Raw genomic sequence first — 139,350 nt, 5'->3', positions numbered from 1 at the left:
CATCTGACACACAGGATTGGGGGGGGAATCAGACTCCCCCCCACACACACTCATTGGCCCCCAGACTCCCATTCAGCCCAAGGCGGCGCGCCCATCCAATCAGGCGTCTCCTCTGACGCCCGCAGCGCGGCTTTGGGGATGAGAGGCGGCCTGTGATTGGACGCCAGACCCCGGTCTCCGCTCGCCGTGCGGTTCCCCGCAGCCCTGCCCGGCCACCTCCCCCAGCCGCGGCCCGGCCTCCCCAGCCCCGGCCGGCACCTGGACGTCCTCGTTGCGCAGCTCGTCGATCAGCACCGCGATAGGGTAGAGCGAGTCATCTCCGTCGGCGGCCGCCATTTTAGCTCCCGGCTCCGGCACTAAGGAAAACACGGGGTGGCCTCGGCCGCTTTGCAGGGGCGGCTCCGCGCTCATTGGCTGGCGGCGACTGTAGTCCCGCCTACTGTCGCAGTTCATTGGCTGATTCAGCACCAGCCTCGCCCTTCCTGTCACGCCATTGGCTGGCACCCGAAACTGGACTGAAATCCCATTGGCTGAGAGTTTAACCAATCATCTGAATTATTATTGGCTAATGCCACACCTTCCTCCCGCCCGTTTTCTACACCCATTGGTTCTCGGTGCGCCATCCCCGTCTCCTCCATAACCCCATTGGCTAATTCCCCGACATAATCCCACCTTCATTAATATCCAACTCGCTGAATAATGCCCAGAGCCGCCTTCTCTCCCTTCCCATTGGATACTGTGTCACTGTCCGTCCAGCCTTCTTCTTAATTCGATTGGATACAAGCCCTTAAGCCCGCCTCCTCTCTCAGACTACGACCTCCAGTCCTCTCGCCAAATCTCCCAGCCTATTTGTTGCTTTCTTCGAGTGACAGGCATCAAATCCCACCCCGCAGCGACCCTTCGCGGTGAATGGGGTGTAGGGCAACTAAATTTGCTGGTGAGGGCGGGACCCTGAGGGCGGAGCGCATCCGCGTTGCCCTGAGCAACCGTGACGTCGGCCAATGTAGCTCCGTCCCCATGGCAACGGCACTCACAGTGCTAGCCCAGTGATGAGGTCATCCACCTGCTGCGTCATAAAACCCGACCCACAATGTCACACAGCTTCTGATGATGTCATAAGACACCGTGATGTCACTGCACAACGGCCTCTAATATGATGTCTCATGCCCGCGACGGGTCACGCAGAAACTATGAGGTCATGGTGCCAGTGGTGATGTCATAATGCCCCCCGTGAGGTCACGGCAGCAGTGGTGATGTCATAACGCCCCCCATGAGGTCACGGCAGCAGTGGTGATGTCATAACGCCCACCGTGGGGAGCTGGTGCTCTGGCGGGGGCAGCATATGGAGACTCCCTGGCCGCCCCGGCGCCTGGGGCCGGACAAGCCGGTGGCTTCCGAGAGCCGGGTAGGGAGCCTGCCTCAGCTGCGGGAGCCGCCTGAGGTAAGTGCCAAACCCCCTGCCCTAGGTCCTAATCCCCTCCCCCACCCTGACTCCCAGACCCCGCACCCCCAAATCCGCACCCCAAACCCTCTGCCCTAGGTCCTAATCCCCTCCCCCACCCTGACTCCCAGACCCCGTGCCCCCCCCCAAACCCGCACCCCGAACCCCCTGCCCCAGGTCAGAATCCCCTCCCCCACCCTGACTCCCAGACCCCACACCCGCACCCCGAACCCCCTGCCCTAGGTCCTAATCCCTTCCCCCATCCTGACTCCCAGACCCCGCGCCCCCCCACCTGCACCCCAAACCGCCTGCCCCAGGTCAGAACCCCCTCCTGCACCCTAACTCCCTCCCAGACCCCGCACCTCCCACCGGCACCCCAAACCTCCTGCCCCAGGTCAGAACCCCATCCTGCACCCTAACTCCATCCCAGACCCCGCACTCCCTCACTTGCACCCCAACCCCCTGCCCCAGGTCAGAATACCCTCCCACACCCTAAATCCCTCCTTTAAGTATTAGGTTTACCATTAACCAGACTTTAACCGTTTTCCCCGGCGGCCAGCTGGCCACACTGGGCCAGCTGGCTGGAGCCATGTCAGGCTGGCGGACCAGAGGGACCTCATCCTCAGCCGGCCCCGGCCACAGTGGGCCAGGCAGGCTGGAGAGGGCCAGCTCCAGCCACGCCAGGACGGCAGGACCCCAGCCACGGCCGCACCAGAGCAGCCGCAGCCACGGCTGCGCCGGGCAGGCAGGACCCCAGCCCCAGCTGCCCCGCACCGGCCCGCCTGACGGACCTCAGGTAACGGCTAACCGGTTAAACGATATAATTTTAAAAGTTTAACCGGTTAACTTTTTTAACGGCTATTTACGTTCCTAGTCTCCTCCTGCATCCCAAACGCATCCCCAGCCCCACCCCAGAGCTCACACCCTCAGCCCCTTCCGCATCCCAACCTCCTGCCCCAGCCCAGTGGAAGTGAGCGAGGGTCAGGGAGAGCAAGCAATGGAGGGAAGGGGGATGGGAGTGAGTGGGGGGCAGGGCCTCAAAGAAGGGGCGGGGCACGCCTCAGGGAAGGGGCAGGACAAGGGGCAGGGCAAGCGGGTTTGGTTTTGTGTGATTAGAAGGTTGTCACAGCGGGATGCAGGCTAGATGGGCCCATAGGGCTAATCTGGAGCAGCAGGGAGGGGGTGGGGTACCGGGCTAGATTGTCCCAAGGGGCTGCTCTGGGGCGCCAGTTAGGGGGCGGGATACCAGGCTAGAGGGGCCCTGTCACAGCCCAGGGCTGGGCTGCACCCCTGCCCCCTTCAGCAGCTCTATCCAAGTGCTCCCTTCCAGGCTTTAATTCTCCAGCCTGCACCTGCTGGGGCTGGAATCGCCCCATTTCCCCCTCTCAGAGCGGGTGCCAGCTGCAGCCTGTGGACACCAGCCGTGATTGCTCAACCAGCTCCGACGGGTTTCAGGACCCACCCACTTTCCCCTGGGGAGCCAACACCAGGACGTGGACCCGGGGACAGGAAGCAGCCGCCTTTTCCAAACAAAGTGTTGTTTAATCTGAACTGCAGGAGTCAGCACAACAAGGAAAGAGATACAGCTATTGCTCTCTGAGCTACAGTTCAGTTGGCCCATCTTATCCCAGATTACCCCCACGTCCCACTGGGACTGGGGGCTCTGTCTGTGCCCCAGCAGACTCTGTCTCTCTGACTATCCCATTTATGAATCAACCACATCCTTCATCGTCCTCTCTTCCCTTTCAGCCTGGTCTGACCGCTTTGGCCGGCTCTGCAGAGGGCCAGGATACAGACGGAAGAAGAGCAAAAATTTTAGTTCACTGGGAATCCCAAAAAAGTCAGGGGGAAATCATTCATTTTGGGTCAAACCAAAACCAAAAACTTTCTACATTTTTGGCAAACCAAATTTAAAAAATAAATTAATTTTGATCTGAAAGAAAAAGGATTTTTTCAAGATTTTCCACAAACCGTAAAGTCAAAAAACAAAAAATTGGTTCAACTGAAACAAAAACTAAAATTTGTTGAATTTTTCAGCATACTGAAAATCTGGGGGGGATCATTTTGGGTCAAACCAAAACCAAAGGTTTTATTGCTTTTCATTTCAGACTGAGCCAAAAAAACTTGGTTTTGAAATTTGTGGGCCCCAAAAGTTGGGGAAAAAATTCTGGCTCGAAAGAAATATTCCATTTCAATTTTGAGCACTTTGCAAAATATTTTTTTCATGCCTTTAAGAAAAATTAAACCACATTTCTAAACAAAACCAGGGTTTGCACAGAAACATCTAAACTTCTCTTTTGACAAATGTCGAAATGTAACATTTTGATTCTGTTCAGAATTTGGGGAGGTTCCCCCCCCCGCCCCAACAGGAAAAATTCAACAAAATCAACACAAATTCACAAAAGTTTTGGTGTGACTGAATCTGCATTTTTCACCAGAACAAAGTTTCGCCCGGTTCTAGTTGGGAACAATCTTCACAGTTGTTGGTTTCTGCATTCTCTTGTGAGGATCAGTAAATATGGGTATTCTATTCTATCCCGTTCAATTCTCTCTGTGTCCTTTTACTACGTTCATCACTGGAGTATCTGAGCTCCTATCAGCCATCATAGACATAGGAAAAACAGCATAATAACTATCAGGAAAACAGACAATATATAATAGTCATAAAAATATTACAGGCAGCTTCCATGTGCTTCCAGGCTTATGGGACAGATCTGGGTCAGCAGGGAGGGGGCTGGATACTGGGCTAGATGGGTCTGAGGCAGGGTGGCCGTCCCCCAGGTGAAGTCTCATTTCTCATTTCCCCTTTCCAGTGAGAGTCGGTTTTTAGCTCAGCTTTTCCGGCTGCAGAGGAACAGCCCCATCTATATGCCTGAGTTGGTAACCACGGATTTCCTGGCACCAGGTCTGTCCTTCCTTCTGCTTCCACAACAGCAGCTGGGTATCCTAAGAGAGAGAGAGAGAGAGAGAGAGAGAGAGAGAGAGGATGGATGAAAGGCCAGCCAGCTGGCTAGGTAGATAGGTAGTTTGTTAAGTAGATGGGTTGATAAGTAGAAAAGTAGCTAATAGGTAGATAGGCTGGTGGGTATGTAGGTGGGTGGATGAGGAGGTTGATAGGGAGGTACGTCGGTAGGTGGATGGGTGAGTAGGATGTTAAGTAGGTTAGTAGGCAACTAAGCGGGTTGGTAGGTGGGTCGGTAGCTGAGTTACCGTCTGTAATAGAGCAGGGTGAGGTAATAGACAAGTTTGCTGCTGATTTCGATAAATGCCCGAGTGAGGCCACCTGTGGGAGCAGGAACACTCTGAGAACCTGGGATAGATCCCTGCAACCTCTGCCCGAGCCAGCTAGCCCCTGCCCTGGGGCTGGGTTGGAGCTGCGCCCCCTAGAGGGGAAAGGCCCCATGCCCCATTCCCCACCCCCTGAGCCAGCCAGTCCCCACCTTTGGGCCAGGTCAGAGCCTGTGCCCCTAGCGGGGAGGGACTCTCACCTGTTTCCGGTGGGCTCAGCAGTATAGCGTACAACCCATGGGGGTTGGAGCTGAGGCAGAAGATCCGGGGGCCCCCGTCCTCACTCAGCTCAGGGTGCTGATGGCCTCCTCCCCCTGGGCTCAGGAGCTGACCTGCAAGGCCCCCCACAAGCTGTTCCCAGCCAAGGTCTCCACAACGTAGCTAATGGTCTGTGTGGCACAGCCGGTGGGCACTCACCCATGGGAACACCTGGCGATATGCCAGGAGGAATCCAGTCACCATAACGCCCCCTTGCAGACCCATGTGATGACAGGTGGCAGCTGCAGAGCCTGGGCCGGGGCCGGGAGCCTGGCTTCAGTGAGGGGGGAGCCAGTTAGCAGCTCGGGGCTTGGAAGGGACTCTTGCTTGATTTGCTGTTTCCCATTTGTTGCTGGAGCTGGGTGCTATACTGCAGATGCTAAAGCGTTTCCTTCCCCCTGCTTTCACCTTTAGACCCCACTCCCCTCCCAGAGCCAAGGCTAGAACCCAGGAGTCCTGGCTCCCAGCCCCCCCAGTCTAATCATTAGAATACACTCCCCTCCTGGAGCTGGATGGGGGGGTCACTGACAGCCAACCTGGAGCCAGAGGTTTCTACGGGTGGAGACCCCGACCGTGGGGCACGTGACGAGCTCTTTGCTCTGGTCCCCTGGGGCTGGGGTGAAGCTCAGCATGGAGCTTGTGAAAGCTGAATCCCCACCCTGACACTTCGAGTACAGAAGGTGGGGGCCCACAAGGATTTTAAAAAATACTTGCCACTCCAGGCTTATAACCTTGGGAGTTTAATACAGCTTTTCTCTGACTTGGCTTGGTAAACACTCCCAGCACCCAAATGCAAAAAAAAAAAACCCCTTTGGATCCAGAAAAGAGCACTTGGGAGTTCTTCCCTGTGGGATACCCTCAAGCCCTTTTACCCGCCCTCCAGGGAAGAGCTGAGAAGAAAACAAAGGAAATTAGCTGTTGCCACCAGCTAATCAAACAGCGTAGACCCAACCTCTTCGGACACAACAATCCAAATCCTGTTTTTTAAAAAAAAACTTAAATTTTATTAAAAACGAAAAGAAAGAAAATATATCTGGAGTTTAGGCTTTTGCTAGATTTTAAAAGAGCAATTCCAAAAATCAAGCACCCAAACTAGCTTTCTTGGGGGTTCACCTTAAAGGTTACAAGCCAACAAAAGCATCTGGGGTTTAGCACAGAGGAGTCCACAAGCCTGAAAAAATAAACAGAAATAAACCTAATTGCGTCTTTCTAAACATTCCTAACTTACTTACATATTTGGGTTGTTAAAAGTAGTTCTAGATACGATCTGATGATTTTTATATCTGGTTCAAACTTTACACAGCATTCCTGCTACCCCAGAGAAGAGCAACCACAGCCACAAAGGGAAAGCTTCCTTCCCAATTTTAAAAAGGTCTAGCCTTTCCATTGGCTGTTTTGGTCTGGTGTCCTTTCTTCTTCTAACCCACTAGACCTGGCAGCCACAGTCCCAGCCGGAATCTGCCCCGGGCTCTCTCCTTCCCCCACCGGCTGGGGACCTATGTCCAAGCAGCAGTGACCCACTGTTCAATGGGAACAGTTGTCACGGACTCACAGGACTCAAGCTCTCTCTCGGCTCCGTACGGTCCCTGGGAGGAAACCCCTTCAGTGCAACAGCCCTTCTCGGGGGTCAAGCCACTCCACTTCCTGGAACCGCACCTCTCTGAGCTTCAGCACGCCTGTCTCTCGCCATGGACCCACTCAGGGAGTCCACTCGCTCTGGACCCCCAGGACCTCCACTCCCCGAGGGAATAATGCCACCCTGTTCTCTAGCCTGGAGCGACTCTCAGCCAGCTTAACACAGGGGGGTTTATTGAGCGTCTGAACCCAGCACAGGAAACTCTCAGGGCCTCAGGCCTGGCCTCCTTCAGCACCATACATCTAGATCTGTCCCACCTCCAGGTGGGCTCTGGCTGCTCTCTCCTCCTAGCCCAGAGACCCCCTCCTTCCAGCTGGGCATCTGACATCACCATCACCCAAGCCCCACCTCTGTCCTGTGTCTTCTGTCCCAGGTAGACAGGCTGCCTGGGCCCCCTCTTCTCCCAGCCTCTCCTCTCATCCGTCCTTTGTTTTCCCTCTGTCTGGAACCGGCTGGTCAGGTCACCGGGGTCCTCTCCCCGCAGCCCATTGTCCTCCCGCTGGCCAGAACCAGCTGTGACTCCCGAGCTCGGCCTCCCGCTTATCAGGTCACCAGTCGCTGGGGTATCCATTCTCCAGGCCATTGGGCCCTCTGTACCAACAAACTCCCTCTCCCACCACCTCGTTAAACCAGTAACACCCAGGGAAACTGAGTCCCACACCCTCTGCATGCAAGCCATTGAAAAAAAACAAAACAAAAAACCCCACTTCGTCACACTTGCGGCTCTCGCCGATGGAGTCAACTCACCCATTGGAAACTTCCTGTTGTGCAAGATCCACTCAGCAACCAGCTTCCCAGCACAGCCGCCGGTGCCCACACGCAGGGGGGCAGAGCTGACGTGCCACTGGCCTGGGGCAGAGCAGGGCTGGGGTGGGAGACTCGCGTGGGCCTGGCCGTTGGGGCTGGTCCCAATCCCCTTAGGGGGTGCTGTGTTTCTTTTAGTTACAGGTTTCCCCCAAACCCTTGTGTATCTCAATACCGGGCAAGGAGTCCTTGTGTAAACAGCCCCCGAGCCCCACCCCAGAGGCAGCCACATCTCAGCGCTAGGGAGAGGTCCCTGTGTAAACAGCCCCCGGGACCCAGGCCAGATTCAGAGCTGTGTCTCACCTCTTAAGTTGAAGGACGGAGTCTGTGGCGGGCCGTGGAATCCAGCTGCCTCTCCTGATCCAGCCGAGAATTCACAAGGGAATCCCCAGACTCAGTGACCCGTGAGGCGTTTGAGGAACCGAGAGACAGAAAGCAAACATCTGCGCTCAGTGGACCGGCTCCGATCTGCTGGTGTGTCCCCTGCTGAGAGACCATAGCGGGGAAGGACCCCGGGTCCCATTCCCACACCGTGGAGCCAGCTAGTGTCCCACCCTGGTGCAGATCGGAGCCAGCGCCCCCTAGAGGGGAAAGGCCCCATGCCCCATTCCTCCCACCCCCAGCCAGTCCTCCCACATGGGGGCCGGAAGCCAGCTGTCTGTGGAAGCTGGCCTGTGTCTGTGACAATCTCCGTCTTGCATCGATGGCACCGAGATCTCCAGCCACTGGAACCAGCTTGTGCAAGACATGCTAGGGCCAGATTCACAAACTGACTTCCCCTTCCTGTCTTGAAATCTCACATCTCACCCCAACGCTCGCACCCGCTCCCTGCCAGGCAGGTCTCCGCACGCACCCGGCTCTTCCCATTGGAGTTGGGATTCGCTAGCCGTCCTAACCGGGCATCTGCTGTTCCAGTGCGCTGTTCCCAGCTGCCCCACCCCAGAGGCGGACGCATCTCAGCTCCAGGTGAGCAACCCCTGGACAGTGTCGCTGTGCGGCTGTTCCCCAGCTGCCCCACCCCGGAGGCGGGTGCATCTCAGCTCGGGGTGAGTGATTAGTGTCTGCAGCGTGTTCAATACAATAGGAGGTGTGAGCTGCTAGCGTTCAAATATTATTGTAGGACTGCAAAAAGCAGTAATAAAGGGATAGAGCTGGGATGGGAGGCAGATAGCCAGAATTCCTGGGTTCCATCCACAGCTCTGGGAGGAGACTGGGGTGTAGAGGGTCTCAGAGCCAGGTGTGACAGGTTCGGTCACAGAGATCCCCTTGGGACTGTCACCTGATGTGCTGAAGTTACCTCTGAGCCGGTTTTCCCTGCTGGCTTGGGACTCCAGAACCCTGCCTTGTTGAGCCAGACACGCTAGCCTGCTGCAACACAGATCCGGGTCTGCTCCACACCCCCAAATCTGCAGACTTTAACCAAAAACAGCTCAGCAAGTCACCTGTCTCCAGCACCCAGTTCCCAATGTGAGCACAGATCAGACCCTTTGCCTTCAGGACACCGAAATCAATCAGGTTCTTAAAAGAAGAACTTTATTTATAAAGAAAAAGTAAAAGAATCACACCTGCAAAATCAGGATGGAAGGTAACTTTACAGGGTAATAAAAAGATTTAAACATAAAGGATTCCCGTCTGGCTCAGTTTCACAGTTACAAAAACAGGAATAAAACTACCTTTGTAGCATAGGAAAATTCACAAGCTAAAACAAAAGATAACCTAATCTTTCCTTGCCTTACTTACAATTTCTGTAATTTTACCTAGCATATTCCAGGTATATTTTCAGGAGATGTTGTACCTGCTTGGCTTCTCTCTCTGTCCTGAGAGGGAACCAAAAAGAGAGCCACAAACAAATCCTTCTCCCCGCCCCCACCTCCCCCGATTTGAGAGTATCTTCTTTCCTCATTGGTCCTTTTGGTCAGGTGCTAACTAGGTTATGGAACTGTTTATCCCCTTACAGGTAAGGTAATTTAGTACAGCTGCCAAGGAGGGATTTTAGGCTACTCTTCCCTCTATATTTATGACTGGGATACAGGTCTCTGTGCACCTCTTCCACTCCATTACAGCCAGTTCATGCTTCCGGGTCTCAATTTGGGCCTGTATTTCTCTGTCTTTTAACTCCAGATCTAGCTGGTGGGCAGCTTTTTGTACTTTGATTTGACTCTGTTTCTGGGCCTCAAGTTCTTTGTCTTTGAACTCAAGGACTTGCTGGCTCTCTCTTTCCTTCTTAACAACTTGCAACTGGTGCAGTTCTAGCTTCTTCTGAGTTTCACTCTTACTTTTCTGTCCCTATTTCCCTTACCCAAAATAAGCAAACAGAAAATAAACTGGTAACCGCTTTGTCTGTTCTCCAGCCAACACACTTAAAACTCACTTAAAATCCTTACCATTGTGTCAAAGCAATCAGCTGTGCACACAGCCTGTTCGACTACACCACTGTGATGGGTTCCCTCACAGAGACCCTCTTGAGACTGTCACCTGATGTGCTGAATTTGAGCCTGTTGAACCTCTGAGCCTGTTTTCCACTGACTGTTTGGGACTCCAGAACCCTGTCTTGTTGAGCCAGACACACCAGCCTGCTGCAACCCTGACCCAGGTCTGGGCCACGCCCCCAAAGCTGCAGGCTTTAACCAAAAACTACTCCATAGGTCACCTATCTCCAGCACCCAGACACCCAGCTCCCAATGGGATCCAAACCCCAAATAAACCCATTTTACTGTGTACAAAGCTTAGACAGAGTAAACTCATAAATTGTCCATCCTCTATAACACTGATAGAGAGATATGCACAGCTATTTGCTCCCTGAGGTATTAATCACTTGCTCTGGGTTAATTAATAAACAAAAGTGATTTTATTAAGTATAAAAAGTAGGATTTAAGTGCTTTCAAGAAATAACAGACAGAACAAAGTAAGTCTCCAATCAAAATAAAACAAAACACATAAGTCTAAGCCTAATACATTTAAGAAACTGAATACAGGTAAATCTCACCCTCTGAGATGTTCCAAGAAGCTTCTTTCACAGACCAGACTCCTTCCTAGTCTAGGCCTAATCCTCTCCCCTGGTACAGTCCTTGTTAGTTCCAGCTCAGGTGGTAACTAGTAGTTCTCATGATTGCAGCCCCCTTTGTTCTGTTCCACCCCCTCTTATGGTTTTGGAACAAGGCAGGAACCTTTTTCTCTCTGGGTCCCCACCCCTCCTTCTAAATGGAAAGGCACCAGGTTTAAGATGGATTCGAGTACCAGGTGACAGGGTCACATGTCCTGTGAGACCCCCCAAGCCTCCATTCTTTCTGGTCTGACTCACAGGAAGGCTTACAGGTAAACAGAGCCATTTACAACCAAGTTTCCTGGTCAGTGGGAGCCATCAAGATTCTAAACCACCATTAATGGCCCACATTTTGCATAATTACAATAGGACTTCAGAGTAATACTTCATATTTCTAGCTTCAGATACAAGAATGACACATTCATACAAATAGGATGACCACACTCAGCAGATTATAACCTTTGTAATGATACCTTACAAGAGACCTTTTGCATAAAGCATATTCCAGTTACATTATATTCACACTCATAAGCATATTTCCATAAACATATGGAGTGCAATGTCACACCAGGACTCCTGGGTTCTGTCCCTGGCTCTGGGTAGGGAGCAGGGTCTAGTGCATTAGAGTGGGGGCTGGAGGCAGGTAATCATGACTCCTGGGCTCTATCCCAGCTCTGGGAGGAGAGCGAGCTGTAAAAGGGCTCAGAGACCCGGACTCCTGGGTTCTATTTCCAGCCTCACAAGCAAGATGCAGCCTGCCTCTGTTGCAAGGAAGCCACAGGCAGCCCCAGCCAGAGGGAGAGGAAGTTGGCAGGATGCTGGTGCTGGGGTTTCTGAGACAGCGTCTCCCCGCAACGGCCCCCACTAGCGCTTACTTCTGCGCTCACATTCCTATGCATGCCGCTTCCCGAGGCTCCGAGTCACAAACCGTGAGGAATCCAGGCTGCACGGTAGGAGAGCCTGGTGCTGGGCCCCCACACTGCAGGTGTAGGGGTGAGTGGAACTAGGGTGCGGGAGGGAGCTGGATGGTCTGTGGAGACTGGGGTGCCCCTTAATCTTGACACGCAGACCTTTATTATCCCAGCCCTGGGCTCCCCGCCCCCACAGCTCTGCGGTGCCCCTCAAGCCCGAGCAGGGTCCCACCCCAGGGCTCCCCCACCCTGGGCACAACACTGGAGGCGTCGGCTCAGGGGGCCCCGTACGGCCGGGGGTTCCCCAGCTCTCATCGCTCCGCCTCCTTCCCGAGAGCACCTGAGGGCAGCAGAGGGATGGTGGGAAATGGAACTTTCCCCTTCCCCATGGGGGTCATTTTGGAGGGAAAGGAGGGCAGGCATTGCAGAGGGGGCAGTTATCTTTTGCTTATAAGAAGCACATAGAATCTTTTTCAGGGGAAAAGGCAACACGCTGCATTTATTGGACATACAACAATTAGCGTATGCTTTTAATCAAACATACCCCCTCCCACACCCAGACTGTCCCACCAGTCGATGTTATAGTTAAAGTCATAGTTACCAGTCCAGAGTATGGACCAGTCTAGTGGCCAGCTAGGTTGATCAAGGGGAGGGAGGAGCCGGGTTCTGTCGGTTGCGACACGATGCTCCGGGGAAGTCTTGGCAGGACGAACCCAAAGTTTCATGGCAAGGCCCCCTGTTTATATAGTGATTCTCCTTCATTGGGACCAATGAGTTTTGCACCGTCATGCTGTAATCAATTGCCGTTTGACGAGTGCTCGTTTTCTTAAATTGTTCTCCTCATCCTCCATCTTGTTCCTTCACCCGTCTCTCAGGGAGTTACCCCATGCTGGGTTTGATCACAACTATCTTGTCCCCATTAACAGGTTCCTGCCCCATCTTTTAGAGTCATCAATCTGCCCTCCTCTGACATCTCAATAGGGGCGTGTTGCAATCTTCTGGCACCTTTACGTCTAGCCTCAGTTCCTCCCTAGAACATCTGGTCTGGTGGCGGCCTTCACGCTTTTCTAACACACACATTCCACGCAAAACAGGATTGATTTACACAGAACATCTGAACAGGAACATCAAATTGCAATGCAGGAGAAAACAATCATTGCATACTTCTACTTATTTCAAAATGCTCATTTTAAACCTACAACAAAGTGGCGACCATACGGATCTATTACTGCCTTGAAATCAGCTTCAGACAAAAGATTCTGGCTGATGCATCTTTACCAGTGGCCCACTAGGCCATTCCTTCCTGCTTTCAGAAAGGGTGGCTGGCAGAATATGGTCAAGTCATACATGCTGTATTATTATTCTTTATCCTTCATTCTAAATTATACAAACTACAGACATAAAATCCTGCTACTACAGTTTCAGATACCCCAGGGGGTTTCCCCTTCTCCACGGGGGCAGGTTTGGGGGGCAGGGTAGGCAGGCATTGCAGACAGGGCAGTTATAGATACCCCAGAGGGTAAACTGGGAGGAGAGGTAGATACGCTGGAGGGTAGGGACAGGATACAGAGGGACCTAGACAAATTGGAGGATTGGGCCAAAAGAAATCTGATGAGGTTCAACAAGGACAAGTGCAGAGTCCTGCCCTTAGGACGGAAGAATCCCATGCACCGCTACAGACTAGGAACTGAATGGCTCGGCAGCAGTTCTGCAGAAAAGGACCTAGGGGTTACAGTGGACGAGAAGCTGGATATGAGTCAGCAGCGTGCCCTTGTTGCCAAGAAGGCCAATGGCATTTTGGGATGTATAAGTAGGGGCATTGTCAGCAGATCGAGGGACGTGATCGTTCTCCTCTATTCGACATTGGTGAGGCCTCATCTGGAGTACTGTGTCCAGTTTTGGGCCCCACACTACAAGAAGGATGTGGAAAAATTGGAAAGAGTCCAGCAGAGGGCAACAAAAATGATTAGGGGACTGGAACACATGACTTATGAGGAGAGGCTGAGGGAACTGGGATTGTTTAGTCTGCGGAAGAGAAGAATGAGGGGGGATTTGATAGCTGCTTTCAACTACCTGAAAGGGGGTTCCAAAGAGGATGGCTCTAGACTGTTCTCAGTGGTAGCTGATGACAGAAGAAGGAGCAATGGTCTCAAGTTGCAGTGGGGGAGGTTTAGGTTGGATATTAGGAAAAACTTTTTCACTAGGAGGGTGGTGAAGCACTGGAATGCGTTACCTAGGGAGGTGGTGGAATCTCCTTCCTTAGAAGTTTTTAAGGTCAGGCTTGACAAAGCCCTGGCTGGGATGATTTAACTGGGGATCGGTCCTGCTTTGAGCAGGGGGTTGGACTAGATGACCTCCTGAGGTCCCTTCCAACCCTGATATTCTATGTTTCTATGAGAGGGAGCACATACATGCAAACTTCTCTCCCATTCTCCAGCTGTGCTCACTCCATGGCCCCGCTCCCCATGGAGCTCTGTGGACAACAGACCACTGGGGCTTTTAGACACTGCACGAGGACAGGGCAGCCCCCCACGGGTGAGGATGGAGGCTGCATCTCTTGGGGCCGGCCCCTGCACCTCCAGCCCTGGGGAGCAGGGCCCATCCCACCTTGCTCTGGTGGGGCGGGGCGTGCATGGGCTATGGGGGATCCAGGCTGAGACCTGCCCAGCTCACTGCGCCAGTGACCGGCCCCAAGTCTGCAGAACTCCAGCCTTGCCCAGAGGGGGAACCCCCCTCTGATTGGCTACCCTGCCTCCTTGCCCCGCCTCCTGGAGAAGGGCAGCCAATCAGGGGTGCTGCAGGAGGGAAGCAGCTCCCCCCTCAGGAGCTGAGAGGAGATTTTAAGTAGGGGAGGGTGGGGGGATGTGGGAGGGGGAGGAATGACCCAATGGGCCGCAAACAGGGTGTGCGGAGACAAAGCACAAATCTGTGGATTTTAAAAGCCAATCTCAGATCCTTAGAGCAAATCTCGGATTGATTAGCGAATTTCAGGGACAGGGGGTTGTCATGATGTTCACATTAAATCTCAGGATGTTTTAGCGAATCCTAGAATCACAGACCCACAGGGTGAGAAGGGACCGCAGGGGTTACCTAGTCCAACCCCTGCCAAGGTGCAGGACTTGTGGGGTCGAACCCATCCCAGACAGATGCTGTCCAGCCTCCTCTCAAAACCCTCCAGTGAAAGAGCTTCCACAACCTCCCTGGGCGTCTGGTCCATTGTCCGACTGCTCTCACAGCTGGGGAGTTTTTCCTGAGATTTAATCTGGATCAACTCTGCTGCATTCTGAACCCGTTGCCCCTTGTCCTGCCCTCTGGGGCCAGAGAGAACGACTTTTCTCCAGCTTCTTTCTGGCAGCCTTTCAGGTATTTGAAAACCACGATCATGTCCCCCTCCCGCAATCTCTTTTCCAAGCTAACCACACCCAGGTCCTTCAGGCTGTGCCCCTCGGACTCGCGTTCCATCCCTTTGATCATCTTTCTCCCTCGCCTCCGGATCCTTTCCAGTTTCTCTGCATCCTTTCTACACATTGGTGACCGAAACCGACTCCTGTCAAGGTTGTGATCCACCCCAACTCCCAGCTCCTTCTCAGCGGTGCTGCTGCCCGGCCAGTTCTTCCCCATCCTGTATTTGGTTTTCTTCCCTACGTGGAGCAACTTCCATTTGTCCTTGATTAATTTCATTGTGTCGTCTACAGCCCAATTCTCCAATTTATCAAAATCCCTCAGAATTTTAGCTCCATCCTCCAAAGCGTTGGCAACTCCCGCCAGCTTTGTGTCATCTGCAGATCTGATCAGTCTGCTCCCTAGTCCTACAGCCAGGTCATTGATAAAGATGTTAAACAACACAGGACCCAGAACAGATCCCTCTGGAGCCCCACTTGGGACCTCCCTCCAATCCAATGTCTTTCCATTAACAGTCACTCATTGTTTGCAGTTGTTTAACCAATTATGTATCCGCTTATTTGTAGTTCCAAATAGCCCACATTTCTCTATAAGAATGGCCAGACTGGGTCAGACCGAAGGTCCATCTGGCCCAGTATCCTGTCTTCCCACAGTGGCCAGTGCCCGGTGCCCCAGAGGGAATGAACAGAACAGGGAATCATCAAGTGACCCATCCCCTGTTGTCCATTCCCAGCTTCTGGAGAACAGAGGCTAGGGACACCGTCCCTGCCTATCCTGGCTAATAGCCATTGATGGACCGATCCTCCCTGAATTTATCCAGTTCTTTGTTGAACCCTGTTATAGTCCTGGCCTTCACAACATCCTCTGGCAAAGAGTTCCACAGGTAGACTGTGCGTTGTGTGAAGAAATACTTCCTTTTGTTTGTTTTAAACCTGCTGCCCGTTACTTTCATTTGGGGACTCCTAGTTCTTGTGTTATTCACTTTCTCCACACCCGTCAGGATTTTATAGACCTCAATCCTATCCCCCCTCAGTCGTCTCTTTTCCAAGCTGAACAGTCCCAGTCTTATTAATCTCTCCTCAGAGGGAAGCTGTTCCATGGTGTATGGTGACACTGCACTATTCGTTCTCAGATGGCAGCTGTTCCACACCCCTAATAATTTTTGTTGCCCTTTTCTGAAACTTTTCCAATTCCAATTTGAGATGGGGCCACCAGAACTGCACGCAGCGTTCAAGATGTGGGTGTACCATCGATTAATAGAAAGGCAATATGATATTTTCAGTTTTATTATCTATTCCTTTCTTAATGATAACCAAGATTCTGTTTGCTTTTTTGACTTCTGCTGCACATTGAGTGACACTGACTCCACACTGACTCCAAAATCTTTCTTGAGTGGTAACAACTAATTTAGACCCCATCGTTTTATATTTCAGCTGGGATTAGGGTTTCCCATGTGCATTACTTCGCATTTATTAACATTGAATTTCATCTGTCATTTTGTTACCCAGTCACCTAGTTTTTTTAGATCCCTTTGTAGAGCTTCGCAGTCAGCTTTGAACGTAATTATCTTGAGTAGTTTTGTATCATCTGTAAATTTTGCCACCTCACTGTTTACCCCTTTCTCCAGATCATTTATGAATATGTTGAACAGCACTGGTCCCAGTACAGACCCTCGGGGAACACTGCTATTTACCTCTCTCCAGTTTGCCTAGTACTGAAGTCACGCTTAGTGGCCTCTAATTGGTGGGATCACCTCTGGAGCCTTTTTAAAAAATTGGTGTCACATAAGCTATCCTCCAGTCATCTGGTACAGAAGGGGATTTAAATGATAGGTTACATAACACAGTTAGTAGTTCATGGAATCATAGAATATCAGGGTTGGAAGGGACCTCAGGAGGTCATCTAGTCCAACCCCCTGCTCAAAGCAGGACCAATCCCCAACTAAATCATCCCAGCCAGGGCTTTGTCAAGCCTGACCTTAAAAATATCTAAGGAAGGAGATTCCACCACCTCCCTAGGTAACGCATTCCAGTGCCTCACCACCCTCCTAGTGAAAAAGTTTTTCCTAATATCCAACCTAAACCTCCCGCTCTGCACCTTGAGACCATTGCTCCTTCTTCTGTCATCAGCTGCCACTGAGAACAGTCTAGAGCCATCCTCTTTGGAACCTCCTTTCAGGTAGTTGAAAGCAGCTATCAAATCCCCCCTCATTCTTCTCCTCCGCAGACTAAACAATCCCAGTTCCCTCAGCCTCTCCTCATAATTGATTGGGGATTGGTCCTGCTTTGAGCAGGGGGTTGGACTAGATGACCTCCTGAGGTCCCTTCCAACCCTGATATTCTATGATTCTATGATTCTATGATAAGTCGTGTGTTCCAGTCCCCTAATCATTTTTGTTGCCCTCCGCTGGACATTTTCCAATTTTTCCACATCCTTCTTGTAGTGTGGGGTCCATAACTGGACACAGTACTCCAGATGAGGCCTCACCAATGTCGAATACAGGGGTACGATCACGTCCCTCGATCTGCTGACAATGCCCCTACTTATACATCCCAAAATGCCATTGGCCTTCTTGGCAACAAGGGCACACTGCTGACTCATATCCATCTTCTCGTCCACTGTCACCCCTAGGTCCTTTTCTGCAGAACTGCTGCTGAGCCATTCGGTCCCTAGTCTGTAGTGGTGCATGGGATTCTTCCGTCCTAAGTGCAGGACTCTGCACTTGTCCTTGTTGAACCTCATCAGATTTCTTTTGGCCCAATCCTCTAATTTGTCTAGGGTCCTCTGTATCCTATCCCTACCCTCCAGCGTATCTACCTCTCCTCCCAATTTAGTGCCATTGCAAATTTGCTGAGGGTGCAATCCACACCATCCTCCAAAGCATTTATGAAGATATTGAACAAAACCAGCCCGAGGACCGACCCTTGGGGCACTCTGCTTGATACCGGCTGCCAACTAGACATGGAGCCGTTGATCACTACCCGTTGAGCCCGACAATCTAGCCAACTTTCTATCCACTTTATAGTCCATTCATCCAGCCCATACTTCTTTAACTTGCCGGCAAGAATACTGTGGGAGACCGTGTCAAAAGCTTTGCTAAAGTCAAGGAACAACACGTCCACTGCTTTCCCCTCATCCACAGAGTCAGTTATCTCATCATAGAAGGCAATTAGATTAGTCAGGCATGCCTTGCCCTTGGTGAATCTGTGCTGACTGTTCCTGATCACTTTCCTCTCCTCTAAGTGCTTCAGAACTGATTCCTTGAGGACCTGCTCCATGATTTTTCCAGGGACTGAGGTGAGGCTGACTGGCCTGTAGTTCCCAGGATCCTCCTTCTTCCCTTTTTTAAAGATGGGCACTACATTAGCCTTTTTCCAGTCGTCCGGGACCTCCCCCGATTGCCATGAGTTTTCAAAGATAATGGCCAATGGCTCTGCAATCACATCTGCCAACTCCTTTAGCACTCTCGGATGCAACGCATCCGGCCCCATGGACTTGTGCTCGTCCAGCTTTTCTAAATAGTCCCGAACCACTTCTTTCTCCACACAGGGCTGGTCACCTCCTCCCCATGCTGTGCTGCCCAGTGCAGCAGTCTGGGAGCTGACCTTGTTCGTGAAGAGAGAGGCAAAAAAAGCATTGAGTACATTAGCTTTTTCCACTTCCTCTGTCACTAGGTTGCCTCCCTCATTCAGTAAGGGGCCCACACTTCCCTTGACTTTCTTCTTGTTGCTAACATACCTGAAGAAACCCTTCTTGTTACTCTTAACATCTCTTGCTAGCTGCAACTCCAGGTGTGATTTGACCTTCCTGATTTCACTCCTGCATGCCCGAACAATATTTTTATACTCTTCCCTGGTCATGTGTCCAATCTTCCACTTCTTGTAAGCTTCTTTTTTGTGTTTAAGATCAGCAAGGATTTCACTGTTAAGCCAAGCTGGTCGCCTGCCATATTTACTAGTCTTTCTACAAATTGGGATGGTTTGTCCCTGTAACCTCAATAAAGATTCTTTAAAATACAGCCAGCTCTCCTGGACTCCCTTCCCTCTCCTGTTATTCTCCCAGGGGATCCTGCCCATCAGTTCCCTGAGGGAGTCAAAGTCCAGGGACCATATTCTGCTGCTCTTCTTTCTTCCCTGTGTCAGGATCCTGAACTCAACCACCTCATGGTCACTGCCTCCCAGGTTCCCACCCACTTTTGCTCCCCTACTAGTTCTTCCTGGTTTGTGAGCAGCAGGTCAAGAAGAGCTCTGCCCCTAGTTGGTTCCTCCAGCACTTGCACCAGGAAATTGTCCCCTACACTTTCCAAAAACTTCCTGGATTGTCTGTGCACCGCTGTATTGCTCGCCCAGCAGACATCAGGGTGATTGAAGTCTCCCATGATAACCAGGGCCTGCAATCTAGTAGCTTCCATGAGTTGCCGGAAGAAAGCCTCGTCCACCTCATCCCCCTGGTCCGGTGGTCTATAGCAGACTCCCACCACGGCATCAGCCTTGTTGCTCACACTTCTAAACTTAATCCAGAGACTCTCAGGTTTTTCTGCAGTTTCATACCGGAGCTCTGAGCAGTCGTACTGCTGTTATACCAATAAAATAAAAACCAGCAGGATCTTGTTAAAGGGAAAAAGGGAAAATGCCACATTTATTGTGAATACAGAAAGAATCCTAGTAAGCAGTTAGTTACAGCTCTAACATTCCATTCAATCTCATATTTATTCACACATTCATTCATACAAACACACACACACACACACACAGGTTCTGCAAGGTTGTTATCATAGTTACCAGCCTTAGAGTTGCTCATGCCAAGCCACTGGCCAGGTGGCCTGGACATGAGGAGGGAGCAGGGCCTTGTCAGATGCTCATCTGATGCTCCTGGAGGTTGGTTTGCAGAATCAGACCCCAAAGTTCTCACTTTTTAGAGTCTATTTTTATAGGAATTTCTTCCTAGGCCAGTCTATGGGAATTGCTTCATCATGCTGTTGCTGAATCAATCAGCAGATAGCACATTCCTGACGGCTCCAAGATGTTACCTTGTTCTTTGGTTCTCCCATTCTTGAGGCTGTTGGGTGGATTCCAGTCTGCCCTCCGGGGGTCCTCTGGTTGTTTCCACTTGACGCCTTCTTCAGCCGATGGACACTGGATTCTTAGGCTGGCACCTCCCTGATCATTCAGTTATTATCCACACCAAGCATCCATCCACATACATCCTCTGTCTCTATTTTAATCACAATTGTTAATACAACAAAAGGGCGAGGAGTCTCTGGGTGCTGTTTCTGTTGTTACAGGGTGTTGCTTTGAGTCTCTCTCTGTGTGGGTAGTTGTTGTTACAAAGAATTGCTTTGAGAACAGACTCTGTCTTAGAACGTACTAACACATTTAGCAGCTTGCAATTTTCACACACAGAGGGAGAGAAACAGCACTAAAACCCAAGAGACCTCTTCATTAGTAATACCCTGGAATTTAAACTATGGGGAATCAAACTCATTTGTGATTTTAATACAGAACTTCTTTAATATGATCCAACACTGCTCCCTTACATACAATGCAACTCCCCCTCCTTTTCTGCCCTGCCTGTCCTTCCTGAACAGTTTATATCCACCCATGACAGTACTCCAGTCATGTGAGTTATCCCCCAAGTCTCTGTTATTCCAATCACATCATAATTCCTTGACTGTGCCAGGACTTCAAGTTCTCCCTGCTTCTTTCCCAGGCTTCTTGCATTTGTGTATAGACACTAAGATAACTCACTGATCATCCCTCTTTCTCAGTATTAGGCAGGAGCCCTCCCCTCTCGCGCGCTCCTGCTCGTGCTTCCTCCCAGTGTGACGATGTGAGGCAGCAGGGAGGGGGGAGTGTTGACCTGGGAATGTGCCCTGGGGGTGGGAGACCTGAGAGCCTGTTACCTGAGCCTGGAGGGGGAGGGGGAGGTGACACCTCTGCCCAGGAACGTGGACGGAGGCTGCAGCAGGGAACCTGCTGGGTGGGTTTAGTTTCAGTTTGGGGCTGGGTGGAGGAACGCAGGGAACCCCAGGGCTGGGGTCTAAGCTCCCTGCTCCCCCAGAAGGACTTGACTGACGGGTCCTGGGTGTCCCCACAAGCTCTGTTTTGGACTGTGTTCCTGTTGTCCAATAAACCTTCCATTTTACTGGCTGGCTGAGAGTCTCAGTGAATCCCAGGAAGAGGGGTGCAGGGCCCGGACTCCCCCACACTCCGTGACACCCGGTATCCCACTTCCCCACTTACCTCAGGGCTTTGGTCTCCTTCCCCCGGTGAATCTAGTTTAAAGCCCTCCTCACTAGGTTAGCCAGCCTGCTTGCGAAGATGCTCTTCCCTCTCTTCGTTAGGTGGAGCCCATCTCTGCCTAGCACTCCTCCTTCATGGAACATCATCCCATGGTCAAAGAATCCAAAGCCTTCTCTCCGACACCACCTGCATAGCCATTCGTTGACTTCCACGATTTGACGGTCCCTACCCAGGTGTGACGATGTGACGCAGCAGGGAGGGGGGAGTGTTGACCTGGGAATGTGCCCTGGGGACGGGAGACCTGAGAGCCTGTCACCTGAGCCAGGAGGGGGAGGGGGAGGTAACACCTCTGCCCAGGAATGTGGACGGAGGCTGCAGCAGGGAACCTGCTCGGTGGGTTTAGTTTTCAGTTTGGGGCTGGGTGGAGGAACTCAGGGAACCCCAGGGCTGGGGTCTAAGCTCCCTGCTCCCCCAGAAGGACTTCACTGAGGGGTCCTGGGTGTACCCACAAGCTCTGTTTTGGACTGTGTTCCTGTTGTCCAATAAACCTTCTGTTTTACTGGCTGGCTGAGAGTCTCAGTGAATCCCAGGAAGAGGGGTGCAGGGCCTGGACTCCCCCACACTCCGTGACACCAGGCCTTTTCCTTCCACGGGGAGGATGGATGAGAAGTCCACTTGCGCCTCAAACTCTTTTATCCTTCTTCCCAGAGCCACGTAGTCTGCAGTGATCCGCTGAGGGTCATTCTTGGCAGTATCATTGGTGCCCACGTGGAGAAGCAAGGAAGGGGTAGCGATCCAAGGGCTTGATGAGTCTCGGCAGTCTCTCCATCACATCGTGAATCCTAGCTCCTGGCAAGCAGCAGACTTCTCAGTTTTCCCGGTCGGGGCGGCAGATAGATGACTCAGTCCCCCTGAGGAGAGAGTCCCCGACCACCACCACCCGCCTCCTTCTCTTGGGAGCGGTGGTCGTGGAACCCCCATCCCTAGGACAGTGCATCTCATGCCTTCCAATCGGCGGAGTCTCCTTCTGCTCCCTTCCCTCAGATGTATCATCTGGTCCACTCTCCGCATTAGTACCTGTGGAGAAAACATGAAAACGGTTACTTACCTGTATCTGCGTTGCTGGTACATGGACACTCCCCTTTCTTCTTCTGGAGGTCACATGCTGCCAAATTTCTTCACCGTCCTCCTGTCCCCGCAGTGCAGCCTGCTCTGAATCTTCAGAACATTGTGCCCATAGAAGCATATCCTGACGTCTGTCCAGGAAATCTTCAGTTTCTCTTATGCAACGCAGGGTCGATACCTGTTGCTCCAGACCTTGAACCTTCTCTTCCAATATGGAGACCAGCTTGCACTTTGTACAGACAAAGTTGCTTCTGTCCTGTGGAAGAAAGACAAACATGGCACATCCAGTGCAGGTCACAACAGCTGAACACTCCCCATCCATATTACCTTCCTTCTGCGAGCTTCCTCAGGAGTTGTAGTAATTACTCAGAGAAGCCGGCAAGAGGTAAGCCTCAGTGGGCTCTCCCCAGGCGAACTCCCTCTGTTAGCCTCTCTGCTGTTCGCCACTCAGCTGGTTCGCAGCTGACTGGCTTTTTATAACAGTCAGGCCCCCTCAAGGCTCACCTGGAACAAAGCACTCCCAATTCACACTTTTCAAACCACAAATCAAGCACACGGTCAAACTGTCCCCACAACAGACACTCAGATACTCACCAACACAGCCTCTTTAATGCAGCCCTTAGCGTACCTCCTCTCAGGCAGATCCCAGGCAAACTCCCTTGTCACGGAGTGTGGGGGAGTCCAGGCCCTGCACCCCTCTTCCTGGGATTCACTGAGACTCTCAGCCAGCCAGTAAAACAGAAGGTTTATTGGACAACAGGAACACAGTCCAAAACAGAGCTTGTGGGTACACCCAGGACCCCTCAGTGAAGTCCTTCTGGGGGAGCAGGGAGCTTAGACCCCAGCCCTGGGGTTCCCTGTGTTCCTCCACCCAGCCCCAAACTGAAACTAAACCCACCGAGCAGGTTCCCTGCTGCAGCCTCCATCCACATTCCTGGGCAGAGGTGTCACCTCCCCCTCCCCCTCCTGGCTCAGGTGACAGGCTCTCAGGTCTCCCGTCCCCAGGGCACATTCCCAGGTCAACACTCCCCCCTCCCTGCTGCGTCACATCGTCACATCTCTCCCCCCTTCGAGACTGAACTGAGCGGGGTCACTGTGACCAGTGACCTGGGGAAGTTCGGGGCCCCCTCTCCGGGACAGCGCATCCGCTATCAGGTTGGCACTTCCCTTCACGTGGACCACGTCCATGTCGTAATCCTGCAGGAGCAGGCTCCACCTCAGGAGCTTGGCGTTGGCTCCTTTCATCTGGTGCAGCCAGGTCAGGGGAGAGTGGTCGGTGTACACGGTGAAGTGTCGCCCGAAGAGATAGGGCTCTAGTTTCTTGAGGGCCCACACCATGGCCAGGCACTCCTTCTCGATGGCCGCGTAGTGTTGCTCCCGGGGTAGCAACTTCTTGCTCAGGTACACGATGGGGTGTCTCTCCCCCTTTTCATCCTCCTGCATTAACACCGCCCCCAGTCCCGTGTCGGAGGCGTCGGTGAACACCACAAAGGGCTTGTCAAAGTCTGGGTTTGCTAGAACTGGGCCACTGACCAGAGCCTCCTTCAGCGCCCGGAAAGCCTCCTGGCACTGCTCGGTCCAGACCACCTTGTCTGGCTTCCCCTTCTTGCATAGCTCAGTGATGGGGGTGGCTATGGCGCTAAAGTGGGGCACAAATCTTCGGTAGTATCCTGCCATCCCAATAAAGGCTTGGACCTGCTTTTTGGTGTGGGGAGCGGGCCAGTCTCTGATCACCTCCACCTTGGCCGGTTCTGGCTTTAGGCGGCCGCTCCCCACCCGATGGCCCAGGTAAGATACTTCAGCCATCCCCACCTTGCACTTCTCCGCTTTGACAGTCAGCCCAGCCCCCTGGAGTCGGTCCAGCACTTGTCTAACCTGGGACACGTGGTCCTCCCAGGTCTGGCTAAAGACACAGATGTCGTCAATATACGCCACGGCAAAACTCTCCATCCCCCTCAGGAGCTGGTCCACCAGGCGCTGGAAGGTGGCCGGCGCTCCCTTGAGGCCGAAAGGCAGGGTCAGAAACTCATAGAGCCCCAGAGGGGTGATAAAGGCCGATTTCAGCCGGGCATCTGCATCCAGCGGCACCTGCCAGTAGCCCTTTGTAAGGTCCATGGTGGTAAGGTACCGAGCTCCTCCCAGCTTGTCTAGGAGCTCGTCCGGCCTGGGCATGGGGTAGGCATCCGATACAGTGATGGCATTGAGCTTCCGATAGTCCACACAGAACCGGACCAACCCATCCTTTTTGGGGACCAGCACCACCGGCGAGGCCCAAGGGCTGGCCGATGGCTGGATCACCCCCAAAGCCAGCATGTCCCGGACCTCTCTTTCCAGGTCCTGAGCAGTTTTCCCTGTGACTCGGAAGGGGGAGCATCTTATCGGCGGGTGCGACCCTGTCTGCACCCGGTGGACAGTCAGATTAGTGCGTCCAGGCTGGTTGGAAAACAGCTGTCGGTACGGATGCAGCACCCCCCTGACCTCAGCTTGCTGGGCAGGGGTGAGCTGATCCGAGAGGGGGATTGTTTCCAGGGGGGAACCAGCTCTGGTCCCAGGGAATAGATCTACTAAAGGGTCATCTCCCTGCTCCTCCCACTGACCACACACAGCTAACACCACATTCCCCCTGGCATAATATGGCTTCATCATATTCACATGGTACACCCGGCGGTGGTGGGCCCGGTTCGACAGCTCCACCACATAGTTTACCTCATTGAGCTGCTTGACGACCTTGAACGGGCCCTCCCAGGCGGCCTGTAGTTTGTTCTTTCTCACGGGGATGAGAACCATCACCTGATCCCCGGTGGCGTAGGCACGGGCCCGCGCCGTGCGGTCATACCAGACCTTCTGCTTCCTCTGGGCTCTGGCCAGATTCTCCCTGGCCAGGCCCATGAGTTCAGCCAGTCTCTCTCGGAAGGTCAGGACATACTCCACCACTGACTCTCCATCGGGAGTGGCCTTCCCCTCCCACTCGTCTCTCATCAGGTCCAGGGGGCCCCTCACCCTCCTTCCATATAACAGTTCGAAAGGCGAAAATCCGGTAGACTCCTGGGGCACCTCCCTGTACGCGAACAGCAGGTGAGGTAAGTACTTGTCCCAATCCTGCGGGTGCTGGTTCATAAAGGTTTTCAGCATCATCTTTAGCGTCCCGTTAAACCTCTCCACCAGCCCATTGGACTGGGGGTGATACGCTGAGGCCCAGTCATGCCGGACCCCACATTTCTCCCACAAGCACCGGAGCAGGGCCGACATGAAGTTGGAGCCTTGGTCTGTCAAGACTTCCCTGGGGAACCCCACTCGGCTGAAAATGGTCAGGAGCGCATCTGCCACGGTGTCTGCTTCAATGGAAGCTAAGGGCACTGCCTCGGGGTAGCGGGTGGCGAAATCTACCACCACCAGAATGTATTTCTTCCCCGACCGGGTCGTCTTGCTGAGAGGCCCCACGATGTCCATGGCCACCTTCTGGAAAGGCTCCTCTATGATGGGCAAAGGTCTCAACGCCGCTTTCCCCTTGTCCCGGGCCTTCCCCACCCTCTGACAGGGGTCACAGGATCGGCAATACTGCCGGACGGTGGTAAAGACCCCGGGCCAGTAAAAGTTCTGTAGCAACCTCTGCCGGGTGCGCCGGATTCCCTGGTGCCCTGCGAGGGGGATGTCATGGGCCAGGGACAGGAGCTTGCGGCGGTACTTCTGGGGGACCACCAGCTGCCTCCTGATCCCACAGGACTCCCCTTCCCCTGGGGGAGCCCATTCTCGGTACAGGAACCCCTTCTCCCACAGGAACCTCTCCTGGCAGCCTCTCCTCATGGTCCGTCCCTCACTGAGGTCGGCCAGGTCCCTGAGCTTCTGCAAGGAGGGATCTTTCCTCAACTCGGCCTGGAACTCAGCGGCTGGGGAAGGGATGGGGCCCGGTTCCCCCTCCGTGGCCAGGTCTGAGGCCGCAGCCTCTCTGAGCCGTGCCCCTCGGCGCTCCCTCCCCACCCGAGTAGGGTCTCGCGCCTCCAGTGTGGTACCCTCCCCAGGGTCAGGTCGCAGTGCCCCTCGCCGGCTCTGGCTACGGGTCACAACCAGGGCGGTCTGGGGGTCGCTTGGCCAGTCCTCTAGGTCTCCCCCCATCAAAACTTCAGTGGGCAAATGGTGGTGTACCCCCACATCCTTGGGGCCCTCCTTGGTCCCCCATTTCAGGTGTACCCTTGCCACGGGCACCTTAAATGGGGTCCCGCCCACCCCCGTCAGGGTCAGGTAGGTGTTGGGCACCACCCGATCTGGGGCCACCACCTCGGGCCGGGCCAGCGTCACCTCCGCGCCCGTATCCCAGTATCCATTGACCTTCCTCCCATCCACCTCCAGGGGAACAAGGCACTCTCTCCGGAGGGACAACCCTGCGCCCACCCTGTAAACCGAGCACCCGGAGTCCAGAGCCTCCAGCCCTCTGGCGGGGCTGGCTGGGGGTACTCTTCCCTCCTGAGCAGGTGGCAAACTGGTAGCCCCCCTTTCCTGGGTCGCCTGCCCCTCGTCCAGCTGAGTCCCTACCCAGTTAACCCTGGGTAGGTTGGGTCTGCTCAGTTTGTCCCTGAGCCCGGGGCACTGGGCCCGTACGTGGCCTCTCTGGCCACAGTGATAGCAGCTCAGGTCACGTTGGTCCCCTCGAACGGGTCGGAGGGGCCCGACACCAGGCGTTCCCCTTTGGAGGGGGTTCTCCCTATTTCCCCGCTGGGAGGCCCCATGGTGACTCTCTCTCTGCATCGGGGGGGGCCTGTTCTTTTGGGACTCCTCCCGGCTACCCCCTGACCGACTGTTCACAAACTCGTCGGCCAGCTGCCCTGCATGCTGGGGGTTCGCGAGCTTTTTGTCCACCAGCCACAGCCTCAGGTCGGAAGGGCACTGTTCATACAGGTGCTCCAGTACAAACAGGTCAAGCAGGTCCTCTTTAGTTTGGGCCCCCGCTGTCCACTTGCGGGCATATCCCTGCATCCTGTTGACCAGTTGTAGGTAGGTGACCTCAGGCGTTTTACGCTGACTCCGGAACCTTCTCCGGTACATCTCGGGGGTCAGCCCAAACTCACGGAGCAGGGCCTGTTTGAACAGTTCATAGTCCCCTGCCTCTGCCCCTGTCATCCGGCTGTAGACCTCCACGGCTTTGGGGTCCAGTAAGGGGGTGAGGAACTGGAGCCTGTCTGCAGGGTCAACCCTGTGCAGCTCGCAGGCATTCTCAAAGGCCGTCAGGAAGCTATCTATGTCCTCCCCCTCCTTCCGCTGGGCCAGGAAGCACTTATCAAAGCTCCTTGCAGTCTTGGGTCCCCCCTCACTCACCGCAGCCGGGGCCCCACTGCTCCTCAGCTTGGCCAGCTCCAGCTCATGCTGTCTTTGTTTCTCCTTCTCCTGCTGCTCATGTTGACGTTGTTTCTCCTTCTCCTCCTGCTCATGTTGACGTTGTTTCTCCTTCTCCTCCTGCTCATGTTGACGTTGTTTCTCCTCATGTTGACGTTGTTTTTCATGATCCTCCAGCTCCCTCATTTTCCTCTCCCTCTCCCATTCCAGCCACATCCGCTCCAGGGATGGGGAGCTCCGCTGGGAGGATCCCCTGCTGGCTGCTGGGGTCAGGGGGCCCTCGGTATTCGCTGGGCTTCCCACAACCCCTCCCCCAGGCATAGGTAGGAAGGGTCTCGGGGTGTCCTGGGCAGCAGTCTGACCCCTCCCAGCCTGGTCAGGCCCCAGGGCCCACGCTGCGTCCGCCGGGTGGCTTCCCTCAGGGAGAGGGATCGGGTCATCCAAGCGATCCCTCTCCTCCAGCTGGGCAATCAGGTGTTCCTTGGTGGACCTCCCGACGCGCAGCCCCCTCTGCCTGCACAGCTCCACCAGGTCGCTCTTAAGGCGTTTAGCGTACATCTCCCGGCTGGCCACTCGCAGGCCGGGCAGCTGTCCACGGTTTCCAGGAAAAGCCCCTAGTGTGCCAGTCCTTCTTGAGGTCACCACCTCTTTGCCAGGGTCGAGCTGCAGACTCCTCCGCCCCTGGGACCGCTCGCTGCAATCCCCCGGGGGACCCTGTTACTGCAAAAGTCCTTCTCTCTGGTCACACACTCCCAGGGGTTAACCGCCCCCTGAAACCGTCTCTCTCTGAATCTTCAGCATGCCTGGTCCCCGTCAATCCCCCTTCGTTTTACTGTTCCCCAGTCACTTACTGCAGGAAGCGCCGTTCACGGGGTGCAGTAGATCCCACCGCTGCCACCAGTTGTCACGGAGTGTGGGGGAGTCCAGGCCCTGCACCCCTCTTCCTGGGATTCACTGAGACTCTCAGCCAGCCAGTAAAACAGAAGGTTTATTGGACAACAGGAACACAGTCCAAAACAGAGCTTGTGGGTACACCCAGGACCCCTCAGTGAAGTCCTTCTGGGGGAGCAGGGAGCTTAGACCCCAGCCCTGGGGTTCCCTGTGTTCCTCCACCCAGCCCCAAACTGAAACTAAACCCACCGAGCAGGTTCCCTGCTGCAGCCTCCATCCACATTCCTGGGCAGAGGTGTCACCTCCCCCTCCCCCTCCTGGCTCAGGTGACAGGCTCTCAGGTCTCCCGTCCCCAGGGCACATTCCCAGGTCAACACTCCCCCCTCCCTGCTGCGTCACATCGTCACATCCCTCTGTTAGCCTCTCTGCTGTTCGCTGCATAGTTCTGCAGTTTCACGTTTGAGTTCCTTCAGAAGTCTTCTCCAGCTTACTTATGAGAATGTCATGTGGAACTGTGTCAAAAGCCTTGATGAAGTCCAGGGATATTATGTCCACCACTTTCCCCCTGCCACCAACCAGTTACCTTGTCAAAGAAGGAAATCAAGCTGGTTTGGCAGGATTTGATCTTGATAAATCCATGCTGGTGATCACCCCTTCGTCCTCACAAATTGAAGGTTTTATACATTGCTCTTGCAGCTTTCCAGGTGTCGAGGTCAGGCTGACTGGTCTATAATTCCCCGGCTCCTCCTTTTCCCCCTTTTAAAGATGGCCACCCCATTAGCCCTTCTCCCGTCTTCTCGGACCTCTGCTGGCATCCAGGAGTTTGCAAATATTATTGCCAGTGACTCCAAGATTTCTTCAACTAATGCCTTCAGCACCCTAGGTTGAACAGCGTCCGGCCCCACTGATTTGAATTCATTCAAGTTGGTCAGAACATCTCTGACGGGTTCTTTCCTTCTCCCGATCTGACGCCCTTCCCCTTTGCTGTCCGTGGTAACTTCGCTGGCCGCCCGCTGATGTGTTGGTGTTTGTGGGAAGACGGAAGCAAAGCAGGCACTGAGCAGCGCTGCCTTCCCACCATCTTCTCTCACCAGCTCGGGATTTTCTGGCCGATCTCATGATTCTTAGTGAAAAAAAATCTCAGGTTTTGTCACCAAATTAAGGATTTTTTTAGCCCACGATGTCTCGGGACCGTCTGGTGATGGGGGGGGGAGGGTCACTGCACTGCCAGCAGCCCCAGATCAGCCACCTGCAGAGCCCAGCAGCACTGATGGTCCCCAAGGCAGATCTGTCCCCCCTCAAACAGCCTCCGCTCTCACACTTTCCCCCTCCGTCTGTCTCTAGGTCTGTCCCAGCCGGACGCCCCAGCCATGGGCAGAGCCCTGCTTCCACAGCAGGATGCTGGGGAACGGGAGCTCCCGGCTCAGGGCCCCCCCTGGAGAGAAGGGGGTCCTGCCCCCCCTGCAGCCACGCTGAGGGTCCTGATCCTTGCCCTGCTCTGGAGGGGTAAGTAAGCAGCACCTGCAGCCCCAGTGCAGGGGGAAGGGCAGAACCGCGCTCAGCAGGGCCAGGTCTGTCCCAGGCCATGGAAGGGAGACTGGCCAGGTGGGGAGGGGAGCCCAATGGCCCAGTGTGGTGCTCGGGAGAGGGCAGGAGGCTCCATGTAGGGAAGGCTGGAAACTAAATGGAAGTAGATTTCGTCGAGGATCCAGGGCTGGGCTCGCAGGGGGCTGCAGGTCGGGAGTGAGGAGCACCGGCAGAGCTGGGCGGGAGCTCAGAGTTGGCCTCTGCTCTCTGTGGGTGCCTGGAAGGGGGCAGACTCACCCCTGCGGTGCCTCCTGTTGGTCTTCGTCGGGAATTAGTTCACCAGGGCGCCCTCTGCAGGCCGATGATCCGCCTTACTGCTGGCCCCGCATCCCTCCCGGACCCGGTGCCCCTTGGTCTCCTGGATGGCTGCCCCCTGGCAGTACACCCGCTGTCTCTCAGGGTACCCCCCCACCCAGGGGAACCCCCCCACCCACTATCCCCACCTTGCCGCAGTGTAAAGCTACTGCCAGTCACCAACTAGCCCCTTGTAGGGGGTCAGACTGCGGTGTAAAAGCCACTCATCACTGGCAAGGAGGGGCTTGGATCGGCTGCCCTGGCCTCCCCGTGGGCTGCCCCTGTGCAACCCTAGTACCTGCCTGGCCTCCTGCTACACTGCAGCCTGGGACTTTCCCGGCTGGAGCTCCCCAGCTCCCTTGGCCGCTCCCCAGCCCTGCTCCACGCTAGCTACGCTCTGCTCCCTGCAGCCAGGTCCTCCCTCCCAAAGGCGAGCGAGAGAGAGAGTGTCTGCTCCTGCCTCACCGCCTGCTTCTGAGGCCAGCGGAGCCCAAATTGGGGCCTACTGCCCCACTCAGCCTGGCTCTCCCACCCACCCACAGGCTCTCCTGGGCTGTTCTCAGCCCCTCAGGGCAGGAGCGGGGGTCGACCCCGCGACAGTCCCACTTCTATCCCTCTCCGTCCCCTGCAGGGTCCCTGTGCCAGCTGCCCGGATTTACCCTGACGGTGCCGCAGTCGGTGTCGGTGCAGGAGGGTCTCTGCGTTCTCGTCCCCTGCACCTTCGCGTACCCAGCCTCGTACGACACCGACAATCCCCGGGACCGGCTCCACGGACACTGGTACAAGGATCAGGCCGATCTCAGCCAGGATCTGCCCGTGGCCAGCACTAACCCCAGCCGGCGGGTGTCGCAGGCGACCCAGGGCCGGTTCCGGCTGGCGGGGGATCTGGCACGTGGCGACTGCTCCCTGCAAATCAGTGATGCCCAACGGACGGATGCAGGGAGATATTTCCTTAGAGTCGAGAAACGAAACTTGAAATACAATTACCTCTCCGATTCCGATGGCACTGATCTTACACTCGCGATCTCTGTGCCAGGTAAGAGCAGCCGCAGTCACCGCTCCTCAGCCCCCCTGAGCCAGTCCCTGCCTTCGAGCCGGATTGGGGCCGGCGCCCCCAGAGGGGAAAGGCCCCGTATCCCCGAGTGATTCTCTCCCCTCTCCCCATGTCTCAGGGCTGACGGAGGAGCCAGAGATCCAGATCTCGCCGGCGCGGGGGCTGCCAGAGACGCTGCTGGCCGGGGAGCCGGTGACTGTGACCTGCACGGCCCCCGGGCGCTGCTCCGGGCCCCCTCCCCAAGTCACCTGGATGGGGCTGTTCAGCGACACAGCCCGGGACGTCTCAGCCCCGCTGGAGAACGGCACCTGGGCCCACAGCTCCGTGCTGAGCTTCACACCCGCCCCGGGGGACCACGGCAAAGAGCTTGTCTGCACAGTCACCTACCGCCCACCATGGGGACCTTCCACCCGCAGAACCGTCCGGCTACACGTCGGCTGTGAGTGACCCCCCCAGCCCCTCCATGCCAGCCCCCAACCCCCCCCTGCTGGAATCCCCACCTCCCTGGGCTCCCCAGCCCTGCCCTCCAGCCCCTCCGCCAACTCAGCCCTGTGCTGGGATCCCCACCCCCTACCATGCACCCTCAGCCAATTCTACTCCAGACCCCTTCCCCCCGCACCATGCAGCCCCTTCTCTCTTGGGATCTTCACCCCTTCCTGCCCCGCTTGGCGATGGCTCCCCGCTCCCAACCGCACCCCCATGACCCAGGCCCTTCTATTCTGGGATCCTCTCTACCCCCGACCTGCCCTGCCCCAGAAACCTCCTGTGCTGGGCTCCACCCCCCCACCCCACATTTCAGTCTCCCCTTGCTGGGATGCCCCCCCTCACACCAGACACCCCAGTTCCCCCCAAGATCCCCCCAGGCTGTCCCACCATGTCTCCTCCACCCCGTGCCCTTTCTCCTAGGATCGGAGGATGCTCTCTATGGGGCAGAGTGTTAACGGGACCCAGTCACTGTCCGGCACTAAACACGCTCCAGGGTCGGTGCCCAGAAACCTCGGCCCGCCCTGCCCCAGGGCAAACCCCCGTTAAATGGCCCGAGCCCCGCGAGCCCAACCCAACGGACCCGCGGCGACACGGGGCTTTGAGGGCAACGTGGACGGACCCTGCCAGGCCTGGCCAGAGGGCACCAGCGTCCGGCTCCTCCGGGTGCTGCTTTCAGCCGCCCCTCTGGGCGCAGCCGGGCTGCAAAATACCCAGGCCTGGCCGTCCAAGCCTGGGGGTCAAAGGAGAGGGCTGGGGAGAGACGAACCGAGGGGGGAAGGCAAAGGACCCACAAGGGGGGTGTCTGACGACCCTGGTGGTGGCTGGGGCGGGGGCGGGAGTGGGGTTATTTAGACCCCTGGCTCTGTCCCGCCCTGGGGAGGACACGTTTGGGGAGCAGGACACTGAACACCCGGGCGCCCGGCGGACGGTGGCAGCGAGATGGTGACGCTCGCTCCAGTCCCCAGGCCGGAGCAGCCCGGCCCCTCGTTAGTGCCTCCGCCAATTAAGCTGAATTCTGACCCACCGGTTTTGGTCCCTTGGTTCTGGCTCCCCCTGGCCCTAACCCGGCCCCTGGGTTACGTCCGGCGCCTCTTGGGTCGCGCCCAGTCGGGTCTGTCGCTTCCCTTCCCCGCCCACGGGGCTTGTGTCACTTCAGGGACCTTCCCGTCCCCCAGCTGAGCTCACAGCGAGGGTCCCTGTCTAGGCTCAGGGATCACTAGCGACCCCCCGCCCCGGTGATATCCAGCCCCCCGATCCCCCCTCTCTGGTTTGTGTTACAGACCCGCCCGGCCCCCCCAATGTCACCGGGACCCTGACCAGGAACGGACGCCCCGGTGAGAGGCCACGCTGCGAGCCCCGGGGATCAGCGAGCGCCTCCGAGTCACGCTCTGCCCGCGGTCCGGGCCCGGCGCCAGCTCAGTCGGGCCAGGCTGCTCCGTGCCCGGAGGGGAGAGCCCGAGGAACCGCGGGGCTGTGGGGGGCAGTGGTGGGGGGAGCAGGCCTGGTTCCCTCTCTCTAGAGCCCGGGGTGGCGTTAAGGGGGCGCTGGGCAGCGGGCAGGAGATGGGTTAGGGACCGATCACTGCGACGGAGACCTGCTGCCATGGCAAGGCACCGAGATTGTGTGCCCACCCCAGAGGGGCCAGGTCTCAGCGCCGGGAGAGGGGTCCCTGTATAACCAGCCCCCCCGCCCCACCCCAGTGGTGACTCTGCGTCTTGGCTCCTTGGTGGGTGTCACGGAGTCCCTGAGCGATGCTCTGGAACGGCTCCCTACAAAGCCAGGCAGGACTCTGGGGAGGTCTCCTCTCTGGGAGCAGCCGCCTTCCACCTTCCTGGGTCTGACCTCGGAGCGTTCAGCCTCCTCTGCCCCTCCCTGCGCTTCCCACAGCGAGTCCGCCCAGGCGGGGTCCTGGGGGGGCCAGAGGGTCCTGCCCCACAACTCCGCAGTCAGACGTGACTCTCAGCCAGCCAGTAAAACAGAAGGTTTATTAGACGACAGGGACATGGTCTAACACAGAGCTTGTAGGTGCAGGGAACAGGACCCCTCAGCTGTGTCCATTTTGGGGGGCAGTGAGCCAGACAACCACGTCTGTACTTCACTCCATGTCCCCAGCCAGCCCCAAACTGAAACTCCCTTCAGCCCCCCCCACCGCCCTTCTCTGGGCTTTCCCCTTTCCCGGGCCAGGAGGTCACCGGATTCCTTTGTTCTCCAACCCTTTAGCTCTCACCTTGCAGGGGGGAAGGGCCCAGGCCATCAGGTGCCAGGAAACAGGGTGTCGGCCAGTCTCTGTGTCCAGACCCCTGCACACACCTGCCCTCTAGGGCTCTGCAATGATCATACACCCTTATCCCACCACCTAGATACTTAAGAACTGCGTAGGGGAAACTGAGGCACCCCCACAATATTCAGAGGAAACATTAAGAACAGTCCTGCTTCATCACAGCTCCTTGGTGGGGAATCTCTGGGGGGACCAAACCCGCCTACTCGTCTCTTCCAGTGCCAGATGCCTGGGGAGCTGAGGGTGACGTTGTGTCTCTGGAGACCCAGGAGGGCGACTCCCTGAGCCTGGGCTGTGAGGCTGGGGGCAGACCCGAGGCCACCCTGAGCTGGGCGAAGGGGAACGAGTCCCTGAGCCCCGGCCAGGGAGGGGCCGGGCGCCTGGAGCTGCCGAATCTCAGCAGAGGGGACGCTGGGGAGTATCGGTGCTGGGCGAAGAATCCCTTTGGGTCGGCCAGCCAGGCCCTGCGTGTGCATGTGCAGTGTAAGGCATTTGGGGGTGCTGGGCGAGACAGAGGGGCCTCAGTGGGGGGTGCTGGGCTGCAGGGGGTGGGGGTGGTCAGTAGGGGGGGCTGTGGTGCAGGGCGTGGGTGGGGGATCCATGGGGGGCGCAGGGCTGCAGGGGGGTAGGGGGGCAGGTGGTCAGTGGGGGGTGCTGGGCAGCGGAGCAGGGGGTCAGTGGGGGGCGCTCTCCAATCTAATACCTTGCCGTGGGTATTTCAGCTCCAGTGAGGACTCTGCAAATCACCGTCTCCAGAGCCAACAGGAGCGACCCCCAGCTATTCCAAGGTATCACCAGAGGGCGGGAACTGGGGCATGGGGCCTTTCCCCTCCAGGGGGTGCTGGCCCCGATCCAGCCCCCAGGCAGGGCCTGGCTGGCTCAGGGTGCGAGTGGCTCTGTGTTATTCCTGTTCCCAGATCCCGGCACCCCGGTGGGGAACGGCTCACAACTCACAGCCCGGGAGGGCGACTCCCTGCGGTTCCTCTGCTCCGTCGCCAGCAACCCCCCCGCTGTGCTGGGCTGGGTGAGGGGGGGCCGAGCCGTCGAGGGCGCCCGCCCCACGGGGGAGAATCAGCTGCAGCTGGAACTGCCCGACGTGACGGCCGAGGCCGGGGGGCTGTACGGGTGCTGGGCCCGGAACGAGGAGAGCTCTGCCCAGGGGACGTTCCAGCTGCTCGTCGAGTGTGAGTGGGGTTCAGCCCTGGGACGCTGACACTGGAGAGTAGCAGTGTTAATCCGTGGGACTCCTCGCCACTGAGTTCTAGCAGGTGTCACAGGTGCCTGGCCCCTTTAAACGGAGACAGAGCAAACCGCCTTCCCCCTCTCTCCGCCGCCATAGTTAATTAGCTGCTTTGAGGGCAGCCCCAAGTTGGGCAGCTGAGGCTTGAACCGACTCCTGGGCCGTCTACAAGGGCCGTGAGCGCCCAGGCTGAGGGCGGACAAGCAGGTGGGTTGGTGTGAAGCGCAGCTCACTGAGGTTGGGGCCGGATCAGCGCCCACGGGCTGGCTGAAGAAACGTCCCAGGGCAAAAGAACCCACAGGACTCCCTGCCACTGGATATCAGCAGGTTAATCTATGGGACTCTCTGCCCCTGGGTATTAGTAGGGTTAACCCACGGGACTCCCTGACACTAGGTTTCTCTCTCTGACTATTAATTTCTCCCTTTATCTCCTGTGCTCCCCAGACAGCCCCCGGCCGGGGACAGGGCTGAACTCTTCCTGTCAGCGTCAGGGGCCCGGCATCAACTGCAGCTGCTCCCTGCGTTCCCACCCCCCGCCCCGGCTCCAGTGGCAGGTGGACGGGGAGCCCCTGGCTGGGAACGGCTCGCGGGGGGCCCTGCAGGTCAGCTCGTGGGCCCAGGGGGACGAGGCCGTCAGCACCCTGAGCTGGACGGGGAGCGGGGACAGGGGCCCCCGGATCTTCTGCCTCGGCTCCAACCCCCACGGGACCTATGCCGCCCTGCACTTTGAACTCAGCCCCCCGCAGAGAGGTGAGACACTCGGACTCCTGGGTTCTGTCCCCCGCCCTGGAAGAAGGGTGGGGTCGGGGAGTTGGAGGCAGGGGAGTTGGGAGCCAGGACTCCTGGGTTCTCTCCCAGCCGTGCCCCGTGCTGTGTGTTGTTGCAGGTGCAGAGGAGCCTGGCAACCTGCTGGGCATCGGGGTGGCCTGTGGCCTGGGGGTCACCGTCGGCTTCTTCCTTCTCGGGCTCTGTGTGATCAAGTGAGTCTGACGCCTCCCGACCTGACCCCCAGCTACCCCGGCCCCGAGATCCCGCTGAGATCCCCTGCCATCTCCCCTGCGGTATTCCAGCCCCCCCGTGAGATCCCCACCACCCCCTCTCCCTGACCTATCCCAGTCCCCTGCGCTCTAGCCTCCCATAATGGTGTCCCTTTTCTCCCTCCCCATGGGGCTATTATACACCCCTGCCCTGGTCTCATGAGTCCGTCCTGATCCGTCTCCCCACAGGCTGCGGGGCCAGGAGCCGGTGGCCTCCAGCGCCGAGGCCGGGGAGGCGGCTAATGGCAGCCTGGCGGAGAACATGGCCGACGACGCCAACCTGATCTATAGTAACGTCACCACCATCCCCGTGGTACGTACCTGGGGGAGCGGAGGACCAAGCCCACCTGCCCTTCCCTCCCCACCCCGTCTCTGCCCCCTCCAGTTCTTCTCCTCCCTCCCCTACTGCTTTCCCACCCCCTTAATGAATGCAGGACTATAAGTCAGGCTTTCACCAGGGCACCCAACCCCCCATGCGTGCTCGGTGGAGGATATGCACCCCTGCCACCAGCCTGGGCCCCCCGAACGGCATGGGGTCGGCTCCTGAATGCAGAGAAGGCACCTCATCCCTCGGGTCTTGCTCAGAGGGGAGGACATGCGGCGAATGCATTCACGTGAATTCACAACGTGCATGGGAATGAATTGGGGCTGGGATGCTGCCAACCCCCGGGGCCTCTCCTGGATGCACCAACCGGGCAGGAAATGCATTTCTGCAGCTGTGGTGTCAGGTGCTTGTGATCAGTGCCTGCAGGCTGTTCTGTGTCCGTTGCACCTTTCAGAAAAAGCAGCAAATGCATCAGCCTGGGCTCTGCAACCACAAGATGCCTGGGATCAAATGCGTGGCCGGTGCAGGCAATGCCGGGAAGGTATTAATGTAACCGGCGCTGCCCCGAGACGCAGGAGATCGGTGCAGGCACGCGCAATGTGTGAAATGCACAGAGCCCCGTGCGTCTTGCCAATGCGCGGCCTGTGTGGGTGAGGCCGGGGAGGCATTAACCGAGCTGGTGCCGGCCTGGGATCGGCTCACACATGCAGCGCGTGTGAAACACACCCAATCCCCCCCCCCCCGCCTCTGGCTAGTGCACGCCCGATGCAGGAGATGCATTTGCATGGAGGGTGGGGGAAACCAGGCCAGGGGCAGCCCGTGCAGTCAGCTCAGCAGGGTGGCTGCAAGTCTCTGCCTGGTGTCTCTGCCTTGCTTCTCACCCAGGATCACAAGACTCCAGCCGCCCGCCGGACCAAAGGCGTCCAGAACGGGGCTGCAGCGGCTCAGGGCCCGCTAGGCCCCGGGGAGCCGGAGGAGCTGCACTACGCCTCCATCGACTTCTCCAAGCTGCAGCGCAAAGGGGGGGAGCCTCCGGAAGCCCCCGCCACGGAATATTCTGAGGTCCGGCTGAAATAGCCCCCTCGCGCCATGGGCCCTGGCTGGGCGTCTCCGGCCCGTCCAGTGCAGCGGGGGGGAGGGGGTGTCAGTGAGGGGGGAATGGGGGAAAGGGGCAAGGGGTTGGCCAAGGGCTGGACCTGGGATGTGGGAAACTTGGGTGCAAATCCCTGCTCTGCCCCAGACTCAACTAGGCCTTCGAGATGCTGGAGCGCTGCATTGTGGGGAGGTATCCCAGAGTCCTCTGCAGCTGGGTCCCAAAGCCTGCCCCTTCCCAAACCCCACAGCCCCAGGGGGAAAGAGAGCCGCTCACCTCTCAGCCATAGAGCACCTCTCTTCTACCCTGCCTGAGCCCTCGCCAACTCGTTTCACAGGTGGACAGGATTTTCAAGCTTAGGGGCAGCAGCTAGGCAGAGCAGAGGGACAGGCTTGTGGCTAAGGTGCTGGCCTGGTACTTAGGCTTCCTGGGTTCTCGTCCCTGCTCCACTGAAAATGCTGTGGGTGAGGTTGGGCCAGTTGCTGCATCTGTCTGGCCTCAGTTTCCTCACTTTGAAAATTGGGATAATAATGGTGTCCTGGGCTAGTTATGTTCTAAACCCCTCGGGGCAGGGACTGTGTGTCTGGGCAGCCCCTGCCACAATGGGCCCTGATCTCTGTCTAGGTCAATCAGTGCCATGTGATTATAAATTCTTAATAACACTGCTCTATTCAAGGTAACATGTTCACTCCAAAGCCAAAAGCATCCGACTGTAAAATTCCGACTTTACAAGCTGTTCCTTGAAATAGATTTTCATGTGTCATTTTTTGTCCCTGCTACTTTTTTAACAAAGGGCCAATAACAACTATGACTTATTTGTGTGCAGTGAAGAATCAGTTTTCACTTCAGCCTTTCCCCTGGGAAGGCCCCGATCACGGTTGGATTCTGGGCAGGGCCGGGCGTAACACAGCCCCAATCTCAGCTGGGGCAGGGCCCGTCTCTCGCTGGGTCTGGACAGCACCCAGCTGTCATGGACTGCCAGGGCTCATTCTCGCTCGGCTCCGTACGGCCCCTGGGAGTGACCCTCCTTCGGCGTGACGGCCCCCCGGGAAGGTTCACTCTTCAGCATAGGACATATGGCGACACACTTCCTGATCGGGCCAGGCATCAAGGTGGAAGGTGTCGATCCTCCCTCTGTCCCACTGTCCCTTGTGTAGTACCGTGCCCTGCACCTTCTCTCCTACGGGCATAGCACACCTATCCAATTAGTGTTCCAGACTTCCCAGTGTAGTGGGCCCGAGAAGGTTGGGTCCGGGTTGTCTTGTAAACTGCGTGGGAGGGCTTACTACATTACTTATAGGTTATAATTAGTGGCTGTTCTCTAGGGGGTTGTGCCCCCCTTGATCATTTCCATATGCAGTGTAACACAAATACCATTAACAATACACCAGCTGCCCCAGGAGTTAACTGCAAGTTCACCTCTACAGCCGTGCTGTCATCCACCCTGTGCTGTGCCATCCATTCATTCATTTGTTGTTGAAATCTCACATTTTGGCTCACTAATTGTTTGGTTACCCACTCGTCCCCCAGATTCCATGTACCCAGCATAGTGTTCCCCGCTGCCCACAATCCCCTTTTCCGAGGACGATTCCAGGTGTGTCCCCTCACCCACCCATTGAATTGTTGTTTCAATCCTTTGATGTACATACTACAATTAAGATGAATTTGGTCCACCCACCATGCCTTGGGGCGTCCCACCCCTGGAATAGAGTGAAAGGACATGTTAAACAATGCTGGCTGCACCCGCTCCCACAAAGGCGCCCGCACATTTCCTCGCTGGGGACTATTCTCGGCTCCAAGCTGTGGCCACTTGAAATTTGGATTCTTCCAACTTGGCATCCATATCGCCTGTAGGGTTACAGTCTGTAAAATGGTTAACTCATCAGACACCCAGCGTCCCAAAGGGGATTTTACGCCCAATGTAATATGTACATAACAATCACACCCTAATTCGGGGATTATCTTCCATGGAAGTCCCCTTGGCGTTGCATAGGGTAACATCACACCCTAAATGTGGGGCCCTATTTTCCCAGGAGGGTTCATTTGCTCCAGGGGACCAGAGGGTTATAGTCTTTGGACCCCCTGTAACAAACCACATAGCTGGGTAACTGTGTTTTCCACGATCGTTAATCATGGCAGCACCCAAGGAGTACCATGCCATATTTCCTGATAAATTTGATATTCTCCACCTGGTTGGGATTCCCCCATCGAATCCATAAACCATCTACCGACACTGCCAAATTCCTGTTGGAATATTAGTTTTACATCTTTCTATGGGGAGATTCTCATAATCTTCATTAGCTTTATTACCACCGGTTGCTTGTGCGGCCGTCCATGTGTTTCCTCCTTTTGACACTTCACATCGGGGGATCTGAATAGAATTTGTAAATGTGACAATTGTGATTAGCATTAGTAATTGTTCCATCCAGGGCCAGGGAATTTTCATCCTTGTCTCCTTTTTGAATTAACCTGTAATACACACATAACAAAATTTACACGTCCCCTTTCCCAATCCGCTGTTTGTACCTTTTTATTTGCGTGCAGTGGACCCACTCCCGTCCTCCATTCTCTGTACCCGGTAATAGCAGACTGGGCCCTAACTGGTCAAAGACAAGATAGGGGCCCTTCCACTGAGGAGCTGGGAATGGATGGTGTTGACCTGGAGTCTTGTACATCACTAGATCTCCCACCGTGGGCAGATCACACTCCCCGGGCAGGTCACACCATGCTTTGACTCTTGCTGCTCCTGGCTCGTCTCGCCAGGCCACCGCCTGTTGTACCTGATTCACATGGTCAATTAGAGTTAAAATCCATTCTTGTGTTAAGCCGTGTGTAGTGACTTCCCCGGTACTGGGGTAAGTAGATTTTCCCACCGTTCCATGGGCCTTCCCGTGAGAGCCTCATATGGAGAAAATCCTGTGCCCTTTGATTCTCGGGCCCTTATTCTCATTAAGACAAAGGGCAGTAACTGTGACCAGTTTTTTCCTCCCATTGCCACTCTCTTGCTTAGCTCACTTTTAATGGTGCGGTTCATGCGTCCCACCTGCCCCGCAGCCTGGGGGTGATAAGCAATATGGAACAACTGTGTGATCCCAGGGAGGGCTGATAGCTCCCCTAACAGATCTGACCGAAAAGCAGCTCCTTGGTCTGAGTCAGTCACCTTTGGGACGCCCCCAGCGAGTGAATCCCTCATTTACCAGCATTTCAGCAGTTACCCGGGCAGTTTGATACTTTGTGGGGAAAGCTTCCACCCACCTGCTGAAAGCATCCACTACCACCACCATGCATCGGTTTTCCTTGTGATCTGGTGGTAGGGGTCCTGTGTAGGCAATTTGTATCCTTTCCCACGGCCCCCTTGGGGCTTGTCTCATTAATTCTCCCCTTCGCACCTTGTGAGGTGGGCTGTGCCTGGCACAGTCCAAACAACGTTCCAGATGTGATTTTAACTCAGCTGCCATTCCTGGCCCCCAGCACAACCTTTCAAAAGTTCCCAGTGCCTCCTCAAACCCGGGTGTCCCCCTGCCAAGCTCCCACGCACCCAGCTTAAGAAAGCCGCCCGGCTTCCCTGGGGGCACAGCATGACTGGTCCCTCAGCGTTTACGACACCAAATCCCTTCCATTAGTTCCAACCTTGGCACATGCCTGTCCCCAAGTTTCCTGATGCCTTCCAGCCCTGGGTCAGATTCTTGCAACTCTCGAATTTGCCCTCCCCGATCTGTATCCACCCCGCGTCTTGTTAGCGCGGCTACAGGCAGACTCTCTTCTGGCTCCCAGGGCCATGGGGGTGCTGCTGTCTTGCATCCCGCTTGGCCTCTGTGTCGGCCAGGTTATCCCCTTTGCTTAGGGGTCCTGTTTCCTTGGGTGCCTTTACCTTTTCCACATTGATCCGTGTAAAACAGCGACTCAGCTCCTCCACTCGCGTCCACCGGGTAGGACGCTTGGTTGTGGAGCCGTCTGTTGCCCTGAACTGATTATCCGCCCACCATCTCAGCATCAATGTGGCCCCACAAAATACATCATCTGAATCTACCTCCACCCAACATTGTGGCTCAAATTTGGGATCCACTTCATTTAAAGCTGTTAGCAAGGCTGCCAGTTCTGCCTCCTGAGCTGACCTCGCTTCTGGCGAGAAACCAGTGGTGCTGACTGTCTCATTTCCTCGGATTCCCACAACAGCTAAGCCTGCAGGTTTCCGTCCCCCTTGATACCTGCAACTTCCATCCAAAAACCACACCTGTGTCCCCTCCTTTACCTGGTTGGGGTTAGCCACCCGGAACACCTGACGCTGGGTTTTACCTGGGCTGGCTTCACATTGGTGTGGGGTGCCGGCCAGAGGTAATCCGGCTACCCAGACTGCGGGTTCCGTTCACACTTCTGCTGTAACGTTTTCTGCCTGTAGAGCCAGCCACCATTGGGCAACACGCTGCCCACTCACTGGTCCCTGTAAGACAGTGTGCATGTGTAACAGCCACAGGGGGTCAGGATGAGACCGGACTATGACTTTCTGCATTCCCGGGAGGTGTTTGAATTTCCCTGCCCCCCAGTAGGTGCACAAGACCTTTTCACACCATCCCGACTTCAGTTCCACAGCACTCAAAAGTCGAGAGGCAAAGGCCACAGGTCAGTCCTTTGCTCCATATGCCTGTGTTAACGCACAACGAATGGTAGTGTCCGATACCAAAGGGTACAGATAAAAGAGTTTCTCCCCATCCGGGGAGACCAGCCCTGGAGCACTGGCCAGGTTTTCCTTTAGCACTCTCACTGCCTCAGGACACTCTTCTGACCACTCCCACGTTGAGGCTCGGGTTAGGTCGAATAGAGGCCGGGCTATTTCTGCATAATTGGCTACAAAATCCCTGCAAAATCCAGTTAGACCCAGAAAACTTTGCAAGCTTTTAACGTCCCTAGGCAGTGGCAGGGACTGGATCAGTGGCACCCATCCCTTATCGATTTCCCTTCCCATCTGGGACACTTCCACTCCTAAGTAGGTCACTCTTGTCTGTCCCATCTGAGCCTTGTTCCCATTGCCCATCAACCTGCTCTTGCCAAAGCTTGCAGGACCTGCTCGGTTAGTTCCCTCTCTTCCTCCTCTGTCCCTGACATTAGCAACAGGTCCTCTACATATTGTGTGCACCTTGCTGAATCCACCCCCTCCAGAGCCTGTCTCATGTATCTGTGAAAAATTGCAGGGGAGTCCCGATATCCCTGGGGTAGGACTGTCCAGCAGAATTATCTGCCCTCCCATGTGAATGCAGTTTTATACTGACACGAGGTAGCTAGTGGCAGAGACCAAACCCCGTTCGCTATGTCCAAAACAGTGAAAATTTGGAACAGGGGTCCAGTACGAGCAAGCATTTCAGGGTACGCTGCCACCACTGAGGCTGGCGAATTGACCAGAGCGTTTAGTGCCCTGTAATCCACAGTGAGGCGCCAGGCACCGTTTGGCTTCCTCACCGGCCGCACAGCAGCAGTGCAAGGGGATGCAGCCGCTCGAATCAGTCCCCGCTGTTCCGATTCCCCAATCGTTGTCCCCACCTCTGCCAACGCCTCCCGAGGAATAGGATACTGTTTCTGTGGGGGAGGGTCCCCTCCCTCCAGCAGTACCCCCATGCGGCCCCTACCACAATCCAGGTTATCCTTCGCCCACACAGGGATGTGTTCCCACCCGGCCGGGGGTGGTGGGAGGGCATGTGCCGCTTTAATGGTCCGAGTGGCTATCCCCATAGGGATGGTACAGCCCTGACCGTCCTGCGTCTCTCCCAGTAAACGCACCCAATTGGCTAAATCCACTACAAGTCCCAGTTCGTGTAAATCTCCTGCCCCCAACAGAGGTTCCCTCTAATTTTTGACAGGCCGTGTGCGCAAAAAATTTCTTCTGTGCGAATCGTTGTGCTTCTGTGCACCTTTTTGTGTGCGCGGTGTTTCGCCGTGTGCGGGGGTTTAGGGTCGGTGTGCGTGCGCACACGCCCACAGCTTAGGGGGAACAGTGCCCCCGACAGATTAAGCAGATCCTTACAGCCCCACATAATCCCCCCTTCCCCCCAAATTCCTTTGATCTGTCCCTGCCTCAGGGTTAAAACTGTGTCTCCCCTCTTTGCCCCTACAATTGCCACAGTTCCTTCTGAGGGCCTCCCCTGCCCTCAGGGCTGGCCTTACCATGAGGCAAACTGAGGCAGCCGCCTCAGGTGCCAGGCTGTGGGGCGGGGGCACTAGGACCCAGAGTGTGGAAAATTGTGTCTGCTGCTGGTGCACCTGTATTCTCTCTGCTGGAGATGCACAGAGATGGGGGAGTGCTGGGCTGGAGGGAGGAGGGCACAAGAGACAGAACAGGCAGGCCGGAGAAAAGGTGAGGGGCAATAACAGAAAGCAGCAGGGGAGAGAGAGAAGGAGCCTCTTATGGACCTCTCGAGCACCCGCCGGAGCCTGGACTGATTAACCCCAGCTTCTCAGGGAGCTTCCTGTTTCCTGCTGCTTCCCTGGACCCACTTGAGGAGAACAGGCCATCAGCTGAAGTCGTAGGAGCCAATTAGGCCTTTAAAAAGAAGAGGAGGACTTGTGGCACCTTAGAGACGAACCAATTTATTTGAGCATAAGCTTTCGTGATGCATCCGATGAAGTGAGCTGTAGCTCACGAAAGCTTATGCTCAAATAAATTGGTTCGTCTCTAAGGTGCCACAAGTCCTCCTTTTCTTTTTGCGGATACAAACTAACACGGCTGCTCCTCTGAAACCTGTCATTTTAGGCCCTTAAGACGCTGATATCTTCCCTCGCTCAGGCCCTGCTACCAGCCTGCTTAATTGTCCCCTTCAACTGAGTGTTGAGAGCCACTCTAGCTGGCCCAGAACACCCGCCATGAGTGAAAGAAGAAAACGCCCCTCTCTGGGGCAGCATTCAGAAAAAGAAAGCACACAAAGGAAGCTTTTCTATCTAAGCAGGAAGGAGCTCTCCTGAGAGACATAGACACAAATGCTCACGGTGAGCCTTCCGGCCCCAGTGAGGATGTGAGTGGTGAGGAGAGGCCTGATCTTCCGGTCAGTCAGAGTGCGGGTGACCTGGCAGCTACTGCAGCACCCATATCTCCATCTCCAATGGATGTAACCAGGCACAGTCCTGAAGAAAAGTGTAGATCAGAGAAGAGTGGGGTGGAGACGCAAGAAAAAGCTGCTGCTGAGTTTAGTTCCTTGAGTCTAGATGATCCAGGACTGTGGACCCCCCTGAGCAGTAGCCTGAGGGACTTCCTTGTACTGCACGGGCCACAGCAAGTGAAAAACTTCATGTCCCCCAAAGACAATGGAAATAGAAGTTTCCATCCAACACATTACTGGCGTGAAATCCCCAATGGTGACAAAGTGGAGAGGCCACGGCTTATGTACTCAAAAACCCAGAATGCTCCATACTGTTTTTGTTGCAAACTCTTCCAGTCTAATGTTCCAGCCACATTGGGTTCTACAGGAACAAAAGACTGGAAAAATCGGGCTAGAAATCTGGCATGCCATGAGAAGGCAGCAAATCAGCAGAGAGCATTCCATAGGTGGAAAGAGCTGGAGATGAGACTAAGGTTAAAGGCCACCAGAGATGATCAGCATCAAGAGAAGACCGCATCAGAGTCTCTTTACTGGCAAAATGTTCTGAAAAGGCTCATGGCCATGGTGAGAATGCTTGCGACCCAAACCCTAGCCCTGCGTGGCACTTCAGATCAGCTGTATGTGCCAAACAATGGAAACGTCCTTAAAATTGTGGAGCTGAGGGCTGAGTTTGATGCTGTTCTCCAGGAGCATCTAAGAAGAGTCACCACCCAAGAAATGTACACGCACCACTACTTGGAAAAACAATTCAAAATGAGATCATCCAGTTACTGGCAACAAAAGTCAAACAGAAGATTGTGGCAGATCTGAAGTCAGCAAGATATTCCTCTGTTATTGTGGACTGCGCACCTGGCATCAGCCATACGGAACAAATGACTTTAATGGTGGGTTTTGTAACAACCACAGAACCTAGTGAAAATGTCCCTGCAATGGTGACGGTCAGAGAGCATTTTCTAGAATTTATTGATACCAGGAGCTGATATGACAAATGTGCTTCTTAAAAAGCTGGAAGATACGGGAATTGCGATAGCTGACAGGAGAGGTCAGGGCTACGATAATGGTGCCAACATGAGAGGAAAGAAGAGAGGAGTGCAGACACGGATCCGAGAGTTAAACCCTCCAGCTTTTTTTGTCCCATGCAGCTCTCATTCATTGACCTTGGTGGTCAGTGATGCAGCATCAGCTTCTAGAGAGGCTGCTGAATTTTTTAATGTAATTCAGAGCATCTGTGTATTTTCTCTGCATCAACTCATGGATGGCAAATTTTGAAGCAACATCTGGGAACATCCTCTCTGACACTGAATCAGAGTGGAGACAGAGTGGAGACTCAGACACTGAGTGTGGAGGCGATAAAGCTTATCAGACACCAAATTGGGAAGCTAGATGATGCCATAGTTTCATAGAACAGGTCACCTGGGCCCCCTCTCTTCTGTCCTTTGTTCCCACTGGCCAGAACCGGCTGGTCAGGTCACTGGGGCCCTCTCTCCTCCGCCCTTTATCCTCCCACTGGCCAAGACCGGCCGGCTCCCAAGATGGGTTGGGCCTCCAGATCACTGGTTGCTAACTTCCATAATATCCAGGCCATTGTCCGGGGTCCCGGCTGCCAGGTGACATCACACCTGGCCCTCTGGAACCACAATCCCTTTCTCCCACCACCTCGTTACACACACAGCACACAGGGAAACTGAGGCACACAAAGTATTCATGGAAAACACAAACGAAATCCCCCACTGCATAAGAGATTGTTTTTAAAATAAAAGTTTTGCGCAAATGTTCCCTTTCCTAAAAACTAATCACAGGATTTTTTGTTTTTTAGAAAGGTTTCACAGAGATCTTGGCTATTTAAAACTAATGATTCCTGGGGTAAAAATTCACTGGCTAGGTATTTTTCACAAAAAATATCCCACATTTTTCAATCCCCCTAACACACACACACACAGATACACCCGCCCCATGTTTTGAAATATCTTCAGGACACAGAAAAAAACATACATTTGAATTATTTAGATAGATAGATACCAGCTGGTAATTAACCCTTTGCCTCCAATATCACTAAAAGAACGGACCCCAGTCACCATGATCTCCATGTTATCAGCTATGTCAAGTTTCGATTTCGACCTGGCGTATTCGAGGTTTCCCAGAGAATTTCTTTTTTTCCTGCCTCTGAACCCGGTAATTCCCAAGACCCAGGAAAAGCACATGAGTCAAATACTGAGCTCAATGCAATGAACAAGGATCCCTTGCCCAGCACTGAGATGCGGCCACCTCTGGGGCGGGGTGTGGGGGCTGTTTAAACAAGGATCCCTTGGCCAGCACTGAGATGCAGCCACCTCTGGGGTCGGGTGTGGGGGCTGTTTATACAGGGCCCCTCAGCCAGCACTGAGATGTGGCCGCCTCTAGGGTGGGGGCTGTTTATATAAGGATCCCTTGCCCGGCTGGCGCTGAGATGCAGCCACCTCCAGGTGGGGCATCTATTTAACAGCAACCGAGGGAAACCTCCCAGGCAGCTAGTTAAAAAGAGTCGGAAACCAAATGGGGATTAACCAGAGGCAGAATGTAACCCACCAAACTAGGTCCAGTGGCTCTCACTCAGCCCAGAACTGGGGCCGACCAGCCGGAGGTGGAGCAAACTCACCGACTGGAAACTTCCTGTTGTGAAAGATCCACTCAGCGTCCAGCTTCCCAGCACAGCCAACGGTGCCCATACGCAGGCGGGGGGAGCTGACGTGCCCCTGGCCTGGGGCAGAGCGGGCCAAGGTCTGGCTGGGGCGGGAGACTCGCATGGGCCTGGCTGTTGGGGCTGGTCCGAATGCCCCTAGGGGGTGCTGTGTTTCTTTTAGTTATAGGTTTCCCCCAAACCCTTGTGTACCTCAACACCGGGCAAGGAGTCCTTGTGTAAACAGCCCCCCGCCCCACCCCAGAGGCAGCCACATCTCAGCGCTGGGGAGAGGTCCCTGTGTAAACAGCCCCCAGGACCCAGGCCAGATTCAGCTGCATCTCACCTCTTAAGTCGAAGGACGGAGTCTGTGACGGGCCGTGGAATCCAGCTGCCTCTCCTGATCCAGCTGATGACCTGGGTCCCATCACAAGGGAATCCCCAGACTCAGTGACCCGGGACCTGGGAGGCGTTTGAGGAACCAAGAGACAGAAAACAAACATGTGTGCTCAATGGCGAGGGGATCCAATCTGCTGGCGTCTCCCCTGATGAGAGACCCTAGAGGGGAAGGACCCCGGGTCCCATTGTCACCTCCCACCCCCAGCCAGTGCCCCTTGATGGCACTGAGATTTCCAGTCACTGGAACTGGCTTGTGCAAGACGTTCTAGGGCCAGATTCACACACTGACTTCCCCTTCCTGTCTTGAAATCTCACATCTTGCCCCATCCCTCGCTCTGACACTCGCACCTGCTCCCTGCCAGGCAGGTCTCCACACGCACCCGGCTCTTCCCATTGTAGTCGGGATTGGCTAGCTGTCCTAACTGGGCATCTGCAGTTCCAGTGCGCTGTTCCCAGCAGCCCCACCCCAGAGGCGGACGCATCTCAGCTCCAGGTGAGTGATTAGTTTCTGCAGCGTGTTCAGTACGATAAGAGGTGTGAGCTGCTAGCGTTCAAATATTATTGTGGGACTGGAAAACACAGTAATAAAGGGATAGGGCTGGGATGGGGGGCAGATAACCAGGACTCCTGGGTTCTATCCCTGGCTCTGGGAGGGGAGTGGGGTCTAATGCTCAGAGGAGCGGGTGCTGGGAGCCAGGACTCCCAGGTTCCATCCACGGCTCTGGGAGGAGAGTGGGATGTAGAGGGGCTCAGAGCCCGGACTCCTGGGTTCTATTTCCAACCCCACAAGCAATATGCAGCCTGCCCCTGTTGCAGGGAAGCCGCGGGCAGCCCCAGCGAGAGGGAGGGGAAGTTGGCAGGATGCTGGTGCTGGGGTTTCTGAGAGAGCAGCTCCCCTGCTTCCTCATCTGCACCCACTTCTGCTTTCATGTTCCTGTGCATGCCGCTTCCCCAGGCTCTGAGTCACAAACCCTGGGGAACCCGGGCTGCAGGGTCGGAGAGCCAGGCGCTGGGCCCCCCTCTGCAAGCCTAGGGGTGAGTGGAACTAGGGTGGGGGAGGGAGCTGGATGCTCTGTGAAGACTGGGGTGCCCCTCAATCTCGACCCGCAGCCCCTTGTTATCCCAGCCCCAGGCTCCCTGCCCCCACAGCTCTGCCAGTGCCCCTCAAGCCCGAGCAGGCTCCTGCCCCAGAGAAGGGGATGGTGGCTGGATCTCTCGGGGACAGCCCCTGCCCCTCCAGCCCTGGGCAACAGGGCCCATCCCACCCTGCTCTGGCAGAGGATGGTTCATGGGCCATGGGGGAATCCAGGCTGAGACCCGCCCAGCTCACTGCACCAGTGACCATCCCCAAAGCTGCAGACCTCCCGCTTTGCGCAGAAGGGGAACCTCCCTCTGATTGGCTGCCCTGCCCACTTGCCCCGCCTCCTGAAAAAGGGCAGCCAATCAGAGCTGCTACAGGAGGGAGACAGCTCCTCCCTCAGGGGCTGAGAGGAGTTTTTAAGTAGGGGAGGCAAAGGGGGAAGTGGCCTGTACCATTTTCATGGGGGTGCGAGGGGCCATTGCCCCGTACCATTTGCACAGAAAGGGAAGGGGGAGGAGGAGAGTGGCTTATACCATTTTAAAAGGAAAGGAGGGGTGAGAGGGAGGGGCCCAAAACACATTAACAGGTGAGGAGGGGGGAAGGGGTGAGTGGCCAATACCATTTTCACAGGTGAGTAGTGGGAGGGCGGGAGTGGCCCAAACTATTTCCACAAGAGTGTGGAAGGTTGGGGGGAGGGGCCCCTCCCATTCTCCGAAGAGTGGGGGAGGAGAGTCCCAGCTGCAGGAGGAGCAGCGGGGGAGACAGCTGTGGGGCACGGGGGGCAGCATTAGTGCCCCGCCCTGGCTGCAGAAGGGGGGGAGCCGTCAGCTCTCTGCACTCTCCCCCCACCCTCCGGGGATGCTTTACGTGCATCCAGGCCATCTGGCTCCACGGGGTCCCTGCAAAAGCAAGCCATTCACCGTGCGGGGGTGACACCAGCACTGTGGTGGGGGGATGAGCCAACGGGCTGCAGAAAAGAGGGTCTGCAAAGAGAAAGCACAAATCTGTGGATTTTGAAAGCCAGTCTCAGGGTTCTTAGAAAAAATCTCAATTTTTAGCCAATTGCAGGAATTGTAAAGCAAACCTCTGGATTTATTAGCGAATTTACGGGAGGGGGGTTGTCGTGATGTTCATATTAAATCTTGGGATTTATTAGCGAATCCTAGAATCACAGACCCACAGCGTAAGAAGGGACTGCAGGGGTCACCTAGTCCAACCCCTGCCAAGATGCAGGATTTGTTGGGTCTAACCCATCCCAGACAGATGCTGTCCAGCTTCATCTCAAAACCCTTCAGTGAAGGAGCTTCCACGACCTCCTTGGGCGTCTGGTCCATTGTCTGACTGCTCTCACAGCTGGGGAGTTTTCCCTGAGATTTAATAAAAATCAACTCTGCAGTAGTTTGAACCTGTTGCTCCTTGTCCTGCCCTCTGGGGCCAGAGAAAACAACTTTTCTCCAGCTTCTTTCTGGCAGCCCTTCCAGTATTTGAAAACCGTGATCATGTCCCCCTCCCCCAATCTCTTTTCCAAACTAACCGCGCCCAGTTCCTTCAGGCTGTGCCCCTCGGGCTCGCGTTCCATCCCTTTGATCATCTTTCTCCCTCGCCTCTGGATCCTTTCCAGTTTCTCTGCATCCTTTCTACACATTGGTGACCAAAACTGGACACAGTCCTCCAGCTGAGGCCTAGCCAGCGCTGAGTAGAGCAGGACTGGCACCTCCCGGGACTTGCATGCTCTGCCTCTGGTAATGCAACCTAAAAATGCATTTTTTTGCAGCAGCAGCATCGCATTGCTGACTCCTGTCGAGGTTGTGATCCGCCCCAACTCCCAGCTCCTTCTCAGCGGTGCTGCTGCCCGGCCAGTATTCCCCATCCTGTATTTGTGCAGTTGGGTTTTTTTTCCCTAAGGGGAGCAACTTCCATTTGTCCTTCATGAATTTCATTGTGTCGTCTACAGCCCAGTTCTCCAATTTATCGAGGTCCCTCAGAATTTTAGCTCCATCCTCCAAAGCGTTGGCAACTCCCCCCAGCTTTGTGTCATCTGCAGATGTGATCAGTCTACTCCCTAGTCCTACATCCAGGTCTTTGATAAAGATGTTAAACAACACGGGACCCAGACCAGATCCCTCTGGAGCCCCACATGGGACCTCCCTCCAATCCCATGTCTTTACTCCTTGTTTGTGGTTTTTTTAACCAGTTACGTATCCACTTAATGGTAGTTCCACCGAGCCCACATTTCTCCATAAGAACGGCGGTACAGAAGCTGATTTAAATGATAGCGCAAATAACAGTTAGTTGTTCTGCATTTTCACATTTCAGTTCCTTCAGAAGTCTTCTCCAGCTTACTTATGAGAATGTCACGTGCGATGGTGTCAAAAGCCTTGATGAAGTCCAGGGATATTATGTCCACCACTTTCCCCCTGCCACCAACCAGTTACCTTGTGAAAGAAGGAAATCAAGCTGGTTTGGCAGAATTCGTTCTTGGCAAATCCATGCTGGTGATCACCCCTTTGTCCTCACAAATAGAAGGTTTTATACATTGCTCTAATAGCGTTCCAGGTGTCGGGGTCAGGCTGACTGGTCCATAATTCCCTGGCTCCTCCTTTTCCCCCTTTTAAAGATGGCCACCCCGTTAGCCCTTCTCCCGTCTTCTGTGACCTCCCCTGGCATCCATGTTTCCTGCCCCACTGATTTGAATTCATTCAAATCGGTCGGAACGTCTCTGACGGGTTCTTTCCTTCTCCTGATCTGACGCCTTCCCCTCTGTCGTCCGTGGTAACTTCGCTGGCCGCCCGCTCGTGTGTCGGTGTTTGTGGGAAGATGGAAGCAGAGCAGGCACTGAGCAGCGCTGCCTTCCCACCATCTTCTCTCACCAGCTCAGGATTTTCTGGCCAATCTCGTGATTCTTAGTGAAAAAATCTCAGGTTTTGTCACCAAATTAAGGATTTTTTTAGCCCACGATCTCTGGGGACTGCTGATTTGGGGGGGTCACTGCACTGCCAGCAGCCCCCTGCAGAGCCCAGCAGTACTGATGGTCCCCCAGGCAGATCTGTCCCCCCACAACAGCATCTGCTCTAACACTTCCCCCCCACCCCCTCCCGGTCTGTCTCTAGGTCTGTCCAGCCGGACGCCCCAGCCATGGGCAGGGCCCTGCTTCCACAGCAGGACACCAGGGAACGGGAGCTCCCGGCTCAGGGCCCCCCCTGGAGAGCAGGGGGTCCTGCCCCCCCTGCAGCCACGCTGAGGGTCCTGATCCTCGCCCTGCTCTGGAGGGGTAAGTAAGCAGCACCTGCAGCCCCAGTGCAGGGGGAAGGGCAGAACCCGCGCTCAGCAGGGCCAGGTCTGTCCCAGGCCACGGAAGGGAGACTGGCCAGAGCGGGAGGGGAGCCCGATGCCCTCGTGCGGTGCTAGGGGGCACCGAGCGACAGGGAGCGGGCAGGGGGCTCGACGTAGGGAGGGATGGAAACTAAATGGAGTGAGGTTTGGTTGAGGACCCAGGGCTGGGCTTGCAGGGGGCTGCAGGTCGGGAGTGAGGGCACCAGCAGAGGTGTCGGGGGAGCTCAGGGTTGGTCTCTGCTCTCTGTGGCTCCCACTTCGATCCCTCTCCGTCCCCTGCAGGGTCCCTGTCCCTGGAGTCTGGTTATTCCCTGGCGCTGCCGCAGTCGGTGTCGGTGCAGGAGGGTCTCTGCGTTCTCGTCCCCTGCACCTTCGCTTACCCAGCCTCGTACGACACCGAAAATCCCCAGGACTGGCTCTACGGATACTGGTACAAGGAGCCCCCAACTGCGGGCCAGGATCTGCCCGTGGCAAGCAGTGGCCCCAGCTGGTGGGTGTCTCACGAGACCAAGGACCGGTTCCGGCTGGCGGGGGATCTGGCACGTGGCGACTGCTCCCTGCAAATCAATGACGCCCAAGGGACGGATGCGGGGAGATATTTCCTTAGAGTCGAGAAAGGAAACTTTAAATACAGTTACCGCCCCAATATGTATCGCACTCACCCTACGCTTGAGATCTCCGTGCCAGGTAAGAGCAGCCGCAGTCACCGCTCATCAGTCCCCCTGAGCCAGTCCCTGGTCTGGGGCCGGATCGGGGCCGGCGCCCCCAGAGGGGAAAGGCCCCGTATCCCCGAGTGATTCTCTCCCCACTCCCCATGTCTCAGGGCTGACGGAGGAGCCAGAGATCCAGATCTCGCCGGCGCGGGGGCTGCCAGGGACGCTGCTGGCCGGGGAGCCGGTGACTGTGACCTGCACGGCCCCCGGGCGCTGCTCCGGGCCCCCTCCCCGAGTCACCTGGATGGGGCCGTTCAGCGACACAGCCCGGGACGTCTCAGCCCCGCTGGCGAATGGCACCTGGGCCCGCAGCTCCGCGCTGCACTTCACACCCGCCCCGGGGGACCACGGCAAAGAGCTTGTCTGCACAGTCACCTACCGCCCACCACGGGGACCTTCCACCAGCAGAACCATCCGGCTACACGTTGGCTGTGAGTTACCCCACCAGCCCCTCCATGCCAGCCCCCAGCCCCCCCTGCTGGGATCCCCACCCCACTGGGCTCCCCAGCCCTGCCCTCCAGGCCCTCCCCCAACTGAGCCCTGTGCTGAAATCCCCACCCCCTACCATGCACCCTCAGCCAATTCTACTCCAGACCCCTTCCCCCCCCACACCTTGCGGCCCCTTCTCTCTTGGGATCTTCACCCCTTCCTGCCCCGCTTGGCGATGGCTCCCCGCTCCCAGCCGCACCCCCATGACCCAGGCCCTTCTATTCTGGGATCCTCTCTACCCCCGACCTGCCCTGCCCCAGAAACCTCCTGTGCTGGGCTCCACCCCCCCACCCCACATTTCAGTCTCCCCTTGCTGGGATGCCCCCCCCTCACACCAGACACCCCAGTTCCCCCCAAGATCCCCCCAGGCTGTCCCACCATGTCTCCTCCACCCCGTGCCCTTTCTCCTAGGATCGGAGGATGCTCTCTATGGGGCAGAGTGTTAACGGGACCCAGTCACTGTCCGGCACTAAACACGCTCCAGGGTCGGTGCCCAGAAACCTCGGCCCGCCCTGCCCCAGGGCAAACCCCCGTTAAATGGCCCGAGCCCCGCGAGCCCAACCCAACGGACCCGCGGCGACACGGGGCTTTGAGGGCAACGTGGACGGACCCTGCCAGGCCTGGCCAGAGGGCACCAGCGTCCGGCTCCTCCGGGTGCTGCTTTCAGCCGCCCCTCTGGGCGCAGCCGGGCTGCAAAATACCCAGGCCTGGCCGTCCAAGCCTGGGGGTCAAAGGAGAGGGCTGGGGAGAGACGAACCGAGGGGGGAAGGCAAAGGACCCACAAGGGGGGTGTCTGACGACCCTGGTGGTGGCTGGGGCGGGGGCGGGAGCGGGGTTATTTAGACCCCCGGCTCTGTCCCGCCCTGGGGAGGACACGTTTGGGGAGCAGGACACTGAACACCCGGGCGCCCGGCGGATGGTGGCAGCGAGATGGTGACGCTCGCTCCAGTCCCCAGGCCGGAGCAGCCCGGCCCCTCGTTAGTGCCTCCGCCAATTAAGCTGAATTCTGACCCACCGGTTTTGGTCCCTTGGTTCTGGCTCCCCCTGGCCCTAACCCGGCCCCTGGGTTACGTCCGGCGCCTCTTGGGTCGCGCCCAGTCAGGTCTGTCGCTTCCCTTCCCCGCCCACGGGGCTTGTGTCACTTCAGGGACCTTCCCGTCCCCCAGCTGAGCTCACAGCGAGGGTCCCTGTCTAGGCTCAGGGATCACTAGCGACCCCCCTCCCTGTGCTGTCCAGCCCCACTGATCCCCCCTCTCTGGTTTGTGTTACAGACCCGCCCGGCCCCCCCAGCGTCAGCGGGACCCTGACCAGGAACAGACACCCCGGTGAGAGGCCGCGCTGCGAGCCCCGGGGATCAGCGAGCGCCTCCGAGTCACGCTCTGCCCGCGGTCCGGGCCTGGCGCCAGCTCAGCCGGGCCAGGCTGCTCCATACCCGGAGGGGAGAGCCCGAGGAACCGCGGGGCTGTGGGGGGCAGTGGTGGGGGGAGCAGGCCTGGTTCCCTCTCTCTAGAGCCCGGGGTGGCGTTAAGGGGGCGCTGGGCAGTGGGCAGGAGATGGGTTAAGGACTGATCGCTGCGACGGAGACCTGCTGCCATGGCAAGGCACCGAGATTGTGCGCCCACCCCAGAGGGGCCAGGTCTCAGCGCCGGGTGAGGGGTCCCTGCATAACCAGCCCCCCCGCCCCACCCCAGTGGTGACTCTGCGTCTTGGCTCCTTGGTGGGGAATCTCTGGGGGGACCAAACCCGCCTGCTCCTCTCTTCCAGTGCCAGATGCCTGGGGAGCTGAGGGCGACGTCGTGTCTCTGGAGACCCAGGAGGGCGACTCCCTGAGCCTGGGCTGTGAGGCTGGGGGCAGAACCGAGGCCACCCTGAGCTGGGCCAAGGGGAACGAGTCCCTGAGCCCCGGCCAGGGAGGGGCCGGGTGCCTGGAGCTGCCGAATCTCAGCAGAGGGGACGCTGGGGAGTATCGGTGCTGGGCGAAGAATCCCTTTGGGTCGGCCAGCCGGGCCCTGCGTGTGCACGTGCAGTGTAAGGCATTTGGGGGTGCTGGGCGAGACAGAGGGCCTCAGTGGGGGGTGCTGGGTGCAGGGGGGGGTGGTCAGTAGGGGGGGCTGTGGTGCAGGGCGTGGGTGGGGGATCCATGGGGGGTGCGGGGCTGCAGGGGGGCAGGTGGTCAGTGGGGGGCGCTCTCCAATCTAATACCTTGCCGTGGGTATTTCAGCTCTAGAGAGGACTCTGCAAATCACCGACTCCAGAGCCAACAGGAGCGACCCGCAGCTATTCCAAGGTATCGCCAGAGGGCGGGAACTGGGGCATGGGGCCTTTCCCCTCCAGGGGGTGCTGGCCCCGATCCAGCCCCCAGGCAGGGCCTGGCTGGCTCAGGGTGCGAGTGGCTCTGTGTTATTCCTGTTCCCAGATCCCGGCACCCCGGTGGGGAACGGCTCACAACTCACAGCCCGGGAGGGCGACTCCCTGCGGTTCCTCTGCTCCGTCGCCAGCAACCCCCCCGCCGTGCTGGGCTGGGTGAGGGGGGGCCGAGCCGTCGAGGGCGCCCGCCCCACGGGGGAGAATCAGCTGCAGCTGGAACTGCCCGACGTGACGGCCGAGGCCGGGGGGCTGTACGGGTGCTGGGCCCGGAACGAGGAGAGCTCTGCCCAGGGGACGTTCCAGCTGCTCGTCGAGTGTGAGTGGGGTTCAGCCCTGGGATGCTGACACTGGAGATTAGCAGTGTTAATCCGTGGGACTCCTCGCCACTGAGTTCTAGCAGGTGTCACAGGTCCTTGGCCCCTTTAAACGGAGACAGAGCCAACCTCCCGTGTGCCATAGTTAATTAGCTGCTTCGAGGGCAGCCCCAAGTTGGGCAGCTGAGGCTTGAACCGACTCCTGGGCCGTCTACAAGGGCCGTGAGTGCCGAGGCTGAGGGTGGAGAAGCAGATAGGTTGGTGTGAAGCGCAGCTGGCTGAGGATGGGGCCAGATCAGTTCCCAGGAGCCAGCTGAAAAGACGTCTGAGGGCAGAAGAACCCATGGGACTCCCTGGTACTGGATATTAGAAGGTTAATCTGTGGGACTCCCTGCCCCTGGGCATTAGAAGGGTTAACCCACAGGACTCCCTGACACTAGGTTTCTCTCTCTGACTATTATTTTCTCCCTTTATCTCCTGTGCTCCCCAGACAGCCCCCGGCCGGGGACAGGGCTGAACTCTTCCTGTCAGCGTCAGGGGCCCGGCATCAACTGCAGCTGCTCCCTGCGTTCCCACCCCCCGCCCCGGCTCCAGTGGCAGGTGGACGGGGAGCCCCTGGCTGGGAACGGCTCGCGGGGGGCCCTGCAGGTCAGCTCGTGGGCCCAGGGGGACGAGGCCGTCAGCACCCTGAGCTGGACGGGGAGCGGGGACAGGGGCCCCCGGATCTTCTGCCTCGGCTCCAACCCCCACGGGACCTACGCCGCTCTGCACTTTGAACTCAGCCCCCCGCAGAGAGGTGAGACACTCGGACTCCTGGGTTCTGTCCCCCGCCCTGGAAGAAGGGTGGGGTCGGGGAGTTGGAGGCAGGGGAGTTGGGAGCCAGGACTCCTGGGTTCTCTCCCAGCCGTGCCCTGTGCTGTGTGTTGTTGCAGGTGCGGAGGAGCCTGGCAACCTGCTGGGCATCGGGGTGGCCTGTGGCCTGGGAGTCGCTGTCGGCATCTTCCTTCTCGGGCTCTGTGTGATCAAGTGAGTCTGACGCCTCCCGACCTGACCCCCAGCTACCCCGGCCCCGAGATCCCGCTGAGATCCCCTGCCATCTCCCCTGCGGTATTCCAGCCCCCCCGTGAGATCCCCGCCACCCCCTCTCCCTGGCCTATCCCAGTCCCCTGCGCTCTAGCCTCCCATAATGATGTCCCTTTTCTCCCTCCCCATGGGGCTATTATACACTCCTGCCCTGGTCTCATGAGTCCATCCTGATCCGTCTCCCCACAGGCTGCGGGGCCAGAAGCCAGTGGCCCCCAGCGCCGAGGCCGGGGAGGCGGCTAATGGGAGTCTGGCCGAGCAGAGGGCAGATGACGCCAACCTGATCTATGGTAACGTCACCACCATCCCCATGGTATGTATCTGGGAGGAGCGGGGGACCAAGCCCACCTGCCCTTCCCTCCCCACCCCGTCTCTGCCCCCTCCAGTTCTTCTCCTCCCTCCCACCCCCTGCATGAATGCAGGACTATAAGCCAGGCTTTTACCAGGGCACCCAACACCCCATGCGTGCCCAGTGCAAGAAACGCACCCCTGCCACTAGCCTGGGCCCCCCAGCAGTGCATGCAGGCTGTTCTGTGTCTGTTGCACCTTTCAGAAAATGCAATGAATGCATCAGCCTGGGCTCTGCAAACACGAGCTGCCTGGGATCAAATCACGCATGCACAAGGTATAAAAGGCACACCACCCCAACCTCTGGTTTATGCGTGGCTGGTGCAGGCAATGCAATGAATGCATTAATTTAACCGGCGCTGCCCCAAGACGCAGGAGATCGGTGCATGCATGCACAATGTGTAAAATGCAACCCCCCCCCCCCCGCGCCCCATGCGTCTTGCGAATGCGCGGCCTGTGTGGGTGAGGCCGGGGAGGCATTAACCGAGCTGGTGCCGGCCTGGGATCGGCTCACGCATGCAGCGCGTGTGAAACACACCCAATCCCCCCCCCCCCCCCCGCCTCTGGCTAGTGCACGCCCGATGCAGGAGATGCATTTGCAAGGAGGGTGGGGGAAACCAGGCCGGGGGAAGCCCGTGCAGTCAGCTCAGCAGGGTGGCTGCAAGTCTCTGCCTGGTGTCTCTGCCTTGCTTCTCACCCAGGATCACAAGACTCCAGCCGCCCGCCGGACCAAAGGCGTCCAGAACGGGGCTGCAGCGGCTCAGGGCCCACTAGGCCCCGGGGAGCCGGAGGAGCTGCACTACGCCTCCATCGACTTCTCCAAGCTGCAGCGCAAAGGGGGGGAGCCTCCGGAAGCCCCCGCCACGGAATATTCCGAGATCCGGTTGAAATAGCCCCCTCGCGCCATGGGCCCATACTGGGCGTCTCTGGCCTGTCCAGTGCGGGGGCGGTCACAACAAGGAGGGAAGGGGGGAAGGGGGTCAGCCCAGGGCTGGACCCTGGACATGGGAAACCTGTGTCCAAATCCCTGCTCCTCCTGCTCCCTGCTACGGACTCAGGATGGAGTCAACTAGGCCTTCGAGATGCTGGAGCACTGCATTGTGGGGAGGTATCCCAGAGTCCTCTGCAGCCGGGTCCCAAAGCCTGCCCCCTCCCAAACCCCACTGCCCCAGGGAGAAAGAGAGCCGCTCACCTCACAGCCATAGAGAGTCTCTCTTCTACCCTGCCTGAGCCCCCGCCAACTCATTTCACAGATGGAGAGCATTTTCCATCTCAGGGGCAGCAGCTGGCAAGAGTGGAGGGACGGGCTTGTGTCTAAGGTGCTGGCCTAGTACTCAAGTTTCCGGGGTTCTCGTCCCTGCTCCACTGAAAATGCTGTGGGTGAGGTTGGGCCAGTTGCTGCATCTGTCTGGACTCAGTTTCCTCACTTTGAAAATTGGGATAATAATGGTGTCCTGGGCTAGTTATGTTCTAAACCCCCCGGGGCAGGGACTGTGTGTCTGGGCAGCCCCTGGCACAATGGGCCGTGATCTCTGTCTAGGTCAATCAGTGCCATGTGATTATAAATTCTTAATAACGATGCTCTATTCAAGGTAACATGTTCACTCCAAAGCCAAAAGCATCCAACTGTAAAATTCCGACTTTACAAGCTGTTCCTTGAAATAGATTTTCATGTGTCATTTTTTGTCCCTGCTACTTTTTTAACAAAGGGCCAATAACAACTATGACTTATTTGTGTGCAGTGAAGAATCAGTTTTCACTTCTGCCTTTCCCCTAGGAAGGCCCCGATCGCAGTTGGTTTCTGGGTAGGTGTCAAGGTTGCTTCCCCACTCTGAACTCTAGGGTACAGATGTGGGGACCTGCATGAAAACCTCCTAAGCTTATTTTTACCAGCTTAGGTTAAAACTTCCCCAAGGTACAAACTATTTTACCTTCTGCCCTTGGACTTTCGCTGCCACCACCAAACGTCTAACAGGGATATAATTGGGAAAGAGCCCGTTTGGAAACGTCTTTCCCCCCCAAATCCTCCCAAATCTTACACCCCCTTTCCTGGGGAAGGTTTGATAAAAATCCTCACCAATTTGCATAGGTGAACACAGACCCAAACCCTTGGATCTTAAGAACAATGAAAAAGCAATCCGGTTCTTAAAAAGAATTTTAATAGAAGAAAAAGTAAAAAGAATCACCTCTGTAAAATCAGGATGGTAAATACCTTACAGGGTAATCAGATTCAAAACAGAGAGAATCCCTCTAGGCAAAACCTTAAATTACAAAAAGACATAAAAACAGGAATATCCATTCCATTCAGCACAGCTTATTTTATCAGCCATTTAAAGGAATCAGAATCGAACGCATCTCGAGCTAGATTACTGACTAAATTCTCAGACTCCATTCCTGTTCTGTCCCCGGCAAAAGCATCCCACAGACCGAGAGAGAGAGGCTTTGTTTCTCCCTCCCCCCAGCTTTTGAAAGTATCTTGTCTCCTCATTGGTCATTGTGGTCAGGGGCCAGCGAGGTTATCCTAGCTTTTTAACCCTTTACAGGTGAAATGGTTTTTCCTCTGGCCAGGAGGGATTTTAAAGGTGTTTACCCTTCCCTTTATATTTATGACAGCAGGGCTGGGCATAACACAGCCCTGATCTCAGCTAGGACAGGGACTGTCTCTCGCTGTATGTTTGGGCAGTGCCTGGCACACCGGGCCCTGATCTCAGCTGGGCAGGGCCCGTCTCTCGGTGTGTCTGGACAGCACCCAGCTGTCACGGACTCCCAGGGCTCATTCTCGCTTAGCTCTATATGGCCCTTGGGAGTGACCCTCCTTCGGCGTGACAGCCTCCTGAGAAGGTTCACTCTCTCTCCGGGGCTAGGCCCTCTGGCCCCAGCAGCTCCTGGGACCGCACCTCTGAGCTGGCCTGTCTCTGCCGTGGGCCCCCTCAGGGAGTCCCCTCACTCTGCACCCCAGGGTCCTCCACCCCCAGAGGGAGCAACGCCTCACCCCCCCCGATCGCTACCCTGTGTGACGAAGCGGGACTATTCTTAATGTTTCCTCTGAATAGTGTGAGGGTGCCTCAGTTTCCCCTATGCAGTTTTTAAGTATCTAGGGGGTGGGATAAGGGTGTATGATTGTTGCAGAGCCCTAGAGGGCAGGTGTGTGCAGGGGTCTGGACACAGAGAATGGCCGACACCCTGTTTCCTGGCAACTGATGGCCTGGGCCCTTCCCCCCTGCAAGGTGAGAGCTAAAGGGTTGGAGAACAAAGGAATCAGGTGACCTCCTGGCCCGGGAAAGGGCCAAAGCCCAGAGGAAGAGGGGCTGGAGGGGGTTTCAGTTTGGGGCTGGCTGGGGACGAGGAGTGAAGTGCAGACGGCGTTGTCTGGCTCACTGCCCCCCAAAATGGACCCCGCTGAGGGGTCCTGTTCTCTGCACCTAAAAGCTCTGTTTTAGACCATGTTCCTGTCATCTAACAAACTTTCTGTTTTACTGGCTGGCTGAGAGTCACATCTGTGACGAAGTGGGACTGTTCTTAATGTTTCCTCCGAATATTGTGGGGGTGCCTCAGTTTCCCCTATGCAGTTCTTAAGTATCTAGGTGGTGGGGTAAGGGTGTATGATCACTGCAGAGCCCTAGAGGGCAGGTGTGTGCAGGGGTCTGGACACAGAGAATGGCCGACACCCTGTTTCCTGGCAACTGATGGCCTGGGCCCTTCCCCCCTGCAAGGTGGGAGCTAAAGGGTTGGAGAACAAAGGAATCAGGTGACCTCCTGGCCCGGGAAAGGAACAAAGCCCAGAGGAGGGGGGGCTGGAGGGAGTTTCAGTTTGGGGCTGGCTAGGACATGGAGTGAAGTGCAGACGTGGTTGTCTGGCTCCCTGCCCTCCAAAATGGACCCAGCTGAGGGGTCCTGTTCTCTGCACCTGCAAGCTCTCTTTTAGACCATGTTCCTGTCGTCTAATAAACCTTCTGTTTTCCTGGCTGGCTGAGAGTCACGTCTGACTGCGAAGTTGGGGTGCAGGAACCTCTGGCTTCCCCAGGACCCCGCCTGAGCGGACTCGCTGTGGGAAGTGCACTGAGGGGCAGAGGATGCTGAATGCTCCGAGGTCAGACCCAGGAAGGTGGAAGCCGTGTGAGCTGTTTGCCCTGCGGACAGGCTGCTCACCGGAAGGCGACTGCCCCAGAGTCCTGACTGGCTTCATGGGGAGCAGTTCCAGAGCATCGCCCGGGCACTCTGTGACAACTGGTGGTAGCGGTGGGATCTACTGCACCCCGTGGATGGCGCTTCCTGCAGTAAGTGACTGGGGAGCAGTAAAACAAAGGGGGATTGATGGGGACCAGGCGTGCTGAAGATTCAGAGAGAGACGGTTTCAGGGGGCAGTTAACCCCTAGGATTGTGTGACCAGAGAAAAGGACTTTTGCAGTAACAGGGTCCCCCGGGGGATTGCAGCGAGCAGTCCCAGGGGCGGAGGAGTCTGCAGCTCGACCCTGGCAAAGAGGTGGTGACCTCGAGAAGGGCTGGCACACTAGGGGTTCTCCCTGGAAACCGTGGGGAGCTGAGAGCACACAGGCCTGTGAGTCCACAACAACTTGGGAAGAGCGGAGTGATGGCCTGTCACCGTCTTCTTAAGAAGGACACTGTAACCCTGTGCAGAAAGAGAGGGTTGAGCATTGGAAAGTTCACCAAAGCACAGTTCATCGTGCAGCTGGAGGAGGATGACCGCTCTAAGGGACAGATTCCTGACCCCAAATGGGGCTATAGCAGGATCTGGGAGCAGCTGGAGTGGGAGCCAGGCATCGCCAAGACTCCTGTCCCCGACCAGATGAGGGTCTTCACGATCGGGTTCCCCATCGGGGGATCGGAGACGGACGGGATTGGAGCTGAGTCCGAGAGAGCAAGAGGACTGTGAGAGCCAGCGAGAGCCCGAGAAAGAGCTGCAGAAGCAGCAGCAGCATGAACTGGCGGTGGGGGAGCGGAGAGGCCTAGGGGACCTCCCAGGGGTGAGGGGGATAGACCCCGGGGGGCCAGTTCCGCAGGGAACCTCGAGACTAAATTGCTGCCCCTGGTTAAGGAGGGGGGGGATGTGGATGCCACCTCACTGCCTTTGAGCAGCCTGGAGATTTGAACCAGGGGGACCCTGCGAAAAAGCCCCGGTGTCTAGCTCCCTTGCTGGGTCCCAAGGCCATAGACTCCGTCAGCCAGATGGGTGGGGAGGTGGACAGGCTCCCACTCCTGACCCCAACCTATATGTCTGTGCGGAGTTTCCTGGGGTCGGGCCCCTCGGACCCCCAGTGGGAGCGGAAGGTGATGGTCAATGGGGAGACATTCCTGGGGTGGCGAGATCCTGGGACAGAGAGAGCTGTTGTCAGGCCCTGGGTGGTGCAGCTTCAGATGCTGAGGGGCTGGGTGAGCTGGGTGAGGGTCCCAGGGATGAAGCCCCTCGCCCTGCCTATGGCCCAGATCCCTGTGCAGACCCAGGAGGGGTGGGGCTGGCTGGTCTTTGGGGTGCTCCAGGACACCAGCTGCGAGACCCTGTTGTGGGGCAACTGTGTCTCTTTGGGGCAGGATCCAGGCCCTGCTCCTGTAACGGCCAAGGGTTTGAATTTGAATCCAGGGAACCAATCGGTGGAGAGGGAAACGGTCAGTGAAAATGCAGATGACCTGGCTGGCACAGGGGAGGAGCCGCTAGGCTCAGGCTACCTGCCTGCCTGTAAGCAGACCCCTGGGGCTGGGTGGGACAGAGAGATGCTCCCTGCCCCCTTGCACTCCGGAGAGGTGGCTCAGGCTGGCTCTGATGCAGTGAGGAAAGCAGCGAGCTCGCTGCCTACCCCCACTGGCACAGCAAGGGCAGCGCTGAGCACAGGGGGAGCTGAGACCCCAGCTGAGTGGGGGGAGACACAGGCAGGGGAGGGGATCTGTGGGGAGTGGCAAGGTGCTTGGTAAGAAAAGTCTGGATGAGCCTAGGCAGCCTTGTGATCTGATGGCTTTGTCCAGTCAGCAGGGTGGGAAGGCGAGGAGAGTGGAAGCTGAGTGTCCCTGGACCTTACCTGTTAGCTGGGTGGAGAATTGGGACAGTGAAGGAAACGTACCTGTGTCTGTCAGGGGTATTGACTTGCCTGTGGAGGGAGCTACCCTGATCTCCAAGCAGTTGTCTGTGACCAGCCTTGTGTGCTGGGACAAGGGGAATGAGATCCCAAGCTGTGTGTCTGGTAAAGGAGAAAGTGTGTCCAGCTCTTCTTGGTCTGTGGAGCAGACAGAAGGGGCCTTTCAGCCTGTGATGGTTGAGGGTCGTGCAGTTGTCTCAGAGTTGGTTCTGGATCCAGCTAAAGCCCGGGAAGGGAAGGGTCCTAAGTTTGTGTCTGCTCGGGAGAATGGCTCTGTAACTAGGTCGCATCCAGTTAGTGTCTATGTAAAATCCCAGAGCCCAGACAATTCTGGTGCTTGTATTTTGCCTGTTGCTCGTGTGTTGTTGGGAAAGGGTGCAGCAACTCTGTCTAATCAGGGTGAGACCCTAGCCAGGGCACAAGGAGAGCGTGAAGGTGATGTGATTGTGTTACCGACTGAGGGTGTGGATACCTGTAGCAAGAAGGAAAAGATTCCTGAACTTGTGTGTGGCAAAGGGAAGGAGAAGGCTTCTGACCTTTTATCTAGGAAGTCTGTCAGTTTGCCTGAAAGGGGATTGTGTAGGTATCCGCCGGATGGGCCAGAGGTAATTCTGGATGTAAGGGAGACCCAGAAAGAGTCTGTCGTTGCTCAGGAAAGTGTTCCTCTAGAGCAAGCCCTAGGTAAAGAGGGTAAGAGCAGAATTTCTGTGAGGGGTGAATTGTTGCCTAGAAAAGCCCTAGGGAAAGGAATCCTCATGGAGTCTTTGCAAGCAGTTTACTGCAACTGAAGGGTGTGAAAGTGATTTAATCAAGAAAGTTTCAGTTCCTAACAGCCAGAAATTTTCTGTTGTGAATGGATCCACTGACTTTCCTGTTGAAAGATCCAGTGTGGATAGCTTTGAGAAGGTCTCAGATGGAGGGAAAGCTGTTAAGAAACTTAAACAGTCCTATAACCAAGTGGCTGTGTTTGGCCAGCTTGTTGGGGAGAAGACGCAATCCAAGTTTGACCCCCTGGGGTTTTGGGGTGGCCAAAGGGCACGGGCCGCAGAAACCTTCCCACATGCGGCCTGCGAGTGCTATCGACCACCCCCGACCTAAGGGAGGGCGTGAAACTGGAAGGGCCTGGAGTAACTCCCAGCAAGGAACGGGAGAGATGCTGGGGCATCCATGGGAACACTGATGGCTTCGAACTTCCCCAGGTCACCGGCTAAAGTGACCCCGCTCAGTTCGGCCTTGAAGGGGGGAGAGATGTGACGAAGGGGGACTGTTCTTAATGTTTCCTGTGAATAGTGTGGGGGTGCCTCAGTTTCCCCTATGCAGTTCTTAAGTATCTAGGGGGTGGGATAAGGGTGTATGATCGTTGCAGAGCCCTAGAGGGCAGGTGTGTGCAGGGGTCTGGACACAGAGAATGGCCGACACCCTGTTTCCTGGCCACTGATGGCCTGGGCCCTTCCCCCCTGCAAGGTGAGAGCTAAAGGGTTGGAGAAAAAAGGAATCAGGTGCCCTCCTGGCCCGGGAAAGGGACAAAGCCCAGAGGAGGAGGGGCTGGAGGGAGTTTCAGTTTGGGGCTGGCTGGGGACATGGAGTGAAGGGCAGACGGGGTTGTCTGGCTCACTGCCCCCCAAAATGGACCCAGCTGAGGGGTCCTGTTCTCTGCACCTACAAGCTCTGTGTTAGACCATGTTCCTGTCGTCTAATAAACCTCTGTTTTACTGGCTGGCTGAGAGTCACGTCTGACTGTGGAGTTGGGGGGCAGGACCCTCTGGCTTCCCCAGGAGCCTGCCTGGGCGGACTCGCTGTGGGAAGCGCAGGGAGGGGCAGAGGAGGCTGAATGCTCCGAGGTCAGACCCAGGAAGGTGGAAGCCGGGTGAGCTGTGTGTCCTGCAGACAGGCTGCTCCCCGAGAGGAGACTTCCCCAGAGTCCTGCCTGGCTTCGTGGGGAGCAGTTCCAGAGCATCGCCCGGGGACCCCGTGACACCTGTCTCTTGCCGTCAACCCCCACAGGGAGTCCCCTTGCTCTGCACCCCTGGGGCCTCCCCACTCAGAGGCAGTAACGCCCCCGCCCTGATCTCTACCCCGCAGTGACTCTGCCCGCGTAACACAGAAGGGTTTATTGAACGTCTGAACCCAGCCCAGGCCGTTCTCAGGGCCCTCGGGCCTGGCCAGGCTCAGCACACTCCAGGTGGGCCTGTCCCTGTCCAGGTAGCTCAGACCCCTCTATGTCCCCAGTCCAGAAGCGACCTCCTTCCAGCTGAGCCCCCTACATCCCCTTCCCCACCAGCCCCTCCTCCACCCTTTGTCTTTCTTCCTGGTCAAACAGGTCACCTGGGCCCCCTCTCTTCCATCCCTTGTTCCCCGAATGGCCAGAACCAGCTGCCTTCCGGGGCCCGCTCTCCTCCGCCCTTTGTCCTCCCACGGGCCACAACCGGCTGGCTCCCAACATGGGCTGGGCCTCCGGGTCACTGGTTGCGAAGTTCCACAGTGTCCAGGCTGGTGTCCGGGGTCCAGGCTGCCAGGCGAGGTCACACCTGGCCCTCTGCAACCACAATCCCACTCTCCCCTCACCTCATTACACACACAGCACACAGGGAAACTGAGGCACACGCAGGATTCATGCAAAACTCTAACGGAATCCCCCACTTTGTCCCTTCTCTTTCCCCTTCGAGTCTGGACTGAGCGGGGTCATTTCAGCCAGTGACCCGGGGAATTTCAGGGACCCCTCTCCGGCTCAAAGCCTAAGCTAGAACATTTGCAGCCCCATCCCAAGGCCCGCCTCCATCTCGTAATCCTGGAGGCTCAGACTCCATCTCACGAGCTTGGCATTAGCCCCTTTCATTTGGTGCAGCCCGTCGGGGCGAGTGGTCGGCGTACACAGTCAAGGGCTGCCCAAATACTTACGGCTGCAGGTTTTAAAGGGTCCCCCCCACAGCCGCATAGTTCCACTCCCTGGCAGCAGCTTCCAGCCCAGGTACACGACGGGGTGTCTCTGCCCCTTTGCATCGGCCTGCATCAGCCACCTGCCCAGCCCTGTGTCTGAGGAGTCTGTGAGCACCAGAAAGGGTTGGCCCAAGGCCTCCTTCCACGCACAGAGAACCCTCCGGCACGGCTCGGTCCAGACCACTGTGTCTGGCTCGCCCTTCGTACACACCTCCATGATGGGAGCTGCGAGGGAGCTGACGGGGGACACAAACCTCCGCCAGTGCCCTGCGGTCCCCATCACGGCATGGGCCTGTTTCTTGGTCTGGGGAACGGGCCAATCTCCGATCGCCTCCACCAAGGCCGGCTGGGGCTTTAGGCAACCGCTTCCCACCTTGTGGCCCAGGTACAACACCTCTGCCATCCCCACCTTTCCCTTTCCAGCTTTGATCGTCAGTCCTGCCTCCCGGAGACAGTCCAGCCCCCTCATCCCCTGGGACACAGCTTCCTCCCGCCCCAGGTCTGGCTAAAGACACAGATACCAGCAATAAAAAGAACAGGAGGACTTGTGGCACCTTCGAGACTAACACACTGATTTGAGCATAAGCTTTCGTGAGCTACAGCCCACTTCATCGGATGCATACAGTGGAAAATACAGTGGGGAGATTTTATATACACAGAGAACATGGAACAATGGGTGTTACCATTCATCAATGCTCCCCAGGGCAAAGTCGTCCACCCCCCACAGTAACTGACCCACCAGTGCTGGAAGGTGGCCGGCGCCCCCTAGAGGCTGAAAGGCAGGACCAGGAACTCACAGAGCCCCACAGGGGTGATGGGAGCAGATTTCAACCTGGCATCTGGGTCCAAAGGCACCAGCCAGTAGTCCCTGGCGAGGTCCGTAGTAGTAAGGTACCGGGCACCCCCCAACTGGTCTAGGGTCTCGTCAGGCCGAGGCATGGGGCAGGCATTTGACAAGTCGATGGCGCTGAGCTTCTGACAGTCCGCACAGAATCGGATCGATCCGTCTTTCTTGGGGACCAAGCCCACGGGAGACGCCGAGGGCTGGTGGTCGGCTGGGTCACCCCTAGTGCCAGCATGTCTCTGAGCTCCCTCTCCAGGGCCTGGGCTGTTTTCCCCGTGTCTGTGAATGGGGAACAGCTTACGGGAGGGTTATTTTCCATCCCCCCTTCCACCGTGGACAGCTCGGTTAGTCAGCCCAGGCCGGCTGGAGAACAGCTTCTAGGGAGGACGAAGACCCTCTGATCTCTGCCTGCCAGGAAGGGGTTGGCTGGTCAGAGAGGGGGACTGATTCCAGCGAGGGGCTGGCTCCGGTCTCTGGGGAGAGACCCACCAGGGATCTTCCCCCTCTCCTCCCCCTGCCCACAAATGTGGCCGCACCAATGTCTCCAGGCCTTCCGACAGCGGGGGGTAAAGGGGGCAATTGCCTAGGGGCCCGGGCGATTTAAAAGGGAGCCCCAGGCCCTTTTAAATCTCCCGGGTGGTCTGGAGGACTCCCAGGGGCATGAGACTGCACCGGGCTCCGCGCTTTGGGGTGCCCCGTGGCAGTCCCAGAAGTGACAGATTCGTCACTTCCACCTGGAATTTCTTTCATCGCCTGAATGTCTCCCTGTCACCGTCTGGCTCCGTCATGTGGACATGGCCCCTCGCTGGCTGTCAGCCCCACTGGGCAGCTCCGGCACGTTCAGCTGGTTGATGACTTCACGCGGCCCATCCCAGGCTCACTCCATCTGCCCCCACCCCCCCGTCCCCCGTCACTCGCTCATTTTCACTGGACTGGCTCAGGGGGTTGGGGTGCGGAAGGGGGTGAGGGCTCCGGCTGCGGGTGCAGACTTTGGGGTGGGGCTATAAATGAGGTGTTCAGGTGCGGGAGGGGGCTCCGGGCTGAGACAGTGGGCTGGGCTGCGGGAGGGGGTGAGGGCTCTGGCTGGGGGTGCAGTCTTTGGGCTCAGACCAGGGTTGAGGGGTTTTGGGTGCAGGAGGGGGCTCCGGAGTGGGGGGTGGAGCCGAGGCGTTCGGAGTATGGGAGGGGGCTCTTGGCTGAGGCAGGGGGTTGTGGTGTGGGAGGGGGTGCAGACTCTGAGCTGGGGGTGCAGGTTCCAAGGTAGGACCAGAAATGAGGGGTTCAGGGTGCAGGAGGGGCTCTGGAGTGGGGCATGGGGTTGGGGTGCAGGGTGGCTGAGGGATCCAGCTGGGGGTGCAGACTCTGGGTGGGATGTGGGATGAGAGGATTGCGGTGTAGGAAGGTGCTCCGGGTTGGGACTAAGGGGTTAGGAGGGCAGTAGGGGGATTAGAGCTGGGGAAGGGGGTTGGGGCACACAGGGGGTGAGGAGTGCTGGCTCTGGCCCACGGTTACCTCAAGCAGCTCCCGGAAGCAGCGGCATGTCCCCCCTACGGCTCCTATGTGGCCAAAGGGGAGCTGCAGAGCCGGCGCTTGGGGCAGGGGCAGCATGCGGAGCCTCCTGGCTGCCCCTACACATAGGAGCCGGAGCAGGACATGCTGCTGTTTCCGGGAGCCACGCGTGGTCAGGACAGGTAGGGAGCCTGCCTTAGCCCCCTGCGCAGCTGACAGACTGTTAACGGCCCGGTCAGTGGTGCTGACTGGAGCCGCCAGGGTCCCTCTTTGACGGGGCGTTCTGGTAGAAAACCAGACACCTGGCAACCCTGCTCCTGGTCCCCGGCAGCCGTCCTGCCCTGCCGGTTCTGCCCACGCTCTGCCGGGGTCCCAGCCCCTCTGGGCTCCCCTCTGTCTGCGCTGTCCCTGTGAGGGCAGGCAGCGAGCCCGCAGCTTTGCTCTCAGCACCAGAGCCAGCGTGAGCCACCTCCCCCATGTGGGAGCCTCCCCCCTCGCCCCGCTCAGCTCAACGGGTCTGGCTACAGACAGGCAGGGACCCCGAGCTGGGCAGCTCTTCCCTCGTGCTTCCTGTGTCTGCCCAGGGATCCGAGCCATGCGCAGGGGAATGGCCCCAGTTCGGGGGCCTTCCCCCCAGTCACGCGGCCCCTCAGCGTCTGGGGGGGTCGCCCCACCCCGACAAGAGTCTGTCGCTCCCAGAATCTCTCCACCACCCGAATGTCTCCCCACTGACCACCCCCGTCCGCTCCCACTGGGGGTCAGAGGGGCCTGAGCCCAGGGGTAGAAGCAGACATAGCTGCTGGGCTCGGAGGGGACCCGTCTGCACCCTCCCACCCCGGCCAGCTCTGCCCCAGGGGCTGATGGGTGGCTGCTTCCTCCCCTGGGCTAGACACAGCTCGCTCTGTGAGCCTGTTTCCTGTTGTCTCCCCTCCACCACGTTAACCCTTTGAGGTTCTCCTGGGCCAAGATTTCCCGTGTCTCTGGGCCCTGCACCCCTGCCCTCTGTGCCTGCAGCGACCACATCTCCGGGCTCTCGCCCCCTGGAGACGTCCTGCCCCCTCGGCCTCTCCTCCACCTCCGGGTTTCCCTGAGCCCTACCCCTGCAATGCCTCGGTGGGTTCCAGCTCCTTCGCTGTGCACCCAATTCCAACCCACCGGGGCAGGGAACCCAGGCTGACCCAGACTCCCAGGCCGGGGATCTCTCGGCTCCGTACTGCCCCTGCAGGGTGGCAGCCCGTCTCGGGGGTGCACTCCCCCTGCGGGGTTACGCCTTGGCCCCGCCGCCTCCTAGGACCCCAGCTCTGAGCCTTCTGCAGCCTGGGTCTGCCGTGGGCCCCCTCAGGGAGTCCCCTCGCTCTGCGCCCACCCCCAGAGGGAGCAATGCCCCCGGATCTCTGCCCTGCAGTGACTCTCCACCAGCGTAACACAGAAGGTTTATCAAACATCTGAACCCACCACAGGCCGTTCTCAGGGCCCTCGGGCCTGGCCAGTCTCAGCCCCTCCTCCATCCTTTGTCTTCGGTCCCAGGGGAACAGGTCACCTGGGCCCCCCTCTCTTCCCTCCTTTCTCCTCCCACTTGCCAGAACCGTCTGGCTCCCAAGATGGGCTTGTCCACTAGTTGCTAACGTCCATAATGTCCCGGCCATTGTCCAGGGTCCCGGCTGCCAGGTGACATCACACCTGGCCCTCTGCAACCACGATCCCCCTCTTCCACCACCTCGGTCCGCACACAGCACACAGGGAAACTGAGGCAGGCACAGTATTCATGCAAAACTCTAACAAAATCCCCCACTTCGTCACAGGTGCTTTTCAAAATAAAAGTTTTGTGCAAAGGTTCCCTGTCCCAAAAACTAATCACGGGATTTTTTGGTTTTTAGGAAGGTTTCACAGAGATCTGGGCCACTTAAAACTAATGATCCCTGGGAAACATTCACTAGCTAGGAATGTTTCACAAAAATATCCCACGTTTCAGTCTCTCCTGCCTTCTGTCGATGGCACCGAGATCTCCAGCCACTGGAACCGGCTTGTGCAAGAAGTTTTAAGGCCAGATTCACACACTGACTTCCCCTTCCTGTCTTGAAATCTCACATTTCGCCCCAGCCCTCGCCTGGACACTCACACCCACTCCCTGCCAGGCAGGTCTCTGCATGCACCCGGCTCTTCCCATTGGAGTTGGGATTCGCTAGCCGTCCTAACTGGACATCTGCGGTTCCAGTGCGCTGTTCCCAGCCGCCCCACCCTAGAGGTGGACGCATCTCAGCTCCAGGTGAGGAACCCCTGGACAGTGTCGCTGTGCGGCTGTTCCCAGCCGCCCCACCCCAGGCGCGGACACATCTCAGCTCGGGGTGAGTGATTAGCGTCTGCAGCCTGTTCAATACGATAGGAGGTGTGAGCTGCTAGCGTTCAAATATTATTGTGTGACTGGAAAACGCAGTCAGAAAGGGATAGGGCTGGGACGGGGGGCAGGTAGTCAGGACTCCTGGGTTCTACCCCCTGCTCTGGGAGAGGAGTGGGGTCTAGTGGTCAAAGCAGGGGGGCTGGGAGCCAGGATTCCTGGGTTCTCTCCAGGCTCTGGGAGGGGAGTGGGGTCTAGTGGTCAGAGCCGGGGGGTGATGGGAGCCAGGACTGCTGGGTTTCATCCACGGCTCTGGGAGGAGAGTGGGGTGTAGAGGGTCTCAGAGCCACGACTCCCGGGTTCTGTCCCTGGCTCTGGGAGGGGAGCAGGGTCCAGTGGGTTAGAGTGGGGGGTGGAGGCAGGGAGTCATTGCTCCTGGGTTGTGTCCCAGCTCTGGGAGGAGAGTGGGGATTAGCAGGGCTCAGAGACCCGGACTCCTGGGTTCTATTTCCAGCCCCACAAGCAAGATGCAGACTGCCTCTGTTGCAAGGAAGCCACAGGCAGCCCCAGCCAGAGGGAGAGGAAGTCGACAGGAAGCTGATAATGGGGTTTCTGAGACAGCATCTCCCCTTCATCCCTGTCCGCACCGACTTCTGCTTTCACAGTCCTATGCACGCCGCTTCCCCAGTCTCCAAGTCACAAAGCGTGAGGAACCCGGGCTGCAGAGTGGGAGAGCCAGGCCCTGGGCCCCCCTCTGCAGGTCTAGGGGTGAGTGGAACTAGGGTGGGGGGGGGGAGCTGGATGGTCTGTGGAGACTGGGGTGCCCCTCAATCCTGACCCACAGCCCCTTCTTATCCCAGCCCTGGGCTCCCTGCCCCACAGCTCTGCCGCTGCCCCTCAAGCCCGAGCAGGGTCCTGCCCCAGGGCTCCCCCACCCTGGGGACAACACTGGAGGCGTCGGCTCAGGGGGCCACGTACAGCCGGGGGTTCCCCAGCTCTCATCGCTCCGCCTCCTTCCCGAGAGCACCTGAGGGCAGCAGAGGGATGGTGGGAAATGGAACTGCCGGGGGTTTCCCCTTCCCCATGGGGGTGGGTTTTGGGGGCAGGGAGGCCAGGCATTGCAGAGGAGGCAGTTATAGATACCCAGGGGGAGCACAGATGTGCAAACTTCTCTCCCAACCCCCAGCTGTGCTCCCCATATTGCCCCGCATGGAGCTGGGTGGGGCACAGACCCCTTGGGGCTCCCAGACACTGCACGGGGTCAGGGCAGCCCCCCAGGGATGGGGATGGGGGCTGGATCCCTCAGGGCTGGTCCATGCTCCTCCTGCCCTGCCCACTTATCCCGCCTCCTGGAGAAGGGCAGCCAATCAGGGGTGCTGCAGGAGGGAGGCAGCTCCCCCTTCAGGAGCTGAGAGGAGTTTTTAGGTAGGGGAGGGAAAGAGGGGGAGTGGCCTGTACCATTTTCTTGGGGGTGCGAGGAGCCATTGCCCCTTACCATTTGCACAGAAAGGGAAGGGGGAGGAGGAGAGTGGCTCATACCATTTTAAATGGAAAGGAGGGGTGCGGAGTCAGTAGTCCACAATATTTTCATAGGAGAGGAGGGGAGAGGAGTGAGTGGCCCATACCATTCTCATGGGTGAGTAAGAGGTGGGAGGGAGTGGCCCAAACCCTATTAACAGGTGAGAAGGGGGGGAAGGTGTGAGTGGCCAATACCATTTTCACGTGTGTCAGGGTTCCCCCCTCACTCTGAACTCTGGGGTACAGATGTGGGGACCCGCATGAAAGACCCCGTCAGCTTATTCTTACCAGCTTAGGTTAAAAACTTCCCCAAGGCACAAATCCTTCCTTGTCCTTGGACAGTACTGCAGCCACCACCAAGTGATTGAGACAAAAATTCAGGAAAAGGGTCACTTGGAGTCCCTTGTTCCCCAAAATATTCCCCCAAGCTCCTTCACCCCCTTTCCTGGGGAGGCTTGAGAATAATGAGAGTACCGACCAGACCCTTTGTCCTTAGGACACTGAAAATCAAACAGGTTCTTAAAGGAAGAACTTTATTTAAAGATAAAGTAAAAGAATCACACCTGCAAAATCAGGATGGAAGGGTAATAAAAATATTTCCAGGGTAATAAAAAGATTTAAAACACAGAGGATTCCCCTCTAGGCTCAGCTTCAAAGTTACAAAAAACAGGAATAAAACTCCTTCTTAGCATAGGGAAAATTCACAAGCTAAAACAAAAGATAATCTAATGCATTTCCTTGCCTTTAGTTACAATTTCTGTAATTTTAGATGTGTCATTTCAGGTATCTTTTCAGGAGATGTTTTACCTGCTAGGTCTCTCTCTCCATCCAGAGAGGGAACACCCAAAGAGAGCACAAACAAAACTTCTCCCCTCACCCCCAGATTTGAAAGTATCTTCTTTCCTTATTGGTCCTTTTGGTCAGATACCAACCAGGTTATTTGAGCTTCTTAACCCTTTACAGGTAAAGTGATTCCGTACCTCTGGCCAGGAGGGATTTTATGTTCCGCATACATAAAAGTTGTTACCCTTCCCTTTATATTTATGACAACATGTGAGCAGTGGGGAGGAGGGAGTGGCCCTTACTAGTCTCACAAGAGCGTGTCGGCGGGTGGGGGGAGTGGCCCCTACCATTCTCAGAAGAGTGGGGAGGAGGGAGTGGCCAGTACTGTTTTCATCAAGGGAGGAGAGTCCCAGCTGCAGGAAGAGCAGGGTGGAGTGGGGGGTGGGGGAAACAGCTGTGGGACACGGGGGGCAGCATTAGTGTCCCGCCCTTGCTGCAGAGCAGGGAGCCGTCAGCTCTCTGCACTCTCCCCCCACCCTCCAGGGATGCTTTACTCACATCTGGGCCATTCGGCTCCACTGGGTCCCTGCAGAACCAAGCCCCTCACCGCATGGGGGTGACACCAGCACCCGTGGGGCAGGGGGGATAAGCCAACGGGCCACAAACAATAGGATGTGTGGAGACAAAGCACAAATCTGTGGGTTTTAAAAGCCAGTCTCAGGATTCTTAGAGCAAATCTCACAATTTTAACCAGTCTCAGGATTTTTAAAGCAAACCATGGGATTGATTAGCGAATTTCGGGAACAGGGGGTTGTCATGATGTTCACATTAAGTCTCTGGATGCTTCAGTGAATCCTAGAATCACAGACCCACAGGGTGAGAAGGGACCGCAGCGGTAACCTAGTCCAACCTCTGCCAAGATGCAGGATTTGTGGGGTCTAACCCATCCCAGACAGATGCTGTCCATCCTCCTCTCAAAACCCTCCAGTGAAGGAGCTTCCAAGACCTCCCTGGGCATCTGGTCCATTGTCGGACTGCTCTCAGAGCTGGGGAGATTGCCCTGAGATTTAATCTCAATCAATTCTGCTGTAGTTTGAATCCGTTGCCCCTTGTCCTGCCCTCTGAGGGGAGAGAGAACAACTTTTCTCCAGCTTCTTTCTGGCAGCCTTTCCACTGTTTGAAAACCGCGATCATGTCCCCCTCCCGCAATCTCTTTTCCAAACTAACCACGCCCAGTTCCTTCAGGCTGTGCCCCTCGGACTCGCGTTCCATCCCTTTGATCATCTTTCTCCCTCGCCTTTGGATCCTTTGCAGTTTCTCTGCAACCTTTCTACACATTAGTGACCAAAACTGGACCCAGTCCTCTGGCTGAGGCCTAGCCAGCGCCGAGCAGAGCGGGACTGGCACCTCCCGGGACTTGCATGCTCTGCCTCTGGTAATGCGACCGGAAACTGCATTTGATTTTCTTTGTAGCAGCATCGCATTGCTGACTCCTGTCCAGGTTGTGATCCGCCCCAACTCCCAGCTCCTTCTCAGCAGTGCTGCTGCCCGGCCAGTTCTTCCCCATCCTGTATTTGTGCAGTTGGGTTTTCTTCCCTACGTGGAGCATCGTCCATTTGTCCTTCATGAATTTCATTGTGTCGTCTACAGCCCAGTCCTGCAATTTATCCAGTTGGCAACACCCCCCAGCTTTGTGTCATCTGCAGATGTGATCAGTCTGCTCCCTAGTCCTACGTCCAGGTCATTCATAAAGATGTTAAACAACACGGGACCCAGAACAGATCCCCTGTGGGACTTCAGTTGAGACTTCCCTACAATCCAATATCTTTCCATTAACAGTTACTCCTTGTTTGCCGTTGTTTACTACATAATGGTAGTTCCACCCAGCCCACACTTCTCCATAAGTGGGTCAGAACAAAGGTCCATCTAGCCCAGTATCCCATCTTCCGACATTGGCCAATTTCAGGTGCCCCCAGACGAATGATCAGAGCAGTAATCATCAAATGATCCATCCCCTGTCTCCCATTCCCAGCTTCTGGCAAACAGAGGCTAAGGACACCATCCCAGCCCATCCTGGCTAATAGCCTTTGATTGACTTTCTTACCAGCTTTGCCCGTTACTTTGGGGTACGCTCATTTATTAGGGTTACTCTTCTGGGCGGGGGAGGTGTTCTGTATTTCTATCCAGGTACTGCTTGTGTCACTTGTGTTCTCATACGGAGCTCGACTTCTCCCTGCTGCTCGGTCCTCCCAATGGCGCTATCCTGCAGGACCTCAGTTCCCCAGGGCTGGTTCTTCCAGCCCCAGAATCAGACAAACACACACAAATTAACAGAGCGTGTCTGAGAGGACCGGGTTAATCAGCACTCCCAACCTGACCCCTTAGATGTCCCTGGCCCCAGTAGGCCGGGTCAAACAGCGATTCTAATTCCCACCCTCCTATGTCCCTGGTTCAGCACATCTCTATCCCCACTTCAACGTTACAATTGTTCTGGTCGTAACCCACTTGATGAGCAAACCCCACAGGATTTTGGGGTGCTGCAGGGATCTTTTAGCTTAGGTACGAGGAGCGTTGCTGCAGAGCGAATGAGGAAACCAAAAAACACCCACGAGGGGGAGAGAGAGACAGAGAGAGAGAGAGAAGCAACCAGCTTAATCATGAAAGTTTATTGCCAGGTAATAACCACAGGGGAGCCAAACAAACAAAACAGTGATACTATGAAAACCAACTCAAATTTGAATATTAAACTCAGGGTTTACTGACTGATCACACAAGTCAGGGTCAGAAGGCTACACCTCGAGAGAGAGAGCGAGAGCTGGGTTCTCACCACTCCGGGAAGCTGGAATTGATCGGGGGACCCAGGTGTTGGTGGTAGCTGAGGGTCCAGAGTGCTGGAGACAGGCAGAGCTCTCAGCATGATCAGTCAGGAGAAGATGAAGTCCCAGTGGAAGTGATGCAGATGTTGGATCCAGGCATCAGAACACTTACTTGAGCATGGGTCGGGGATTTTCCAGAGAAACAACAATGGTTCAAGGGAGAACTCGAGATTTGTTGATGTGTAAACAAGGGAGAATACCAAAGCTGTCTTGATCAGGCTAGACCATGGGAGCTGATCATTCCTGGCTATGGGCGGTGTTCCTTGGAGGGAGCTCACAATGCAGTCAGGCGGCTTCACTATTTTGGATCCCAATAAAGGATTTCTTACTAGAATTGGTCTGATAACTAATGAGTTGGGGGTGTGCAGGCGTGGGTTCATTAACATCTGGAGCAGAGATCCCCCATCATGCAGTGCTTCCCTGCTTTTCTGGCCCCAGAGTTCCCTGCGGTTCTTGCCTTGGAATCTCTGTTCTCCATTCTGTCTGCTAATGGAGATGCCTCCTTGTCCCCTCTTCGATGCAAATGAGGCTAGGGGAGTTGCCTTAATTCTGTCATCCTTATCCCAGGGGTTTAGGTGTGTCTCCCACTGCCTTTTCATTGGTTTTCGTAAGTCGTTCTTCTGGTGTAGATTTGGTTCAAGCAGAGGCTGGGAGGCAGGGGGGACACGGTCTTCGTGAGACAGACAGACTGGGTACAGCGCCCTGCTTCCCCAAGAACACAGAGCTGCTAGGTAACAACCTATCCTCCATTAATTTATCCAGTTCTTTTTTGAACCATGTTATAGTTTTGACCTTCACAACATCCTCTCGCAAGGAGTTCCACAGGTTGACTGTGTGTTGTGTGAAGAAATACTTCCTTTTGTTTGTTTTAAACCTGCTGCCTATTAATTTCATTTGGGGACTCCTAGTTCTTGTGTTATGGGAAGGAATAAAGAACACTTCCTGATTTACTATCTCCACAACTGTCATGATTTTACAGACCTCGATCATATCCCCCCTTAGTCGTCTCTTTTCCAAGCTTTAGAGTCCCACTCTTATTAATCTCTCCTAATACGGAAGCTGTTCCACACCCCTCATCATTTTCGTTGCCCTTTTCTGAACTTTTTCCAATTCCAATTTGAGATGGGACCACCAGAACTGCATGCCGTATTCAAGCTGTGGGCGTACCATGGATTTATATAGAGGCAATGTGATATTTTCTGTCTTATTATCTGTCCCTTTCTTCATGATTCCCAACATTCTGTTCACTTTTTTGACAGCTGCTGCACATTGAGTGGATGATTTCAGAGAACTATCCACAGTAACTCCAAGATCTCTTCCTTGAGCGGTAACAGCAAATTTAGACCCCATCATTGTATATGTATAGTTGGGATTATGTTTTCCAATGTGCATTACTTTGCATTTCTTAACATGGAATTTCATCTGCCATTTTGTTACCCAGTCATCCAATTTTGTGAGATCCCTTTGTAGCTCATCGCAGTCAGTTTTAAACTTAACTATCTTGAGTAGTTTTGTATCATCTGCAAATTTTGCCACCTCACTGTTTACCTCTTTTTCCAGATCGTTAATGAATATGTTGAACAGCACTGATCCCAGTACAGACCTCTGGGGGACACCGCTATTTACCTCTCTCCACTGTGAAAATTGACCATTTATTCCTATCCTTCGTTTCCTATCTTTTAACCAGTTACTGATCCAGGAGAGGACCTTCCCACGTATCCCATGACAGCTTACTTTGCTTAAGAGCCTTTCGGGAGGGACCTTGTCAAAGGCTTTCTGAAAATCTAAGTACATCAACTGGGTCACCCTTGTCCACATGCTTGTTGACTCCCTCAAAAAATTCGAGTAGATTGGTGAGAATCTTTATCTTTATCTTTGCTATAGTTTCAAACAGTTTGCCCAGCACTGAAGGCACTGAAGGCACTGAGTTTCTTTATCTTTATCTTTATCTTTGCTATAGTTTCAAACAGTTTGCCCAGCACTGAAGGCACTGAAGGCACTGAGGCTTAGCGGCCTCGCATTGCTGAGATCACCTCTGCAGCTTTTTAAAAAAAATTGGTGTCACATTAGCTCTCCTCTCGTCATCTGGTACAGAAGTTGATTGAAATGATAGGTTACATACCATCATTAGTAGATCTGCAGTTTCACATTTGAGTTCCTTCAGAAGTCTTCTCCAGCTTACTTATGAGAATGTCCTGTGGGACTATGTCAAAAGCCTTGCTGAAGTCCAGGTATATTATGTCCACTGCTTTCCCCTACCACCAACCAATTACCTTGTCAAAGAAGGAAATCAAGCTGGTTTGGCAGGATTTGTTCTTGATAAATCCATGCTGGTGATCACCCCTTCGTCCTCACATATTGAAGGTTTTATACATTGCTCCAATAGCGTTCCAGTTGTCGGGGTCAGGCTGACTGGTCCGCAGTTGCCCAGCTGCTCCTTTTCCCCTTTTTAAAGATGGCCACTCCATTAGCCCTTCTCCGGTCTTCTGCGACCTCTCCTAGCATCCATGAGTTTGCAAATATTATTGCCAGTGGCTCCAAGATTTCTTCAAGGGCAAGTCATGCCTGACTAATCTAATTGCCTTCTATGATGAGATAACTGGCTCTGTGGATGAGGGGAAAGCAGTGGACGTGTTCTTCCTTGACTTTAGCAAAGTTTTTGACACAGTCTCCACAGTATTCTTGCCAGCAAGTTAAAGAAGTATGGGCTGGATGAATGGACTATAAGGTGGATAGAAAACTGGCTAGATTATTGGACTCAACGGGTAGTGATCAATTGCTCCATGTCTAGTTGGCAGCCAGTATCAAGTGGAGTACCTCAAGGGTCGGTCCTCGGGCAGGTTTTGTTCAATATCTTCATAAATGATTTGGAGGATGGTGTGGATTGCACCCTCAGCAAGTTTGCAGATGACACTAAACTGGGAGGAGTGGTAGACACGCTGGAGGGTAGGGATAGGATACAGAGGGCCCTAGACATATTAGAGGACTGGGCCAAAAGAAATCTGATGAGGTTCAACAAGGACAAGTGCAGAGTCCTGCACTTAGGATGGAAGAATCCCATGCACCGCTACAGACTAGGGATCGAATGGCTCGGCAGCAGTTCTGCAGAAAAGGACCTAGGGGTTACAGTGGACGAGAAGCTGCATATGAGTCAACAGTGTGCCCTTGTTGCCAAGAAGGCCAGTGGCATTTTGGGATGTCTAAGTAGGGGCATTGCCAGCAGATCGAGGGACGTGATCGTTCCCCTCTATTCGACATTGGTGGGGCCTCATCTGGAGTACTGTGTCCAGTTTTGGGCCCCACACTACAAGAAGGATGTGGAAAAATTGGAAAGAGTCCAGCGGAGGGCAACAAAAATGATTAGGGGACTGGAACACATGACTTATGAGGAGAGGCTGAGGGAACTGGGATTGTTTAGTCTGCGGAAGAGAAGAATGAGGGGGGATTTGATAGCTGCTTTCAACTACCTGAAAGGGGGTTCCAAAGAGGATGGCTCTAGACTGTTCTCAGTGGCAGCTGAAGACAGAACAAGGAGTAATGGTCTCAAATTGCGGATATTAGGAAAAACTTTTTCCCTAGGAGGGTGGTGAAACACTGGAATGCGTTACCTAGGGAGGTGGTGGAATCTCCTTCCTTAGAGGTTTTTAAGGTCAGGCTTGACAAAGCCCTGGTTGGGATGATTTAGTTGGGGATTGGTCCTGCTTTGAGCAGGGGGTTGGACTAGATGACCTCCTGAGGTCCCTTCTAACCCTGAGATTCTATGATTCTAATTAATTCCTTCAGCACCCTGGGTTGAACAGCATCCTGCCCCACTGATTTGAATTCGTTCAAATTGGTCGGAACATCTCTGACGGGTTCTTTCCTTCTCCCGATCTGACGCCTTCCCCCCTGTCGTCCGTGGTAACTTCGCTGGCCGCCCGCTCGTGTGTCGGTGTTTGTGGGAAGATGGAAGCAGAGCAGGCACTGAGCAGCGCTGCCTTCCCACCATCTTCTCTCACCAGCTCGGGATTTTCTGGCTGATCTCGTGATTCTTGGAGAAAATCTCAGTTTTTTCACTAATTGAAGGATTTTTTTAGCCCACGATCTCTGGGGACCGTCTGCTGATTTGGGGATTTGGAGGGGTCACTGTGCTGCCAGCAGCCCCAGATCAGCCCCCTGCAGAGCCCAGCAGCACTCATGGTCCCCCAGGCAGATCTTTCCCCCCCTAAACAGCCTCTGCTCTCACACTTCCCACCACCCCACCCCCGTCTGTCTCTAGGTCTGTCCCAGCTGGACGCCCCAGCCATGGGCAGAGCCCTCCTTCCACAGCAGGACACCAGGGAATGGGAGCTCCCGGCTCAGGGCCCCCCCTGGAGAGCAGGGGGTCCTGCCCCCCCTGCAGCCACGCTGAGGGTCCTGATCCTCGCCCTGCTCTGGAGGGGTAAGTAAGCAGCACCTGCAGCCCCAGTGCAGGGGGAAGGGCAGAACCCGCGCTCAGCAGGGCCAGGTCTGTCCCAGGCCACGGAAGGGAGACTGGCCAGTGGGGGAGGGGAGCCCGATGCCCTCGTGCGGTGCTAGGGGGCACCGAGCGACAGGGAGCGGGCAGGGGGCTCGACGTAGGGAGGGATGGAAACTAAATGGAGTGAGGTTTGGTTGAGGACCCAGGGCTGGGCTCGCAGGGGGCTGCAGGTCGGGAGTGAGGGCACCGGCAGAGGTGTCGGGGAAGCTCAGGGTTGGTTTCTGCTCTCTGTGGCTCCCACTTCGATCCCTCTCCGTCCCCTGCAGGGTCCCTGTCCCTGGAGTCTGGTTATTCCCTGGCACAGCCGCAGTCGGTGTCGGTGCAGACGGGTCTCTGCGTTCTCGTCCCCTGCACCTTCGCGTATCCAGCCTCGTTCGACACCGACAATCCCCGGGACTGGATCTACGGACACTGGTTCAAGGATCAGGCCAATGTGGGCCAGGATCCACCCGTGGCCAGCAGTAACCCCAGCCGGCAGGTGTCGCAGGAGACCCAGGGCCGGTTCCGGCTGGCGGGGGATCTGGCACGTGGCGACTGCTCCCTGCAAATCAATGACGCCCGACGGACGGATGCCGGGAGATATTTCTTTGGAGTCGAGAAACGAAACTTTAAATACAATTACCTCTCCAATTCCGATGGCACTGATCTTATACTCGCGATCTCCGTGCCAGGTAAGAGCAGCCGCAGTCACCGCTCCTCAGCCTCCCTGAGCCAGTCCCTGCCTTCGAGCCGGATCGGGGCCGGCGCCCCTGGGGGGAAAGGCCCCGTGTCCCCGAGTGATTCTCTCCCCATGTCTCAGGGCTGACAGAGGAGCCGGAGATCCAGATCTCGCCGGCGCAGGGGGTTCCAGGGACGCTGATGGCCGGGGAGCCGGTGACTGTGACCTGCACAGCCCCCGGGCGCTGCTCCGGGCCCCCTCCCCGAGTCACCTGGATGGGGCCGTTCAGCGACACAGCCCGGGACGTCTCAGCCCCACTGGCGAACAGCACCTGGGCCCGCAGCTCCGCGCTGCGCTTCACACCCGCCCCGGGGGACCACGGCAAAGAGCTCGTCTGCAGAGTCACCTACCGCCCACCATGGGGACCTTCCACCCGCAGAACCGTCCGGCTACACGTCGGCTGTGAGTGACCCCCTCAGCCCCTCCATGCCGGCTCCCAGCCCCCCTGCTGGGATCCCCACCCCCCCTGGTCTCCCCAGCCCTGCCCTCCAGCCCCTCCGCCAACTCAGCCCTGTGCTGGGATCCCCACCCCCCACCATGCACCCTCAGCCAATTCTACTCCAGACCCCTTCCCCCCCACACCATGCAGCCCCTTCTCTCTCCGGATCTTCACCCCTTCCTGCCCCACTTGGAGATGGCTCCCCGCTCCCAACCGCACCCCCAGGTCCCCAGGCCCTTCTCTTCTGGGATCCTCTCTACCCCTGACCTGCTCTGCCCGCAGAATCCTTCTATGCTGGGATCCACCCACTATTCCAGTCCCCCCTTGCTGGGATTCCCCCCCTCACACCAGACACCCCAACTCCCCCCGAGATCCCCCCGCGCTGTCCCACCGCATCTCCTCCGCTCCCTCCCCTTTCTGCTGGGATCGGTGGATGCTCTCTATGGGGCAGAGTGTTAACGGGACCTAGTCGCTGTCCGGCACAAAACACACTGCAGGGTCGGTGCCCAGAGACCTCGGCCCGCCCTACCCGAGGGCAAACCCCCATTAACTGGCGCGTGACCCCCGCGCTGCAGATCCAGGGCAGAGGGAAAATCAGCAGCCGCCTTTGGGAGGTGAAGGACCAAATCGAGCGTCACTGTAAGGACGGCCCTTGTTCCCGTCAGCCGGAGGGAGATTTAGAAGGAAACTCGCCCCCCGCCCCTCCCCATGGCTGAGCCCAGGCCCCAGCCCGACCCCTGAACGTCTACACGGGCCTCGGAGGAAACGTCCGCGCTGCAATCACAGACCCGCAGCCCGAGTCCCACGAGCCCGACCCATCGGACCCAGGCTCTGGGCCTCGGCGCCGCGGGGCTTTGAGGGCAGTGTGGACGGACCCTGTCAGGCCTGGCCAGATGGCACCAGCGTCCGGCTCCTCCGGGTGCTGCTTTCAAAATACCCAGGCCTGGCCGGGGGCCAAAGGAGAGGGCTGGGGAGAGACGAACCGAGGGGGGAAGGCAAAGGACCCACAAGGGGGGTGCCTGACGACCCTGGTGGGGGTGGGAGCGGGGTTATTTAGACCCCCGGCTCTGTCCCGCCCTGGGGAGGACACGTTTGGGGAGCAGGACACTGAACACCCGGGCGCCCGGCGGACGGTGGCAGCGAAATGGTGACGCTCGTTCCAGTCCCCAGGCCGGAGCAGCCCGGCCCCTCGTTAGTGCCTCCGCCAATTAAGCTGAATTCTGACCCACCGGTTTTGGTCCCTTGGTTCTGGCTCCCCCTGGCCCTAACCCGGCCCCTGGGTTACGTCCGGCGCCTCTTGGGTCGCGCCCAGTCGGGTCTGTCGCTTCCCTTCCCCGCCCACGGGGCTTGTGTCACTTCAGGGACCTTCCCGTCCCCCAGCTGAGCTCATAGCGAGGTGTCACGGAGTCCCCGGGCGATGCTCTGGAACTGCTCCCCATGAAGCCAGGCAGGACTCTGGGGAAGTCTCCTCTCTCGGAGCAGCCTGTCTGCAGGACACACAGCTCACCCGGCTCCACCTTCCTGGGTCTGACCTCGGAGCATTCAGCCTCCTCTGCCCCTCCGGGCGCTTCCCACAGCGAGTCCGCCCAGGCGGGGTCCTGGGGAAGCCAGAGGGACCTGCCCCCCAACTCCGCAGTCAGACGGGACTCTCAGCCAGCCAGTAAAACAGAGGTTTATTAGACGACAGGAACATGGTCTAACACAGAGCTTGGAGGTGCAGAGAACACGACCCCTCAGCTGGGTCCATTTTGGGGGGCAGTGAGCCAGACAACCCCGTCTGCCCTTCACTCCATGTCCTCAGCCAGCCCCAAACTGAAACTCCCTCCAGCCCCCCCTCCTCTGGGCTTTGTCCCTTTCCCGGGGCCAGGAGGGCACCTGATTCCTTTGTTCTCCAACCCTTTAGCTCTCACCTCGCAGGGGGGAAGGGCCCAGGCCATCAGCTGCCAGGAAACAGGGTGTTGCCCATTCTCTGTGTCCAGACCCCTGCACACACCTGCCCTCTAGGGCTCTGCAACGATCATACACCCTTATCCCACCCCCTTGATACTTAAGAACTGCATAGGGGAAACTGAGGCACCTCCACACTATTCAGAGGAAACATTAAGAACAGTCCCACTTCATCACATCTCTCCCCTCTTCGAGATCGAACTGAGCGGGGTCACTTTAGCCGGTGACCTGGGGAAGTTCAAACCCACCAACGTTCCCATGGATGCCCCTGCATCTCTCCAATTCCTTGCTGGGAGTTACACCAGGCTCTTCCAGTTTCACGCCCTCCCTTAGGTTGGGGGTGGTCGATAACACTCACAGGCCGCATGTGGGAAGGTTTATGCGGTCCGTGCCCTTTGGCCACCCCAAAACCCCAGGGGGTCAAACTGGGATTGCGTCTTCTCCCAGCGCTCCAGTCTGGAGGGCTGCAATTCGGGCTCTCTTGGTTAAGAGCCCCCATCTTGACCTGGGCCACAAACTGTTCACTTACAGAACTAGCATGGAGACATTCCTTTCTCCACAACCTTGTCTCCCCAACAAGCTGGCCAAACACAGCCACTTGGTTATAGGACTCTTTAACTTTCTTAACAGCTTTCACTCCATCTGAGACCTTCTCAAAGCTCTCCACACGGGATCTTTCGACAGGAAAGTCAGTGGATCCATTCACAACAGAAAATCTCTGGCTGTTAGGAACTGAAACTTTCTTGATTAAATCACTTTCACACCCTTCAGTTGCAGTAAACTGCTTGCAAAGACTCCATGAGGATTCCTTTCCCTAGGGCTTTTCTAGGCAACAATTCACCCCTCCCAGAAATTCTGCTCTTACCCTCTTCACCGAGGGCTAGCTCTAGAGAAACACTTTCCTGAGCAACAACAGACTCTTTCTGGGTCTCCCTTACATCCAGAATTACCTCTGGCCCATCAGGCGGATTCCTCCACAATCCCCTTTCAGGCAAACTCACAGACTTCCGAGATAAAAGGTCAGAAGCATTCTCCTTCCCTTTGCCACACGCGAGCAACAGGCAAAATACAAGCACCAGAATTGTCTGCTCTCTGGGATTTTACATAGACACTAACTGGATGCGACCTAGTTACAGAGCCATTCTCCTGAGCAGACACAAACTTAGGACCCTTCCCTTCCTGGGCTTTAGCTGAATCCAGAACCAACTCTGAGACAACTGCACGACCCTCAACCATCACAGGCTGAAAGGCCCCTTCTGTCTGCTCCACAGGCAAAGAAGAGCCGGACACAGTTTCTCCTTTCCCAGACACCCAGCTTGGGATCTCATTCCCCTTGTCCCAGCACACAAGGCTGGTCACAGACAACTGCTTGGAGATCAGGGTAGCTCCCTCCACAGGCAAGTCAACACCCCTGACAGACACAGGCACGTTTCCTTCACTGTCCCAATTCTCCACCCAGCTAACAGGTAAGGTCCAGGGACACTCATCTTCCACTCTCCTCGCCTTCCCACCCTGGTGACTAGACACAGCCATCAGCTCACAAGGCTGCCTAGGCTCATCCAGACTTTCCTTACCAAGCACCTTGCCACTCCCAACAGATCCCCTGCCCTGCCTGTGTCTCCCCCCAGTCAGCTGGGGTCTCAGCTCCCCCTGTGCTCAGCGCTGCCCTTGCTGTCCCAGTGGGAGTAGGCAGCGAGCTCGCTGCTTTCCTCAGTGCATCAGACCCAGCGTGAGCCCCCTCTCCCGTGTGCAAGGGGGGCAGGGAGCCCCAGGGGTCTAGTTACAGGCAGGCAGGTAGCCTGAGCCTAGCAGCTCCTTCCCGCTGCCAGCCAGGTCATCTGCCTTTTCACTGACCATTTCCCTCTCCACCGATTGGTTCCCTGGATTCAAATTCAAACCCTCGGCCATTACAGGAGCAGGGCCTGGATCCTGTCCCAAAGAGACACAGTCACCCCACAACAGGGTCTCGCAGCTGGTGTCCTGCAGAACCCCAACGACCAGCCAGCCCCACCCCTCCTGGGTCTGCACAGGGATCTGGGCCATAGGCAGGGCGAGGGGCTTCGTCCCTGGGACCCTCACCCAGCGCACCCAGCCCCTCAGCATCTGAGGCTGCACCACCCAGGGCCTGACAACAGTTCTCTCTGTCCCAGGATCTCGCCACCCCAGGAATATCTCCCCATTGACCATCATCTTCCGCTCCCACCGGGGGTCGGAGGGGCCTGGCCCCAGGAAACTCCACACAGACAGATAGGTTGGGGTCAGGAGTGGGAGCCTGTCCACCTCCCCACCCATCTGGCTGACGGAGTCTATGGCCTTGGGACCCAGCAAGGGAGCTAGACACCGGGGCTTTTCCGCAGGGTCCCCCTGGTTCAAATCTCCAGCCTGCTCAAAGGCAGTGAGGTGGCATCCACACACCCCCTCCTTAACCAGGGGCAGCAATTTAGTCTCGAGGTTCCCTGCGGAACTGGCCCCCCGGGGTCTATCCCCACTCACCCCTGGGAGGTCCCCTAGGCCTCTCCGCTCCCCCCCCGGCCAACTCATGCTGCTGCTGCTTCTGCAGCTCTTTCTCGGGCTCTCGCTGTCTCTCACAGTCCTCTTGCTCTCTCGGACTCCGCTCCAATCCTGTCCGTCTCCGATCCCCAGATGGGGAACCCGATCGTGAAGACCCTCGTCTGGTCGGGGACAGGAGTCTTGGCGATACCTGGCTCCCACTCCAGCTGCTCCCAGATCCTGCTATAGCCCCATTTGGGGTCAGGAATCTGCTCCTGAGAGCGGTCATCCTCCTCCAGCTGCACGATTAACTGTGCTTTGGTGAACTTTCCAATGCGCAACCCTCTCTTTCTGCACAGGGTTACAATGTCCTTCTTAAGGAGACGGTGACAGGCCATCACTCCGCTCTTCCCAAGTTGTTGTGGACTCACAGGCCTGTGTGCTCGCAGCTCCCCACGGTTTCCAGGGAGAACCCCTCGTGGGCCAGCCCTTCTCGAGGTCACCGCCTCTTTGCCAGGGTCGAGCTGCAGACTCCTCCGACCCTGGGACCGCTCGCTGCAATCCCCCGGGGGACCCTGTTACTGCAAAAGTCCTTCTCTCTCCCAGGGCCAAGCCGCAGGATCCTCCACCCCTGAGACAGCTCACCGCCGTCCCCAGGGGGACCCCATGACTGCACAGTCCTTCTCGCTGGTCACACACTCCCAGGGGTTAACCGCCCCCGGAACCGCCCCTCTCTGAGCCTTCAGCACGCCTGGTCCTCGTCAGTCCCCCTTCGTTTTACTGGTCCCCAGTCACTTACTGCAGAAAGTGCCATCCACAGGGTGCAGTACATCCCACCGCTCCCACCAGTTGTCACGGAGTCCCTGGGCGATGCTCTGGAACTGCTCCCCATGAAGCCAGGCAGGACTCTGGGGCAGTTGCCTTCCTGTGAGCAGCCTGTCTTCAGGACACACAGCTCACACAGCTTCCACCTTCCTGGGTCTGACCTCGGAGCATTCAGCGTCCTCTGCCCCTCCGTGCGCTTCCCACAGCGAGTCCGCCCAGGCGGGGTCCTGGGGAAGCCAGAGGGTCCTGCCCCCCAACTCCGCAGTCAGACATGACTCTCAGCCAGCCAGTAAAACAGGTTTATTAGACGACAGGAACATGGTCTAGAACAGAGCTTGGAGGTGCAGAGAACAGGACCCCTCAGCTGGGTCCATTTTGGGGGGCAGTGAGCCAGACAACCCCGTCTGCACTTCACTCCATGTCTCCAGCCAGCCCCAAACTGAAAACTCCCTCCAGCCCCTCCTCCCCTGGGCTTTGTTCCTTTCCCGGGCCAGGAGGTCACCGGATTCCTTTGTTCTCCAACCCTTTAGCTCTCACCTTGCAGGGGGGAAGGGCCCAGGCCATCAGTGGCCAGGAAACAGGGTGTCGGCCACTGTCTGTGTCCAGACCCCTGCACACATCTGCCCTCTAGGGCTCTGCAATGATCATACACCCTTATCCCACCCCCTAGATACTTAATAACTGCGTAGGAGAAACTGAGGCATCCCCACACTATTCAGAGGAAACATTAAGAACAGTCCCACTTCGTCACACGAGGGTCCCTGTCTAAGCTCAGTGATCGCTAGCACACCCTCCCCCCAGTGATATCCAGCCCCCCTGATCCCCCCTCTCTGGTTTGTTACAGACTTGCCCAGCACCCCCAACATCACCGGGATCCTGATCAGGAACGGACGCCCTGGTGAGAGGCCACGCTGGGAGCCCCGGGAATCAGCGAGCGCCTCCGAGTCACGCTCTGCCCGCGGTCCGGGCCCAGCGCCAGTTCAGCCGGGCCAGGCTGCTCCGTGCCCGGAGGGGAGAGCCCGAGGAACCGCGGGGCTGTGGGGGGCAGTAGTGGGGGGAGCAGGCCTGGTTCCCTCTCTCTAGATCCCGGGGTGGCGTTAAGGGGGCGCTGGGCAGCGGGCAGGAGATCGGTTAGGGAGCGATCGCTGCGACGGAGACCTGCTGCCATGGCAAGGCACCGAGATTGTGCGCCCACCCCAGAGGGGCCAGGTCTCAGTGCTGGGCGAGGGGTCCCTGCATAACCAGCCCCCCCGCCCCACCCCAGTGGTGACTCTGCGTCTTGGCTCCTTGGTGGGTGTCATTGCGTCCCCGGGCGATGCTCTGGACCTGCTCCCTACGAAGCCAGTCAGGACTCTGGGGGAATCTCCTCTCTGGGAGCAGCCTGACTGCAGGACACACAGCTCACCCGGCTCCCACCTTCCTGGGTCTGACCTCGGAGCATTCAGCCTCCTCTGCCCCTCCGTGCGCTTCCCTCAGCGAGTCCCCCCAGGCGGGGTCCTGGGGAAGCCAGAGGGTCCTGCCCCCCAACTCCGCAGTCAGACGTGACTCTCAGCCAGCCAGTAAAACAGAGGTTTATTAGACGACAGGAACATGGTCTAACACAGAGCTTGCAGGTGCAGAGAACAGGACCCCCTCAACCGGGTCCATTTTGGGGGGTAGTGAGCCAGAGAACCCCGTCTACCCTTCACTCCATGTCCAAGCCAGCCCCAAACTGAAACTCCCTCCAGCCCCTCCTCCTCTGGGCTTTGTCCCTTTCCCCGGCCAGGAGGTCACCAGATTCCTTTGTTCTCCAACCCTTTAGCTCTCACCTTGCAGGGGGGAAGGGCCCAGGCCATCAGGTGCCAGGAAACAGGGTGTCGGCCATTCTCTGTGTCCAGACCCCTGCACACACCTGCCCTCTAGGGCTCTGCAACGATCATACACCCTTATCCCACCTCCTAGATACTTAAGAACTGCGTAGGGGAAACTGAGGCACCCCCACACTATTCAGAGGAAACATTAAGAACAGTCCCACTTCGTCACAGTGGGGAATCTCTGGGGGGACCAAACCCGCCTGCTTGTCTATTCCAGTGCCAGATGCCTGGGGAGCTGAGGGCGACGTCGTGTCTCTGGAGACCCAGGAGGGCGACTCCCTGAGCCTGGGCTGTGAGGCTGGGGGCAGAACCGAGGCCACCCTGAGCTGGGCCAAGGGGAACGAGTCCCTGAGCCCCGGCCAGGGAGGGGCCGGGTGCCTGGAGCTGCCGAATCTCAGCAGAGGGGACGCTGGGGAGTATCGGTGCTGGGCGAAGAATCCCTTTGGGTCGGCCAGCCGGGCCCTGCGTGTGCACGTGCAGTGTAAGGCATTTGGGGGTGCTGGGCGAGACAGAGGGCCTCAGTGGGGGGTGCTGGGTGCAGGGGGGGGTGGTCAGTAGGGGGGGCTGTGGTGCAGGGCGTGGGTGGGGGATCCATGGGGGGTGCGGGGCTGCAGGGGGGCAGGTGGTCAGTGGGGGGTGCTGGGCAGCGGAGCAGGGGGTCAGTGGGGGGCGCTCTCCAATCTAATACCTTGCCGTGGGTATTTCAGCTCTAGAGAGGACTCTGCAAATCACCGACTCCAGAGCCAACAGGAGCGACCCGCAGCTATTCCAAGGTATCGCCAGAGGGCGGGAACTGGGGCATGGGGCCTTTCCCCTCCAGGGGGTGCTGGCCCCGATCCAGCCCCCAGGCAGGGCCTGGCTGGCTCAGGGTGCGAGTGGCTCTGTGTTATTCCTGTTCCCAGATCCCGGCACCCCGGTGGCGAACGGCTCACAACTCACAGCCCGGGAGGGCGACTCCCTGCGGTTCCTCTGCTCCGTCGCCAGCAACCCCCCCGCTGTGCTGGGCTGGGTGAGGGGGGGCCGAGCCGTCGAGGGCGCCCGCCCCACGGGGGAGAATCAGCTGCAGCTGGAACTGCCCGACGTGACGGCCGAGACCGGGGGGCTGTACGGGTGCTGGGCCCGGAACGAGGAGAGCTCTGCCCAGGGGACGTTCCAGCTGCTCGTCGAGTGTGAGTGGGGTTCAGCCCTGGGACGCTGACACTGGAGAGTAGCAGTGTTAATCCGTGGGACTCCTCGCCACTGAGTTCTAGCTGGTGTCGCAGGGTGCCTGGCCCTTTTAAATGGCAAATCAGCCAAGCCCCCCACCCCCGTACCATAGTTAATTAGCTGCTTCGGGGCAGCCCCAAGAGGGGCAGCTGAGGCTGCGTAAAAGGGCCGTGAGCACCCAGGCTAAGGGTGGAGAAACAGGTGGGTTGGTGTGAATCGCAGCTGGCCAAGGATGGGGCCGGATCAGCACCTTGGGGCAAGCCAAAATTGACAATCAAGGGCAGAAGAACCTGTGGGACTCCCTCCCACTGGATATTAACAGTTTAATCTATGGGACTCCCTTCTCCTGGGTGTTAGTAGTGTTAACCCGTGGGACTCCCTGCCACTGAGTTTCTCTTCTGCCTCGGCTCCAACCCCCATGGGATCTACTCTGTCCTGCTGAGCCCACTAGAAACAGGTGGGAGCCCTTCCCCTCTAGGGGACGCTGGCTCTGATCTGACCCCGGCGGGGGATTGGCTGGCTTGGTGTGGGGCAGGGATTGGGCCACAGGACCTTTCCCATCAAGGAGGTACCGGCTCCTATCTGACCCCAGGGCGGGGTTGGCTGGCTCAGGGGCTGGGGAATTTCCCTTCTGGGGGACGCTGGCTCCGACCTGACCCCAGGGCTGGGCCTGGCTGGCTTGGGGCAGGGGTTGCAGGGATCTATCCCAGACTCTCGGCTTGTTCCAGCTCCCACAGGTGGCCTCACTCGGGCATTTATTGAAATCAGCTGCAAACTCGTCTTCGTGGCGACTGGATTCTTCCTGGCCTATTACCTCACCCTGCTCTATTACAGATGGTAACTCAGCTACTGACCCACCCACCAACCTACCCACCCACCCATCTACCCACCTACCTCCCGTCTATCTATCCACCTACCCAACTATGTACCAACCCACCAACCTCTGTGTCTATTCATCCCCATACACCCATCTATCTATCTATCTAGCTGTCTATCCATCCCCATCCACCCCCTCTATCTGTCGATCTATCTATCTATCCCCATTCACCCCCTCTATCTATCTATCTATCTATCAATCTATCCCCATACACCCCATCTATCTATCTATCTATCTATCCACACTGCCAACCACATACATACCCCAGAATCTCTCTCCCAGGACACCCTGTCATGGAAGGAGAAGGAAGGACAGGCCGGGGGCCCGGGAATCCATGGTGCCCGAGTCCGGCGTCTAGATCGGGCCGTTTCTCAGCCACCGAAGAGCCGACAAGGAATTGGAATCTCACAGGACTGAGGAAATGGAGAACGAGACCTCAGCTGAGCCCAGGGGTAGAAGCAGACATAGAACAGGTCACCTGGGCCCCCTCTCTTCCCTCCATTGTCCTCCCACTTGCCAGAACTGTCTGGCTCCCAAGATGGGCTCGGCCTCTGGGCCACTGGTTGCTAACGTCCATAATATCCCGGCCATTGTCCAGGGTCCCGGCTGCCAGGTGACACCACACCTGGCCCTCTGCAACCACCATCCCCCTCTCCCACCACCTCGGTCCGCACACAGCACACAGGGAAACTGAGGCAGGCACAGTATTCATGCAAAACTCTAACAAAATCCCCCACTTCGTCACAGGTGCTTTTCAAAATAAAAGTTTTGTGCAAAGGTTCCCTGCCCCAAAAACTAATCACGGGATTTTTTGGTTTTTAGAAAGGTTTCACAGAGATCTGGGCCACTTAAAACTAATGATCCCTGGGAAACATTCACTAGCTTGGAATGTTTCACAAAAATATCCCACATGTTTCAATCTCTCCTGCCTCTCCCCGCTCACCCTCCCCTCCCCTCCCCCCCCCCCCCCCCGCCCACACACACACACCCCTCTCCTCGGCTTTAAAATATCTTCAGGACACAGAAAAAAACAGACATTTGAATTATTAGATAGAGAGATAGATAAACAGGTGATTAACCCTTGCCCTCCCATACCGACAGACGCAGTCACCATGATCCCAGCGTTATCAGCCATGTCAGGTTTCTATCTCAACCTGGTGGGTCCAAGGTTTCCCAGAGAATTTCATTTTTTTTCCTGCATCTGAATCTGGTAATTCCCAAGACCCAGGAAAAACACACGTGTCAAATACTGAGCTCAATACAATGCACAAAGAGCCCTTGCCCAGCGCTGAGATGTGACTGCCTCTGGGGTGGGGCGTGGGGGCTGTTTATATAAGGATCCCTCTCCCGGCTGGCGCTGAGATGCAGCCACCTCCAGGCGGGGCATCTATTAAACAGCAACGGAGGGAGACCTCCCGGGCAGCTCATTAAAAAGAGTCGGAAACCAAACGGGGATTAACCAGAGGCAGAATGTAACACACCAAACTCGGGGCCGGCCCAGACCCCGGGGTTCCTGCCCCGGAGCTCACCCCAGCGACCCCGGGCTGTCTCCTTCCCCCACTGGCTGGGGACCTATGTCCAAGCAGCTGCGCCCCACTGTTCAATGGGATCCTCTCACCTGCTCTCAGTGGCTCTCACTCAGCCCCGAACTGGGGCCGACCGGCCGGAGGTGGAACAAACTCACCGACTGGAAACTTCCTGTTGTGAAAGATCCGCTCAGCGACCAGCTTCCCAGCACAGCCAACGGTGCCCACACGCAGGGGGGCAGAGCTGACGTGCCACTGGCCTGGGGCAGAGCAGGGCTGGGGTGGGAGACTCGCGTGGGCCTGGCCGTTGGGGCTGGTCCCAATCCCCTTAGGGGGTGCTGTGTTTCTTTTAGTTACAGGTTTCCCCCAAACCCTTGTGTATCTCAACACCGGGCAAGGAGTCCTTGTGTAAACAGCCCCCGAGCCCCACCCCAGAGGCAGCCACATCTCAGCGCTGGGGAGAGGTCCCTGTGTAAACAGCTGTCACGGAGTGCCTGGGCGATGCTCTGGAACTGCTCCCCATGAAGCCAGGCAGGACTCTGGGGCAGTCGCCTTCCGGTGAGCAGCCTGTCCGCAGGGCAAACAGCTCACACGGCTTCCACCTTCCTGGGTCTGACCTCGGAGCATTCAGCATCCTCTGCCCCTCCGTGTGCTTCCCACAGCGAGTCCGCTCAGGCGGGGTCCTGGGGGGGCCAGAGGGTCCTGCACCCCAACTTCGCAGTCAGACGGGACTCTCAGCCAGCCAGTAAAACAGAGGTTTATTAGACGACAGGAACATGGTCTAAAACAGAGCTTGCAGGTGCAGAGAACAGGACCCCTCAGCTGGGTCCATTTTGGAGGGCAGTGAGCCAGACAACCACGTCTGCCCTTCACTCCATGTCCTAGCCAGCCCCAAACTGAAACTCCCTCCAGCCCCCCCTCCTCTGGGCTTTGTTCCTTTCCCAGGCCAGGAGGTCACCTGATTCCTTTGTTCTCCAACCCTTTAGCTCTCACCTTGCAGGGGGGAAGGGTCCAGGCCATCAGTTGCCAGGAAACAGGGTGTCGGCCATTCTCTGTGTCCAGACCCCTGCACACACCTGCCCTCTAGGGCTCTGCAGTGATCATACACCCTTACCCCACCACCTAGATACTTAAGAACTGCATAAGGGAAATTGAGGCACCCCCACAATATTCGGAGGAACCATTAAGAACAGTCCCACTTCGTCACAACAGCCCCCATGACCCAGGCCAGATTCAGCTGCATTTCACTTCTTAAGTCGAAGGACGGAGTCTGTGGCGGGCCGTGGAATCCAGCTGCCTCTCCTGATCCAGCCGATGACCCGGGTCCCATCCCAAGGGAATCCCCAGACTCAGTGACCTCAAACAGGCGTTTGAGGACCGGAGAGACAGAAAACAAACATCTGCGCTCAATGGACCGGCTCCGATCTGCTGGCGTCTCCCCTGCTGAGAGACCCTAGAGGGGAAGGACCCCGGGTCCCATTCCCACCCCCCAGAGCCAGCCAGTGCCCCACCCTGCAGCAGATCACATCCAGCGCTCCCGAGAGGGGAAAGGCCCCATGCCCCATTCCTCCCACCCTGAGCCAATCCCCCCATGGTGGGGCCGGAAGCCAGCTGCCAGGAGGAGCTGGCCTGTATCTGTGACAATCTCCCTCTTCTGTCGATGGCCCCGAGATCTCGAGCCACTGGAACCGGCTTATGCAAGATGTGCGAGGGCCAGATTCACACACTGACTTCCCCTTCCTGTCTTGAAATCTCACATCTCGCCCCAGCCCTCGCCTGGACACTCGCACCCGCTCCCTGTCAGGCAGGTCTCTGCACGCACCCGGCTCTTCCCATTGGAGTTGGGATTCGCTAGCCGTCCTAACTGGGCATCTGCGGTTCCAGTGCGCTGTTCCCAGCCGCCCCACCCCAGACGCAGACGCATCTCAGCTCCAGGTGAGCAACCCCTGGACAGTGTCGCTGTGCGGCTGTTCCCAGCCGCCCCACCCCAGACGCGGACACATCTCAGCTCGGGGTGAGTGATTAGTGTCTGCAGCGTGTTCAATACGATAAGAGGTGTGAGCTGCTAGCGTTCAAATATTATTGTGCGACTGGAAAACGCAGTCAGAAAGGGATAGGGCTGGGACGGGGGGCAGGGAGTCAGGACTCCTGGGTTCTACCCCCTGCTCTGGGAGGGGAGTGGGGTCTAGTGGTCAAAGCAGGGGGGCAGGGAGCCAGGATTCCTGGGTTCTACCCCCGGCTCTGGGTGGGGAGTGGGGTCTAGTGGTCAGAGCCGGGGGGTGATGGGAGCCAGGACTGCTGGGTTTCATCCACGGCTCTGGGAGGAGAGTGGGGTGTAGAGGGTCTCAGAGCCACGACTCCCGGGTTCTGTCCCTGGCTCTGGGAGGGGAGCAGGGTCCAGTGGGTTAGAGTGGGGGGTGGAGGCAGGGAGTCATGGCTCCTGGGTTGTGTCCCAGCTCTGGGAGGAGAGTGGGGATTAGCAGGGCTCAGAGACCCGGACTCCTGGCTTCTATTTCCAGCCCCATAAGCAAGATGCAGCCTGCCTCTGTTGCAAGGAAGCCGCAGGCAGCTCCATCCAGAGGGAGTGGAAGTCGGCAGGATGCTGATAATGGGGTTTCTGAGACAGCATCTCCCCTTCATCCCTGTCCGCACCGACTTCTGCTTTCACAGTCCTATGCATGCCGCTTCCCCAGTCTCCAAGTCACAAAGCGTGAGGAACCCGGGCTGCAGGGTGGGAGAGCCAGGCCCTGGGCCCCCCTCTGCAGGTATAGGGGTGAGTGGAACTAGGGTGCGGGAGGGAGCTGGATGGTCTGTGGAGACTGGGGTGCCCCTCAATCCCGACCCACAGCCCCTTCTTATCCCAGCCCTGGGCTCCCTGCCCCACAGCTCTGCCGCTGCCCCTCAAGCCCGAGCAGGGTCCTGCCCCAGGGCTCCCCCACCCTGGGGACAACACTGGAGGCGTCGGCTCAGGGGGCCCCGTACAGCCGGGGGTTCCCCAGCTCTCATCGCTCCGCCTCCTTCCCGAGAGCACCTGAGGGCAGCAGAGGGATGGTGGGAAATGGAACTGCTGGGGGTTTCCCCTTCCCCATGGGGGTGGGTTTGGGGGCAGGGAGGCCAGGCATTGCAGAGGAGGCAGTTATAGATACCCCAGGGGGAGCACAGATGTGCAAACTTCTCTCCCAACCTCCAGCTGTGCTCCCCATATTGCCCCGCATGGAGCTGGGTGGGGCACAGACCCCTTGGGGCTCCCAGACACTGCACGGGGTCAGGGCAGCCCCCCAGGGATGGGGATGGGGGCTGGATCCCTCAGGGCTGGTCCATGCTCCTCCTGCCCTGCCCACTTATCCCGCCTCCTGGAGAAGGGCAGCCAATCAGGGGTGCTGCAGGAGGGAGGCAGCTCCCCCTTCAGGAGCTGAGAGGAGTTTTTAGGTAGGGGAGGGAAAGAGGGGGAGTGGCCTGTACCATTTTCTTGGGGGTGCGAGGAGCCATTGCCCCTTACCATTTGCACAGAAAGGGAAGGGGGAGGAGGAGAGAGGCTCATACCATTTTAAATGGAAAGGAGGGGTGAGGAGTCAGTAGTCCACAATATTTTCATGGGGGAGGAGGGGAGAGGAGTGAGTGGCCCATACCATTCTCATAGGTGAGGAAGAGGTAGGAGGGAGTGGCCCAAACCCTATTAACAGGTGAGAAGGGGGGGAAGGTGTGAGTGGCCAATACCATTTTCACGTGTGTCAGGGTTCCCTCCCCACTCCGAACTCTGGGGTACAGATGTGGGGACCCGCATGAAAGACCCCGTCAGCTTATTCTTACCAGCTTAGGTTAAAAACTTCCCCAAGGCACAAATCCTTCCTTGTCCTTGGACGGTACTGCAGCCACCACCAAGTGATTGAGACAAAAATTCAGGAAAAAGGGTCACTTGGAGTCCCTTGTTCCCCAAAATATTCCCCCAAGTCCCTTCACCCCCTTTCCTGGGGAGGCTTGAGAATAATGAGAGTACCGACCAGACCCTTTGTCCTTAGGACACTGAAAATCAAACAGGTTCTTAAAGGAAGAACTTTATTTAAAGATAAAGTAAAAGAATCACACCTGCAAAATCAGGGTGGAAGGGTAATAAAAATATTTCCAGGGTAATAAAAAGATTTAAAACACAGAGGATTCCCCGCTAGGCTCAGCTTCAAAGTTACAAAAAACAGGAATAAAACTCCTTCTTAGCATAGGGAAAATTCACAAGCTAAAACAAAAGATAATCTAACACATTTCCTTGCCTTTACTTACAATTTCTGTAATTTTAGATGTGTCATTTCAGATATCTTTTCAGGAGATGTTTTACCTGCTAGGTCTCTCTCTCTGTCCAGAGAGGGAACACCCAAAGAGAGCACAAACAAAACTTCTCCCCCCACCCCCAGATTTGAAAGTACCTTCTTTCCTTATTGGTCCTTTTGGTCAGATTCCAACCAGGTTATTTGTGCTTCTTAACCCCTTACATGTAAAGTGATTCTGTACCTCTGGCCAGGAGGGATTTTATGTTCCGCATACATAAAAGTTGTTACCCTTCCCTTTATATTTATGACAACATGTGAGCAGTGGGGAGGAGGGAGTAGCCCTTACTAGTCTCACAAGAGTGTGTTGGCGGGCGGGGGGAGTGGCCCCTACCATTCTCAGAAGAGTGGGGAGGAGGGAGTGGCCAGTACCATTTTCATCGGGGGAGGAGAGTCCCAGCTGCAGGAAGAGCAGGGTGGAGTGGGGGGTGGGGGAGACAGCTGTGGGACACGGGGGGCAGCATTAGTGTCCCGCCCTTGCTGCAGAGCAGGGAGCCGTCAGCTCTCTGCACTCTCCCCCCACCCTCCAGGGATGCTTTACTCACATCTGGGCCATCCGGCTCCACTGGGTCCCTGCAGAACCGAGCCCCTCACCACATGGGGGTGACTCCAGCACCCGTGGGGCAGGGGGGAAAAGCCAACGGGCCACAAACAATAGGATGTGTGGAGACAAAGCACAAATCTGTGGATTTTAAAAGCCAGTCTCAGGATTCTTAGAGCAAATCTCACAATTTTTTGCCAGTCTCAGGATTTTTAAAGCAAACCATGGGATTGATTAGCAAATTTTGGGGACAGGGGGTTGTCATGAAGTTCACATTAAATCTCTGGATGTTTCAGTGAATCCTAGAATCACAGACCCACAGGGTGAGAAGGGACCGCAGGGGTCACCTAGTCCAACCCCTGCCAAGATGCAGGATTTATTGGGTCGAACCGATCCCAGACAGATGCTGTCCAGCCTCCTCTCAAAACCCTCCAGTGAAGGAGCTTCCAAGACCTCCCTGGGCATCTGGTCCATTGTCGGACTGCTCTCAGAGCTGGGGAGATTGCCCTGAGATTTAATCTCAATCAATTCTGCTGTAGTTTGAACCGTTGCCCCTTGTCCTGCCCTCTGAGGGGAGAGAGAACAACTTTTCTCCAGCTTCTTTCTAGCAGCCTTTCAAGTATTTGAAAACCGCGATCATGTCCCCCTCCCCCAATCTCTTTTCCAAACTAACCGCGCCCAGTTCCTTCAGGCTGTGCCCCTCGGGTTCGCGTTCCATCCCTTTGATCATCTTTCTCCCTCGCCTCCGGATCCTTTCCAGTTTCTCTGCATCCTTTCTATACATGCTCTGCCTCTGGTAATGCAACCGGAAATTGCATTTGATTTTCTTTGCAGCAGCATCGCATTGCTGACTCCTGTCCAGCTTGTGATCAGCCCCAACTCCCAGCTCCTTCTCAGCAGTGCTGCTGCCCGGCCAGTTCTTCCCCATCCTGTATTTGTGCAGTTGGGTTTTCTTCCCTACGTGGAGCACCTTCCATTTGTCCTTCATGAATTTCATTGGGTCGTCTACAGCCCAGTCCTGCAATTTATCCAGTTGGCAACTCCCCCCAGCTTTGTGTCATCTGCAGATGTGATCAGTCTGCTCCCTAGTCCTACATCCAGGTCATTCATAAAGATGTTAAACAACGCGGGACGCAGAACAGATCTCCTGTGGGACTTCAGTTGAGACTTCCCTACAATCCAATATCTTTCCATTAACAGTTACTCCTTGTTTGCCGTTGTTTAACCAGTTATGTATCCACTTAATGGTAATTCCACCCAGCCCACACTTCTCCATAAGAACGGCCAGACTGGGTCAGAGCAAAGGTCCATCTAGTCCAGTATCCCATTGTGAGGATGTGACGCAGCAGGGAGGGGGGAGTGTTGACCTGGGAATGTGCCCTGGGGATAGGAGACCTGAGAGCCTGTCACCTGAGCCAGGAGGGGGAGGGGGAGGTAACACCTCTGTTCACATTCCTGGGCAGAGGTGTTTCCTCCCCCCTCCCCCTCCTGGCTCAGGTGACAGGCTCTCAGGTCTCCCATCCCCCGGGCACATTCCCAGGTCAACACTCCCCCCTCCCTGCTGCGTCCCATCCTCACATCTCTCCCCCCTTCGAGACTGAACTGAGCGGGGTCACTGTGACCAGTGACCTGGGGAAGTTCGGGGCCCCCTCTCCGGGACAGCGCATCCGTTATCATGTTGGCCCTTCCCTTCACGTGGACCACGTCCATGTCGTAATCCTGCAGGAGCAGGCTCCACCTCAGGAGCTTGGCGTTGGCTCCTTTCATCTGGTGCAGCCAGGTCAGGGGAGAGTGGTCGGCGTACATGGTGAAGTGTCGCCCGAAGAGATAGGGCTCTAGTTTCTTGAGGGCCCACACCAATGCCAGGCACTCCTTCTCGATGGCCGCGTAGTGTTGCTCCCGGGGTAGCAACTTCTTGCTCAGATACACGATGGGGTGTCTCTCCCCCTTTTCATCCTCCTGCATTAACACCGCCCCCAGTCCCGTGTCCGAGGCGTCGGTGAACACCACAAAGGGCTTGTCAAAGTCCGGGTTTGCCAGAACTGGGCCACTGACCAGAGCCTCCTTCAGCGCCCGGAAAGCCTCCTGGCACTGCTCGGTCCAGACCACCTTCTCTGGCTTCCCCTTCTTGCATAGCTCAGTGATGGGGGTGGCTATGGCGCTAAAGTGGGGCACAAATTTTCGGTAGTATCCTGCCATCCCAATAAAGGCTTGGACCTGCTTTTTGGTGTGGGGAGCGGGCCAGTCTCTGATCACCTCCACCTTGGCTGGTTCCGGCTTTAGGCGGCCGCTCCCCACCCGATGGCCCAGGTAAGATACTTCAGCCATCCCCACCTTGCACTTCTCCGCTTTTACAGTCAGCCCAGCCCAGCCCCCTGGAGTCGGTCCAGCACTTGTCTAACCTGGGACATGTGGTCCTCCCAGGTCTGGCTAAAGACACAGATGTCATCAATATACGCCACGGCAAAACTCTCCATCCCCCTCAGTAGCTGGTCCACCAGGCGCCTGAAGGTGGCTGGCGCTCCCTTGAGGCCGAAAGGCAGGGTCAGGAACTCATAGAGCCCCAGAGGGGTGAAAAAGGCCGATTTCAGCCGGGCATCTGCATCCAGCGGCACTTGCCAGTAGCCCTTTGTAAGGTCCATGGTGGTAAGGTACCGAGCTCCTCCCAGCTTGTCTAAGAGCTCGTCCGGCCTGGGCATGGGGTAGGCATCAGACACTGTGATGGCATTGAGCTTCTGATAGTCCACACAGAACCGGACTGACCCATCCTTTTTGGGGACCAGCACCACCGGCGAGGCCCAAGGGCTGGCAGATGGCTGGATCACCCCCAAAGCCAGCATGTCCCGGACCTCTCTTTCCAGGTCCTGAGCAGTTTTCCCTGTGACTCGGAAGGGGGAGCATCTTATCGGCGGGTGCGACCCCGTCTGCACCCGGTGGACAGTCAGATTAGTGCGTCCAGGCTGGTTGGAAAACAGCTGTCGGTACGGATGCAGCACCCCCCTGACCTCAGCTTGCTGGGCGGGGGTTAGCTGATCCGAGAGGGGGATTGTTTCCAGGGGGGAACCAGCTCTGGTCCCAGGGAACAGATCTACTAAAGGGTCATCTCCCTGCTCCTCCCACTGTCCACACACGGCCAACACCACATTCCCCCTGGCATAATATGGCTTCATCATATTCACATGGTACACCCGGGCGGTGGTGCGCCTGGTTCGACAGCTCCACCACATAGTTTACCTCATTGAGCTGCTTGACAACCTTGAAAGGGCCCTCCCAGGCGGCCTGTAGTTTGTTCTTTCTCACAGGGATGAGAACCATCACCTGATCCCCGGTGGCGTAGGCCCGGGCCCGCGCCGTGCGGTCATACCAGACCTTCTGCTTCCTCTGGGCTCTGGCCAGATTCTCCCTGGCCAGGCCCATGAGTTCAGCCAGTGTCTCTCGGAAGGTCAGGACATACTCCACCACTGACTCTCCATCGGGAGTGGCCTTCCCCTCCCACTCGTCTCTCATCAGGTCCAGGGGGCCCCTTACCCTCCTTCCATATAACAGTTCGAAAGGTGAAAATCCGGTAGACTCCTGGGGCACCTCCCTGTACGCGAACAGCAGGTGAGGTAAGTACTTGTCCCAATCCTGCGGGTGCTGGTTCATAAAGGTTTTCAGCATCATCTTTAGCGTCCCATTGAACCTCTCCACCAGCCCATTGGACTGGGGGTGATAAGCTGAGGCCCAGTCGTGCCAGACCCCACATTTCTCCCACAAGCACCGGAGCAGGGCCGACATGAAGTTGGAGCCTTGGTCTGTCAAGACTTCCTTAGGGAACCCCACTTGGCTGAAAATGGTCAGGAGCGCATCTGCCACGGTGTCTGCTTCAATGGAAGCTAAGGGCACTGCCTCGGGGTAGCGGGTGGCGAAATCTACCACCACCAGAATGTATTTCTTCCCCGACCGGGTCGTCTTGCTGAGAGGCCCCACAATGTCCATGGCCACCTTCTGGAGAGGCTCCTCTATGGTGGGCAAAGGTCTCAAAGCCGCTTTCCCCTTGTCCCGGGCCTTCCCCACCCTCTGACAGGGGTCGCAGGATCGGCAATACTGCCGGACCGTGGTAAAGACCCCGGGCCAGTAAAAGTTCTGTAGCAACCTCTGCCGGGTGCGCCGGATTCCCTGGTGCCCTGCGAGGGGGATGTCATGGGCCAGCTACAGGAGCTTGCGGCGGTACTTCTGGGGGACCACCAGCTGCCTCCTGATCCCACAGGACTCCCCTTCCCCTGGGGGAGCCCATTCTCGGTACAGGAACCCCTTCTCCCACAGGAACCTCTCCTGGCAGCCTCTCCTCATGGTCCGTCCCACACTGAGGTCGGCCAGGTCCCTGAGCTTCCGCAAGGAGGGATCTTTCCTCAACTCGGCCTGGAACTCAGAGGCTGGGGAAGGGATGGGGACCGGTTCCCTCTCATTGGCCGGGTCTGAGGCCTCAGCCTCTCTGAGCCGTGCCCCTCGGCGCTCCCTCTCCACCAGGGTAGGGTCCTGCGCCTCCGGTGTGGTACCCTCCCCAAGGTCAGGGTGCAGTGCCCCTCGCCGGCTCTGGCTACGGGTCACAACCAGGGCGGTCTGGTGCTTGCTTGGCCAGTCCTCTAGGTCCCCCCCCATCAAAACTTCAGTGGGCAAATGGTGGTGTACCCCCACATCTTTGGGGCCCTCCTTGGCCCCCCATTTCAGGTGTACCCTTGCCACGGGCACCTTAAATGGGGTCCCACCCACCCCCGTCAGGGTCAGGTAGGTGTTGGGCACCACCCGATCTGGGGCCACCACCTCGGGCTGGGCCAGCATCACCTCCGCACCCGTATCCCAGTATCCATTGACCTTCCTCCCATCCACCTCCAGGGGAACAAGGCACTCTCTCCAGAGGGACAACCCCGCGCCCACCCTGTAAACCGAGCACCCTGAGTCCAGAGCATCCAGCCCTCTGGCGGAGCTGGCCTGGGGTACTCTTCCCTCCTGCGCAGGTGGTAAACTGGCAGCCCCCCTTTCTTGGGTCGTCTTCCCCTCGTCCAGCTGGGTCCCTACCCAGTTAACCCTGGGTAGGTTGGGTCTGCTCAGTCTGTCCCTGAGCCCGGGGCACTGGGTCCGTACGTGGCCTCTCTGGCCACAGTGATAGCAGCTCAGGTCACGTTGGTCCCCTCGAGCGGGTCAGAGGGGTCCGACGCCAGGCGTTCCCCTTGGGAGGGGGTTCTCCCTATTTCCCCGCTGGGAGGCCCCATGGTGACTCTCTCTCTGCATCGGGGGGACCTGTTCTTTTGGGACTCCTCCCGGCTACCCCCTGACCGACTGTTCACAAACTCGTCGGCGAGCTGCCCTGCGTGCTGCGGGTTCTCGAGCTTTTTGTCCACCAGCCACAGCCTCAGGTCGGAAGGGCACTGTTCATACAGTTGCTCCAGTACGATTAGGTCAAGCAGGTCCTCTTTAGCTTGGGCTCCAGGTGTCCACTTGCGGGCACATCTCTGCATCCGGTTGGCCAGTTGTAGGTAGGTGACCTCAGGCGTTTTACGCTGACTCCGGAACCTTCTCCGGTACATCTCGGGGGTCAGCCCAAACTCACGGAGCAGGGCCTGTTTGAACAGTTCATAGTCCCCTGCCTCCGGCACTGTCATTCAGCTGTCCACCTCCACGGCTTTGGGGTCCAGTAAGGGGGCGAAGGACTGGAGCCTGTCGGCAGGGTCAACCCTGTGCATCTCGCAGGCATTCTCAAAGGCCGTCAGGAAGCTATCTATGTCCTCCCCCTCCTTCCGCTGGGCCAGGAAGCACTTATCAAAGCTCCTTGCAGTCTTGGGTCCCCCCTCACTCACCGCAGCCGGGGCCCCACTGCTCCTCAGCCTGGCCAGCTCCAGTTCATGCTGTCTTTGTTTCTCCTTCTCCTGACGCTCCCTCTCCTTCTCCTGACGCTCCCTCTCCTTCTCCTCCTGCTCATGTTGACGTTGTTTCTCCTTCTCCTCCTGCTCATGTTGACGTTGTTTCTCCTCATGTTGACGTTGTTTTTCATGATCCTCCAGCTCCCTCATTTTCATCTCCCTCTCCCATTCCAGCCGCATCCGCTCCAGGGATGGGGAGCTCTGCCGGGAGGATCCCCTGCTGGCTGCCGGGGTCAGGGTGCCCTCGGTATTCGCCAGGCTTCCCCCAACCCCTCCCCCAGGCATAGGTAGGAAGGGTCTCGGGATGTCCTGGGCAGCAGTCTGACCCCTCCCAGCCCGGTCAGGCCCCAGGACCCACTCTGCGTCCGCCGGGCAGCTTCTGTCAGGGACAGGGATCGGGTCATCCAAGCGATCCCTCTCCTCCAACTGGGCAATCAGCTGTTCCTTGGTGGACCTTCCGATGCGCAGCCCCCTCTGCCTGCACAGCTCCACCAGGTCACTCTTAAGGCGTTTAGCGTACATCTCCCTGCTGGCCACTCGCAGGCCGGGCAGCTTTCTACGGTTTCCAGGAAAAGCGCCTAGTGTGCCAGTCCTTCTTGAGGTCACCACCTCTTTGCCAGGGTCGAGCTGCAGACTCCTCCGCCCATGGGGCCGCTCACTGTAATCCCCCAGGGGACCCTGTTACTGCAAAAGTCCTTCTCTCTGGTCACACACTCCCAGGGGTTAACCGCCCCCTGGAACCGTCTCTCTCTGACTCTTCAGCACGCCTGGTCCCTGTCAATCCCCCTTTGTTTTACTGTTCCCCAGTCACTTACTTCAGGAAGCGCCATCCACGGGGTGCAGTAGATCCCACCGCTCCCACCTGTTGTCACGGAGTGTGGGGGAGTCCAGGCCCTGCACCCCTCTTCCTGGGATTCACTGAGACTCTCAGCCAGCCAGTAAAACAGAAGGTTTATTGGACAACAGGAACACAGTCTAAAACAGAGCTTGTGGGTTCACCCAGGACCCCTCAGTCAAGTCCTTCTGGGGGAGCAAGGAGCTTAGACCCCAGCCCTGGGGTTCCCTGCGTTCCTCCACCCAGCCCCAAACTGAAACTAAACCCACCCAGCAGGTTCCCTGCTGCAGCCTCTGTTCACATTCCTGGGCAGAGGTGTTACCTCCCCCTCCCTGTCCTGGCTGAGGTGACAGGCTCTCAGGTCTCCCATCCCCAGGGCACATTCCCAGGTCAACACTCCCCCCTCCCTGCTGCGTCCCATCCTCACACCCATCTTCCGACATTGGCCAATTTCAGGTGCCCCCAGAGGGAATAAACGGAGCAGTAATCATCAGGTGATCCATCCCCTGTCTCCCATTCCCAGCTTCTGGCAAACAGAGGCTAAGGACACCATCCCTGCCCATCCTGGCTAATAGCCATTGATTAACTTTCTTACCAGCTTTGCCCATTACTTTGGGGTACGCCCATTTATTAGGGTTACTCTTCTGGACGGGGGAGGTGTTCTGTATTTCTATCCATGTACTGCTTGTGTCACTTGTGTTCTCATACGGAGCTAGACTTCTCCCTGCTGCTCGGCCCTCCCAACGGCCCTATCCTGCAGGACCTCGGTTCCCCAGGGCTGGGTTCTTCCAGCCCCAGAATCAGACAAACACACACAAATTAACAGAGCGTATCTAAGAGGACCGGATTAATCAGCACTCCCAACCTGACCCCTTAGATGTCCCTGGCCCCAGTAGGCCGGGTCGACCAGCACTTCAAAGCTCCCACCCTCCTATGTCCCTGGTTCAGCACGTCTCTATCCCCACTTCAACGTTACAATTGTTCTGGTCGTAACCCACTTGATGAGCAAACCCCACAGGATTTTGGGGCGCTGCTGTCACGGAGTCCCTGCGCGATGCTCTGGAACTGCTCCCCATGAAGCCAGGCAGGACTCTGGGGGAGTCGCCTTCCTGTGAGCAGCTTGTCTGCAGGACATACAGCTCACACAGCTTCCACCTTCCTGGGTCTGACCTCGGAGCATTCAGCATCCTCTGCCCCTCCATGCGCTTCCCACAGCGAGTCCGCTCAGGCGGGGCTCCTGGGGAAGCCAGAGGGTCCTGCCCCCCAACTCCACAGTCAGATGGGACTCTCAGCCAGCCAGTAAAACAGAAGGTTTATTAGACGACAGGAACATGGTCTAACACAGAGCTTGCAGGTGCAGAGAACAGGACCCCTCAGGTGGGTCCATTTTGGGGGGCAGTGAGCCAGACAACCACGTCTGCCCTTCACTCCATGTCCCAGCCAGCCCCAAACTGAAACTCCCTCCAGCCCCCACCCCCTTCTCTGGGCTTTGTCCCTTTCCCGGGCCAGAAGGTCACCGGATTCCTTTGTTCTCCAACCCTTTAGCTCTCACCTTGCAGGGGGGAAGGGCCCAGGCCATCAGTGGCCAGGAAACAGGGTGTCGGCCATTCTCTGTGTCCAGACCCCTGCACACCCCTGCCCTCTAGGGCTCTGCAATGATCATACACCCTTACCCCACCCCCTAGATACTTAAGAACTGCTAAGGGGAAACTGAGGCATCCCCACACTATTCAGAGGAAACATTAAGAACACCTCACTGCCTTTGAGCATTATCTTTGAAAACTCATGGCGATCGGGGGAGGTTCCGGACGACTGGAGAAAGGCTAATGTAGTGCCCATCTTTAAAAAAGGGAAGAAGGAGGATCCTGGGAACTACAGGCCAGTCAGTCTCACCTCAGTCCCTGGAAAAATCATGGAGCAGGTCCTCAAGGAATCAATTCTGAAGCACTTAGAGGATAGGAAAGTGATCAGAAACAGTCAGCATGGATTCACCAAGGGCAAGTCATGCCTGGCTAATCTAAATGCCTTCTATGATGAGATAACTGGCTCTGTGGATGAGGGGAAAGCAGTGGACGTGTTCTTCCTTGACTTTAGCAAAGCTTTTGACACGGTCTCCCACAGTATTCTTGCCAGCAAGTTAAAGAAGTATGGGCTGGATGAATGGACGATAAGGTGGATAGAAAGTTGGCTAGATTGTCGGGCTCAACGGGTAGTGATCAATGGCTCCATGTCTAGTTGACAGCCAGTATCAAGTGGAGTGCCCCAAGGGTCGGTCCTGGGGCCGGTTTTGTTCAATATCTTCATAAATGATCTGGAGGATGATGTGGATTGCACTCTCAGCAAGTTTGCAGATGACACTAAACTGGGAGGAGAGGTAGATACGCTGGAGGGTAGGGACAGGATACAGAGGGCCCTAGACAAATTAGAGGATTGGGCCAAAAGAAATCTGATGAGGTTCAACAAGGACAAGTGCAGAGTCCTGCATTTAGGACAGAAGAATCCCATGCACCGCTACAGACTAGGGACCGAATGGCTCGGCAGCAGTTCTGCAGAAAAGGACCTAGGGGTTACAGTGGACGAGAAGCTGGATATGAGTCAACAGTGTGCCCTTGTTGTCAAGAAGGCCAATGGCATTTTGGGATGTATAAGTAGGGGCATTGCCAGCAGATCAAGGGACGTGATCGTTCCCCTCTATTCGACATCGGTGGGGCCTCATCTGGACTACTGTGTCCAGTTTTGGGTCCCACACTACAAGAAGGATGTGGAAAAATTGGAAAGAGTCCAGCGGAGGGCAACAAAAATGATTAGGGGACTGGAACACATGACTTATGAGGAGAGGCTGAGGGAACTGGGATTGTTTAGTCTGCAGAAGAGAAGAATGAGGGGGGATTTGATAGCTGCTTTCAACTACCTGAAAGGGGATTCCAAAGAGGATGGCTCTAGACTGTTCTCAGTGGTAGCTGGTGACAGAACAAGGAGTAATGGTCTTAAGTTGCCGTGCGGGAGGTTTAGGTTGGATATTAGGAAAAACTTTTTCACTAGGTGGGTGGTGAAGCACTGGAATGGGTTACCTAGGGAGGTGGTGGAATCTCCTTCCTTAGAGGTTTTTAAGGTCAGGCTTGACAAAGCCCTGGCTGGGATGATTTAGTTGGGGATCGGTCCTGCTTTGAGCAGGGGGTGGGACTAGATGACCTCCTGAGGTCCCTTCTAACCCTGAGATTCTATGATTCTAATTAATTCATTAGCATTCTAGGTTGAACAGCGTCCTGCCCCACTGATTTGAATTCATTCAAATCAGTCGGAACATCTCTGACGGGTTCCTTCCTTCTCTCGATCTGACGCCTTCCCCTCTGTCGTCCGTGGTAACTTCGCTGGCCGCCCGCTGGTGTGTCGGTGTTTGTGGGAAGATGGAAGCAGAGCAGGCACTGAGCAGCGCTGCCTTCCCACCATCTTCTCTCACCAGCTCGGGATTTTCTGGCTGATCTCGTGATTCTTGGAGAAAATCTCAGTTTTGTCGCTAATTGAAGGATTTTTTTAGCCCACGATCTCTGGGGACCGTCTGCTGATTTGGGGATTTGGAGGGGTCACTGTGCTGCCAGCAGCCCCAGATCAGCCCCCTGCAGAGCCCAGCAGCACTGATGGTCCCCCAGGCAGATCTGTCCCCCCACAACAGCATCTGCTCTCACACTCCCCCCCCCCCCCCGCCCCGTCTGTCTCTAGGTCTGTCCCAGCCGGATGCCCCAGCCATGGGCAGAGCCCGGCTTCCACAGCAGGACACCAGGGAACGGGAGCTCCCGGCTCAGGGCCCCCCCTGGAGAGCAGGGGGTCCTGCCCTCCCTGCAGCCACGCTGAGGGTCCTGATCCTCGCCCTGCTCTGGAGGGGTAAGTAAGCAGCACCTGCAGCCCCAGTGCAGGGGGAAGGGCAGAACCCGCGCTCAGCAGGGCCAGGTCTGTCCCAGGCCACGGAAGGGAGACTGGCCAGAGCGGGAGGGGAGCCCGATGCCCTCGTGCGGTGCTAGGGGGCACCGAGCGACAGGGAGCGGGCAGGGGGCTCGACGTAGGGAGGGATGGAAACTAAATGGAGTGAGGTTTGGTTGAGGACCCAGGGCTGGGCTCGCAGGGGGCTGCAGGTCGGGAGTGAGGGCACCGGCAGAGGTGTCGGGGGAGCTCAGGGTTGGTCTCTGCTCTCTGTGGCTCCCACTTCAATCCCTCTCCGTCCCCTGCAGGGTCCCTGTCCCTGGAGTCTGGTTATTCCCTGGCGCTGCCGCAGTCGGTGTCGGTGCAGATGGGTCTCTGCGTTCTCGTCCCCTGCACCTTCGCGTACCCAGCCTCATTCGACACCGACAATTCCTGGGCCCGGCTCTATGGACACTGGTACAAGGAGCCCGCAATTGCGGGCCAGGATCCGCCGGTGGCCAGCACTAACCTCAGTGGGGGGGTGTCTCACAACACTCAGGGCCGGTTCCGGCTGGCGGGGGATCTGGCACGTGGCGACTGCTCCCTTCAAATCAGCGACGCCCGACGAACGGATGCAGGGAGATATTTCCTTAGAGTCGAGAAAGGAAACTTTAAATACAGTTACCGCCCCAATACGTATCACGCTCACCCTACGCTCAAGATCTCCGTGCCAGGTAAGAGCAGCCGCAGTCACCGCTCATCAGGCCCCCTGAGCCAGTCCCTGGCCTGGGGCCGGATCGGGGCCGGCGCCCCCAGAGGGGAAAGGCCCCGTGTCCCCAAGTGATTCTCTCCCCTCTCCCCATGTCTCAGGGCTGACGGAGGAGCCAGAGATCCAGATCTCGCCGGCGCGGGGGCTGCCAGGGACGCTGCTGGCCGGGGAGCCGGTGACTGTGACCTGCACGGCCCCCGGGCGCTGCTCCGGGCCCCCTCCCCGAGTCACCTGGACGGGGCCGTTCAGCGACACAGCCCGGGACGTCTCAGCCCCGCTGGAGAACGGCACCTGGGCCCGCAGCTCCGCGCTGCGCTTCACACCCGCCCCGGGGGACCACGGCAAAGAGCTCGTCTGCACAGTCACCTACCGCCCACCACGGGGACCTTCCACCCGCAGAACCATCCGGCTACACGTTGGCTGTGAGTGACCCCCCCAGCCCCTCCATGCCGGCCCCTAGTCCCCCTGCTGGGATCCCTGCCCCCCTGGGCTCCCCAGCCCTGCCCTCCAGGCCCTCCCCCAACTGAGCCCTGTGCTGGGATCCCCACCCCCCACCATGCACCCTCAGCCAATTCTACTCCAAACCCCTTCCCCCCCACACCATGCAGCCCCTTCTCTCTTGGGATTTTTACCCCTTCCTGCCACATTGGCTGTGGCTTCCCCCTCCCATCCGCATACCCCGTCCCCAGGCCCTTCTCTTCTGGGATCCTCTCTACCCCCGACCTGCTCTGCCTGCAGAATCCTTCTATGCTGGGATCCACCCACTATTCCAGTCCCCCCTTGCTGGGATTCCCCCCTTCACACCAGACACCCCAGTTCCCCCCGAGATCCCCCCGCGCTGTCCCACCGCCTCTCCTCCACCACGTCCCCTTTCTGCCGGGATCGGTGGATGCTCTCTGTGGGGCAGAGTGTTAACGGGACCCAGTCGCTGTCTGGCACTAAACACGCTTCGGGGTTGGAGCCCAGAGACCTTGGCCCACCCTGCCCCAGGGCAAACCCCCATTAACTGGCCCGTGACCCCCGCGCTGCAGATACAGGGCAGAGGGCAAACCAGCAGCCGCCTTTGCGAGGTGAAGGACCAAATCGGGCGTCACTGTAAGGACGGCCCTTGTTCCCGTCAGCCGGAGGGAGATTTAGAAGGAAACTCGCCCCCCGCCCTGCCCCGTGTCTGAGCCCAGGCCCCAGCCCGACCCCGAACGTCTACACAGGCCTCGGAGGAAACGTCCGCGCTGCAATCAAGGACCAGCAGCCCGAGCCCCGCGAGCCCGACCCAACGGACCCAGGCTCTGGGCCTCAACACCGCGGGGCTTTGAGGGCAGTGTGGACGGACCCTGCCAGGCCTGGCCAGAGGGCACCAGCGTCCGGCTCCTCCGGCTGCTGCTTTCAAAATACCCAGGCCTGGCCGGGGGCCAAAGGAAAGGGCTGGGGAGAGACGAACCGAGGGGGGAAGGCAAAGGACCCACAAGGGGGGTGTCTGACGACCCTGGTGGGGGCGGGAGCGGGGTTATTTAGACCCCCGGCTCTGTCCCGCCCTGGGGAGGACACGTTTGGGGAGCAGGACACTGAACACCCGGGCGCCCGGCGGACGGTGGCAGCGAGATGGTGACGCTCGCTCCAGTCCCCAGGCCGGAGCAGCCCGGCCCCTCGTTAGTGCCTCTGCCAATTAAGCTGAATTCTGACCCACCAGTTTTGATCCCTTGGTTCTGGCTCCCCCTGGCCCTAACCCGGCCCCTGGGTTATGTCCAGCACCTCTTCGGTCGCGCCCAGTCGGGTCTGTCACTTCCCTTCCCCGCCCACAGGGCAGGTGTCACTTCAGGGACCTTCCCGTCCCCCAGCTGAGCTCACAGCGAGGTGTCATGGGGTCCCCGGGCGATGCTCTGGAACTGCTCCCTATGAAGCCAGGCAGGACTCTGGGGAAGTCTCCTCTCTGGGAGCAGCCTGTCTGCAGGACACACAGCTCACCCGGCTCCACCTTCCTGGGTCTGACCTCGGAGCATTCAGCATCCTCTGCCCCTCTGTGTGCTTCCCCCAGCGAGTCCGCCCAGGCGGGGTCCTGGGGAAGCCAGAGGGTCCTGCCCCCAACTCCGCAGTCAGATGTGACTCTCAGCCAGCCAGTAAAACAGAGGTTTATTAGACGACAGGAACATGGTCTAACACAGAGCTTGTAGGTGCAGAGAACAGGACCCCTCAGCCGGGTCCATTTTGGGGGCAGTGAGCCAGACAACCACGTCTGTACTTCACTCCATGTCCCAGCCAGCCCCAAACTGAAAACTCCCTCCAGCCCCTCCTCCTCTGGGCTTTGTCCCTTTCCTGGGCCAGAAGGTCACCTGATTCCTTTGTTCTCCAACCCTTTAGCTCTCACCTTGCAGGGGGGAAGGGCCCAGGCCATCAGGTGCCAGGAAACAGGATGTCGGCCATTCTCTGTGTCCAGAGCCATGCACACACCTGCCCTCTAGAGCTCTGCAACGATCATACACCCTTACCCCACCCCCTAGATACTTAAGAACTGCATAGGGGAAACTGAGGCATCCCCACACTATTCAGAGGAAACATTAAGAACAGTCCCACTTCGTCACATCTCTCCCCCCTTCGAGATCGAACTGAGCGGGGTCACTTTAGCCAGTGACCTGGGGTAGTTCGAACCCACTAATGTTCCCATGGATGCCCCAGCATCTCTCCCATTCCTTGGTGGGAGTTACACCAGGCCCTTCCAGTTTCATGCCCTCCCTTAGGTCGGGGCTGTTCGATAGCACTCGCAGGCCAGATGTGGGAAGGTTTATGCGGCCCGTGCCCTTTGGCCACCATAAAACCCCATGGGGTCAAACTGGGATTGCGTCTTCTCCCAGCGCTCCAGTCTGGAGGGCTGCAATTCGGGCTCTCTTGGTTAAGAGCCCCCATCTTGACCTGGGCCACATAGTGTTCACTTACAGAACTAGCATGGAGACATTCCTTTCTCCACAACCTTGTCTCCCCAACAAGCTGGCCAAACACAGCCACTTGGTTATAGGACTCTTTAACTTTCTTAACAGCTTTCACTCCATCTGAGACCTTCTCAAAGCTATCCACACTGGATCTTTCGACAGGAAAGTCAGTGGATCCATTCACAACAGAAAATCTCTGGCTGTTAGGAACTGAAACTTTCTTGATTAAATCACTTTCACACCCTTCAGTTGCAGTAAACTGCTTGCAAAGACTCCATGAGGATTCCTTTCCCTAGGGCTTTTCTAGGCAACAATTCACCCCTCACAGAAATTCTGCTCTTACCCTCTTCACCTAGGGCTTGCTCTAGAGGAACACGTTCCTGAGCAACAACAGACTCTTTCTGGGTCTCCCTTACATCCAGAATTACTTCTGGCCCATCAGGCGGATTCCTCCACAATCCCCTTTCAGGCAAACTGACAGACTTCCGAGATAAAAGGTCAGAAGCATTCTCCTTCCCTTTGCCACACACTAGCAACAGGCAAAATACAAGCACCAGAATTGTCTGGTCTCTGGGATTTTGCATAGACACTAACTGGATGCGACCTAGTTACAGGGCCATTCTCCCGAGCAGACACAAACTTAGGACCCTTCCCTTCCTGGGCTTTAGCTGAATCCAGAACCAACTCTGAGACAACTGCACGACCCTCAACCGTCACAGGCTGAAAGGCCCCTTCTGTCTGCTCCACAGACAAAGAAGAGCCGGACACACTTTCTCCTTTCCCAGACCCACAGCTTGGGATCTCATTCCCCTTGTCCCAGCACACAAGGCTGGTCACAGACAACTGCTTGGAGATCAGGGTAGCTTCCTCATTCGGGAAGTCAACACCCCTGACAGACATGGGCACGTTTTCTTCACTGTCCCAATTCTTCACCCAGCTAACAGGTAAGGTCCAGGGACACTCATCTGCCACTCTCCTCGCCTTCCCACCCTGCTGACTAGACACAGCCATCAGCTCACAAGGCTGCCTAGGATCATCCAGACTTTCCTTACCAAGCACCTTGCCACTCCCAACAGATCCCCTGCCCTGCCTGTGTCTCCCCCCACTCAGCTGGGGTCTCAGCTCCCCCTGTGCTCAGCGCTGCCCTTGCTGTCCCAGTGGGGGTAGGCAGCGAGCTCGCTGCTTTCCTCAGTGCATCAGAGCCAGCCTGAGCCCCTTCTCCAGTGTGCAAGGGGGCAGGGAGCATCTCTCTGTCCCACCCAACCCCAGGGCTCTGGTTACAGGCAGGCAGGTAGCCTGAGCCTAGCCGCTCCTCCCTGCTGCCAGCCAGGTCATCTGCCTTTTCACTGACCATTTCCCTCTCCGCCGATTGGTTCCCTGGATTTAAATTCAAACCCTTGGCAGTTACAGGAGCAGGGCCTGGATCCTGCCCCAAAGAGACACAGTCACCCCACAACAGGGTCTCGCAGCTGGTGTCCTGGAGACCCCAACGACCAGCCAGCCCCACCCCTCCTGGGTCTGCACAGGGATCTGGGCCATAGGCAGGGCGAGGGGCTTCGTCCATGGGACCCTCACCCAGCTCACACAGCCCCTCAGCATCTGAGGCTGCACCACCCAGGGCCTGACAACAGTTCTCTCTGTCTCAGGATCTCGCCACCCCAGGAATGTCTCCCCATTGACCATCACCTTCCGCTCCCACTGGGGGTCGGAGGGGCCTGGCCCCAGGAAACTCCACACAGACAGATAGGTTGGGGTCAGGAGTGGGAGCCTGTCCACCTCCCCACCCATCTGGCTGACGGAGTCTATGGCCTTGGGACCCAGCAAGGGAGCTAGACACCGGGGCTTTTCCGCAGGGTCCCCCTGGTTCAAATCTCCAGCCTGCTCAAAGGCAGTGAGGTGGGCATCCACATCCCCCCCCCCCTTAACCAGGGGCAGCAATTTAGTCTCGAGGTTCCCTGCGGAACTGGCCCCCCGGGGTCTATCCCCACTCACCCCTGGGAGGTCCCCTAGGCCTCTCCACCATCGCCAGTTCATGCTGCTGCGTCTCCTGCAGCTCTTTCTCGGCCTCTCGCTGGCTCTCACAGTCCTCTTGCTCTCTCGGACTCAGCTCCAATCCCGTCCGTCTCCGATCCCCCGATGGGGAACCCGATCGTGAAGACCCCCGTCTGGTCGGGGACAGGAGTCTTGGGGATGCCTGGCTCCCACTCCAGCTGCTCCCAGATCCTGCTATAGCCCCATTTGGGGTCAGGAATCTGTCCCTTAGAGCCGTCATCCTCCTCCAGCTGCACGATGAACTGTGCTTTGGTGAACTTTCCAATGCTCAACCCTCTCTTTCTGCACAGGGTTACAATGTCCTTCTTAAGGAGACGGTGACAGGCCATCACTCCGCTCTTCCCAAGTTGTTGTGGACTCTCACAGGCCTGTGTGCTCGCAGCTCCCCACGGTTTCCAGGGAGAACCCCTCGTGTGCCAGCCCTTCTCGAGGTCACCGCCTCTTTGCCAGGGTCGAGCTGCAGACTCCTCCGACCCTGGGACCGCTCGCTGCAATCCCCCAGGGGATCCTGTTACTGCAAAAGTCCTTCTCTCTCCCAGGGCCAAGCCGCAGCCTCCTCCGCCCCTGAGACTGCTCACCGCAGTCCACAGGGAGACCCCCTTACTGCACAGTCCTTCTCGCTGGTCACACACTCCCAGGGGTTAACCGCCCCCCAGAACCGCCCCTCTCTGAGCCTTCAGAACGTCTGGTCCTCTTCAATTCCCTTTCGTTTTACTGCTCCCCAGTGACTTACTGCAGGAAGTGCCATCCACAGGGTGCAGTACATCCCACCGCTCCCACCAGTTGTCACGGAGTCCCTGGGCAATGCTCAGGAACTGCTCCCCATGAAGCCAGGCAGGACTCTGGGGCAGTCGCCTTTCTGTGAGCAGCCTGTCTGCAGGACACACAGCTCACACGGCTTCCACCTTCCTGGGTCTGACCTCGGAGCATTCAGCATCCTCTGCCCCTCCGGGCGCTTCCCACAGCGAGTCCGCTCAGGCGGGGTCCTGGGGAAGCCAGAGGGTCCTGGCCCCCAACTCCACAGTCAGACGTGACTCTCAGCCAGCCAGTAAAACAGAAGGTTTATTAGACAACAGGAACATGGTCTAGAACAGAGCTTGGAGGTGCAGAGAACAGGACCCCTCAGCTGGGTCCATTTTGGGGGGCAGTGAGCCAGACAACCACGTCTGCCCTTCACTGGATGTCCCAGCCAGCCCCAAACTGAAAACTCCCTCCAGCCCCTCCTCCCCTGGGCTTTGTTCCTTTCCCGGGCCAGGAGGTCACCTGATTCCTTTGTTCTCCAACCCTTTAGCTCTCACCTTGCAGGGGGGAAGGGCCCAGGCCATCAGTGGCCAGGAAACAGGGTGTCGGCCATTCTCTGTGTCCAGACCCCTGCACACATGCCCTCTAGGGCTCTGCAATGATCATACACCCTTATCCCACCCCCTAGATACTTAAGAACTCCGTAGGGGAAACTGAGGCACCCCCACACTATTCAGAGGAAACATTAAGAACAGTCCCACTTCGTTACACGAGGGTCCCTGTCTAAGCTCACTGATCACTAGCGCCTCCCCCGGTGATATCCAACCCCCGTGATCCCCCCTCTCTGGTTTGTGTTACAGACTTGCCCAGCACCCCCAACATCACCGGGATCCTGACCAGGAACGGACGCCCCGGTGAGAGGCCGCGCTGCGAGCCCCGGGGATCAGCGAGCGCCTCTGAGTCACGCTCTGCCCGCGGTCCGGGCCTGGCGCCAGCTCAGCCGGGCCAGGCTGCTCCGTGCCCGGAGGGGAGAGCCCAAGGAACCGCAGGGCTGTGGGGGGCAGTAGTGGGGGGAGCAGGCCTGGTTCCCTCTCTCTAGAGCCCGGGGTGGCGTTAAGGGGGCGCTGGGCAGCGGGCAGGAGATGGGTTAGGGACCGATCGCTGCGACAGAGACCTGCTGCCATGGCAAGGCACCGAGATTGTGCGCCCACCCCAGAGGGGCCAGGTCTCAGTGCTGGGCGAGGGGTCCCTGCATAACCAGCCCCCCCGCCCCACCCCAGTGGTGACTCTGCGTCTTGGCTCCTTGGTGGGTGTCACTGAGTCCCTGAGCAATGCTCTGGACCTGCTCCCTACGAAGCCAGGCAGGACTCTGGGGAAGTCTCCTCTCTGGGAGCAGCCTGTCTGCAGGACACACAGCTCACCCGGCTCCACCTTCCTGGGTCTGACCTCGGAGCATTCAGCCTCCTCTGTCCCTCCGGGCGCTTCCCACAGCAAGTCCGCTCAGGCGGGGTCCTGGGGAAGCCAGAGGGTCCTGCCCCCCAACTCCGCAGTCAGACGTGACTCTCAGCCAGCCAGGAAAACAGAGGTTTATTAGACGACAGGAACATGGTCTAACACAGAGCTTGTCGGTGCAGAGAACAGGACCCCTCAGCTGGGTCCATTTTGGGGGGCAGTGAGCCAGACAACCCTGTCTGCACTTCACTCCATGTCCCAGCCAGCCCCAAACTGAAACTCCCTCCAGCCCCTCCTCCGCTCGTTTTCCCCTTTCCCGGGCCAGGAGGGCACCGGATTCCTTTGTTCTCCAACCCTTTAGCTCTCATCTAGCAGGGGGGAAGGCTCAGGCCATCAGATGGTGTCGGCCATTCTCTGTGTCCAGACCCCTGCACACACCTGCCCTCTAGGGCTCTGCAACGATCATACACCCTTATCCCACCACCTAGATACTTAAGAACTGCCTAGGGGAAACTGAGGCACCCCCACAATATTCAGAGGAAACTTTAAGAACAGTCCCGCTTCGTCATAGTGGGGAATCTCTGGAGGGACCAAACCCGCCCACTCGTCTCTTCCAGTGCCAGATGCCTGGGGAGCTGAGGGTGACGTCGTGTCTCTGGAGACCCAGGAGGGCGACTCCCTGAGCCTGGGCTGTGAGGCTGGGGGCAGAACCGAGGCCACCCTGAGCTGGGCCAAGGGGACCGAGTCCCTGAGCCCCGGCCAGGGAGGGGCCGGGCGCCTGGAGCTGCCGAATCTCAGCAGAGGGGACGCTGGGGAGTATCGGTGCTGGGCGAAGAATCCCTTTGGGTCGGCCAGCCGGGCCCTGCGTGTGCACATGCAGTGTAAGGCATTTGGGGGTGCTGGGCGAGACAGAGGGGCCTCAGTGGGGGGTGCTGGGTGCAGGGGGGGGTGGTCAGTACGGGGGGCTGTGGTGCAGGGCGTGGGCGGGGGATCCATGGGGGGCGCGGGGCTGCAGGGGGGTAGGGGGGCAGGTGGTCAGTGGGGGTGCTGGGCAGCGGAGCAGGGGGTCAGTGGGGGGCGCTCTCCAATCTAATACCTTGCCGTGGGTATTTCAGCTCCAGTGAGGAATCTGCAAATCACCGTCTCCAGAACCAACAGGAGAGACCCCCAGCTATTCCAAGGTATCGCCAGAGGGCGGGAACTGGGGCATGGGGCCTTTCCCCTCCAGGGGGTGCTGGCCCCGATCCAGCCCCCAGGCAGGGCCTGGCTGGCTCAGGGTGCGAGTGGCTCTGTGTTATTCCTGTTCCCAGATCCCGGCACCCCGGTGGCGAACGGCTCACAACTCACAGCCCGGGAGGGCGACTCCCTGCGGTTCCTCTGCTCCGTCGCCAGCAACCCCCCCGCCGTGCTGGGCTGGGTGAGGGGGGGCCGAGCCGTCGAGGGCGCCCGCCCCACGGGGGAGAATCAGCTGCAGCTGGAACTGCCCGACGTGACAGCCGAGGCCGGGGGGCTGTACGGGTGCTGGGCCCGGAACGAGGAGAGCTCTGCCCAGGGGACGTTCCAGCTGCTCGTCGAGTGTGAGTGGGGTTCAGCCCTGGGACGCTGACACTGGAGAGTAGCAGTGTTAATCCGTGGGACTCCTCGCCACTGAGTTCTAGCAGGCGTCACAGGTGCCTGGCCCCTTTAAACGGAGACAGAGCCAACGTCCCGTGTGCCATAGTTAATTAGCTGCTTCGAGGGCAGCCCCAAGAGGGGCAGCTGAGGCTTGAACAGACCTCTGGGCCGTCTAGAAGGGCCGTGAGCGCCGAGGCTGAAGGTGGAGAAGCAGGTGAGTTGGCGTGAAGTGCAGCTCGCTGAGGATGGGGCCAGATCAGCGGGCTGGCTGAAGAGACGTCCCAGTGCAGAAGAACCCGCAGGACTCCCTGCCTCTGGATATTTAGCAGGTTAATCTATGGAACTCCCTGCCCCTGAATATTAGTAGGGTTAACCCACGGGACTCCCTGACACTGGATATTAGTAGGTTAATCTATGGGACTCTCTGCCTCTGGGTATTAGTAGGGAAAATCCACAGGACTCCCTGCCACTGGGTTTCTTTCTCTGACTATTAATTTGTTGCTGTGTCTCCTGCTTTCCCCAGACAGCCCCCGGCTGGGGACTGGGCTGAACTCTTCCTGTCAGCGCCAGGGGCCCGGCATCAGCTGCAGCTGCTCCCTGCGCTCCCACCCCCCGCCCCAGCTCCAGTGGCAGGTGGACGGGGAGCCCCTGGCTGGGAACGGCTCGCGGGGGGCCCTGCAGGTGAGCTCGTGGGCCCAGGGGGACGAGGCCGTCAGCACCCTGAGCTGGACGGGGAGCGGGGACAGGGGCCCCCGGATCTTCTGCCTCGGCTCCAACCCCCACGGGACCTACGCCGCCCTGCACTTTGAACTCAGCCCCCCGCAGAGAGGTGAGACACTCGGACTCCTGGGTTCTGTCCCCCGCCCTGGAAGAAGGGTGAGGTCTGGGAGTTGGAGGCAGGGGAGTTGGCAGCCCGGACTCCTGGGTTCTCTCCCAGCCGTGCCCCTTGCTGTGTGTTGTTGCAGGTGCGGAGGAGCCTGGCAACCTGCTGGGCATTGGGGTGGCCTGTGGGCTGGGGGTCGCTGTCGGCATCTTCCTTCTCGGGCTCTGTGTGATCAAGTGAGTCTGACGCCTCCTGCCCTGACCCCCAGCTGCCCCGCCCCGAGATCCCGCTGAGATCCCCTGCCATCTCCCCTGGGCTATTCCAGCCCCTTAGTCCCTCATCCAGTGAGATCCCCCCCGATCCGCCAACCTCTCTCCCTGGCCTATCCCAGTCCCCTGCCCTCTAGACTCTCATACTGGTGTGCCACCCCCGCACCCCCACCGCCCCGGGTCTCATGAGTCCGTCCTGATTCTTCTCCCCACAGGCTGCCGGGCCGGGATCCGGCTACCGGGACCCAGGCTGAGCATACGGCCGACGACTCCAGCCTGATCTACAATAAGGTCACCACCATCCCCATGGTATGTACCTGGGAGGAGCAGGGGACCAAGCCTACCTGCCCTTCCTGTCTCTTCCCCCCTCCATTTCTCCTCCTCCCTCCCCCCTGCTTTCCCACCCCCTGAATGAATGCAGGACTATAGGTCAGGCTTTCACCAGGGCACCCAACCCCCGATGCGTGCTCAGTGGAGGATATGCACCCCTGCCACCAGCCTGGGCCCCCCGAACGGCATGGGGTCGGCACCTGCATGCAGAGAAGGCACCTCATCCCTCGGGTCTCGCTCAGAGGGGAGGACATGCGGCGAATGCATTGATGTGAATTCACAATGTGCATGGGACTAGATTGGGGCTGGGATACTGCCAACCCCCAGGGCCTCTCCTGGATGCACCAACCGGGCAGGAAATGCATTTCTGCAGCTGTGGTGTCAGGTGCTTGTGATCAGTGCCTGCAGGCTGTTCTGTGTCCGTTGCACCTTTCAGAAAAAGCAGCGAATGCATCAGCCTGGGCTCCGCAACCACGAGATGCCTGGGATCAAATGCGTGGCCGGTGCAGGCAATGGCGGGAATGTATTAACGTAACCGGCGCTGCCCCGAGACGCAGGAGATCGGTGCAGGCACGCGCAATGTGTGAAATGCACAGAGCCCCGTGCGTCTTGCCAATGCGCGGCCTGTGTGGGTGAGGCCGGGGAGGCATTAACCGAGCTGGTGCCGGCCTGGGATCGGCTCACGCATGCAGCGTGTGTGAAACACACCCAATCCCCCCCCCCGCCTCTGGCTAGTGCACGCCCGATGCAGGAGATGCATTTGCATGGAGGGTGGGGGAAACCAGGCCAGGGCAGCCCACGCAGTCAGCTCAGCAGGGTGGCTGCAAGTCTCTGCCTTGCTTCTCACCCAGGATCACAAGACTCCAGCCGCCCGCCGGACCAAAGGCGTCCAGAACGGGGCTGCAGCGGCTCAGGGCCCGCTAGGCCCCGGGGAGCCGGAGGAGCTGCACTACGCCTCCATCGACTTCTCCAAGCTGCAGCGCAAAGGGGGGGAGCCTCCGGAAGCCCCCGCCACGGAATATTCCGAGATCTGGCTGAAATAGCCCCCTCGCGCCATGGGCCCAGGCTGGGTGTCTCTGGCCCATCCTGGGGGGAGGGGGTGTCACAGTGAGGGGGGAAGGGGGCAAGGGGTCAGCCCAAGTCTGTGGGAAACCTGGGTGCAAATCCCTGCTCCGGCCCGGACTCAGGGAGGAGTCAACTAGGCCTTCGAGATGCTGGAGCGCTGCATTGTGGGGAGATACCCCAGAGTCCTCTGCAGCCGGGTCCCAAAGCCTGCCCTCTCCCAAACCCCACTGCCCCAGGGGGAAAGAGAGCCGCTCACCTCTCAGCCATAGAGCATCTCTCTTCTACCCTGCCTGAGCCCTCGCCAACTCATTTCACAGATGGAGAGCATTTTCAAGCTTAGGGGCAGCAGCTGGCAAGAGTGGAGGGACGGACTTGTGTCTAAGGTGCTGGCCTGGTACTCAAGTTTCCTGGGTTCTCATCCCTGCTCCACTGAAAATGCTCTCGGTGAGGTTGGGCCAGTTGCTGCATCTGTCTGGCCTCAGTTTCCTCACTTTGAAAATTGGGATAATAATGGTGTCCTGGGCTCGTTATGTTCTAAACCCCTCGGGGCAGGGACTGTGTGTCTGGGCAGCCCCTGGCACAATGGGCCGTGATCTCTGTCTAGGTCAATCAGTGCCATGTGATTATAAATTCTTAATAACACTGCTCTATTCAAGGTAACATGTTCACTCCAAAGCCAAAAGCATCCGACTGTAAAATTCCTGCTTTACAAGCTGTTCCTTGAAATAGATTTTCATGTGTCATTTTTTGTCCCTGCTACTTTTTTAACAAAGGGCCAATAACAACTATGACTTATTTGTGTGCAGTGAAGAATCAGTTTTCACTTCTGCCTTTCTCTGGGAAGGCCCCGATCGCAGTTGGTTTCTGGGCAGTGCCGGGCATAACACTGCCCCAATCTCAGCTGGGGCAGGGCCCGTCTCTTGCTGGGTCTGGGCAGCACCCAGCTGTCACGGACTCCCAGGGCTCGTTCTCGCTCGGCTCTGTACGGCCCCTGGGAGTGACCCTCCTTCGGCGTGACGGCCCCCCGTGAAGGCTCACTCTCTCTCCGGGGTTAGACCCTCTGGCCCCAGCACCTCCTGGGACCGCACCTCTGAGCTGGCCTGTCTCTGCCGTGGGCCCCTTCAGGGAGTCCCCTTGCTCTGCACCCCAGGGTCCTCCACCCCCGCGATCGCTACCCTGCAGTGACTCTCAGCCAGCATAACACAGGAGGTTTATTGAAGGTCTGAACCCAGCCCAGGAGGCTCTCAGGGCCCTCGGGCCTGGCCTCCCTCAGCACAGGACATCTGGGTCTCTCTTGCATCAAGGTAGGCTCTGGCTGCTCTCTTCCCCCCAGCCCAGAAGCCCCCTCCTTCCAGCTGAGCCTCCGATATCACTGGCCCCCACAGCTGTCTTCTATGTCCTTTGTCCTCCATCCCAAGTAAACAGGTCACCGGGGTCCTCTCTCCTCGGCCCTTTGTCCTCCACTGGCCCGAACTGGCTGCCTTCCAAGCTGGGGGGGCTCCTGGTCACCAGGTCAACAGTTGTTAGGGTTCCCCATCTCCAAGCCATTATCCGGGGTCCTGGCTGCCAGGCGAGGTCACACCGGGCCCCCTGCAACAACAAAACCTCTCCCTCCACCTCGTTACACACGCAGCACACAGGGAAACTGAGGCACACATGCACCTTTCTGGCCTTGGCATCTAGGAACGCCACTTCTCCATGCATAGTCTTCCCTCCCCAGCCGGTTGTGGGTGATACGTCCACCAGGCCTGGAAATAAGGCAAAACTGCTTTATTTCTTTGGTCGTTTATTTTGGAGCAACTTTCCTGACTGCGCTGGGACCTGGTGCACCAGGCCACAGAGATTCCACTCGCTCCACCTACAGGTAGCTGAGCAAGGAGCTGGGGGGTCTGATTGTGTTTTGAGGGTGTGACATGACAACTGCCTGGGAAAGAGACAGTGGGTTGCAGGGGAGGGGGATACTAGGGGAAATGGAGAGACCAGAAAACAAACAGATACAATCCGATGAGTGTGTAACGCATGGAGAAATTAGACCCAACGATCTAGTACAGGTGGATACACAATCTGATGAGGATAAAATCCAAGGGAAAATAAGACACAACAATCGAGGACAGGCAGATTAAAAAGTGTGTAACATCCGGAAGAATTAGACACAATGATTTGGTACAGGCAGACACACAATCTCTCTCGAACCGAGAAGGGGAAGGCAAAGGACCCACAAGGGGGGTGTCTGACGACCCTGGTGGGGGCGGGACCGGGGTTATTTAGGCCCCCGGCTCTGTCCCGCCCTGGGGAGGACACGTTTGGGGAGCAGGACACTGAACACCTGGGCGCCCGGCGGACGGTGGCAGCGAGATGGTGGATTTCTGAGGAAGGAAACTTCCCCCTGGAGTTTGTTATCTGCTGTGTTGAGGGCTGTGCCTCCATTCTTGGGAGATAAACAGGACTGTACCCAAGAAACACCTGACGTGGATCTACAAATTCTGCTGCATGGAAATGTCTGTGAGGCCCTGAACATGGGCTACACTGCTCCGGTGGACAGGAGCGACATACTGAGACACTGCCGGCATTTTGAAGTGGTTTCAGCATCTTGGCAGAGTGGCTGCCAGTGTATTAATTAGTAATGAGAACTTTATTACTAGAGAGACCAGGTCGGGGAGGGAATATCTTTGATTGGACCAACTTTTGTTGGTGAAAGAGACGCTTTCAGGCTGCACAGAGCTCTTCTTCTGGTCCTGAATAAGAGCTCGGGACAGCTCAAAATCTTGTCTCTTTCACCATTACCTCACCGCCCTTGTCTCTCTGATCTCCTGAGACTAGCCCGGCTACAATAACACTGCAGACAAGCGTTATTACTAATAATTCCCTTCATGATGTGAGCCATGGAATAGTGCGACTAAGGAACAGTACTGGAATGTAATGCATATTCTTGTTAATTATTGTAGAAATGTACACTGCATCAAAATTAATAATTGGCGTTTGATTACCAATAATTAATTTTTTGGTTTGAGCAATTGAATATTAATGAATATTTTTAGAATGTAGTGTACATTTGTATTAATTACCACAGCAATTTGTTATCAATGATAATTTTCTTACTAATAATTTAGTAATTTTATCAATGGAATATGAATGAATATCAGAATATAGTGATTACTGTTAATTGACATTGTTATAATAATCAGCATATAATTGTTGTTTAATTTCACAGTAGATTTTTCTGAGTAATTAATATTATAATTTAGTGATAGATCATTATTAATTATAGCACTTTAGCAGTAGATTACTGATATTAATTAACATAATTACCAATACAAAATTGGTAAGAAATTTCACAACAGATTATTCTTAGTATTTAACATAATTTAGTGATAGATCATTGCTAATTATAGAAATTTAGCAATAGATTACTAAGTTACATGATTATAAAAATAAGTATATAACTTTAGTGAATAATTTAGAAACAAAATATTCTTATTAATAAACCATAATTTACTAATAGGTCATTGTAATTAATTAATAACATATTCATATTCATAGACTAGAATTTAGCAATAGATCATCATAGTTAATTAGCAACAGAATGTCCTTATTAATATACTAGAATTTAGAAATAGGTTATTGTTATTAATTAGCATCAGAATATTATTAATTAATATACTATAATTTACTGATAGATCATTGATATTAATAACATTGTATTATTAAATTATAATTTAGCAATAGGTCATTAACTATCGTAGCAATTCAGCAATCGATTACTTACACTGTTATTTGAGTGATAGATTATTAGCGTTATTACTTGCTATTAGTTTCCTCGCTCTGGGGATTGCATAGACATAACTGAGCATCCATTTACTACATCAGAAATGCAAAGGGGTCTCACTACAGACCCACTTCATGGAGACAAAGCAATTAATAGGGATTCTTTCTGACATAGTTCCCAGCACCACCAGAAGAGGCACAGGACCCACCCCCCTGGGTTAGAACCCATGGACCCTGGGCCAGCAGGATGACCCGAGGGCCAGGGGTGGGTGCCATCTATTGGCTCTCAGGTACACTGGGAATGGGTCAGAACAGAAGCATCCAAGGGCTGGCAGCTGGGCCTGGCTAGGTAACGAATTAGATTTGTGAGCTGGGGGGAGGGCGGTGCGGTGAATATGATGGATTGATGCCGGAGTGTGTATGGGCGTGTCATAACCATACAGCTAAGGGTAACCTAGAATTCCTCCTTACCTGTAAGGGGTTAAGAAGCTCAAACAACCGGGTTGGCACCTGACCAAAAGGACCAATGGGGAAAGAAGATACTTTCAAATCTGGGGGCGGAGTGGGGGGGGGAAAGCCTTTTTTTTCATGTGTTCTCTTGGGAAGCAGAGAGCATCAGTTCAGAAAACTCCTTCTCCTATAATCCATCCTAAAAGACTCTCATATTACAAATTGTAAGTAAAAACCAGGCAAGGCGTGTTAGATTATCTTTAGTTTTGCTTGTGAATTTTTCCTTTGATGGAAGGAGGTTTATTCCTGTTTTTTGTAACTTTGAAACTAAGCCGAGAGGAAGTTCGGCTGTGTTTTTGAATCTTTTGTTACCCTGTAAAGTTGTTTTCCATCCTGATTTTACAGAGGTGATTTTTATTTTTTTTTTAAATAAAATCCTTCTTTTAAGAACCTGACTGATTTCTCTATTGTCCTAAGACCCAGGGGGTTGGGTCTGTGATCACTTTGTAGCCAGTTGGTTAGGATATTATTCTCAAGCCTCCCCAGGAAAGGGGGTGTAAGGGCTTGGGGGGATATTTTGGGGGAAGAGGAATTCCAAGTGGTCCTTTCCCTGATTCTTTGTTAAATCACTTGGTGGTGGCAGCGTACCATCCAAGGGCAAAGAATTTGTGCCTTGGGGAAGTTTTTAACCTAAACTGGTAGAAATAAGCTTAGGGGGTCTTTCATGCGGGTCCCCACATCTGTACCCTAGTGTTCAGAGTGGGGAGGGAACCCTGACAGGGGGTGACCAGATAGAGGGGGATGGATGAGGGTGGTTGGAGGGGGTCTGGGGACAGATGAAGTGGGATGTGGAGCTGGATGGATGGGAGTGTAGGGGGATGGATGGATGGAGCTGAGGGTGGACAGTTATCCAGGGACAATGAATTTCTAATTAAGTCTGGGGGTTATTTGATCACAACACTGGGAATCCCCGATAACATCGGAGTCAGCAGCTCTGGGGTCATTGGAGGACGGAGTGCCAGGAAATCTGTGGTTGAGGCTGAAATGCAGCGGGCAGCAGAGTGGAAGGAGGAACAAGGGCTCGGGTTCAGTGGGGGGAGCTGGCGATGGGTGAGCATGGGAAGGCGGTGAGAAAACAGCTTCCCCAGCTCTGGGGCTGCATCGCATCCCTGTTTGCAAGCAAGGCGTTCGATTCGTGCAACCAGGGAGGGGCATGTGTTGTGAGAGTGCCCCTGCAGAGCATGAAATGCAGGCCTCCGGGAGGTGCATGGGATGGACAGGGGCCTTGCAATGCGTGGGGGGTGTTTCTAGCTTTTGCCTCCCCTGCCTAAGTGTCGGCATTGGAGTTTGGAGTCCATGCTCTTGCAATGGTAGGGAAGCTAATGCCTACAACTGGAAGTGCAAGATCTGCTGTGCATACGAGGCGTTTGTCTACAGAATGCACGCAGCAGGCTCTTCAATGCATGCAAAAGCATTTGCCTCTCGAATGCATGCCTGGCACCTGAAGTGCAAATGATGCATCTGCGCATAGAAAGCAGACCCCAGCAATGCACAAGATATATGTGTATATTGAATGCATGTGCTGGGCTCTGTAATGCACCCCATGCATTTGCCTATAACATGCATGCAGCGGGCTCTGAACTGCACCCCATGCATTTTGTGACACTCTGTACCTTGGGGGAACACCCTGCACCCCCATGTGCATCCTTATAATATGATTGTGTGGTGTCCAATGCAAAGTTTGTCAGGTCGGGTGTCTTCGGAAGGCTCATGATGCACTGAGCATTGTTGTTATAGTGATATTATCGGTTGTAATTTCATGTATATAGTTATAAGGCTGAAAATGTGTCCTCAGGGCTTAAAACAGGCCCAGGCAAAACTCTCCAGGAGCAGAGGGGCAGTTCACACCTCATCACGGCATGTATGGGACAAACCCAGCCCAGCCTCACAGGAACAAAGGACGCTGCCCTAGGCAGCAACAAAGGATCTGTTGGACTCTCCAGTGAGTCATCCCCCTTCCTTTGGACAGTTGGGGACTGCGATGAGGTAATGCTCCCCTGACTCTGAAGGGTGGGGAGGGGGGCAAAGCCAAGAGGGAAGAAAGGACATGATAAAATGGAGAGACTTTCACCATGCTCTCTCTCTCTTCCACCTCCCTCTACAGAGATCACAACCAAGTGACTGAAGCACTGATCAAAGGGAAGAGCCCGGCTGAAGGGCAACCAGCCAGCCTGTGGTGAGCGGTATTCAAGTTTGTAAGGGCACTGAAAGTGTTAAGATCAGCTTAGAAGGCATTTTGCTTTTATTTCATTTGACCAAAGCTGCCTTTTTGTGCTTTGACTTATAATCACTTAAAATCTATCTTTATAGTTAATAAATCTGTTTGTTTATTCTACCTGAAGCCATGCGTTTCGTTTGAGGCATGTCAGCGTCTCGCCTTGGGATAACAAGCCTGGTACATACCAATTTCTTTGTTAAATTGACGAACTCATATAAACTTGCAGCGTCGAGCGGGCATAACTTGACACTGCAAGACGGAGGTGTGACGAAGTGGGGCTGTTCTTAATGTTTCCTCTGAATAGTGTGGGGTTGCCTCAGTTTCCCCTAGGCAGTTCTTAAGTATCTAGGTGGTGGGGTAAGGGTGTATGACCACTGCAGAGCCCTAGAGGGCAGGTGTGTGCAGGAGTCTGGACACAGAGAATGGCCGACACCCTGTTTCCTGGCACCTGATGGCCTGGGCCCTTCCCCCCTGCAAGGTGAGAGCTAAAGGGTTGGAGAACAAAGGAATCAAGTGACCTCCTGGCCCGGGACAGGGACAAAGCCCAGAGGAGGAGGGGCTGGAGAGAGTTTCAGTTTGGGGCTGGTTGGAGACATGGAGTGAAGTGCAGACGTGGTTGTCTGGCTCACTGCCCCCCAAAATGGACCCGGCTGAGGGGTCCTGTTCTCTGCACCTGCAAGCTCTCTTTTAGACCATGTTCCTGTCGTCTAATAAACCTTCTGTTTTCCTGGCTGGCTGAGAGTCACGTCTGGCTGCGAAGTTGGGGTGCAGGACCCTCTGGCTTCCCCAGGAGCCCCGCCTGAGAGGACTCGCTGTGGGAAGCGCACGGAGGGGCAGAGGAGACTGAATGCTCCGAGGTCAGACCCAGGAAGGTGGAAGCCGGGTGAGCTGTGTGTCCTGCAGACAGGCTGCTCCCAGAGAGGAGACTTCCCCAGAGTCCTGCCTGGCTTCATGGGGAGCAGGTCCAGAGCATCGCCCGGGGACTCCGTGACAGGAGGTTCCTAGGGTTGTGTCTGGGACTGGAGATATTGGCTAGTGTCATTTGGTTGCACAATCCAAGCAGCGGGCTGGCGACAAGTGTTCCCTTCTGCGCTGGGAGCAGTTTACATGCCAGAGGCCGTGGGGGAACAACCCGGGAGTGGGGTTCTCACAGCAGAGCAGGGCGAGGCTGGCTCCCACAGTCGAGGAGTGGAGTGACCTAGCAGATCACCAGTCCAGGTAGCACCAGGGGAACGTCACACACTGGCCTACAGAATGCAAGCCTGGTGCCTGAAATGCGAATGACACATCTGCATATAGAAAGCAGCCACCCAGCTCTTCAATGGACAAGTGATGTTTGTATGAGGCTCCACAATGCAACCTCTGCATTTGCCTATAGAATGTGCGCCCAGGGCCCGAAATGCAAACGAGGCGTTTGCATGTGGAACAAATACGCAAGGCCAGCCACGAGGCCGATGGTTTTGCGTATACAAGGGGCTGGCGAGTCTGTAAAGGCATGCACTGCAAGCCCTGGGAGCTGGACTGCATGCTATGCTGGGGCATGTTACAAGATGCCCCCAGCGCCTACGGACCAAGACTTGTCAAGCTCTGTAGGTGTTTCTACGCTGTGTTGTGAGGCCTGCATCTCTAGTTTTCAAAAGGGACTTAGGAGCTGAAATCCCCTCGACCATCAGTGGGGTTTTGGCTCCTAAATGCCTAAAGCACTTTTGAAAATAGACGTGGGACTTTGCTCAGACTTAAAAGGATCTCTCAGCTTCATCTGTCACTTGGGCTGGGAGTCAGGACTCCTGGGTTCCAGCTAGGGTTGCCAACCCTCCAGGATTGGCCTGGAGTCTCTAGGAATTAAAGATTAATCTTTAATGAAAGATGATGACGTGATGAAATCTCCAGGAATACATCCAACCAAAACCTGGCAAACCTAGTTCCAACCCCAGCTCTGGGAGGGGAGTGGGATGTAGTGGTTAGAGCCAGGGGGGCTGGGAATTTCAGGACTCCTGGGTTCGATTTCTGTCTCTGACCTGTGGCTTTGGCCCAGTCATTTCACCTTTCTGTGACTCAGTTTCCCCATTGGTAAAATGGGGGGTGGGAAGAAGAAGAGGAATCCTTGTCTTGTTAGATTGTGGTCTCATTGGGCCAGGAACTGTCTGTTGCTGTGTGTCTGGGCAGCTCCCGGCACAACAGGGCCCTGATCTCAGCTGGGGCAGGGACTGTCTCTCGCTGTGTCTGGGCAGCACCCAGTCCAACGGGACCCTGATCATCCAGGCACCCCCCATAATTTAATCAGATTCTCAGTTTCATTTTAAAAATGAAGTCAATTCCTGACCTCCATGGGGGAAGAAAAGGGCTCATCCCTTCCAGCAGGGGACAGCAGCGACCCTGCCTGCGTCCGCAGAGAGCCTGAGCCCATCACTGGGAGCGGGGGGAGTTGCCCCGAGTGTACCTGAACGTGATGCCCCCAGCTGCTGGAGCAAATAATGTGGAATCCCACCGCTCCCACCAATGCCTCTCTGTGGGTAGGAAAGAGGGGCCCAGCCATAGGGAAGGCAGAGCCAGAGCATGGGGCACAGCGTGAATGAAAGTCCCTCCGATCCCTGTTCCAGGCAGGCATTGTCCTAGATCCTCCATGATCTGGTTGGACGGGCTCAGAGAGGGAGCGAGGGGTGTGGGTGTGGTTTGGGGAGGGCAGATGCATTTCACAACAGCTGGGGCTGTGCTGTGTCAGCTTCCCAACATGATCCGCAGAGAAGCTTCCCCAAAGCACCAGGCATATGAGTCAGGGCCGGAAACCGCAGGCGGCCGGGTCCCTGGTCTGAGATCAGACCGAGCAGAAATTGTCCCAGGGAATTTGCAATGCAAACTAGGCAACCCAGCCAATCCGAGACTCGTCTGCAGGGTGGGGACTCACCACAGACGGGCAGGGCTGGCCCCGATGCCCCAGGGCTGCGCTAGGGGGCGCTGTGCTGCAGAGAGTGTGGGGGGGGCTCTCCCCAGGCAGTCAGGGTTGGCGACCATGCTCCAGGCTGGTGCTAGGGGGCGCTGTGCTGCAGGGAGTGTGTGGGGGGGGGCTCTCCCCAGGCAGTCAGGGCTGGCCCCGATGCCCCAGGGCTGCGCTAGGGGGCGCTGTGCTGCAGGGAGTGGGGGGGGGGCTCTCCCCAGGCAGTCAGGGCTGGCGACCATGCTCCAGGCTGGTGCTAGGGGGCGCTGTGCTGCGGGGAGCGGAGGTGGCCACCGACTCCTCCAGCACACACGTACAATGACACACTCACTCACCGAGACACAAGTATGCACAAACACACACCGGGAGACACAAATACTCATACACCGCCGGAGACACAAACACACAGAGACACAAAAACAGGGACGCAATCAGTGGCCGACATAAACATACACACGTGAATAGTGACACAAATAGACACAAACACACACAGCAGGGCTCGTCCCTTCCAGCAGGGGGCGGCAGGGAGACAGACAGACAGACAGACAGACACACACACACACACACACACACACACCCCTCCCAAGGGAGCAAGCCACGGTTTTCTGATGCCCTTTTATTGCACCATTCAGTGTACGCCATTGGCCGTGTAGTGATTCCCCCCCCCCCCCTGCAGCCCAGGGCCCCCTAGCACCGCACTGGGGCGGGGGGGCAGTCTTGACCGCCAGGGGAGTGACACCCCCCCCCCGCAGCCCAGGGCCCCCTAGCACGGCACTGGGGGGGGCCAGTCTTGACCGCCAGGGGAGAGAGCCCCCCCCCGCAGCCCAGCGCCCCCTAGCACGGCACTGGGGGGCCAGTCTTGACCGCCAGGGGAGAGACCCCCCCCGCAGCCCTGAGCCCCGTGGAATTGGGACTGCTGCATACCGAAGCTCGCCACCAGGTGGCGCCCGGCGCAAAGCCAAGCTGCTGCCTGGAGCCCAGCTGGCGCGTGCAAGGAGCGTGTGATTTGCCGCACGTGTGCTCGGCACACGCGTGTGGATCCGGGCCACGGGGCTCCGCGGAGGAGGGGCCTGTGGGTCGGGGGCCCCGGGGTTGAATAGCCCTTGGGTTAAAGCCATTCGCTGCAGCCCAGCCCGGTGGGGAGAACCCCCCCCACGGTTTCCAGCCCCCCACTCAGAGCTGGAGTGGGGGAGACAAGAACCCCCAGACCCATACAGCCACCCAGCGCCCCCAACGCACCACTGCTGGGGGGGGGTCCCCGTGGCCTGTGCAGCCCCATGGGGAGGGGGCTGTCCCTGCTGGGAACGGGAGACTGAGACCAGGCTAACTCGATTTGCACATGGGGGCCGGTGAACCGCTGCGCTGAGGGGCTAGAGCCCATGGGTGGGAGCTGGCGCCCCCTAGAGGGGACAGGCCCCGTGCCCTGCCCCCCTGAGCCAGCCAGGCCCTGCCCTGACGGCAGATGGGAGCCAGCGCCCCCTAAAGGGGACAGGCCCCCTGCCCCATTCCCCGCCCCCCTGAGCCGGCCAGTCCTTTGCTCTGGAGCTGGAGGGAATGAAATTTGCTCTGTGTTTGTCTCTCTGTGTGTGTATCGCCCCCTTCTGGAGGGGATGTGCCCTGCTGTGGGTGTGGGGGTGTGTGTATTGCCCCCTGCTGGTGGGGAGGAGCCCGGCTGTGAGTGTCTGCATGGGTGTGTGTTGGGGGGCTTTGCCCCCTTCTGGTGGGGATGCGCCCTGCTGTGGGAGGGGGTGTATCGCCCCCTGCTGGCGAGGAGGAGCCCTGGTGTGGGTGTGGGTGTGTCACTGTGTGTGTTTCGCCCCCTGCTGGCGGGGATGCGCCCTGCTGTGGGGGGGGGGGGTGTATCGCCCCCCTGCTGGCGGGGATGCGCCCTGCTTGGGGTGGGGGGTGCTGTGGATACACCAGGAAAAGGGACGGAGGTCTCTGACAGCCGCTCATTTCCAGCCCCAGTTTTTATTCTGCCTCTATTGTTAAGTCAGGATCCCCAGCCCCAAACCCTCTCCCTTGGTCCCTAAATACAATTCCAGCCGCGACAGGGCCTGATTTCCCAGCCTCCGCAGAGCGGCGGGAATCTCCCTTCAGGGAGCGCTGGGCTCTAATGGATTCTGGCTGCTGGCTCCTCGTTTGATGTCAGACATGGCTTTCCGCTGCACTGGCTTTCACTGGCTGGACAGGTCAGAGAGGAAAGGAGTGAGATCGGGGTCCCCGTCACGCCGGGCGCTGCCCAGACCCCAACCGAGATCAGGGCTCTGTCGCGCCGGGCACTGCACAGACACAGAGAAACAGATCCAGCCTCAGAGAACTTACCGGCTGAACAGAAAAAGAACCGGGAGGGAAACTGAGGCACGGGCCTTGCTCCTGGTGACCCAGCAGAGCTGGTGTGAGGGGGGGTGCACTAGACAGAGGGGTGTGGAGACAGAGAGGCTATTTGCAGTGAGGTTGGAGCCGCGCTGGGGAGGGACAGGCTGTCGAGCTCCACAGAGAACTTCTCTGAGTCATTGGGACTCGACAGCTCGACTGTCCCCAGCAGACGTTGGTCCAGTAAGAGCTGTTCCCTCCCCCAGCGCATCTCAGATCCTGGGACCGACCCCCCTACAACAACGCTGCAAATATCTATCCACCCGCTGTCTGTCCCCAGACACTACCCCCCATCTATCCGTCCATCCATCCATCCCCGACACTACCCCCCATCTATCTATCCGTCCATCCATCCATCCATCCTCATACACCCCCCCCCCGGCTATCTATCCTCAGACACTACCCCCCATCTATCCGTCCATCCATCCATCCCCGACACTACCCCCCATCTATCTGTCCATCTGTCCGTCCATCCTCATACACCCCCCTGCTATCTATCCTCAGACACTACCCCCATCTATCCGTCCATCCATCCATCCCCGACACTACCCCCCATCTATCTATCCGTCCATCCATCCTCATACACCCCCCTGCTATCTATCCTCAGACACTACCCCCCATCTATACATCCATCCATCCATCCTCATAGACTCCCCTACCTATCCGTCCATCCCCGACACTACCCCCATCTATCCGTCCATCCATCCTCACACACATCCCAGCTATCCATCCCCAGACACTACCCCCCATCTATCCATCCATCCCCAGACACTACCCCCATCCATCCATCCATCCTCATACACCCCCCCGCTATCTATCCCCAGACACTACCCCCCATCTATACGTCCGTCCATCCATCCTCATAGACTCCCCTATCTATCCGTCCATCCCCAGACACTACCCCCACATCTATCCATCCATCCCCAGACATTACCCCCCTATCTATCCATCCCTCCATCCATCTATCCTCATACACCCCTCTATCTATTCATCCCTATACATCCCCTCTTTTTCTATCTATCTATCTATCTATCTATCTATCTATCCCCATACACCCCCTCTGTCAATCTATCTGCTTAGGACACCAGTGACATTGCTTCTATCATCTCCTTGCCTTCACCCACTAAATGACCCTGCAAATCCCCACTGCCCACGCCTCCCAGCCTTTAATGCGCCCACACCCTGTCACCTCCCTCTGATTCGTGCCTCATTTGAATGCCATTTGCATAATCAGCTCTGCGGCGATTAGGGAGCAGATTACCAGGCAATTTCCAAAGGAAAATAAAATCTAAATAAAATCATTCGCACAGCAGTGGGGTTAGAATTAATTGGCTGAGAGCAGCGGGGTCTAGTGGGTTAGAGCAGGGGCCGGGGCGGGGGGGGGGGGGCTGGGAGCCAGGACTCCTGGGTTCTCTCCCCAGCTCTGGGAGGGGACTGGGGTCTGGTGCACAGAAGGATGCCAAAGCTGGGTAGGGGGGTTATGGGGCCTGTTCAACCCTCGGCCTGTCCCCTGAGATGGGGTGATGGGGGTTCACCCAGGCCCCCCCATCCCCAGATTAAGCCACCCCAGTGAGAGGTTGTACTGGGAGGGAAGGAGCTACCCAGGGACCTCAGACTGACCACTCCTCTGACCTGTCCCCATGTGACCTTTCACCCCTGCTTCGCTTGCCCCGTGTGACCTTTGACCCCAGACTTTGTCTGTCCTTGGACGACCTTTGATCTCTGATCCCAATGTTTAGCCCGTTCCTGTGTGACCTTTGATCTTTGACCCACATGTTTGATCTCCCCCTACGGGTCCCTTCCCCCCTGAGCTTGACCTGCATCTCCATGAACTTCACCCTTTGACCCCTAGCTCCAGTGCTCTTGGTCACATGGCCTAGGCCAGTGATACCCGGCCCGGGGGTGACCCTTGACCTATGACCCAAGACATTGACCTGGTTGACGCCACTCCTGTCTCGTGACCCTTTGATGCGATTGTATGACCTTGGCCACATGACCCAAGGCGAACGGGACCGTACGACCTTGGCCGGGGGCTGGGACGGTGGGATCGTGTGTGCGTGCGTGTGCGCACCACCACAAGTCACACCGAAAGTCAGAAGTAACCGTGGACCCTTTGAACCTTCAGTGTGGCTTGCGGTGGTGGTCGCACACCCGCACACAGACAACTCAGGCACCAGAAGCCAGGGAGATCACACACACACACCCACACCCACCCCTGTTTGTTCGTTCATTCTCTCTCACACGTGGACGCACACACACACACCCTTCTTCTCTGCTCTCACACCCTTTCCGAGCCAATGGCTCCAGGTACCAGGGAAAAGCCAATTAATTAGTTGACAGACGACTTCCTAATCTTATTAAAAACCATTTTCCAGGCTTCGAATGAAAAGCGCTTGGAGGGAGGAAAACGCGGCTCCGGAGCTAGTTCTGTCCACGGGCCGGAGGGGAACTAATCGAAACCGCTTAAAAGTGTTTACACGGGGATGGTTTACACCAGCCCTGACCGCCAGGGGAGAGCCCCCACCCCGCCCCCTGCAGCACAGCGCCCCCTAGTGCTGCCCTGGGGCATTGGGACTGGCCCTGACCGCCAGGGGAGATCCCCCCACCCTGCCCCCTGCAGCACAGTGCCCCCTAGTGCCACCCTGGGGCATCAGGACCAGCCCTGACTGCCAGGGGAGAGTCCCCCACCCCGCCCCCTGCAGCACAGCGCCCCCTAGTGCCACCCTGGGGCATCAGGACCAGCCCTGACTCTGAGAGCACAGCATCCCCTCGTGTCCCGCATTATCATTTCCCCCCAGCGGCCAAATCACAGCCGTGACCGTCCCTTCTTAGTGCAGAGTTGCCCTCACTTTGCAGCCCGGGCACCAGCATAACGTTCCAGGGGGAAACGTCCCGGCAGGGCTCTTTGACTGCACCGTTTCCCCCCTGTCCCCGACCCCCCAGCTCTTTCCGCCTGCACGGGAAGTTCCCCAGACTGGGCGGCTTGCTGGACTCCCCAGTCAGCTGAGTCTCCCCCGCCTCCCCCCCAACGTTGACTAAATCCTTCCCTTTCCCGATCTCCATTTGCTTTTACCTAGACCAGGGGTTCCCAAACTTCACTGCACCGCGACCCCCTTCTGACAACAAAAATTACTGCAAGACCCCAGGAGGGGGACCAAGGCTTGAGCCTGCCCTAGCCCCACCACCAAGGGCTTCTTCCCTGGGTGGAGGGCCTGTAACCTGAGCTCCACCGCCCAGGGCTGGAGCCAAAACCTGAGCCCTGGGTGGTGGGGTTTGGGCTTCAGCTTCATCCCTGCCCCCAGCCAGTCAAACGCCAGCCCTGGCGACCCCATTAAAACAAGATTGCGACCGATTCTGGGGTCACACCCCACAGTTTGAGAACCGCTGACCTAGATCACGAGCCGGTGTGATCCCAGGACCGGCCTCCTAACTCCCCGTGCCAGGGAAGAGCTGCAAAGCCAGGGGAGCCCGGCTGAGGGGCCTAATAAACTCTTTTGCATCAGATTGACCAGCCGCCAGAGGACGTCTGAGTTTCATTCCTTAGCAGCGCTCACAAGGGCCAGGAATCCAGGCCTCTGTTCACTACAGCGCTGACTCCAAGGAACGACGGCTGATTGACCCCAGCTGGGGGTCCAGCCCCATTGACTCCAATGGAATTCATTCCAATCAGCACCCGCTGGGGAGAGATCCCAGCTGGCCGGGAGGTGGGCTGTGTGGGGAGGGCAAGCTGGGGGGCATGTGGGGGGGACTGGGGAGAGATCCCCACCCAGGGCCAGCCAGTGTCCTGCCCTGAGGCTGGATCAGAGCTGGTGCCCCTAGAGGGGAAAGGCCCCATTCCCCATCCCTGCTAAGCCAGCTGGGTGCAGATTAGTGGTGCCCCCTAGAGGTGACCTGCCACCTGCCTCCCGATGAGCGGAATTACCACTTGGAGATGGGGGGAGTATTTCGATTCAAAGAAAGGGGGCAGAGGGCTGGCTCGCCTGCCCCGGAGCAGGGCGACAGGTGTCCGCGGTCATGGGGGGGGAACGGTAGCAAATGAAGTTAAATACCCTGGTGTCATCGGGAAATTAAGGACTTATAAATCACCCAGACAGGAGCTGGTTAGGGACAATTTTCTTGCTGTCAGGTCCCTGGGCGCATGATGTATTGGACAATATTTCCCCTGCCCTGTGGGGAGGAGGCAGCCCAGAGATGTTGCCATAACAACATAATTTTTGAAAGTTTTATCTATATTCTCTTTCCCCCCCCCCGCCCCCCAATAATATATATATTTGGGGTGACATTTCAGAGCAAGGAGTCCGATCGCGGCTCATTTCCTTAGTACAGAAGAAATCTGACAAGCACGTCAAGGAGAGAGACTCAGCGGGTTGAGGGGGGGAGTTTGATACAGTGTGTGTGCTTGTGTGTGTGTATGGGTGTGTGTGTCCCTGCTGCCCCCTGCTGGGGGGGATGAGAATTGATCTGTGTGTGTGTGTGTGTGTGTGTGTGTCCCTGCTGCCCCCTGCTGGGGGGGAAGAGAATTGATCTGTGTGTGTGTGTGTGTGTGTGTGTGTCCCTGCTGCCCCCTGCTGGGGGGGATGAGAATTGATCTGTGTGTGTGTGTGTGTGTGTGTGTGTGTGTGTCCCTGCTGCCCCCTGCTGGGGGGGATGAGACTTGATCTGTTTGTGTGTGTTTGTGTGTGTGTGTGTGTGTGTGTGTGTGTGTCCAGGCTGCCCCCTGCTGGAGGGGACGAGCCCTGGAGGGCAACAGGGACACACACACACACACGTGATCCAGGCCCTTTCTCACCAGCGCTCAGATCCAGTGAGCTGGAGTCAGATGGGAAATGACCGGGTAGCCCAGGAAGATGCCAGGGGGTTGCAGGGCATGGCAGAGAGACCGGACTGGGGCGCCAGAGGGAGCGAGGGAGCGAGAGAGAGAAACCACATAAGCGAGCCGGAAGGAACTGATGAATGAATGAAAAAGTGACTGGAAGAGAGAATGAATGGATGAAAAAGTGAGGGACAGAGTTTCCTCCCACAGTGTTTATGAGCGAAAAGGGCTTTTTCTCTCCATCCTTCCATTGTCTCCTTCTGTTCTTCCTGGCTGGGCTGGGAAGGGGGGTCCAGTGACTAGAGCAGGGGGCTGGGAGCCAGGACTCCTGGGTTCTATCCCCAGCTCTAGGACGGGAGTGGGGTTGAGTGGTTAAAGAAGGAGGTTCTGGGAGGCAGGATTCTTGCGTTCTGCCCGGTCTCAGTTTCCCCATTTGTAGCTAGCGACAGTCTCCCCTGGAGGCAGCAGGTTATGCCTGCGTTGTGCAGCGCTGGGAAGGGGCTGGAGGGACATCAAAGGGTTTTCGTTATTATTTTATTAGCAGTCGCGGTGCTGAATATTAGCCAAAATAATTTGTTGTTAATAGACAGAGCTATTAGATGGGAAACTCTCCACGGCAGAGTAGGGATAGCCACACAAACAACGGGACAGGTAGTGAATAATGGGAACTGGAATCGATTGATCTATCCATCCCTATATACCCCCTCTATCTATTTATCTATCTGTCTATCCCCACACACCCCCTCTATCTATCTATCTATCTATCTATCTATCTATCTATCTATCTATCTATCCCCACACACCCCCTCTATCTGTCTATTTACCTACCCCCATACACCCCCTCTATCTATCTATCTATCTATCTATCTATCCCCACACACCCCCTCTATCTATCTAATCTAATCTATCTATCTATCTATCCCCACACACCCCCTCTATCTGTCTATCTACCTACCCCCATACACCCCCTCTATCTATCTATCTATCTATCTATCTATCTATCTATCTATCCCCACACACCCCCTCTATCTCTCTCTCTCTCTCTCTCTCTATCCCCACACACCCCCTCTATCTGTCTATCTATCTATCCCCACACACCCCATCTATCTATCTATCTATCTATCTATCCCCACACACCCCCTCTATCTGTCTATCTATCCCCACACACCCCCTCTATCTATCTATCTATCTATCTATCTATCCCCACACACCCCCTCTATCTATCTATCTACCTACCCCCATACACCCCCATCTATCTATCTATCTATTCTGCCCCCCATCTCTCTATCTAGTTTGTGCCAGGGCTGAGCTCTGGCACCTCCGGACTTGCTGCATCAGTTATGAAAGTAAAAAAATGGCTTGAGCCCCGGGGGCTCTCCCAGTACAAATGAAGCCCGTATCTCTCAGTCTAGTCCTACACATCCCCCCACCATCGAATTTAGTTGTGTGCGTGACCCTCAGTACTCCAAGATCTGACTGGCAGCCGGGCGAGCCATCCCCGTGCAGCGTTGCTCTGTTATTCTTTCCCAGCTGCCCCATCCCAGAGGTGGCTGCATCCCAGATGAGCTACCCCCTGCGGGGTGGTGGTGGGGCTGTTCCCCAGCCACCCTGCCCCGTCTCTGCCCTGGGTAAACGCCAAATGAGATTTTGAAGGAAAGGAGACTTTCTGCCAGGCCCCCATACTCGTCAGACTGCGATAAGGAGAATCTGGTTGGGCTGGGCTGATCGATGCGAGAACCTGTTTGCTAAATGTCTGTTAATTAGAATTTAGCCTGTCAATAAAATTACAGCTTTGAATAAACACCCAGCTCAGATCTACGGCTTCCCCACAGCCACCAGGACAGTTATTACAAGTTCGATACAGATTAATAATTAAGTATTTAAATTATTTTTCTTCCCAAGGTTTAAGCAAAGTTCCCACCAGCCCAGCAGGTGGCTGGCAGGCCAACGTAGATATGTGCTCCGATCCGAGACGGATTTATGGGAGAATTATCCCCACTGTGGGGAGGGGAGTGGGGTCTAGTGGTTACAGAAGGGGGGGGTGGGGAGCCAGGACTCCGGGGTTCTATCCCCAGCTCTGGAAGGGGAGTGTGGTCTAGTGGTTAGAGAAGGCGAGGCTGGGAGCCAGGACTCCTGGGTTCAATCCTAAATTCCCTTTAAGCTGCGGGTCCGTGCAGCAGGCTATCAAGGGGGCCCATCCCCCAGCCCAGCCCAGACGGAGCTGCCGCAGCCAGGGAGAGGGGCCTCTCACCTGGCCCAGAGCTGCGGCGGGGAAAGAGGGCTGGGAGGAGTACTCTCCCAGCT

The 139,350-nt window shown here is 56.9% G+C and overlaps 4 protein-coding genes and 1 long non-coding RNA gene across 5 annotated transcripts in view; 4 read left to right on the top strand and 1 right to left on the bottom strand.

The window, feature by feature from the left end:
* PPP2R1A (protein phosphatase 2 scaffold subunit Aalpha) overlaps positions 1-403 on the bottom strand; it is a 13,827-nt gene extending 13,424 nt beyond the window's left edge. The window contains exon 1 of the mRNA XM_074938969.1: positions 259-403. Coding sequence (XP_074795070.1) covers positions 259-336 — 78 coding nt within the window. The 5' untranslated portion in view covers positions 337-403. The remainder of the gene's footprint in view (positions 1-258) is intronic.
* Positions 404-1,225: 822 nt separating this feature from the next.
* LOC141977350 (uncharacterized) lies at positions 1,226-3,491 on the top strand. Its single transcript, XR_012636205.1, has 3 exons — positions 1,226-1,441; positions 2,001-2,237; positions 3,191-3,491. It is a non-coding gene; the product is annotated as an uncharacterized LOC141977350 (long non-coding RNA).
* A 4,727-nt stretch (positions 3,492-8,218) lies between these two features.
* LOC141977341 (sialic acid-binding Ig-like lectin 16) lies at positions 8,219-37,757 on the top strand. The gene is made up of 12 exons (XM_074938779.1): positions 8,219-8,393; positions 29,714-29,875; positions 30,882-31,286; positions 31,423-31,743; positions 33,071-33,124; positions 34,288-34,551; positions 34,791-34,856; positions 34,986-35,252; positions 35,753-36,058; positions 36,195-36,288; positions 36,535-36,658; positions 37,556-37,757. Exons 2-12 carry the CDS (start codon positions 29,740-29,742, stop codon positions 37,745-37,747), a joined length of 2,229 nt encoding a protein of 742 aa, XP_074794880.1. The 5' UTR covers positions 8,219-8,393; positions 29,714-29,739; the 3' UTR covers positions 37,748-37,757.
* A 14,362-nt stretch (positions 37,758-52,119) lies between these two features.
* Positions 52,120-58,524, top strand: LOC141977360 (sialic acid-binding Ig-like lectin 11). Its single transcript, XM_074938808.1, has 11 exons — positions 52,120-52,255; positions 52,600-53,004; positions 53,141-53,461; positions 54,791-54,844; positions 55,284-55,547; positions 55,741-55,806; positions 55,936-56,202; positions 56,691-56,996; positions 57,133-57,226; positions 57,473-57,596; positions 58,333-58,524. The coding sequence occupies exons 1-11, from the start codon at positions 52,120-52,122 to the stop codon at positions 58,522-58,524; spliced, it is 2,229 nt and encodes a 742-aa protein (XP_074794909.1).
* A 12,624-nt stretch (positions 58,525-71,148) lies between these two features.
* Positions 71,149-120,407, top strand: LOC141977549 (sialic acid-binding Ig-like lectin 11). The gene is made up of 18 exons (XM_074939068.1): positions 71,149-71,355; positions 80,781-80,942; positions 81,287-81,691; positions 81,820-82,140; positions 88,284-88,337; positions 91,658-91,988; positions 93,018-93,121; positions 108,217-108,378; positions 108,723-109,127; positions 109,264-109,584; positions 115,737-115,790; positions 116,946-117,209; positions 117,444-117,509; positions 117,639-117,905; positions 118,466-118,771; positions 118,908-119,001; positions 119,250-119,343; positions 120,216-120,407. The coding sequence occupies exons 2-18, from the start codon at positions 80,807-80,809 to the stop codon at positions 120,405-120,407; spliced, it is 3,576 nt and encodes a 1,191-aa protein (XP_074795169.1). The 5' UTR covers positions 71,149-71,355; positions 80,781-80,806.
* The last annotated feature ends 18,943 nt before the right edge of the window (positions 120,408-139,350 follow it).

Source organism: Natator depressus, chromosome 24, assembly GCF_965152275.1.
Source record: "Natator depressus isolate rNatDep1 chromosome 24, rNatDep2.hap1, whole genome shotgun sequence".
NCBI lineage: Eukaryota > Metazoa > Chordata > Testudines > Cheloniidae > Natator > Natator depressus.
This window is presented reverse-complemented; position numbering and strand designations above follow the sequence as displayed.

Excerpts from the sequence above, each read along its gene's own strand:
- LOC141977341 (XM_074938779.1), top strand. The coding sequence starts at position 29,740 with ATGGGCAGAGCCCTGCTTCCACAGCAGGATGCTGGGGAACGGGAGCTC. Across the intron at positions 35,253-35,752 it reads GTTCCAGCTGCTCGTCGAGT|ACAGCCCCCGGCCGGGGACA; the intron begins GTGAGTGGGGTT and ends TGTGCTCCCCAG. Across the intron at positions 36,289-36,534 it reads CTCGGGCTCTGTGTGATCAA|GCTGCGGGGCCAGGAGCCGG; the intron begins GTGAGTCTGACG and ends GTCTCCCCACAG.
- LOC141977360 (XM_074938808.1), top strand. The coding sequence starts at position 52,120 with ATGGGCAGGGCCCTGCTTCCACAGCAGGACACCAGGGAACGGGAGCTC. Across the intron at positions 53,005-53,140 it reads GCTTGAGATCTCCGTGCCAG|GGCTGACGGAGGAGCCAGAG; the intron begins GTAAGAGCAGCC and ends CCCATGTCTCAG. Across the intron at positions 55,548-55,740 it reads CCTGCGTGTGCACGTGCAGT|CTCTAGAGAGGACTCTGCAA; the intron begins GTAAGGCATTTG and ends TGGGTATTTCAG.
- LOC141977549 (XM_074939068.1), top strand. The coding sequence starts at position 80,807 with ATGGGCAGAGCCCTCCTTCCACAGCAGGACACCAGGGAATGGGAGCTC. Across the intron at positions 118,772-118,907 it reads ACTCAGCCCCCCGCAGAGAG|GTGCGGAGGAGCCTGGCAAC; the intron begins GTGAGACACTCG and ends GTGTTGTTGCAG. Across the intron at positions 119,344-120,215 it reads AGGTCACCACCATCCCCATG|GATCACAAGACTCCAGCCGC; the intron begins GTATGTACCTGG and ends CTTCTCACCCAG.